The sequence below is a fragment of the Heterocephalus glaber genome, unplaced genomic scaffold (genome assembly GCF_053883595.1).
Source record: "Heterocephalus glaber isolate CG9 unplaced genomic scaffold, H.glaber_assembly_v1.0 deba00001454, whole genome shotgun sequence".
NCBI lineage: Eukaryota > Metazoa > Chordata > Mammalia > Rodentia > Bathyergidae > Heterocephalus > Heterocephalus glaber.
In genome coordinates this window covers 5,213,164-5,357,342 of record NW_028258303.1, presented here as the reverse complement: position 1 = coordinate 5,357,342, position 144,179 = coordinate 5,213,164, and the positions used below count along the sequence as shown (strand labels likewise).

At 38.2% G+C, this 144,179-nt stretch overlaps 1 protein-coding gene and 1 pseudogene across 4 annotated transcripts; both read left to right on the top strand.

Moving 5' to 3' along the window:
• Positions 1 to 62,991: 62,991 nt before the first annotated feature.
• On the top strand, positions 62,992 to 63,230 carry LOC101705522 (cytochrome c oxidase assembly factor 6 homolog pseudogene; annotated as a pseudogene).
• A 14,020-nt stretch (positions 63,231 to 77,250) lies between these two features.
• Smarcad1 (SNF2 related chromatin remodeling ATPase with DExD box 1) lies at positions 77,251 to 142,709 on the top strand. Of its 4 annotated transcripts, none has more exons than XM_004848083.4 (24): positions 77,251 to 77,383; positions 77,873 to 78,131; positions 91,754 to 91,931; positions 97,318 to 97,486; positions 99,062 to 99,128; positions 102,323 to 102,423; positions 108,546 to 108,647; positions 109,749 to 109,830; positions 111,618 to 112,009; positions 120,861 to 121,060; positions 126,654 to 126,744; positions 129,875 to 129,974; positions 130,727 to 130,786; positions 130,882 to 130,957; positions 132,434 to 132,569; positions 133,113 to 133,250; positions 134,584 to 134,679; positions 134,772 to 134,889; positions 135,087 to 135,208; positions 136,159 to 136,347; positions 137,027 to 137,145; positions 137,945 to 138,127; positions 138,787 to 138,896; positions 140,807 to 142,709. In XM_004848083.4, the coding sequence occupies exons 2-24, from the start codon at positions 77,933 to 77,935 to the stop codon at positions 140,866 to 140,868; spliced, it is 3,090 nt and encodes a 1,029-aa protein (XP_004848140.1). In that variant the 5' UTR covers positions 77,251 to 77,383; positions 77,873 to 77,932; the 3' UTR covers positions 140,869 to 142,709. The 4 variants fall into 4 exon arrangements, with proteins under 4 accessions (XP_004848140.1, XP_004848139.1, XP_021116741.1 ...); XM_004848082.4 differs by having other exon boundaries at positions 77,295 to 77,632; XM_021261082.2 differs by lacking the exon at positions 77,251 to 77,383 and adding an exon at positions 77,422 to 77,667.
• Positions 142,710 to 144,179: the final 1,470 nt, after the last annotated feature.

Genomic DNA, 144,179 nt, shown 5'->3' with positions numbered 1-144,179 from the left:
GAAATTTAAAGCACACAGAAAATTTCAAGTTTTTCTCCCAAAGCACATTTTTAAATTTGGTCTTTCACTCTTTTTTACAGTATATTAGCTTAGAAGCTTGTACACCATTCATGCTAAGCAACCTCACTCTAACTCTGGCAATATATATATATATATATATATATATATATATACTGAACTTGAGTACTGGGGACTGAACTCAGGACCTCGGGCTTGCAAAGCAGCCACGGAGCACTGAGCTAAGTCCCAGGCCACTGGCAATATTCTTATCTTGGGGCTCTACAGTAAAATTAGGGCCAGGGATTTAGCTCAGTGGTTTCGCCGCCTGCAGCGCAAGTGCAAGGAACAGAGTTCAATTTCCGATACCAAAAAACCCAAAAAACAAAAAAACAAAAAAACAAAAACTCTATGATGTGTTAAATAAAAATCACAGGTGGCTGTTGTGTTAGACTCAGCTCCTGCACTGGGCCCCAATGAACAAAGCTAAAAGTGAAGAGGGAGTCACCGTGAACTGAACTGTTTCTCTGACCATCCTGAGAAATCAGAATTGGAAACTCAAGTTTCCCAAACAAGCCAGTTTCAATTGGCATAACGATGACGTTCTCATTCTCATTGCCTTAACTCCTACAAAAAAACGCAGTAACCTGCAGTTAAGTGGCCTTAAATATGGTAATTTTTACTGCTGTTCTGTTTTCTTGTCCCATTTTAGAAGGAAAGTGACTTTGAGATAAATACTCCACAGGTGGGTCTGCAATACCAGAACCCTTGGCAGCTGAGGACAGGGGGATTGCAAGTTCAAGCCCAGCCTGGGTAACCTGGCAAAACTGCCTCATAATTTTAAAAAGGGGTTGTGATATAACTCAGTGGGAAGGTGCTAGGTTCAATTCCCTAACACTGGAAAAGAAAGAAAGAGACGAGAGAAGGAGCAATCTGCATTTTATTTCTGCTTTTTATTTCTGCTTTTTCAGCCTTTCCTGTCTATAACACCATCAGCTCATCAAGACACTTTTTCTATCTTACGGAATGAAGAGCTGCCCAATTCCTAAATGGATGATAGAGCCAATTAGGAACCTTAAACTAAATTGTTAAAATTTTGTCTTTTGACATAATAATCTGGCACAGCAAAATGGAACTTGAAAAGTCAGATTTTTTTTTCCTTTAGAGACAAGTGGCTTCTCTAAACTTCCTCGGGCCTGGGCAATAATCAGCCACCCCTCCTCTCCTCAGCCCAGAATAGGCAGAATATGCAGGAGGTCAAAGTCCAGTTTAATTTCCACAGGCAAAGGTGGGAGAGGTCTGTCTGCAGGAAGGGATGAACTAAGCCTGAAAACGCCCATGATGTCATTGTAGCCCCACCTCACTGTTTCTTGCTAGGAAAGACCCTGATACACCTGCATACAGTGAGATGGTGATCAGGTGTGGAGGCCCCTCCAATACCTCAGAGCTATCTTTGAGTAAATAAGTACTTTTTCCTTTTTACCAAAATAAATGACCTCCTTTGATTTGCTCACCTGAGCACATGGGCCTCAGTGGCCAGTAACACCAGAATTACGCAAATCTAATATTGGTGTGCAGCAATATATAAGCCCATTCACATCTGTATGTAGATGGATATTGTGGCAATTTAAAAATCTTAACCACAGGGTGCAGCACACACCTGTGATCCCAGCATTCAGTAGACTGAGATAGGAGGATCACCATGAGTTCAAGGCTAGCCTGGACTACACAGTGAGACGCTATCTCAAAACATCAACAACAACAAAATCTTTTCTAAAAGACATATGCTCTGAGTTAGCACGTACAATGACAGATACTATGATGCCCTATAAAACCAGATTCTTCCATCCACTGAGGCTTTTGAGAATATTTCCCCTGGAGTATAAAAATAAACCAAAATCATCTTCATATTGAATAACTGAGCAAGCCTGTCTGCCATGACAGCCATTTGCCATAAGGACCCTTTTGGCCCCATTTAGGGTCTTGCTATGTTCAGGCTGGCCTTAAACTCACCCCAGGTACCCCAGGTTGGCCTTGAACTCACTGAAATCTCACTGCCTCAGCCTCTCCACCCAGCCTTACCTTTTTTTTTTTTTTTTGATATCAGGACCTTGTGCTTGCAAGGCAGGCAGCGGAACCACTGAGCTAAATCCCCTGCGTGCCTTACTTTTGAAATGACTCCAAATTGCTTGCTCTTTGTAGCCAACCAACAATTGACAATGTACCCATTAATTATCTAAATACCACCCCCATTTCCAAAGTTCCATCTTAATAAATCCTTGCCCATCAGAGACTGTGTTCGTACTTTCTACACTGTAGACACATGCTAGCCCAGGACCACTGAAAATCTGCTGCACTTCTTAGGGTTTTTATGTGTTTTGGTTTTTTCAGGTGTGTGTGTGTGTGTGTGTGTGACTAGGGATTGAACCCAGGGCCTTGATATTAAGCTACATCCCCAGCCCTTTTCTTATTTTTTATTTTGAGACATGGTGTCCCTAAATCCTTAAATTTTCCTGGGCTGGGCTCAAATTTATAATCTTCCTGGCTCAGGCTCAGAGAGACCTGGGATTACAGGCATGTACCACTATGCCTAGTTTATTTAATTTGCGTACCCCATTAAGGCTCTTCACCAAAGGAAAAAAAACTGTGAATGGTAATGGTTATTACCTTACAGGGTTAGTCTGGAAACCAAGTCAGTGCTTTCGAAGCCCAATGGTCTATCAGAATCCACTTTGGAGACTAGGATGATGCATATACCCAGATCTGTGTCCCCACTGGTGATTTGTCCCCATAAATGGGGATCTCGACTGTGTATCTGTAGATAAGCCAGTGATAGATTTGACAACCAAAGAATTTAATGTTATGAACTTTAGAAACAGCACAATGCCTTGCCTAAGGTAGAGACTCAATAAACAGTAGAACTGAAATGACAACGCCTTACAAATGTCATACTCTTTTATAATTCATAAAGGACTGATGTAAGAATTATTCCATTTGATCTTCAGAATAATACAACATCAATATTACTCTACTGTCCCAAATTATTCAGTAGATTATAATAATTTAAATACTGTCTCCTTCAAGCAGAATGGAACAGGGTAATAGAGGCCTCGGAAACACAAGGTCTTTTTCCACCTGAGAAATACACCCCTGCTCTTCCAGTGTCAGGTGCCTGTGATGGTTCCCGTCTTTGGGTAGGTGGATCTCTAGCTTGTTTACAAGGCATTTAGGTCCTTTGGTCCCTGGGAAGATGCAGAGAAGAGCTATGGTGGGACCTGGTTGTGGTGCACACCTGGAATCCCAGCTACCTGGGAGGCCACAGCAGGAGGATAGCAAATTGGAGGCCAACCTGCATAATTTAGATGTACATCAAACTAAAACAAATTAAAAAGGGTGGGGATGTAGCTCAGGGTCAAGTGCATGACCCTGGGTTTAATCCCCAGCACCACAAAAAAAAAAAAAAGAGTTCCAGTTAGAAGATCACAGGTTGTAAGAAGTACTTCAGCTGGGAACGGTAGTGTGCACCCTCACTGAGCTCTGGGAGCCCAAGGCAGGAGGGGCTGGAGTTTGAGTCCAGCTTGGACTACACAGCAAGACCTTGTCTCAAAAAACCCCCAAACAAAACAGCAACAACAACAAAATACAACAAACCGATATAAGCATTTAAATATCACTGTACTTATGAATTCGTAAGTTTAAATTTAGAAATTTAACATTGCAGTCTTTTAAATTTAAAATAGTTATGAACAAATTAATTTCTGAATTAAAATCACAAGTTTAATACTAGTCAAGTTCACACATTTCATATTAAATTCATAAACTCAACAACGTTTAAATCTAACCAGATTTGTTAAACACTTGATATTCTCATACTTAATTTGTTGGATCAGCAGAGAAGTAATGTTTTACACCTACCCTTTTCCCTGTCAGAGATAAGTGGTTAGGACCAGGACTGCACACAACCACAGACTCTGGATGGGTTGGGACTTTGCTTACAGACTTGAAGGGACACCCCTCATGCCCTGTTTAAATCTCACTTTTACTGCAACTTAACTTTCATGCGCATGTAGTCCTCTTCACACCTTTTAACACTTGTGTATTTATTTTTCTTTGCATTACTGGGGACCAAATCCGGGAGAAGTCTCCCACTGATCTGTATGTATTTCCACCCCTGTTTATATTTTATTTTGAGTCAGGGTTGCTAAGCTCCCCAGGTTGACCTCCAATTTGTAGTCTTCCTGCCTTAGTTAGGATTATAGATGTATGTGCCACCGTGCCTGGATTATCACCATGTTTACATTGTTGGAATCCTGTACCCCTATCACAATTATGATGGATTTCTTCTTCTCCTCTCCTCTGCCCTTCCCCTTCCCCCCCTTCCCCTTCCCTTTCCTTCCTCCCCTTCCTCCCTTCCTCCCTCCCTCTCTCTCTCTCTCTCTCTCTCTCTCTCTCTCTGTCTCTGTCTCTCTCGTACTGGGGATTGAACCCAAGGCCTTCTCATTGAGCTACATCCCAAGCCCTTTTCATTTTTTAGCTTGAAACAGGGGCTCCCTAAATCCCTAAATTGTCCCAGACTGGGCTTGAATTTGTAATCTTCCTGCCTCAGCCTCCCAGAGTTCTGGGATTATAGGTAAGGCATGAGCCTGGCTTCAATGGATTTCTTTACTACCTTTGTTGACACAGGCCCTATTATATATTTTATGTTTCTCATAATCATTTGTTCACAGAAGTCACTCACTGCACCAGATGCACATTTCCTGGTTTCTTGCTGCCACTCACAAACTGCTTTCATGGCCTTTTCAGAAACCAGGAGAACTGGAAGAATTTGTTCAGTGCTTTCCGGGGTTGTGCCAGTAAGCAAGCAGGAACTGTACAGTTTGTTACTACTGAACAGGGGGACAAATATAATAATGTTGCTTGGACAAATGGTTTTTAGACAATGCAAGGGACAACAATTCTTACCTTTAATCCATGGAAATTTAAACTACAATTATTTTTAATCTATTAAATGCAAATTTGAAATGTCATCTAGAGGAATTACCACAAACAACAGGCATACACAGAAACAATTGAAATCCAAGTTAATGAAGGAAATCTAGAATTAAAAATTCTCCTATAATCTATAAAGTTTTAAAGGAAATAATTAAGCACAGATAAGAAAACCACCTCAATGTGAATTTTTCTGGCTCCTGAGTACATATCATTTTTGAAACAACTGAGAATACTTGTTCTTTTAAAGGGCTTCACCCATTTTCAAAAACAGAAAAGCACGGTTTAGATTTAAGTCTTCTTTCCCAAGAGCTGGCCAGAAGCAGCCCTCACACACGAGATTCAGAGGGTAATCGCAAAACACTAATTCTGTCCAGGGTGGAAGGAAAATTACTACTAGAGAAGGAACAGGCTAAGTCTGCAGCCCCTCAGAGTCTTGGCGTCTCCCCCTCCTCCTCCCAGTCTGCGCTTCTGTCTCAGTCCCTGGTGTCGCTGCTTTCGTGCTCTGCGCACCACCCAGCACACGGAGGCTGCTCAGCTTTATCCATGGCTTCTGATGTTATGGTTTGGTGTCTCTCATATGGACTACATATTTCCTGCATTCTATTCCAGGACTAGAAATGATTTGGCCATAAACTCAGACAGCAGACCTTGTTCAAAAATGGGTATCTAGAAGATTTTTGCTTACCTTTAGATGTCTCTGAAACATTCTTGCTGTTTACTCAAACCCAAACATCTAGTTGGTCTCCTGTCTTCATCTCTGGGACACACACACACACACACACACACAAACACACACGAGCAATCCGGTCTTCTTGCTGCTTGCCAAGTTATCATGCTTCCCACCTTACTTTACACTTGGAGGACATCTGAGAGCTGAGCTACAGTTCCTTGCCAGAACCAGACCTTAAACAGTTGCCAGGCCCCAGACCACAGGCTCAGCACTGCCTCTGGCTCTGATTCACATCACACAGCTTTTTCTTTTTCGTGGCCACGTGATCAGAAATCCAAATAAAAGCAGGGAGCATGAGTTATTTTACTGATTCAGTGCAACGATGAGGCCAGGACTGTGTGACAACCATCAGCGGTGATCAAATGCACATGGATACCTGGGGATGGTGGCACATAACTGTAACCTCAGCTACTCTGGAGGCTGAAGCAGGAGGATCTTGAGTTTGATGCCATCCTATACAGTTTAGCAAGACCTTGAGACAAAAATGAAAAGAGCTGAAGATACATCTCAGTGGTATTTTACACTGTAAATGATGAATATTTTTCCATCGAAATGCAAACTTTTTCTCCACAGTCACTCACTCTCCTCACCTCTTCCTATGAATTGAACCCAGAGTCTTCAGACTCAGCTACATCCCAGCCCCTTGTTTTTTATTTTGAGACAGGTCTGGCCTTCAACTTGCAATCTTCCTGCCTCAGCCTCTCAGAGTGCTGGTGTTACAGGCATGTGCTACCATGCACAGCTAGCCACTTACCTTTTGATCAAAAATAACTTCAAAGAAATATTACTCTTGGTCACAAAATAAAACTGATCTAATTGAGGTAGGATAGAAGAAATAAAGATAGGTAGAAAGGAGACATACAAATCATAACTAAAAATTGTATTTTTAAAAAAGACTACAAGCTGGGTGTGGTGGCGCACACCTGTAGTCCCAGCACTCAGGAGGCTGAGGCAAGAGGATCCCTACAAGTTTTCAGCCAGCCTGGGCCACCTTCAACTATACACAGTAAGACCTTGTCAAGAAAGAAGGAAGGAAGGGAGGGAGGGAGGGAGGGAGATAGAGAGAGAAAGAAAGATCAGTTTACAATGTCCAAGGTCTAGTCAAAGTTATCCAAGGCCTCATATTGTCATTCCCTTGGCTAATTCAGGCTCCTTTCCTTTCAGACCCACAACAACCTCAGTTCCTTAAGAATACTATAAGCAGACCGGGATTTAGCTCAGTGGTTCTGCTGCCTGCCTCACAAGCTCAAGGTCTTGAGTTTGATCCCCGGTACCAAAAAAAGACAAAACAAAAAATAAATAAAATTAAATTTAAAAAAACGAATACTGTAAGCCCATAAATCAGTTTAGTTTGAAAGAAAGAAAGAAAGAAAGAAAGAAAGAGAGAAAGAGAGAAAGAGAGAAAGAGAGAAAGAGAGAAAGAGAAGGAACCTGATCCTAAGATAAAGGAACAGGCTGAAAGAATTCAAAGAATGCTTAATTCAAAACTGGGCTCATACCCATAAAATGGACCAGTCCCCTTCTGGGGGCCACCTTTTCCTGAGGTCTCCACCCCCTCTAGAGAAGCACAGCTGCCCCCAGAGTGGATGCAGGCATTCGATTTCTACCTCGTGAACCCTTCTGTGCTTCTGACTCATGAGTCCTGGGGTTCCTTCTCCAGGAGGAGAGTCCCCAAAGCTGCAGCTTACTCTGGGTAGGTTGGGTCTGGGTTCCTGATCAGTGGGAACCTCCTCCAACCCCCTCCGTAGGGTGATACAATCAGATCTGTCCTATCCATTTACATAGGTGCAGCACTAAGGGGAGGTCAGCATGCAGGCCTTTCTAAACATGCTCTGCCAGTTGTTATTATAAGGAATTTCACATTAAACTTGTGTGTGCGTGTGTGAGGTACAGGGGGGAGGAGGACAAGGTGAGCCCAGGGACTTTGCACTGAGCTGCATCAGATTAGACTTTTAAAAGCTTCTTGAGGCTAAGAAGCCAAGCCAGGAACCTCCCATTGGGTCCTAGCATAGCTATAAATCTGACAGAACTCCTTTCTAAGGCTCCCAAATTATTCTTAGCTTCCTAAGTTTGCCAGCAGGTACATTTCCTTACTCATCTGTAAGGCTAGGAGCACTGTAGTGAAGTATGAGGCTAGTTTTCCCGAAAAGGGCTTTGTAAGCTTTGACTCCATAAAGTCAACTTTTGCTCCTTAAAACCACCTGCTGATCTTAATTAGACATATATCATTTTCAAAATATGATATTCCAGGCAAGACATTTCTTGCATACTTCTAATTACATCCCTGTAACAGATACAGCTTATTTTTTCTTTTTCTATTCTTTTCTTGGAGTGCTGACAATTAAGCCCAAGGCTTTCACACTGAGCTATGTTCCCAGCCCTTTTTAAAATTTGTATTTCGAGACAGGGTCTCACTAAGTCACTAAAATTCCCCAGACTGGGCTTAAACTTGTGATCCTCCTGCCTCAGTCTCTCAGAGTGCTGGGATTACAGGTGTGCGCCAACACAGGTAGCAAGAAGGACAAATTCTTTTCAAACTTATCCAGATAAATATATTCCCATTAAAATAAGAATAGCCAATTGTCTTAGTCACTTTTGTCATTGCTGGGACAAAATACCTGACACCCACAACTTAAGAAAGGAGAGATTCATTTGGCTCATGTTTCAGTCCAGAGTCAGCTGGCTCCAAGGCAGGATGGCATGGCAGAGGGACTGCTCCAGGCATGGCACACAGGAAGCAGGGACTAGGGAGGAGCTGGGGAGTGAGATATAGTCTTCCGGGTCATGTCCACAGTTACCCACCTCTTCCAAGCAGGCCCCACCCCCCGACAGCAAGTCATCTACAATGCTCACATAGTCCAGTCACCTCCCCAGAGCACTACCTATGAGGACCTGAGGCCTTGGGAGACATCTAGATGTAAACCATAGCACTGATAATAGTGTCTGAATGCTAGAAGGCTCAAATGGGGCAAAAAGACTACTTAGAAATGCTTTATTTCTGCTATAAAAATAAGAGTCTACTAAATTGTTGTGAGTCATAGAGAGCTTAAGAAAGAAGGACTAATATGTCCTTGTATTTACAAGAAGTAGGACATTAAAACACCAACAATACCCCAAACAAAAACCACAATTGGGTTGGGTGTGTGGCTGGGAGGTAGAGTGCTTGCCTAGCAAGTGTGAGTCCCTGGGTTCAATGCCCAGCACTGCAAACAAACACCCCCCACCACACACACACACACACACACAGACACACACACTCACACACACACACACGCAATCTAACCAAACCTACAGGCTTGTCTCATCAGTTCAGTTAGCCCCATGTAGTTAATTATTTATGGCTAACCCTCCCCTATTCTGTTTGTCCCACTTTCTGCTCCCCCTTCTAGGACTAACAATTTTCTAAGCCCATCTTCTTTTTGGCTAGAGTTTGGAAATCCTGACTCCATCTACTGGAAAGGTCTCAAGGTTATATCTGTGATCCCATCAGAAGCCAGTGCCCAGTGACACTTGCCATTGTCCTCCGAACCACAGTGTGACAGGTTTTCGGGGTTGGAGATGCTGACTGCATCAGACTAGAGATGACTGCAACAGCATTCTGGGATGAGCTAGAGAAGAACAAGGAGAAATCTGTAGACATCACAAGACCTAAAGTGAATTGTCAGTTATTGCCAATAATTTGCAAAAGAGATAGATCTGATGAGCATTCTTAACAAAAAGACACTGAAACCAGTGAGGTGGTGCACACATGTCAAGCAAGAGGATCACAAGTTCAAGTCTCGCCTGGGCAACTTAGTGAGACTCTCCCTCAAAATAAAAAATAAAAAAGGGGTGAGGGGAGCACAGTACAGTAGTAGAGAACCCCTGGGTTTAATCCCTAGTAACACACCACACACACACACACACACACACACACAAATACATGGAAAGAATAGGGCAACTAGGAAGTCAATGTGAATATTTCTGTAGTGTCCAAAACAAGCTTATGAAGTCAATCCCCCTAAAAAAAATTGTACACAAAATATCTATGTCATGCTGAGGGATGAGGATCATCATGAGTTCAAGGCCAGCCTGAACTATGTAGCAGGACTTGTCTCAAAAAAAAAAAAAAAAGATCAATTTTATTTTCAAAGAAGAGTAGATTTACATCTAATTTATTTATTTTATTATTTGTTTGTTTGTTTGTTTGTTTTTGCAGTACTGGGGATTGAACTCAGAACCTTGCACTTGCAAGGCAGGTGTGGCACCATTGAGCTACATACCTGGCCCATTTACATCTAATTTATAAAACGGATGCACATGATCTTTACAAAGGAAAAAAAAACTTCAGATACAATATATATAGCAATTCTAAAATCTAACATATTGTGTATATGCTAAGCATGTAGCTAAAATACACCAAGAACATATTTAAAATATCAAATAAAAAGATTCTGTGAGTCTGGAGCAAGTCCTTTTTTTTTTTTTGTACCCAGGATTGAACTCACGACCTTGCACTTGTGAGGCAGGCATCAGCACCACTGAGCTAAAGGAGTAAGTCTTTTTTTCCCCCCATTAAGTTTATTGGTACATTTTAGGTATAAAATATAGTTACATTCATCATTGGGATCTTGTAACTTTACATGATGTATCTTGGTTCTTATTTTTTCCCCTTCCCCTGCCCTCCCTTTACCCCTTCCACCCTTTCCTCTTTGTAAAGACTTTGTTTCCATTTTTTTCTTTTCTCATATTTTTCCTTTTCCCTTCTTTCCTTTTCCCTACCCCTCTCACTTCCTCTACTCCTTTAGACCTTTTCTTCCTATTACACAATATCAAATATACATTTTTAAAATTACAATATCAAGATCCAGGAGACATGATGACAGATTTTACAGAATTTAAAAGGATGCAGAAAGCATATTACAAAAATCTGCTTTGAAAAAATCTGACAACTTCTAAGAAGTACCTTGCAAGACAAATTCATGAAAGTGACTCTGCAGGAAATATAAAATTTGAATAGCACCTATTAAAGAAAGTATATTCCTAGTTTGAAAACCTACCTATATGACAACAACAGGCCCATATACATTTTAATTGATGAATTATATCAAACATTTAAAGCAGAAAAAGAAGCAACACTTCTCCCCTCATTTTAGGAAATCAACATTGTTCTAACACTAAAACTGGATAAAGATAATAGAAGAAAAAAGTATGAACATAGATAGAAATTTGTTTAACAAAACAAACTATTAGAAGTCAGATCTGGCAGTATGTAGGAAGTAGTTTTATTACAGGAATGGCAGTGTTGGTTCAGCATTGGAAGATCCACACCCATAAGTCATCATTTCAACAGAGGAAAGGAAAAAAAGTATGATCCTATCAGTAGTTGCAGAAAAAGTATTGGACTGAATTCTACAGCTGTTCAAGGTAAAAGCTATCAGGAGACTAGAAATAGAACAGAACCTTCTTAATAGATAAGACATGTACTCCATACTTATAGCAAAAATGCCTTATATGAATGAAAAAGATACAATGCTCTCTGCCTAAGGTGAGGAACAAGGGAAGATATGGCTACTCCTCATCTGTCCATTAAACTTTCAAACATAGGCCCAAACCAAAATAGTCTGGCAATAAAAATAAACAATTAGCATAGGATTGGCAAATTAGAAATAAAATCTTTATATGTAGATGAAATTATAATCTACAGAGAAAATACTAAGAAATCTCTAGGAGCCCCTAGAATGTGTATTTGAATTTAGCAGGATTAGAAAACACAAGGTATATATAAAAATTCAGGTCTATATATACTTTCTATAAATGAAGAATTGGATATTGAAATTTAAAAGTTATGTAGGCATACAAAGGACCTAGAAAAGTAAAAAGAAAAAAAAACAGTGTTGGAAAACATTTATTACTTAATTTTAAGACTTCCTCTAAAGCTACAGTAATCAAGGCAATGTAGGCATAAGGAAAGACATATAGATCATTGGAATAAAACAGAGAATCTAGAAATAGAACCACACATATATGGTCCACTGAGTTTTGAAAGATTATTTAACATTAACATTTTATAGAATATAAACTCAACTCAAGGGCAGAGGAAAAAATAGTGTTTTCAGCAAATGGTACTAGAATACCTGTTATCTGTATGTAAAAAGTTAACCTCAACCCTTTATTTCCATACATAAAGATAACTTGAAAGGATCTATGAACCTAAATATGAAAGACTAAAACTTTAAGAAGAAATTATAAGGGAAAATGTTCATGAATTTAGGGTAGGCAGGAATTTTCTAGGATACAAAAAACATGATGTATAAAAAAAATTGATAAATGAGATTCCATCAAAATTTAGAACTTTAAAAGACATTGTTAGGAAAATGAAAAGTAGTCCTTAAACAGACCATATTTATAATACATATAACCTATGACCAGAATATATAAAGACACTTGGAGCTCATTAATAGACAACCCAATTAAAAAGTAGACAGAAGAAGATGATAAATAGCCAGTACAGCACAAGGAAAGGTGTGCAACACTAGAATCAGAAAAATACTAATCAGTACAATAACAAGATCGTATTATACAGTCATTAGGGAGATGAAGTTAAAAGTTTTAAAAGAACAAATGTCAGCTTAGGTGTGTACCAGTTAGAATTTTCTAATACTGCTAATGTGAATGTAAAATGATAAAAACCATTTTGGAAAACAACATAGAAATTTCTTGTATTAAGAACCAACAGTTATGTTCTGAAGTTTTTACTTCAGAGGAATGAAAACACATGATAACAATAGATTTGTATATACAAGTTGACTATCCCTTATCTGAAATTCTTGGGACCAGAAGTGTTTCAGATTTTGGTTTGAAATCGACTTAATCTTCAAAGAGGATAGCTACTCCTGCTTTTTGGGGGGTTCCTATCTCACGGAGTATTGTTTTCCACCCTTTAACTTTCAGTCTATGAGTTTCTTTCTGAATTACATGTGTTTCTTGTATGCAGCATATTGTTGGATCTCACTTCTTGACCCATTCTTCCAGTCTATTTCTTTTGATTGGTGAATTGAGACCATTAACATTGATGGTTATAACTACTATGTATTGACTTATCAATGTCATGACTTTTTCTTTTGGTTGGATTCTCCCCCTTTGCATTTAATTTCTTGCAGCACCCAATGGATTCATTCTGCTGGGCTTTCTGGGGTTGTGATCTTTGTTGCCTTTTCCTAGGATATTGTCTAAAATTTTTTGGAGTGGTAGTTTGGTATTCATGAAGTTCCTAAGGTGCTCTTTGTCATGAAAGTATCTTATTTCTCCATCAATTTTGAAAGATAGTTTTGCAGTGTACATCAATCTGGGTTGCAGGCTATTTTCCTTTAGGGCTTGGAATATGTCACTCCAAGCTCTTCTTGCCTTGAGGGTTTACATTGAGAAGTCTGCTATGATTCTGATGGGCTTTTCTTTGTATGTGATTTGTTTCTTTTCTCTAACTGCTTGTAGAATTTTGTTCTTCTGTTGGGTTTCTGGAATCTTCACTATTATATGCCTATGTGTAGAGGGTTTTTTTGATCAAGGCTATTTGGAGTCCTATATGCCTCCCTTATCTGTATGTCAAGCTCTTTTCCCCTCCTTGGGAAGTTTTCTCTCATCACTTCTGTGAACAGTTTTTTTATCCTCTGAACTCTCTCCTGTGCCTTTGTTGACGCTGATCAGTCTTATGTTATTCTTCTTTGCATCATCCAGCAGCTGCTGGATTGATTTCTCATGGTCCCTATTTTAAAGAAATTTTTCTTTTCCTTGTCACTAATTGCTATCTCATCTTCTATATCTGAAATTCTGTCCTCACATTGGCTCATTCTGCTGGGTAAGCTTTCAATGGAGTTTTTGATCTCCTGGAAATCTGTTTGTATCTGTTTTATGGATTCCATTTGTTTCCTATGTTGGAATTCCGTCATGTTCCTCAGTTCCTCTATTTTTTTATCTGTGTCCTCTCTAGATTTATTAATCATGTCTTGAAGTATGGGCACAATCTCTGCTGTTTTCTGAGAAATTATTTCTGATTTCATTTTTTCCAGATCCTCTTTTGTTGCCAGGTCAGGGAGTCCAGGTGGTTGAGTATCAGAGTGTTTCATTTTGTTTCCCTTTGGGGTTTCTTTAGGTGATCTGAAAGTCTAGTTTTGAGACTTGTTTACGTGTCTTCTCATTTTGAGGGAGCGGGGGTGCTGCTGGCACCTGCACAGCTCACCTCCTCTGCACTGGGGCTGTAGTAAGGTGGCCTGGAAGCCCCCTTAATGGAGTAAGTCTTAATCAGATTTCTTTAGATTCAAATTGTTTTACTGTTTTCTTTACTTATTTTTGGTACCAGGGATCAAACTCAGGACCTTGAGCTTGGAAGGAGGCAGAGGCATCACTGAGCTAAATCCCTGGCCCCACTCTAGATTCAAATTAAAGAAGTAGTCCAGGCATGGTGGCACACACCTGTAATCCAAGCACTGAGGAGGCTGAGGCAGGAGGATTTCCATGAGTTTTAGGCCAGCCTGGCCTATGTATTGAGTACAAGGCCAGCCTGAACTACATAGTGAGACCCTGCCTCAAAAAAAAAAAAAGAAAAGAAGTAAAGTTGTATGCGTTATTTTTAAATATTCAAAATTGTGACTTAACAACAACCTTTCTCCTATTCTCTTGGCCTCTCTCTCTCTCTTTCTCTCTCTCAGAGATGGGGTCATGCTCTGTTATCCAGCTCAACCTCTGAGCTGCAGTGACCCTGCCAGCCCCCGAGGGCTGGTACCACTCTGCTGTTGTTCTCCAGTGTAAGCAAAGGAGCCCCAGAACTTTGATGGACAGAGACATCAGTGTGCAAGAACACTAATTCTCTAGGAATGTCCCATACAGCATATAATTTCTGAGATATTTGCATTACTACCATTTACCATGGCATCTAGAGAAGACTGGGTATCTCTTGTGACTTGACAACTTCCCCAATCCCCTGCCCAAGTTCCACTGAGCAACCATGTGCCAAGGACAAAGGAAAGCTCTGGACTGAAAGATGCAAACACAGATTCCTGTCTCTGAGACTTTGTCTTCCAGACCATCCACTGGGAGTGGATAATCCACCTGGAGTGTTGGGAGCCCAGCCCAGCCACTCTGTACCCAATGGGAAGAGGAGTGGAGAGGGGAGAAGGGATGGGAAGGAAGGGGCTCATTTGTAACTTCTGGAGAAATGATCGCTTGTGGATCTTCAGTGTTCTGAATAGTGAATAGGAAAAGCAAAAGAGGATCTGTGTACAGATAAGAAGGTGATGAAGGTGTGGACAGAAGAAGGAGATAAGGTTCTTGAAGAGACAGAAATCAAAAACCTTGAAATACAGAAGTAGATTTCAGTGGACTAAAAGTGGGAGGCAAATTCTTCCCTTGTCAGTAGAATTTTCTGAGTATGATTCACATGGCAGAGTATCTGAAGATGACTAAACTGTTTGAAATGGTTGCCAAAGAAAATAGGAAAGAGAAGTGTCCAAAGACTGTTCAAGGACTTGCTATTGGCACCGATCCCCACTGTAACGCTGGAGATTATATTTCTGGAGGCTCCAAGTAGCACATTCTGGAACCTTCCCCAGCAAGGCTGAGCAGCACTGCGACTGTGTAAGAACTCAGGGTGAACTCAAGGGATGCAAAACTAGGAAGAACCAAGGGGCTGAGGTATAGAAGTGTGGGTTGGGCTGAAATCCTGGAAAAATAGGACCATCTCGGCCCTACTCCAAATCTACACCATTACAAACAGCTCATTGTACTATGTTACTGTAATGAAATGACATAGTTGGATAAATATATATGAAGTGAATCCCAGATCTCATGAGAAAATATTCTGCCAAGAAATTTTTATTACATAAACTCCTTTGAACCATCCCAGATCAGAGAGTACTTTGATAATCAGTAGATGTGACTTTAATTTTATATTATACATGGGTCTACTCCCGTAGTTAATTTTTTTTTTTTTTTTTGAGACAAGGTTTCACTATGTAGTTTAGGCTGGCCTTGAACTCACTGTGTAGCCCAGGCTGTCTTCGAACTTCAGTGATCCTCTTGCCTCGGCTTCCCAAGTGCTGGGATTACAGGTGTGCACCGCCATGTCCGGTGGTCATGTTTTATTTAAAAGACTATCTTATAATTTATTTCCTTCATGGCAACTGATTTCCAAAAGTTAAATGATTTAAAATCAACTGTATTGAGTTTTGCTCTATAATTCTACTTTAATGTTTCATTATGCTCTGGCCCTCTGACCCATATTTATAAAATTACACAATTATCAATATTTTAATTAGAAATATCACTGAGTCATACCATCAAAGACTAACAAATTTCTTCAGTGTGGGTTGCTAAACATTAAATGCATTTAGACAGGTGGTCTCCTTAGTTCTCAAATTAGCCTTACTTCAGTTCTTCTTAGCAGCTTTTATTTTTTACCCATTCATTCAACAAATTTTTATTGAGGGACTTTTATGTGTTCTAGGAATGTACACACAAACATTTGTCTCTGGGATGCAAAGATGTGTAAGAAAAGGTTTGTAAGTGAATAAAGGACTGCAATAGAAGCATCGTGGTAACATAGGGAAGGAATCCTTAACAGGTACAGGCACCAGGCTAAGGTAGTTCCAGAAAGAAGAGTCAAGAGGGTCAGGTCAGAGGAAAAGGAAAACCTACTGAGAAGCTCAGCAATCAGGGACACCATGGCACTCCAGTGGTGATGCCTCATGGTCCAGAGGGGTTTAAGAATTGAGGGCAGGGAGGGGATTTGGCTGAAGAGAACCAGGCAGGCTTTGAAGCACCGAATAAGCTGCTCTAAGGAATTGGATCTCAGGGCAGTGGAAGTCTTTGAAGAGTAAATTTTAAAATAACAAGATAAAACCTGTGTTTTAGAAGATTATGAGTTGTATTTTGTTTTATTTTTCCCTTTAAGGTACTTCTTGAAACCAAGCAACCTCCCAAATCCTTATAATCATGATCCCTAAAGACCTCGGCTATTATTTCCAAATATTTGGCATTCTTCTCACTTGAAAAAGAGCTAGCCCAGTGAAATAATCTGTCCTGTCTTGTATCAAGCAAGCGATGTGCATGTGGAGTTTTCTCAGTCGGGAACTTCCAGGTGCACCAGGTCTCAGAAAGTAAGAGCAACCATTGTCAGAACTCACTTTATGGAATGTTCCCCTCTGAAGAAATAAGGGTATATTTGTGCCAGGAGATATTATGCAATCATTAAAAATAATGAATTAGAGCTATTGACACAAAGGTCTTCAAGAGGTATTTGTGACCAAAAAATGCAAAGTTGCAATTGCAAAGACACAGGAAATTGTCTCCATAATTCCACTGCTGCAAAACCATGATGCACCACTATGTATGTATGTGATATTAGGATATGTGTGTGCATGTCTATATATGCTCAAACAGGATGACATGGTCCTTTATCACAGGATCTGACCTTAAGTAACCATGTACTAAAACCTCTGAAACTGTGAGCCAAAAGGAATCTTTTCTCCTTTAAGTTATTTTTCTGGGGTATTTTGTCACAAACATCTGACTAATACAGTACCCTTGATTCTTCTCTTTCACATTGTAAGACCAAAGGCCTTACCAAATGCTCCAAGGAGCTGGAGTGGAGCACACCCGGGGATCCCAGCAGTGTCTCCAGAATGTAAGACCAAAGGCCTTACCAAATGCTCCAAGGAGCTGACTGCAGCGAAGAACACCCGAGAAGGAACACACCGGACAAGTTGGAAAGTGAAAAAGACCTTAGTCTGGCCAGACGGCATTCCCAAAGCAAAGTAGCTTAGAGAGGCATAGAGGCTCTTTTTATAGGGGCTTGCAGGGGAGTTAACAGGTGAAATTTACAGAAGAAGGAACAAAGGTTTAGTGGTCTTACATTTGTATGTTAATTAGCCTGACATGTACTGTTAGTCAGCAGATGCTTTGTAGATTGGTCTATAGATAGTGGTATCCGGAACAAAGGGTTGGATAATTATGACTGATAGGGATCTTATCTAGTGTCCCGGAACTAAGAAGCATCTTTATCTATTTACTCACATTCAATCACAGGTGGGGCTAGGGGAGTTTTATGATTACAGAGTTATGCAGTCTTACAACGTCATGTGTGTCATGTGTTTACTCTGTCAGGATATTTTGTAGGCTCTACCTTTATATATCTAGAATTGAACTATCAGTCTCTCTTCTCTCTCCCTCTCTCTGTCTTACTCTTTTCTTCATGCTATATAGTCCGTGCCAGCCTTGAACTCACTACGTAGCCCACACTGACCTTGAACTTGAGATCCTCCTGTCTCAACCTCCGGAGACCTGAGTGCTAGGATTTCAGGTTCATGTCACCATGCCCAGCCCTACTTGAGTCTTGAAATGACTGTCAGCTAAAAACTTGACTTCACCAAAGACCCTGATCCAGACCCAATGGGCTAAGTCACTGCCAGGTTCACAATCCTCAGAACCACTGTGAACTAATAAGCATTGGCTGTTTCAGCCTGCTACACTTTTGGAATAATTTTCTATGCAGCAATAGACAGCTGACACATGCATATTTTAAAGTACTAACATGTCTACCAAAATTTTTCAAACTCCTGAAAGTTGAATTGATAACAGCTAAAATAAATAGAAGAGGATGAGGTGTTATTAAAACATAAGAACATTTAGGTCTATTGTACATTTCACTTTGCTGGACTCCAGGTACCATGCTGGGTGAAAACAGTAAGATTGCTTTGACAACCTACATTATGTACACCTGCTCTGGGCTCCTCCACTAACATAATATGGTTATGCTGATGTAAGCATATGGGAATTTCTCTTTTTTCTTTCATTTAGAAAAATAATATTCATATAGCAACCCATCTGAGACTGACAGTCTGTTTTCTGTTTTACAGTTTACAGCAATGCAGAACATCTATTTTTAATGGTGGTTAACGATCCCTGGGGATAGGTCCTGACAGGTGTGCTACAAAAGTCTCATTCAGAGACAACAATGATAATTATGTCAATTTCAAACAGGAATATTTGGGGATAGGGCTGAGTGCCAATACTGTTGAAAACTTAATACCAGATCAATGACTAAAAATATAGGATATTAAAGGAAGCAGGCCTGATAAATACTATCTTCATATATTACATATTTTCCTGAAATTCACTAAAAGTTTAGATTGAATTTATATCATTTTAAATAAATCAATGTATTTTAAAATTAATTTCATAATCTTTACATTAGTAAAAACAGTTTTACAGAAATCACAAAAACATGAAAACAAATGCCTCCCCCCAGCCCACAGGGTATTACTATGTAGTCCAAGCCTTAATTCCTCACGAACCTTCTGCCTCAGCCCCCTGAATGCTGAGAATACAGATGTGTGCCACCATGCCCAGGAGAAACAGAAATTTTTAAAGCAACAACAAAAAATATAATAGTTTGTGAAACTTCAGGAGGCTGAACCAGGAGGATTGCAAGTTTGAGCCCAGCCTGAGCAGCTTAGCAGCTTAAGAAGACCTTATGAGAAGGCCCTGAGTTCAATCTTCGGTAACACCAAAAGAAAAACAATAGTTTATAAAATTTAAAATAACTTCCAAGAGTTTGAAACACAGTCTACTAACCACAAAACCCTGAAAATGGAACACAAATTTTTTCCAAGCACTAGGAATCATTCAACCTAATGTTTTCATTTATAGATGAAAAAAACAAGGTAATGATAATGGTAATATTTTACTGAAGTCTTACATATGTCAAATACCAACTAAGCACACATTTCCAGTCCTGATTTTCCTAATCATGCTTTATTCTTTTCTTTTCAACAGCAATTATCACTTTCTAATATACCACACAATTTATGTATTACTCATCTAGTCTTAGGCTCAGTGATTTACTTATTCCACATAGCTTGAGAATCCAGATTCTCTTGTACCTATTGTGTGTGTGTGTGTGTGTGTGTGTGTGTGTGTGTGTTGATCGAACCCAGGGCCTTGGGCACAGTAGGCAAGGACTAGACCACTGAGCTACATCCTCATGCCTCCATATACCTGTTTAAGGCAATTGATTCAGTCCACAAATATCTGCATGCCTACCATGCACTATGACACCATCACCCATAAACCCTTATCTTAGAGGACATGCAATATTCTTGTTTTGTTTTGTTTTGTTTTTTGGTACCAGGATCAAACTCGGGACCTTGCGCTTGGGAGGCAGGTGCTGGAACCACTGAGCTAAATCCCCAGCCCTGACATGCAATATTCTTTAAGGGGAAAATACTTTAGTAATTATCCTAAAATGTTTTATTTCCTTGGAGAGAGGTTACTTAGAATATGAATTTATATTAACTGTGAACTATTTCACAATGAAATATTTTATGACTCTTTCCTAGCTACACAGATATGAGGGAAATGAAAAACCCCTTGAAGAGTCAGCTGCTTTATCTGTCAATGCTGTCATGTTCATACTTAACTTTGTGATTAGGGATTGGACTCCAGGCACAGTAAGACCTGTTTGCTTTGTGACTCATGATATATAGACTTTGGGTGGCTTGGTGCCTTTGGCAGTTCAGGCCTGTAATGGCAAATCATTACTGGAGTAATGATTTTCTCCCTCCCTTTTGAAATCTTCCATCAAATAGATAAGTACACTTAAATAGCTTAACTTATGTAGGCTGAACATTGCAAAAATAGATAGGAGGTTATGCTGTCTACATGACTTTCCCAGAATTTTCACTAGAGACTCGCATTTAACCAATTACATTTCCATGGATATTTTCTCCCCTGCAATAATATATCCTGAAACTCAACCCTAAATAAACAATATAATCCTGAAACTCAACCTAAATGTTTGTCTACCAAATCATTAAAAGTACATTTGAACCTTTCCAAATTATTTCTCATTTAATCCAAGAAAGCGTGATACATTGTAGTCGGAGCTCAAGGCATTCCTTCCTTCTTCACAGAGCATCGACTGCAAAGAGCCCTTCAGTCAGCTGTAATACAGCTTGGTCTGCAAGAGAGACAAAGAATAACAGAATAAAACAAGAAACTGTCACCCATCCTGACAATGACATTTCATAAGTAAACATTGCACCCTCTAAGAACCCTGAGAATCTGGAAGGAGTGGATGAAAGATTTCCCTAGATAAACTGGGCCAGGCATCATCAGAATGCAAGGAAACATGTTCCATGGCAAAGGCCAGGAAGGTTGAGAGAGAATGAAGCATGGGCCAAAAACATTCAGTCTGGCTGGAGCTGGGTTACAGAGAGGATGGGAGAGGAATGAAGACAATTTCTCCAACACAAAACTGTCTGCTTATCTGTTTCTTCCTACTTCAAATTAAATTAAACTCCTCACTGGTTTGCTGATTATTCAAATTCCAGCCTTTTCTTTTTTGGGGGGCGGGGTGTTTTGAGACAGTGTCTCCCTAAGTAGTTCAGGTTGGCCTTATACTCACTATGTAGCCCAGGTTGGACCTGAACTCACAGCAATCCTGCTGCCTCAGCCTCCAAACCGGCCATTGTATCTTTGTTATTGAATTTATCTCCTGATAATATTCTGCTTACAAATCTGTCTTCACCACTCAGCAACAGTCTTCTCACCTGCAGGGACTAGATGCTATTGTCTCTGTATCCCTGGCAGCAAATACTGTAACTAAGAAACATACACTATTGGGACAGACACCAAATCAGTGCCTAGCAGGAACTGGGAAGGATAGAACACTAATAATTGGAGGAGTAGGATGAAAACTTGTTTGAGGTCATGAAAATGCTTTACATCTCAGTGTGTTGGTTACACGACTGTATATCTTTCAAAATTTGTCAGATTTTATATAGGGGTAAAATTTGCTGTATGTAAATCACACCTCAGGTAACCATTAATTGTGAAATATCCATTTTAATATATGTGCTGCCGAAGCAAACACTGTGAAATATCAATTTAACTGGATTAAGAAACACCTGGCAGGTCAGTAAGGCCCACTTCTGGGGGTGTCTGTGGGGTACTTCCGGAGATGGCTGGCAGGCGGGCAGCCAACTGAGTAGTGTAGAATGGCCCCAGGTGTGCGTGGCACCATCCAACAGCCTTGCAGCCTGGACAAAATAAAAGGGAAAGGAGAAAGTCAGCGTGCATTCTCAAGAGCCCCCCCTGCATGGGCAGGTGTGCCTTGCTCTGCTGTTTCTTTTGGACTTCCACCTCCAGTTTCTCCAGTCTCTGGTGTCGGTTCATACCAGCAACTCTCCAAGGGCTTCCAAGTCTTTGCTCTGACTGTTTTACATCGTGGACTCCTCTTGTTCACAGCTTCCAGCTTATGGGACTAAGCAGCTACTGGGTTCTCCACCTGTCACATGCAGCAGGACACTGTGAACTCTACCATCTCTGATCCTGCCAGCTGCCTAACAAATCACCTTGTATAATTATATATAATGTTATATTGTATTAAATAGACTCTGTTATATAGATTATATTACATTGTATTGACTCATGTCCTCTAGAGACCCTAAAAGATGCACCTCAGTTAACATGTATTACAAAAAACTAGGCAGGAATAAGATAATGTGTATGAGCTGGGGATTTAGCTCAGTGGTTCCGCTGCCTGCCTCACAACTGCAAGGTCCCAAGTTCAATTCCCAGAACCAAAAAAGAGACTGTGTGTGAGTGAATGGAGACACAATGAAGCATCTACCTGAGATTTAACTTTCCTCCAAAGAGTACTTCTTTTATTTTTATGTTTTCCTCTTTTCTTTTTGGTACCTGTGATTGAACCCAAGGCCTTGTACTTGCTAGCAGGCACTGAACCACTGAAGCTATATCCTCAGCCCAGTGCTTACTTCTTCTAAAGCACCATCTGAAACCAAGACAATGCTTCATGCAAATAAAAGTTTAATAGTGGCCTCATTTATTTAATTAATGTCACAAGATTCATCTATTAGGTAAACTAGTGAGATTTCTGAAGAGAGGCACTTAGGATAGCTTTCCATAACTGTGACAAAATACCTGAGATAAAGAACATAAAAGAAAAAAAGGTTTATGAGCTCATGGTTTGGAAGGGGTCAGTCCATGGCCTCATTGCTTTTGGGCCTATCATGAAGCAGAAGATCATGGGGACACGTGGCTGAGGAAGCGGGGTTGCGGGGGGGGCAGGGTCCAATACCCCCTTCTAGGGAGCACCATGGTCACCACACTTCCTTCAGGCAGACCTCACATCTTAAGGGTTCTACTACCTCCCATCAGCACCACAAACAGGAGGTTGAGCCTTTAACACACAGGCTACTGGTGGAATTCCACATCTAAACTCTAGCAGGAACTTCCAGAAATTCTTCAAATTACTCTTCCTTATTTTCTAAGTAGAAAAGTCACTGAGAAACTTTTCTGAAACATTCAGGATTGAGCTGCAATTGTATCTTCAGTGTAGATCACCTAAGAACAAGGACAGTTTCCTACTCACCTCATTTAATCTTGACACAAAACTCTCTAATCTGTGAGTTGCACTCAACTTTTGTTAATTATCCTATTCCCCTTCCCCCCAGGATACTGAAGATTGAACCCAGGGCTTTGGCACTGAGCTACCCCTCTACTCTAGCCCTTTTTATTTTTATTTTGAAGCAGGGTCTTGCTAAATTCTCGAAGCACAAATCAAACTTGCAATTCTCCTACATCAGCCTCCCAGAGTTCTGGGATTACAGGCATGCATCACTATGCCCTGCTCATATTTTTTTTTGAGACAGTTCATACCAAGTTACTAAATTGCCCAGGTTGGACTCAGACTTGAGATCTTTCTGTCTCAGCTTCCTGAATAGCTGGGATTACAGGTGTGTGCCACCATATCTGGTTTATTGTCCTTCTTTAATATCTTTTAATCTGCAACAATTCTCCAGCTTTCATTTGTTCTCCACAATCTTGGTGTTTTTAAAAAGCACTGTCCTTTGCCAGCAGTCCTTGTATTTTTCTGATGCTTTCTCTTTAGATTTGGGTTACATGAATTTGCAGAACTGTGCTGAATTGCTGCTGTGTCTCAGTGCACCCCCATAGGTGGCAAAGTGTCCTCCATCCCAAATGGAGCCACCGTTCCCCTGGCTTGGTTAGGACAGTTTCTACCAGGCTCACCTGCTCATTACAAAGACTGCAAATCAGGAATAGTCAAATGAAGACCTAAAGCAAGGCATTGGCAGGTGTGCTTGCTCTGCGCCTTCTCCAGGTGCCCTGCTCTCTCTGACCTTCCTGTGTTCAGCAACGCGAATGCTCCAGTACAAATCATTTACAAATCACAAAAATAATGCGACCCTTTCTGATACACTAACTCAAAAGTGCTTTTTCAGCCTCAGAAATATCTAATATTGATATAGAGAAGAAGGCAAGCCAGGCATAGTGGTGCACACTTGTTATTCCAGTACTCAGGGAGGCTGAGACAGGAAAATCACAAGTTCAAGACCAACCTGGGCAACTTAGTGACTTAGTGAGACACTGTCTCAAAATAAAAAATCAGAAGGGGTGGGAATGTAGCTCAGTGTAAAGGCTATGGCTTTAGTCCCCAGTGCTGCAGAGAGAGGGGCCGGGGTGGGGGTAGGGGCAGAGAAGCAGAAGAGGAAGAGAGAGACAGAGACAGAGACCACAGAAAATCCAAATAGAACCACTCTTAATATGCAGTACTTATAAAATATTTTGTGTAAGCAATATTTTATTGCATTAGATTTCTGATCCTTTACATGTGTTTTAAGATTACTTATCTACCAAGTTGTACTTAAATACCTTTGCCATGATGATAAACTGACAAGTTAAATTGCCCTTGAGTCAGACTCGTGATAAGAAACTTCCCTGTTTCTCCCTCTATAATGACATAGGTTTAAATTTGTCTTGGGACATAAATTTAAATGTTCATGATGTCTAATTTAATTCCCAGTGAAGGGTGGTGAGTGTGTGCAAGGGTGTGCAAACAGCACCCACCCCACTACTCACGAAGTTTTTCACTGTTGAAGCACAAGCCTCCAATAAAATGTGAAACTGGAAACTCTCATAGTGTCATTAGCTAGAGCAATGTCTAGCATTACATAAAATTCACAGTTTTCATTCTTCTTGCTCAATTATTTAAAATTTATTTATTTAGGTACTGGGGATTATCTGAGCTACATCCCCAACCTATTTTTAATTTTGAGGCAGGGTCTCGCTAAGTTGCTCCTGCTTGGCTCAAACCTTAGATCCTCCTGCCTCAGCCTCTCCGGGTGCTGGGATTGCAGGCATGCACCACCACACTTGGCTTTTATTGTTATTTATTTTTAGTTTCTTAAGACAGGATCTCATTGCATAGTCCAGGCTGTCTTTAAATTAGCTTTGAATTCTCCTAGGATGTCCTTGAACTCACAATCCTCCTGCCTCAACTTTTGAGTTCTGGGCTCACCAGTATACACTACCATGCTTGGCTTAAACTTATTTTTTACTTATATTATTTTCTATTTTTTATAGTTCTGGCGACTCCAGCCAAGGGTCTCACATATTCCAGGCAAACACTACCACAATGCTATATCCCAATTTTGTTTTGTTTGAGATGGGATCTTGCTAGGTGGCCCAGGCTAACCTCAAAAATCTTTCTGCCACAGCCTCCCAAGTACTGGAATTACAAGTGTGTGCCACCACATCCACCTTTTAGCTCAAGTTTAAAAACCACCATTTTCTACAGCACACACAGGGCAGTTAGAAAGAGACTGCATCTGTCTCGCAGTCTTTGTTCGGTCTCTTACCAACTAAAACGTATGCTAAGTCATGGGCATTGCATATTTTCAAGAGTCAATTCCTCCATTTCCAGTAGGCAGAAATAACGACTTTTTGATTTTGGTCAGAATAAAATGAATATGTCCTTTTATTCTTTAAATAGTACTGAAGATTAAACCCAGATCCTTCACACTGAGCTGCATCCCATCCTTTACTCTTTTGTTCTTGACACAGCGTCTCACTAAGTCACTAAATTGCCCACGCTGGACTCAAACTTGTGATCTTCCTGCCTCAGCCTGTAAGAGTACTAGGACTACTGGCATTTGCCACCATGCCCAGCTGACGGGGTGTTTTGTAAGCTTAATACATTCCAATATTTTTTCCTGGATTCATGTTCTAGGACATGAACATAAAAGTAACTCTATTGTAACCAGTCGTAGCACAAGTTTTTCTATTAGTAGAATGAAGGGTGAACATGGGGAAATTTCAGAGATATTGTAGACAAATCAACATGTATTTATCAAGCACTTATAACATACATAGGCACTGTATTATAGTGAGCACCTGGGAAACCACAATTCCTGATTTCCTGAAGTTTTTGGTATTTTAAAAATTGTGTGTTTAGTTTTATTTTTGCAATGCTGGGAATTGAACATAGGTCCTTATACATGCTAGGCAATCACTCTGCACTAAGCTATACTCCCAATTCTTTTTAAAATTTCATTTTGAAACAAGTTCTTACTAAATTTTGGACCTCAAACATGCAATTCTCCTACCTCAGCCTCCCAAACGGCGGGAATTATAGGTATGTGCCACTGCACCGGGCTCTAAAGTTTACTGTAACAAGCATTTATTTAAACTTTATCTCTGTTTCACAGTGAAAAACAAGGGCTAAGAAAAAAATAACATTCCAAATAATTATTTCATTAGATCCTGTGAGGGTTATATGTGCATGTGTTTATAAGTGCTCATCACAGCTCTTGGTCTTATAATCAATTATAAACTACATCAAAATGTCATCTTGGCTGTTAACTTACTCCTTGTATTTCCTATATTTTCTGTGGACTGGAGTAGAGACTTCAGAGTATTTTAAACATTTTAGTCAAGACTGTAAAGTTAGTACTTCAGTTTTAGTTTGTAGGGCTGTTACAGCAAAGTAATGGATTGGGTGACTTAAACAATATTCATATCCACACAATTCTGGAGACTTGAAGTCTGAGATCAAGGCGCCATCTGGGAAATTAAGATATAGCTCAGTGGGAGAGTGATTGTCTTGCATATTTCTTTACTCTCTCTCTCTCCCTCCCTCCCCCCCCCTTCTCCTAGGCTTCTAGATGGAGGTCTTCTGTGTTCACTCAGTCTTTCCTCTGAATGAGTCTGTGTGTGTTTCCAACTCCTCTTCTTACAAGCACATCAGCCCTATGGATTAGGTCCCATGCATACTGCCTCATTTTACCTCCAGGACTTCTTTGAAAGCCTCACCTGCAGTCCAATTTTAGGGACCAGGGGTTAGGACCTCACCACTGGGTTTGAGGGCAGCACATAGCATTCCACAGACTTCTTGTTGCCTGGTGCCAGGAGGCAGCTAATGTAAGGTTGGCCAGATCTCTCTAGGTGTTAGAAATCATGTTTATCTTTTAATTAGTGCACCATCCACAGATGAAAACGTGAAGTCCTTAAAATTGTCCTGCTCCCCACCCTCTGTTTACCCATTCATTTTACTACCCACTATTGATTCTTGCCTAAATTATTATTTTAAGGGTGCAAAGTGTGTTTTTCCAATTTTATCATTCCTCTACCTTTATCGCCTGTCATTTTTCTATAAGAAGGGCCTTGGTCTTGCGACATTCCACGTCAGTTTCTTAACTGTAACTGCTTAAAAACTACTGCTGCTCTCCTCTGCTCCAAGGGTCAAGTACAGGGTTCTCCACACGACCTCTGAAGGACAGTAGCCTCCCCTCTTAATTGTCTCTATCCTATCTCCTTTGCTACTTGACTTCTACTCATCCTTTAGTACTCAGTGAGCCCCTTCCGAAGCTTCTCCAACCAACAATCCCAAGCACTCTCCTGCTCTCTATACCTTCACAATGTAGTGTATTTTATAGTTTATGGGTAATTGTTTCACTGAAAGACTTTAAACAATCTAAATCTACTTTAGTATTGCTCTTCTTTTTTTTTTTTTTTTTTTTTTTTGAAACAGGGTCTTGTTATATAATGCAGTTTGGCCTGTGTGTGATTACTAAATTAGCCCATTGATTGGTTTGGCACCTACCCTAAACCAGGTAGCTTAGATAAAATGTAAAAGGTGAAGGAAGAAGCTGCTACTGTTGCTTGCTGGTTGCTACTTCACTGATGGCTACCTCTGCCTGCCCTATTTGCCGTGGACTGTTTCTCCTCTGTGATGCCCTTCTGCCATGCCACCCTGCCTTGGAGCCAGGCAACTATATACTGAAACCTCTACAAACTATGAGCTTAAACAAATCTTTCCTCCTTTATTAGGTGTTGGGTCTTTTGTTTCAGCATCAAGAAAAGTAACTAAGACCAGCATATTCTAACAATTGTAATACACACACAAATGGACAAAAGGAAAAATTAGAGGAAAAAATCAAATAAGGAAGATAGAAAATATGGAATTTGTTCTATAATGTGAGGGTACTTAAAAATCAAGTACCAAAAAAAATCAAGTACCATGTGCTTTATTTGGAACTTAAACCTTTTTTTTCCAAAAAGAGTTATGAATGTGTGTTAGTCAGCTTCCCTTTACTATAAGAACATACCCAAAATAACAAATGTATATAAAGGAAAGACTTGAGGGGTTACAATTTTGGCATCTTCAGTCCAGTCAGTTGGCTTCAGTGTTTTGGAGTCTATAGCAAAGCAGCACATCATGTTAGGAATATGTGGAAGCCATTCATCTCATAGTCTGCAAAGTGGATGGAAAGGAGGAAAAGACCAGGGGCCCACAATCTTTTTTGAGGCAAGCTCCCAGCAATCTAATCCTGCCATTTAAGCCAGATATGGGGTACAAGTGTACCCCATGCTGTGTTCAGCATGAAGGAGGCTGAAGCAGGAGGACTGCAAATTCAAGGCCAGCCTGAAATATCATACATAGTGAGGTTCTATCTCACAAAACCAAATACTACTACTACTACTAATAATAATAATAATAACAATAATAAAAATAATAGCAATGATAAAAAGTAAACAGACATTTAGCAAACCTTTGAAGAATTACTAACACCAATATTCCTCAAATTATTCAATGAAATAGAAAGGGAAGAAATATTTCCAAACTCATTCTACTTCAATCAGATAAGGACACACAAAAAAAAGAAAACTATAGACCAGTTTCCTTGATGAACATAGATATAAAAATCCTTAATAGAATACTTTCAAACTGAATTGAACAACACATTAAAAAAGTCATATACCGTGGTCAGATTGGTTTCATTCCAGGGATACAAGAATGGTTCAACACATGCAAATCAATAACCCACAAACAAAGACAAGATTCACATGATCATCTCAACTGACACACAAGGACTTTCAGAGAAATTCAGCATTGCTTCATGATAAAAGCCCTGAAGAAACTAGGTATTGAAGGGTCATTCCTCCATATGTGACAAACTCACAGCCAATCTCTTTCTGAATGGGAAAATACTGAAAGCCTTTCCTCCAAAGTCAGGAACAAGGCAAGAATGTTCACCTCTACCATCCCTATTCAATATAGCTCTTGAAATTTCAGCTAAAGCAATTAGGCAGAAAGAAATAGAAGGGATATAAATAGGAAAGAAAAAATAAAATTAACTTTGTTTGTAGAATCTATACTTGGAAGACCCTAAAGACTCCAAAAACTAACTAAATAAAAAGCTTTTAGAGCTGATAAATGAATTCAGCAAAGTAGCAAAATACAAAATCAACATCAAAGCCTGGTGTCATGGTGAATGCTTGTAATTCCAGCACCCAAGAGGCTGAGGCAGGAAGACTCCTACAAGTTTGAGGGTAGCTTGGGCTATACAGTGAGTTCAAAGTCAACCTGAACTAGACTTTGTATCAAACAAAACAAAACAACCAAAATCAACATTAAAAAATCAATGGCTTTTTTATGCACCAATAATGGACTAGCTGAGAAAGAAATCAGGAGAGTAATTTCATTCATAGCTTAAAAAAAAAAAAACCTACAGATCAATCTAACCAAGGAGGTAAAAGACTGCTACAGTGAAAGAAATGGAAGAAGACAGTAGAAGATGGAAAGGTCCCCTGCCCATGTTCATGGATTGTCAGAATCCATATTGTTAAAATGGTCATATTACCCAAAGTGATCTACAGATTCAATGCAATCTCTATGAAGATACCAATGACATTCTTCATAGAACCAGAAAACCAGCCAGCCATGGCATAGTGATGAATACTTGCAATCCCAGCACTCAGGAGGCTGAAGCAGGAGGATCACCATGAATTTGAGGCCAGCCTGGGCTACACAGTGAGTTCACGGCCAGTTTGAACTACATAGCAAGACCCTGTCTCAAAAAAAAGACTAGAAAAACAATTCTAAAATTCATATGGAAACAAAAGAAAGATCCAAAATACCCAAAGCAATTCTAAGCAGCAAGAGGAAGGCTGGAGGCACCACAATACCTGATTTGCAATTATACTACAAAGCTATAATAACAATAACAGCCAGGCATGGTGATGCATGCCTGTAATCTCAGCACCAAGGAAGGCTGAAGTAGGAGGATTGTTGCAAGTTTGAGGCCAGTATAGGCTACATTGTGAATTCAAGACCAGCCTGAACTACACAGCAAGACCCTGGAAGAAGGAGGAGGAGGAGGAGGGGGAGGGGGAGGGGGAAGGAAGGAGGAGGAGGAGAAGGAGAAGGAGGAGAAGGGGAAGGAGGAGAAGGGGAAGGAGGAAGAAGAAGAAGAAGGAGGAGGAGGAGGAGGAGAAGAGGAGGAGGAGGAGGAGGAGGAAGAAGAAGAGGAAGAGGAAGAAGGAGGAGGAGGAGAGGAAGAAGGCAGCGGTGGCAACAGAGTAGTGAGCAGCACAGAAACAGCCTCTCTGAGATCTAGAGTCCGAACACTGAAATATGGCAATGAGAGGAAGAAAAGGAGGGAAATGGATCCCTGAGACCCAGGAAGGAGCTCAAGGACAGTGAAGAGAGGGATCTCAATGGAGAAGAAGGAGGAACCAAGCAACACTTTCTCCCTAACCCCCAGCTCTCAGTGTGAGAGGGGTGGCTTAAACCTGCAGAGGCACAGTGACTACTGGTGACCCCAGAGGTCTCCATGGAAAAACACACCAGTTGAACAGAGCATTGGATGCTGTGAATTGGAGTGGTAAATGAGTTATCCCAGTTCATATGCCCCCTAGGAAAGGGCAATTGGCCAGTTGCCATTTTTTTATTAATTAAATTTATTGGTACAATTTAGATATACATAATGATCACATTCATCATAGGGAATTTGGACCTATACATGATATATCTTGATTGTTCTTTTTTCCCATTCTCCTCCCCTTCTTTCAACCCTTCTTCCCCTCCTTATTTACAAAAGCTTTGTTTCCATTTTATCTTTCTTTTCCTGTTTTTTTCCCTTTTCCTTCCTTCCCTCCTTCCTTCCTGTGTAGTTCCCCTTGTCATTTTGAACATTTTCTTCCTATTTCACAATGTTTATTATACATTTTGGTCCTTATTTACCCTTTCCATTTCTCACACCAGAAAAACAGTATATTTACTGATATTTACACGTGTGTCTGATTTATTTCACTTAAGAGTATGGGCTCAAAATACATCCATTTAGCTAGAAAGGTCTCAAACTTGTCTCTCTTTATGGCAGAGTAGAACTCCAATATATATCTTTATCCATTCATCAGTTGTTGGCCATTTGGGCTGTTTCCAAGATTGAGCTATTACAAACTGTGCTACTATAAACATGAGTGTGCATATATCACTGAGGTGTGATACTTTTAATTTGGGGGGAAGGTACCAAGAAGGGAAATAGCTGGGTCAAATGGAACCTCTAGTCCTAGTTTTTTTGAGGAATCTCCACACTGATTTCCACAATGGTTGCACCAGTCTACACTGTCACTAACAGTGGAGAAGGATTCCTTTTTCTCTGCAGTCCTACCAGCAGTTGTTATTAGGTCACCATTTTGGAAAGGGACCAACTGAACTCAGAACTCAGAGCAGCTGCAGGTTGGCTCCATCTAGCAGCTCCCAGTGTCAGGGTGAGGTGAAGCCAAATTCAAGCCAGCAGGAAGTCAGGGAGCCAAGTTCAAGGGGAGGGAGGCACCCAGAATGTTGAGGGCTGAATAGCTCTGGTCCCAGACTGACAGCCAGAAACCAGAAGTATCCTGAACTTCAATGAAACTAAAGGTGCAGCCTTGCTGAGATTTTTCACAACCCTACCATAATTCAACTGCTGGCTTGCTGGGATCAATCAATACAGACCTGGGCTTTAAATGCTCCCTCTGTTCACCAGTGGCAGCAGAGACATGCCCTGCTTTCCCCCCACACTTCTTTTCTTTGCTTTGCTTTTTTTCTCTTTTTCTTGATTGTTTGTTCTTCTCCTTCTCCTTCTCCTTCTCCTTCTTCTTTTTCTTTTTACCAGGGATCAAACTCAGTGTTCTTCTTTTTATATGAGTGGGAACATTGTTTCTAGTATTTTGTTGTGGAAGTTTTGTTCTGTTTTTGTTCCTGTTTCTTTCTTCTTTCTTTCTTTCCCTCCTGTCTTTTTCACCAGTTCCCAAATCTTGCATAATTTTCCTTTGTCATCCAGTCTTGCTTCTAATCATCTTCTCTTCTTCTATTTCTCTATTTTTTCCATTATCCCCTTTTAAATATTCTCCACTGAGGGTAAAATCACCATTTTGAGAGAATATATGTACTGCATACAATTTTCTGGTTTGCTTTACCTTTTCTTATATAACTACAAAGCTTGTTCATATGGTCAAATGTGGCAAATTAATAGTTACCAAAAGTTTGTCATTTTCTAGGCTGTGTTTGATACTATTCTTATTATTGATTGTACTACTTTAGCCAAGATGACATAATTGTTTTAATCACTTATTCTTCTTTGTATGCCAAGACTGAGATTGCCTGAGAGTCATAAACAATACAATGGCCAGTGCCAAAGAACCAGGGACTAGACCAAATAGGCAGCAACTTCTCATCCCCAATAAATTGAAAAGGTAAGATCTTGGAACAGACTCAAAATCCAAAAGCCAGCTATACCTAGAAGACACCTCTGAGAAGTAGTCGTATCCTAAGGGTTCTTGATACTAGCAATAAAACTACCCACCATAAGCAATTTACAAGCATCAACATAGGAATTAAACTTAAAAAATAGAAAAGTAGAAGGCACAGAAGCAAGATGTAAACCCAGACTTCCAGCTCACCCAAGACAAACCCAGGGGCCAATAAGGTGGAACAATTTGAAAGCCACCCATCTGTACTCTTTGAAGTGGTAACAGTGGATGTAACAAAGCAAATCAATGAAGGTCTAGAAAAAATCAAATCAGAAATAATTTCTCAGATAACTACAGAGATGGTAACCATAATAAAGGACATGGTTAGTGAATCTAGAGTAGATATAGATTTAAAAATAGAGAAGCTTAGAAAAATTATAGAAACCATGAATGCCCAAAATAGGAAAGAAATGGAATTCATGAAATAGATTCAAACAAATATCCAGCAAATTAAAAAATTCTATTGAAAAATATACACAGCAGAATGAACCAATGTGAGGACAGAATATCATATCTAGATGACAAAAGTATGGTTAGTGGTCATGAAAAGAAAGATTTCTTTAAAATAGCAAGAGACCATGACAAATCAATACAATAGCTACTAGATTATGCAAAGAAGAATAACATGAGATTGACTGGAAACAATGAAGAAGTAGGACATATCACAAACAACATTAAAAACCTGTTCATAAAAGTAATTGCAGAAAACTCCCCAAGCATGGAAAAAGAATTTGACATACAGAAAAGTGAGGCTTATAGCCATGATAAAAACAGAAATCTACACTAAGGCATATAATAGTCAAGCTTCTAGAAATTCAACAAAAGAAGAGAGTATTAAAAGCTGTTAGAGAAAAGAAACAAGCCACCTATAAAGGAAAGCCCATCAGAATTAGATTTCTCAACACAAACCCTTAAGTCAAACAGAGCTTGGAGTGAAGTATTTCAAGTTCTAAAAGCAAACAACCCCCAACCCAGATTGATATATCCCACAAAACTATCTTTCAAAATTGATGGAGAAATAAGATACTTCCATGACAAAGAACACCTAAAGAAATTAATGACCACTCCAAAATTAACCAGCACTCTAAAATGTTCTGAAGGACATTCTAGAAATAGACGATGAAGACTACAACTCCATGAAGCCCAACAGAATGAATCCCCCAGCCAAGGCAAGTAATCATACACAGGGGAAAGAAAGGTAAACAACAAAAGGGGGGAAAAAACCATGTACAAGGATAAGTCAGTACATATCAGTAATAACCATCAATGTAAATGGTCTCAATTCACAAATCAAAAGAAACAGACTGACAGAATGAATCAAGAAACAAGATCCAGAGATGGGCATTTAGCTCAGTGGCACTGCACCTGTCTCACAAGTGCAAGTTTCTGAGTTCAATCCTCAGTACTGGAAAAAAAAAAAGATCCAATAATATGCTGCATACAAGAAACACATTTAACACAAAAAGAAATTCATAGTCTGAAACTCACAGGATGGAAAACCATACTTCATGTGACAGGAACCTGGAAAAAACCTGGTGTAGCTATTCTATTTGCAGACAAAATGGATTTCAAGCCAAGACTGATCAAGAGAGACAAAGAAGGTCAATACATACTTGTTAAGGGAACAATCTGAGAGGAAGAGATAACAATCATAAATATATATGCACCAAATAGAAGAACACCCAACTTATAAAAAATATTAACAGACATGAAAAATCAAATAAGCTCTAATTCAATGTGGGTCCTCAATAAACTACTGTCAAAAATAGACAGATCAACTAGACAAAAAAATCAATGAAGAAATATCAGAACTGAACCAAACTTTTGAACAAATGGACTTAGTAGATATCTATAGAGTGTTCCACCTGACATTAGATACACATTCTTCTCAGTGTACACAGGACCTTCTCCAAAACAGACCAGGTACTACCTCATAGAACATCCTTAAGTAAATGCAAAGGAACTGAAATTATCTCATGCATATTATCAGACCATAGTGCAATGAAATGGAGATCAATGGTAAAAGAAACCATAAAAACTTCATAAACATCTGGAAATTAAATAACACTCCCCTGAACAACCAATGTGTCACAGATGAAATTAGAGAAGAAATTAGACAGTTTCTACAATTAAATGTTAATGCTAATATGACATACCCGAATTTATGGGACACAATGAAAGCAGTCCTACAAAGAAAATTTATAGCAGTGAATCAGTGAATATCAGAAAAACTGAGCCATCTCAAATAAAGAACCTAATGTTGAACCTTAAGTCTTTAGAAAAAGAAGAGCAAGTCAAGCCCAAATCTCATACAAGGGAAAAAATTATAAGGATCTGAGCAAAAAATGATGCAACTGAGACTAAGAAAACAATCAAAATAATCAATGAATTGAAGAGTTGGTTCTTTGAAATATTAAATCAAATTGATAAAGCCTTAAGCACCTTCCCCCCCCCGAAAAAAGAAAAGATTCAAATCCATGTAACTAGGAATAAAAAGGGTACTGGGTAGCTCAGTGGTGCCACCACCTGCCTCACAAACACAAGGTCCTAAGTTTGATCCCCCAGTACAAAAAAAAGGGTGAAATCACAACAGATCCTGCAGAAATCCATAAGATCATCAATACCTACTTCGAGAACTTGTATTCTAAGAAGATAAAACACACAGAAGATTCCTATATATATATATAAATTACCAAAGCTGAATCATGACGATATAAAAATTCTAAATAAGCCAATATTAGTCAATGAAATTAAAGATATAATTTTAAAACTACCAACAAAGAAAGTCCAGGTACTGATGGATTTACTGATAAATTCTACAGGAAATTTAGAGAAGATCTAATGCAACTATTCCTCCAATTCTTTAATGAAACTAAAAGGGAAGCAATACTCCAAAGCTCATCCCTGGAAGCAAGCATTACTCTAATATCAAAACCAGAGAAGGAGCCAACCAAAAAAGAGAACTATAGGCCAATCTCCCTAATGAACATAGGCACAAAAATCTTCAATAAGATACTAGCAAACAGAATGCAACAAATCATTAAGAAGACTAATTATACAGCAGGACCAACTAGGATTCATCCCAAGGATGCAGGGATGGTTCAACATAGACAAATCAATAAATATAACATCTCATAGTAACAAAGCCAAGGACAAAAACCACATGATCATCTCAATAGATGCAGAAAAAGTATTTGACAAAGCCCAACACCCATTCGTGATTTTTTTTTTTTGTACCGGGGATTGCATGCAGGACCTTGTGCTTGCAAGGCAGGCAGCAGCACCACTGAGCTAAATCCCCAGCCCTCATGATTTTTTTAAAAACCTACAGAAAATTGATAAAAGCTGTTTTCTTAGTTACTTTCTCATTGGTGAGACAACATCCCTGACACTCAAAGTTCAAGGAGGAGTGGTTTATTTAGCTCACTGTTTGTAGAAGTTTCAGTCCATCATTGGCTGGCTTCAAAGCAGGGTGGCCTGGCGTACAGGCATCACAGAGGTGAAACAATTCATGGTGGCCAGAAGGTAGCAAAGCAAGCAAAGGAAAAGACAAGCCTCTTGCTGTCTCTTATATTGTATCCATGTTACTGGGATTAGGGTGGTGCCAAACCAATCAGTGGACTGATTTAGTAATCACATACCCTTTATCCCAGCACCCTTAATCCTAGCATTGCATCAGGAATCTATTCCAGCATCACACACTCTAGATCCAGCCACCTCCTACAAAGCCTACCTATGACTGTATGAGGCTTTGGGGGTCTATCTAGACACAAGCTATAACAATATAATTCTATCCCTGGTCCCCCAAAGACTCATGTACATTCCTTTATCCACAAGACATTTAGTCCATCTCTAAGAGTTGCCAAAGTCCTAAAAGCTTCAGCATTGCTGAAAGTCCAAAGTATCCTCTGAAATTTAAGGCAAACTCTTCAGCTGCAAGCCCCTGTACAAATGAAGAGAAAGTTAAACACTTCCAACATTCAATGGCACAAAATAGACATTTCCATTCCAAAAGTTACAAATGGAATAGCAAAGAATGGGAACAAAGCAAGACCAAAATCCAGCAGGGCAAACATTAAATCTCACAGTTCCACTTCTAGCATCCCTAGCAATCTGTGGCAAGTTGTGAACTCCAAACAGCTTGAGTGGCTCCACCCCTACAGTACTTCTGGTGGTTGTAGCTCTGATGGCTTCCCTCTTGGGCTGGCTCTGCTCCCTCCTTGCAATTTTCTGCAGATGATCCACTTTTCTAGCTTCTCCAAACTTCTGAGGTCTCCTCTGTACCTTTGGCTTTACACTCACAGCTTCACACACTGCCGTCTCAGGGGCACACTGCTTGGCCTCCCTGGCCTTCTTCTGAAATCTGGGTGGAAACCTTCCTGACTCTACAACTCTTGAATTCTGCATTGACCTAAAACCAGCACCATGTGATGTGGATGATGCCAAGGTCTACCACCAGCTGAAGCTGTAGTCAGGCTTCCTTCTCTCTTGGCTGTAAGGCTTGGGCATCTATGAACCAAATCCCAAGGAACAATTTTCCTAGGCCCCTGCCATTCTGGAATGTGGTGGTCTTGGGCTTGCTTCTCAAATCAAAGTCCTTCACTTTTGCAACTCTGAAGCTGCAAAGGAGCAAATCCTGTTGTTCCTTGTGATGTCATCAGGGCATCTTTTCTGTTGTCTTCTTCAAAATACTTGGTTTTTTTCTCGCTAGTCTTTTCAGTGACTAATTTCTCCTCTGTTCCATGTTTGCAGGCCGCAACTTTACTGGAGCTTTCTTTCTGGCCAAACTCAAAACGTTTCAAATCATTCTTCTGGGCTCTTTGCACTTGATTCTCAACATAAATCAGTCCCAAAACAGCCATTGCAGGGCCTCAACATTAGACTGCCTTGAAATTTCTTCTTCCAGATTAGTCCGAACTCCTTAAACTTGGTCTCAGGCAAAGTCTCTGAACACAAACAAAATGCAGACAAATGTTCTGCCAAGACATAACACACATCATCTGGAGTCCAACAGCCAATGCAGTCCTTCTTTCCAGCATAAACCTCCTGAGCCTGGTCTTTACCGGCAGAATTTATATCAGCATTCTGGTCTTCTTAGCTCTGATCAGAATCTCCCATCAAGAAAAGCCTAAACTGTTCCAGTTCTATTTTTTAAGCCAGCATCTCCAAATTTTTCCTAACTCCTCCCCTTCCCAAAGCCATCCTCAAAGGCTCCTAAACTACATGGTCAGGTACAGTCACAACAATGACCCCACTTCTCTGGTACCAAATTCTGTCTTAGTTAATTTTCTCATTGCTGAGACAAAAATACCAGACACCCAAAGTTAAAGGAGGAAAGGTTTATTTAGCTCATAGTTTGTAGAGGTTTCAGTCCATAGTCAGCTGGTTCCAAGGCAGATGGGCATTGCAAAGGAGAAATACTTCATGGCAGACAGAAGGTAGCAAAGCAACAAGATAGCTCTTTCTATCCCTTGTATCTTATCCAGGCTATTTAGTAAGGGTAGCACTCACATCCTTAATCCTAGTGCCTTTGAGCCTGGCACTGAACCATGAATCAATTCCAGCATCACACACAATAGATCCAGCCACTTCTGAAAAAGCCTTATCTATGATCACATGAGGGACCGGGGGAATATCTGGACACAAGCAATAACAGCATACAAAAAGTGAAATACTTAGGAATCAATCTAAAAAGGAAGTAAAAAGACCTTTATATTGAAAACTATAGTACTCTGAAAAAGGAGATCAAAGAGGATATCAGGAAATGGAAAGATACCCCTTGTTCTTGGGTAAGAAGAACCAATATAGTAAAAACGGCTGTACTTCTAAAATTGTTATATAGATTTAATGCAATCCCAATCAAAATACCAGTAGCATACCTCACAGGGTTAGACAAAACAATCCTAAAATTTATTTGGAACCAGAAGAGACCTAGACTAGCAAGAGCAATTTTGGGCAACAAAGGCAAGGCAGGGGGCATCATAATTCCTGACTTTAAATTATACTACAAAGCTTCTGTGATTAAAAAAAAAACAGCATGGTACTGACAAAAAAAAAAAAACCCAGACCAAAGGATCAATGGAACAGATTAGAAGATGTAGAAGCAACTCCAAACACACTCAGCCACCTTACCTTTGACAAAGGGGCCAAACACCTTCACTGAAGAAAGAGCCTCTTTAATAAATGATACTGGAAAAACTGCCTTTTCACATGCTAAAGATTAAAACTAGAACCATAGTTATCACAGTGCACTAAACTAAAATTGAAATAGATCAAAGATCTAAATATTAAAATGGAAAGACTATATCTGCTGGAAGATAGAATAGATAGAACTTTTGAAGACATAGGTGTAGGCAAAGACTTTATGAAGAAAATCCCAAGAGCACAGGAAATATCACAAAGAATCCACAACTGGCATCTCATCTTATTAAAAGCTTTTGCACAGCAAAAGAAACCATCAACAAAGTGAAGAGATGACCCACAGAGTGGGAAAATTTTTTGCCAGCTGTTCCTCTGACAAGGGACTAATATTTAGAATATCTAAAGAACAAAAAACAAAAATCAGTCCCCACAAATTTAAAGACCCATTCCAAAAAATGGGCATCCAAAATGAATAGACACTTCTTAGATGAAGTAGAAAAGGCAAATAAAAATATGAAAAAATGGTCAACATCACTGGTCTTTAGAGAGATGCATATTGAAACTACACTGAGATTCTATCTCATTTCAGAAAGAATGGCTATTATCTAGAAATCAACCAATAACAAATGCTGCCAGGTTGTGAGTAAAAAGGAACCCTTCTCCATTGATGGTGGAAGTGTAGACTGGTGCAACCGTTGTGTAAATCAGAGTGGAGATTCCTCAAAAAACTAAAACTACTAAAACTAGAGGTTCTATGTGACCCAGCTATTCCTTCTCGTATCTTCCCAAAAGAATTAAAAGCATCATACAATAGCAATATATGCACGCCCATATATATGGCAGTATAGTGGCACAGTTTATAATAGCTAAATCTTGGAAACAGTCTCAATGTCCATCAATAGATGAATGGATAAAGATGTGGGTTTTTTTATATAGTAGATTACTACTCATCCATAAAGAAGGATAAGTTTGAGAAATTTCTAGGTGAATGCACCTGGAGACCATACTCTTAAATGAAATAAATTGGGCACACATGTGTAAATATTACATTGTTTCTCTAGTGTGAGAAACCAAAAGGGTAAATACAAACCAAAATAATTAGACACTGTGAAATAGGAAGAAAATGTTCAAATGGGAAGGGGAACTAGGGAAAGGAGAGGGGGATAGGAAGGGAAAGGAATAAAAAGAGAACAGAAGGAAAAAATGGAAACAAAGCTTTTGTTAATAAGGAGAAGAAGAAGGGTTGAAGGGAGGAGAGGAGAATGGAAAAAAGAAGAATCAAGATATATCATGAACAGGTACAAATTCACCTATAATGAATGTCATCATTATGTATATCTAAAATGTATCAAAATTCATTTTTAAAATCTAAAAAAACCCCACCAACAGAAACCACAAGGAGCTGGCACAAAAATAGACATGTAGATGATTGGAATGGAATAGAGGACACAGAAATACATCCATGCAACTATAGCCAACCATAGCCATCTGACTGTGAGCAAAGGAGCAAAACATAGTCATTACAGGAAAGACTCTTTAACAAATGGTGCTGGGGAAACTGGATATTTACTTTTAGAAAACTGAAACTGGATACCTGACTCTCATCCTGTACAAAAGATCAATTCAAGATGGATCAAAGACTTAGCTATAAGATCTGAGACTTTGAAATTTGAAAAAAATCTAAAGGAAATACTTGAAGCCACAGGCACAGGTAAAGACTTCTGGAATAGGACTCCAGTATGATAAGAAATAATAGCAAAAATCAACAAATGGGACTATATCAAATTAAAAAATCTTTTGCACAGCCAAGGAAACTATCAACTGTGAAGAGGCTGCCTACAGAATGGAAGAAAATCTTTGCCAGCTACTCTTCCAAAAGAGTATATATTGGGCCAGGGATTTAGCTCAGTGGTTTTGCCACCTGCTGCACAAGAGCAAGGACCCGAGTTCAATCCCCAGTACCAAAAAACAAAAACAAACAAACAAAAAGAGTATATATCTAGAACATATAAAGAATTCACAAAACTTAACACCAAAATAAATCAAATAGCCCAATCAATAAACGGGCAAAAGAATTGAATAGACAATTCTCAAAAGAAGTACAAATGGCCAGTGAGTATATATAAAAAAAACTTTATCCATCAGGGAAATGCAAATCAAAACTACACTGAGATTCCATCTCATTCCAGTCAGAATGGCTTTCATCAAGAATACAGAGAAAAATAAATGCTGGTGAGGATGTGGAGAAAAAGAAACCCTTTTCTACTGCCAGTAGAAATATAAATTAGTACAGTCACTATGAAAATCAGTATGGAAATTGTTCACAAAACTAAAAACTGAGCTACCTTTTGATCCAGCTCTAGCACTTCTTGATATATAGCCGAAGGAATTAAAGTCAGCGCACCACAGTGATACTGTACTTATCACCCATGGTGATTCCAACACCATTCATAGTGACCAAGATATGAAACCAGCCCAGGTGCCCATCAACAGATGAATGGATAAAGAATTTGTGGTACATATGCATAATAAAAACTTGTGGTAATATCCACCATAAAAAGAACAAAATTTTGTCATTTGCAGGGAAATGGGTGAATGTGTAGACCATCATGTTCAACAAAATAAGCCAGATTCAGAAAGTCAAGTATCGTATGTTCTCCCTAATATGTAAAATCTAAAAAAAAAAAAGATAACAAGAAAATAAAAGGGTAACTATTATCAGACAAGAGGATGAAAGGGAGAGGGAAGGGAGTGTAAGGACAGGTAATGGGGGAATGATCAGAATATACACATTGAACCCCCCTAAATGGGAAAGCAGGCAGAAAGGCAGCCAGGGAAGTGATGGGGTGAAAATAATCTGAGTTTGATGAACAAGTCTGCCAAAGCATTAATCTTTACAACCATTACATGCCAAGGAAAAAGATGTAAAACAATGACAAATAAATAACACCCTCTGCCAGGCCCCACCTCTTAATTTCTACCACCTCCCACTAGAAATACACACTGGGAGGCTGGGATTTAGCTCAGTGGCACCACGCCTGCCTCGCAAGTGCAAGGTCCTGTGTTCGATCCCCAGTACCAAAAAAAAAAAAAAAAGAGTAAGAAATACACATTTGGGATCACACTATTTCTCTGGTGTGAGAAACTGAAAGTGGAAATAAGGACTAAAATGCACAACAGGCTTTCAGAAATGGGAACAAGAGAGGAGAGGAGAAGGGACAAGGAAAAAAAGAGAAAATTGAAAGAAAAAAATGGAATCAAAGCTTTTGTACATAAGGGGGAAGGAAATGTAAAAAAGAAGCAAGATATATCATGTACAGGTACAAATTCCCTTTGATGAATGTTATCATTATGTATACCTAAAATGTACCAGTAAGTGTTTTGCTAAAAAAAAAAAAAAAAAAAAAAGAAATACACATTGGGCACCAATCTTTTAATATATGGTTGTTGTGTGAATTTCAGAAAGACATAAAGGAAACATCTGCCTCTGGAAAGAGAGGGGGCCAAAGAACAGTCAGACAAGTGCAGCCCAGAGAGTAACTGAGCTTACTCCTGCTCATGTGTAGACCAGGGGGTGGCTTGCAGGCTACACTGCCACTGACATCACCAAATCCCTGTGCTGGTTGGAACAGGCCTCTAATTGGAACAGCAAAAACAGGATCAAAAGTAGTAAGAGTCCTTGGGAAAAGTTGTGTCCACTCCAATTCCAGCTGTCCTTAGGAGAAAACTCTGCTGGCCCCAGTAGGCACAGCCCAGCCATGGCGCTGGGGGCCATGGCCTCAGTACCTCCCAGACAGCTCAACAGTGTCCACCACAAGAGAGGTTACTCCAGCGAGGCCTCAGAGGACACTGAATTGTCAGCACATGCCACCCCTCCCTCTGGATCTGACACCCCCCAACGGTGTTCCCTGAGCCATAGAGGAGATGTTACTTCCCCTGACTCAGAGCGGAGCCCCTGGCTGTTGTGCCCAGCAGCAGCACAGACCACAGGCCCAGACGCTCACTCTGGGGACAACACAAACATCCATCCAGAGTCTGCGACCCCAGTCACATGTGTATGGGTCAGGATTTATTTACATTTTCCCCATTTTATTCAAAGAAGGCCCCATCTCAGTTCTAGGGTCCAATAAAGTTATTCCAATTTCAGGGGGACAAAGGTAGCACATTCTGGGGCAATCTCCCTCAAGTGGAGAGAAGTCCCCACATACCTGATGGTTGGACTTACTGTGGGTCGCTGGGGTCACTGCCCCACAGCTGTGGCGACTATGGCGAGCAACAGTAGTAATCTCCGTGCACAGACACAATGTTTCAGAGGCAGTTTTACTGGCACAGAACTTCCATTTAACATAACAACAGCACTGGTTTCCCTTCTGGGCCTGTGGCTTCCCTAGCTGCATTCTCTGTCCTGGATTACAGTTTCAAATGTGAGTCCTCTTCTGTCTTAGTTACTTTTTCTTGTTGCTGAGACAAATGCCCAATACTTAGAGTTAAAGGAGGAAATTTTTATTTAGCTCACAGTTTGTATTGTTTTCAGTTCATAGTCAGCTGGCTTCAAGGCAGGGTGGCATGGAAGAGGGGAATCACAGAGGAGAAATAGTTCATGGCAGGCAGAAGGCAGCAAAGCAGTGAAGTAGCAAAAAAGCAGCAGCAAGCAACAACAGCAGCCCTCTTTCTGTTCCTCATATTCTGTCCAGGCTACAAGCCCTTAGGGCAGGTAACATTCACACCCAGGGAGGGCCTTCCCATTATTCATACCCAGAACTATGCCAAACCAAATAGTGGACTAATTTAGTAATCACACACACTTGATTCCACCATCACACACTCTAGATCCAGCCATCTTTGAAAAGCCCCACCTATGTTCTCATGGGATTTTGTGGAGACATCCTGATACAAGCCATAACACCAACAGATAAGACCAACAACCAGAGCTATGGTTTGACACTATGGCAGATATAACCTGAACAGAAAGTTCCAACAGAGCTATGGTTCCACTCATGGAAAGGGGTGGGAGCCAGGTATATGGCCCAGGGAGCAGCAGTTGCTGGCCATGTATATAGTCCTGCCCCAAATAGAATCCATCACTGCATCTGCTTCAGTGACAGTAAAAATGGCATGTCCAATACAGGGATGGATTGAAGGCCTATGGGCCAAGCTCCTTTCTGGGGTGGCACAAAATTAGACTTCGCCAAAAAGGCACGACAGGTCTAGGTGCAACCAACCACTTTCCCGCTCTAAGGAAGATGTAATCATTGTTTCCATTGTCTCATCACCAGAATGCTGCTCCAGTTGTTGGTCTTATCTGGTCCCACACCAGGGGAGTGACTAATGATTAAGAATCAGTGTTACAGTCCCTTTAGCCACATTTGAGGAAGAAGGAGGCTCAGAAGAGCAAGTTAGCCCTGTAATTGCAGTTTAACAACTATCCCAATGCTGTGAAGAAGAAATAGTTTTGATTTGATAATTTTTTATTGTTGTTGTTTGTTTTGTTTTTTGAGACAGGTTTTCATTTTATAGTTTAGGCTCACCTTAAACACATATACTCTAGGCTGGGCTCAAACTTACTGAGATCCTCCTGCCTCAGCCTCCCAAGTGCTGGAATTACAGGCATGCACCCTCACACCCAACTAGAAGAAATGCTCTAAGCATTCTAATTACATAAAATAATCAACTCACATAGGAGTCCAAATGTAAGTTTACCAGTCACTCAGGAAGTGCCCCAGTGGGTTCTTGTTAGCTCCTTGGAGTTCCAGAAAGGTTTGTTCTCCTCCATCAGAACATCCAGAGAGCATCAACCCCATCAGCACCTGGTGCAAGTTGCACACTGTCCAAGAGCCATTTCTCCAAACTGACACCTGGCTTCATGGGTTGATGTGTGCCCCACACCAGCTTGGGTTTGGACTACAGCATTAGTTTAGTCCAGCGGCTCAGACCCTCCACCATCTCCACTTCCGCAGTGGTGCTCAGCCCTCACTGGCCCCTAAGAGGCTCATCCAGTCTTCTTCCTGCACCTGCTTGGCAGAGCTTGCACCTGAGCTCAGCCTCCACTGCCAGAGGGAAGGCCATCCGGCTGCTGCTGTGATCTTACACAGCTCTGTGTGCCCCATAAATCACACTGCTTATTAACAAATGGCAGTATTTCCCCAGGTCCTGGGGTGCTTTGAAGGCATCCTTGTACTCACACTGTGATTCTCAGGCATCCAGAATGGCCACCCTCCTTCCTCAGGGCAGATGGGTGCGCCACATGCTCCATGGCAGCCCACTGGCCCTGAGAGGCAGAACTGCCACATAGGGGCCACTCCACATGGGCCACAGCTCTCCTCAGCTGAGCCCCACCAGGACAATCCTGGGGCCTGCAGGAGGCGGTGCCAAGGCACCAGTTCCTATGTGGTGGCCCGCACTCGGTTAGGAGGCTCACCTACATCAGGTGGAGCAGGATGATCACAGGGGATTTCCACTCAGGAGTCTTCCCTAACTCATCTTTGGATCTGTGGCACAAATATCCCAGAAAGACAGAAACATCTGATTCTGATCTGAAGGGGAAGGGACCAAACACCACCTGGACATCCAGCTGGGCAACCTGCAGCTGCAGCACTCCCTCCTGTGCTGGGGTGGCCGTTTTGGAGGGCACTAATGAAAACAGCAAAAGCAGGCTCGAAAGCAAGGAGGCTCCTCTGGAAAAGTTGTGTGCACTCTGCTCCCAGCCCATCCTTACTAGAAAACCCTCTGGTCTCCATGAGCACCACTCAGCCACAGCAGGGCAGGGCCTTGTACTGGAGCCTGGCCCAGGCCTCAGCACCCAGAGGGTCCACTGGACAGCTCAACGGGGACCACTACAAGATAGGGTTACTTTAGCTAGGTTCAGAGCACAATTCCCACACTGGGCCTCTGAGGGACTATTTCCAAAGTATAGCAGGTACAAGCAAAATATGGCATAGCAACAAGAAGAGTGAAAAGTAAGGCAGGTGTGGTAACGCCTGGCTGTAATCCCAGCTACTCCACAGGCTGAGGCAGGAGTACTGTGAATTCAAGGCCAGCCTGAGCCATTTATCAAGACTCTGTCTCAAAATTAAACAAACCAAATAATAGGAGTCCAGGTGTAGCTTAGTGTAAAGGCTCAGGGTTCAATTCCCAGGACTACCGCCCCCCCCCCAAAAGAGTAAAAAATAGTCAATATTTTTAGTCCAATAAATTGGTGATGCCAGTTGCTAGAGGTTTTAAATCAATTGTGGTGGCACACACCTGTAATCCCAACACTCTGGGAGGCTAAAGCAGGAAGATCACAAATTCAAGCCCAGCCTGGACAACTTAGTGACTTAATGACTCTTCCTCAAAAATAAATGAGTAAACAAACAAACAACAAACAAATAAGGGATTATTGTATCTCATGTCAGTATTGTAGCTCACACACCCATAGGTCCAATCCCAGGGTGGTGGGGGCACATACAGGGAAGGAATCACCATGAATTCCACTAGACTTATAAGCACTAAGGCCCGCTGTCAGAATTTCTTACTGTGATGTTCACAGAGGACTACGGCTTCTGTGAGGCCCCTGAAATTGAGTACAATTCATCATGTGCATATGCAGTTTTGGAAAGAGGTTCCATGGTTTTTAAAAAATCACATTCCTGCAGGGCACAGTAGTGCACACCTGTAATCCCAGCTACTTGGAGGCCTGAGCCAGAAGAATCATAAGCTCAAGAACAGCTTAGGTAACTTAACAAGATCCTGTCTCAATACAAAAAATTAAAAATGGCTAGTGCTATAGCTGAGTGGTAGTGTCTGCCTCACATAACAACACCCAGTGAAACCCCTGCCATCACAAAATAAAAATGATTTCTAAAAGAAGTTCATGACCATGTCCTTACCTTCCAAAATTGAGAACCTAACTTTAGAAGTATTTGCTAACAGATTGGTAATATTTGGCTTAGTTTCTTGTTGCCAAGGAAGAAAGATTTATTTACTTTTATGACTTGATATTACCTTTTCCATTTTATATGTGTGTGTGTGAGGTCTGATTAGTTTCCATTACCACACAGGTGTGGCTTGCTTTTTCTAAAATACCAAGTTAAGGAGAGACGCAGATTTTCAAATCTCACTTTTAATCTCAGTTTCTTATTTTTTGTTTGGTTTCCTAATCAATTCAGTTCAAAATTAGAAGGGCTGCTCCTTCCTTAAATTAATTCATGACTTTATTTTGCCAAATCTTAAGAAAAGAGGAACAATAATAAAATGCCCACAAACTATTTCCTTCCATTTAATGAAGAAATTTGAGGATTCTGTAAACACTTTCACTGAGCTCATTTCAAAACTAACAGGTAATTGTGTTGCATGTCAGGGACAGACACCACACAGGGGCTGTTGTGCAGCCACTCAGCCATGGTTAGCTAAAAATTAGAGACAAAGTTTAACAGAAGGAAGACACTTTACCTATAATGAGAAAAAGGAGGAAGAGAGGAGAAGATAGCTACCCTGATAAGAAAGAGTCAGAGCAGAGGGCTCTGGAAAGATGGAGGACCGGGGCCCTTTGTTCCCTGCTGTTTTTATGGCAGGGGTGGGGAGGCCCTACCCACCACAGCCAGAACTTGCCATAACTGGATTGGCTTCTGGCCATGTCTGCTTAACATCATTTCTTCCAGTGGTCTGAGTGCAGCTTCTGTCTGTTTACTTGCCCTTGACCTACCTTTTAAGGCCTTATCTTTGGGGTGGGTGGCTGGTTGGCAAGGAGGTGCCTTATTCTTGGTTACCTTAGAGTTAGTAAGGGGGCATGTGGATGTCTTCTGTACTCTATAATGATGCTAGAGTGCATAATACAGTGGCTCTAGAGTGAATATAAGTGTATATGTTAGGGCATAGGTGTGAGTACACACTGCCTTACTCAGCCCCCCTCCTTTGCTTCTCCTGGAGGTGGAGTCTTCTAGTCAGGATTGGCTAGAAGCCCTAAGGAGGCCCCTATTTTATTCTCTCATCTACAGACCCTTGTCCCTACAATTAGAGCTGGGCATGGTGGCTCCTGGCTGTAATCATAGCACTTGGGAGGCTGAGGCAGGAGGAGTGCTGTGGAGAGCGAAGGGTTGAAACAGCCCTGAAAGACTCCTAAGCCCCTTGAGATTCTTGAGTCAGATAAGAACATAATGAGCCAGGATATGAAACTGGTACAAAAACAAGGATGTTGACTTTTAAAGAAAACAACGAATATAGAAAGGATTTGAATGTCTGCTAGACAAGAAAGTAACATTCGCGGAATTGTAAAGATATATTTGACCTTTTCTCTGTAAAAATAATTAGTCACAAGATCATGAGGGGAGGAAGGGAGGGAGGCTGTGGGTAATGAAGGAGGATATATAAAAGGCTCAATGAAGTGGGAAAGAGAAGGCCCTCGCCCTCTCCTCTCCTTTTCTTTTCTCCCGAGTTTGTGTTGTCTTTCTTAATCCTCACCGCTCTCCTCAGGTACTGTTCATCTAGTGACGGCTGGCTCCATCAGAGTGCCACACATTTGAGGCCAGTTAGGGCTACCTAGTGAGTTCAAGACCTGCCTGAACTACATAGCAAGGCTCTGTCTCAAAAATAAATACATACATATATACATACATACAAAAACCTAACAGGTAATTAACAGGATTTGGGAAGCCATATACCAATACTTATTTTAATTGAAAAGGTGAATTTCTCTCTTCATAGAGACCCAGGGAGCAATAATTTTTTCCTGGGAATTCAGTGACTACATTTTAGTTGCCTGTAGACAAAATTCTCTTATTGTCTATATATTCTAGGAGCTTTATCTTATCCTTGTTGATATCACATAAAACACTTTTACACAAATTAGAAAAGATGTTTTCTTGTGACTAAGTCTATATTCCTGGAGAAGAGGTACCTTTAATTCTATTTATACTCTGAGAAAGAAGCATTAGGTACTATTGTGGGAAATAATTCTTCTGGTAAAGAAGGTAGAGAGAAAGTGTGAGGACCCAGAAATAAAGTCTATTAAACAGTTTTTTTTTAATTTAATTCAGCTACTCAAGACTTGAAATAAAGAGCATTTCCAGACAATTTCTACACAGTTTCTGAGTATAGAAATTTAAATATGGGGGGCATTTTAACTGTAAGAATCCATACAAGACACAAATATAGGAAAATATCTGGATACATTCCAACTATCTCTTATGGCATAACACACTATACCTCAATGTAGTGCATTTGAAACTATTGTCACTGAATTGTATCTCATCTTTATGCAGATCAGGAATTTGAGCCAGGCTCACCAAGCGATTCAGACTTTATTATTTGTTTTCATTTACTAGTTTGAAATACTTACATAAAGAGAAACTGTCCAGAATAGGCATGTGGCTCAGTGGTAGAGTGCTTACCTAGAACGTGTAAGGCTCTGGGTTCTAACACCAGCAGTGAAACAAAATGAAATGAGAGAGGGCCAGGTGTGATGGTTCATGCCTGTAACCCCAACACTTGGAGGGTGAGGCAGGAGGATCACCTAGAGTTTGAGGCCAGCGTGGGCAACGTAGTGAATTCAAGGCCAGCCTGAATTAAAGAGTGAAACCTTGTCTCAAAAAAGCAAACAAACAAAACACAAAAGCTAGAAAGAGTCAACACTTTCCTTTATCTAGAGAGGGATGACATTTTCCTTCATCTATTCTACTATTGCCCACTAGTAGCCTTCATAGAGGAAAGAGAATAAAAGCTTCTTTTCATCCGTTTACCATTTTTATGATAATAAATTGCTTTCATCTTCCAAAGTCAACCATATTTAAAAAAAAATATCACTAACTCATGTATTTAAACATGTGATAGTTTTCAAATCCTTTCAATCATTAATGTAAACAAAGCTCAAATTTCCCCATCCCTGGCCAGTGACAGCCTCTTAAAAGTAGCTCCTGAGGGCTCCCAGCCTAGAGGAAGCTTCTGGGTAGGCATGCCACGCCTCTGAGCACAGAGAAAACCTCCTGATGGGCATGTCACAGCCTCCAGGTAGGAGGAGGCTTCCAGGTAGGTGTGCTGTGGCTCCCAGTACAGAGGAGGTGAGCCATGTGGGCACCAGGAACACAAACACACCCACCCCACCCCCCACATGTCAGAATGAAAGGACAGGTAAGCAAGCCACAGAACCAGACTTCCATATCACCTACGGCAATCCCAAAGGAAAACAAGAAGGAACACTGATACTCAACCACTTGGACTCCCTGAACTAGCAACGAAAGAGGATCTGGAAAAAATGAAATCAGAAATAATGTCTCACATAACAGCAAAGATTGTGTCCATAGTGCAAAACATGATTAATAAATCTAGAGAGGAAACAGATAAAAAAACAGAGTAGCTGAGGAACATGATGGAATGCCAACATAGGAAACAAATTGAATCCATAAAACAGATGCAAACAGATTTCCAGTAGATTAAAAACTCCATTGAAAGTCTATGCAGCAGAATGTGCCAATGTGAAGACAGAATTTCAGATATAGAAGATAAGATGGCAATTAGTGATGAGGAAAAGAAAAAATTCTTTAAAATTTTAAGGGACCACAAGAAATCAGTACAGCAGCTGCTAGATGATGCAAAGAAAAATAACATAAGACTGATTGGAGTCAATGAAGAAAGAGGAGAGAGTGCAGATGACATTAAAAAAAAAGAACCTGTTTACAGAAGTGATGGCAGAAAACTTCCCAAACAGTGGGAAAAGAATTTGACATACAGATAAGGGAGGCATATAGGACTCCAGCTAGCCTTGATCAAAAAAAATCTACACATAGGCATATAATTGTTAAGATTCCAGAAACCCAACAGAAGAACAAAATTATACAAGTAGTTAGAGAAAAGAAACAAATCACATACAAAGGAAAGCCCATCAGAATCACAGCAGACTTCTCAGTGCAAACACTCAAGGCAAGAAGAGCTTGGAGTGATGTGTTTCAAGCCCTAAAGGAAAACAACCTCCAACCCAGACTGATGTACCCTGCAAAACTATCTTTCAAAATTGATGGTGAAATAACATACTTTCATGACAAAGAGCACATTAGGAACTTCATGACTACCAAACCAGCACTCCAAAAAATTTTAGACAAATTCCTAGGAAAAGACAATGAGGATCACAACCCCAGGAAGCCCAGCAGAATGAATCCACCAGGCACCATAAGAAATTAAAAGCAAAGGGGGAGGATCAAATAAAAAGGAAAAGTCATAACAATGATAACTCAATACGTATCAGTTATAACCATCAATGTTAATGGTCTCAACTCACCAATCAAAAGAAATAGACTAGGGCCAGGGATTTAGCACAGTGGTTTCACCACCTGCTGCACAAGCACAAGGACCCGAGTTTGATCCCCAGTACCAAAAAGAGAAAAAAAAGAAAAAGACTGGCAGAATGGGTCAAGAAGCAAGATCCAACAATATGTTGCATACAAGAAATACACTTAATTCAAAAAGAAACTCATAGACTGAAAATTAAAGGGTGGAAAACAAAACTCCATGCAACAGGAACCTGAAAAAAAGCAGGAGTAGCTATCCTCTTTGAAGACGAAGTGCATTTCAAACCCACCCTGATTAAGAGAGACAAAGAAGGACACTATATCCTTGTAAAGGGAACAATCCAAGAGGAAGAGATGATAATCATAAACATATATACAGCAAACACTAGTGTGCCCAACTATATAAAACAAATACTAATGGAAATGAAAAACTATATAAGCACTAATACAATAAATAGTAGTGGGGGACCTCAATACTTCATTGTCACAGATAGATCAACTAGACAAAAAAACAAGGAATGAAACACTAGAACTCAAACTATTGAAGATATGAACCTAACAGATATTTACAGAGTGTTCCACCCCACAAAAGCAGAATACACCTTCTTTTTGGCTACACATGGGTCATTCTCCAAACTATTTTGGAGAATCCACATACTCACTCATAGAACATATTTAGGTAAGTGAAAAGGAATTGAAGTTATCCCCTGTATATTATCAGACCATAGTGCGATGAAATTGGAGATCCATAGCAAAAGAAACCAAAGAATTTCATAAACACATGGAAACTGAACAACACACTTCTGAATAACCAATGGGTCACAGAGGAAATTAAAGAAATCAGACAGTTCCTTCAAATAAATGACAATGACAATACAACATATAGGAATCTATGGAACACAATGCAAGCAGTCTTACGAGGGAAATTCATAGCAGTGAATAATCATATTAGGAAAACAGAACATGCCGAATTAAATAACCTGATGCTGAACCTTAAGCTTCTAGAACGAGAAGAGCAGGACAAATCCAAAGCTCATACAAGGGAGGAAATTATTATGATCAGGGCAGAAATCAATGCAATGGAGACTAAGAAAACAATACAAAAAATCAATGAAGCCAAGAGTTGGTTCTTCAAAAGAATAAACAAAATTGACAAACCCTTAGCCCACCTTATCAGAAAAAGGAAAGAAAAGGTCCCAATTCATCCAATTAGGGATGAAAAGGGTGAAATTACAACAGACCCAGCAGAAATTCAGAGGATCATCAATACCTACTTCCAGAACCTATACTCCAATAAGATGGAAAACATAGAAGAAATGGATAGATTCCTAGATACATATGAATTACCAAAGTTGAACAAAGAAGACCTAAAAATTCTAAACAACCCAATATCAATCAACGAAATTGAAAATAGAATTAAAACTTACCATCCGAGAAAAGCCCGGGTCCTGATGACTTCACTGTTGAATTCTACAAGACACTTAGAGAGGAACTATTGCCACTATTGTTTAAATTCTTCAACGAAATTGAAAGGAAAACAATACTCCCAAAATCATTCCTGGAAGCAAACATCACCTTGATCCCCAAAGCAGAGAAAGACCCAACTGAAAAAGAGAAATATAGGCCAATCTCACTAATGAACATAGACGCAAAAATCCATAATAAGATACTGGCAAACAGAATGCAGAAGATCATCAAGAAGATCATGCACCCTGATCAAGTGGGATTCATCCCAGGGATGCAAGGATGGTTCAACATATGTGAATCAATCAATGTAATACACCATATCAATAGAGCCAGGAACAAAAACCATATGATCATCTCAATAAATGTACAAAAAGCATTTGACAAAATCCAATATGCATTTATGATAAAAACACTACAAAAATTGGAATAGATGGTCTCTACCTCAATCTGATAAAAGCCATCTATGAAAAACCAACAGCCAGTATCATACTAAATGGTCAAAACCTGAAATCCTACATGCTAAAATCAGGAACAAGACAAGGATGTCCACTATCACCACTCCTGTTCAATATAGTTTTGGAAACATTAGCCACAGCAATTAGACACAAGAAAGAAATAAAAGGAATAAAGATAGGAAATGAAGAAGTCAAATTGTCATTATTTGCAGATGACATGATACTCTATATAGAAGAACCCAAGAACTTTTCCAAAAGTCTTCTAGACTTAATAACCAAATTCAGTCAAGTAGCTGGATACAAGGTCAACACACAAAAATCAATAGCTTTCCTCTACACAAACAACAGAGTCACTGAGAGAGAAAAAGGGCAAACAATTCCTTTCACAATAGCATCCAAAAAACTGAAATACCTAGGAATCAACCTAACAAAAGCAATCAAATATCTCTTCTCTGAAAATTATAGCACTTTAAAAAAAGATATTGAAGGGGATATCAGAAAATGGAAAGACATCCCTTTCTCCTGGGTAGGAAGAATCAACATAGTGAAAATGGCCATACTTCCAAAATTGCTATATAGATTCAGTGCAATCCCAATTGAAATCCCAGCAGCATACTTCATAGACCTTGAGAAAACCATCCAAAAATTCATTGGGAACAATAAGAGACCCAAAATAGCAAAAGCAATTCTAGATAATAGAGACACGGCAGTGGGTATCACAATCCCAAACTTGAAACAATACTACAAAGCTACTGTAATAAAAATAGCATGGTACTGACAAAAAAACAGACCTGAAGACCAGTGGAACAGATTAGAAGATTCAGAAATAGCTCCAGAAACACTCAGCCACCTCATTGTCAACAAAGGAGCCAAACACCCTCACTGGAGGAAAGATAGTTTCTTTAATAAATGTTGCTGGAAAAATTGAGTTTCAACTTGCCAAAGACTAAAACTAGACCTATATCTCTCACCATGCACTAACCTAAAATCAAAATGGATTAAATGTAGGGAACAGGGAAAGGGGACGTTACTAGAACCTCTGCAGTAAGTCCTAGTCTCCTGCGAGGCATGGCAGCACAAGGCGAATTACAGGAAAGGTAGAAAAATGTGACTTTGAGAAGAAGCTGAGCTTTGGGTCTGATCAGTGCTGCTCTGGGCGGCAAAGACAAAAGCCCCCAGCTTACTGCACCTTTTATTCAGTACATCCGGAGAAACAAATGTAACAAATGACCTGTAGAGAGTTCAGGACATCCTGTGTAAATAAGAGGTAACAATCCAAGCACAAGGAGGAACTGAGTAGATGTTTGTTCCTCCCAGGATGTTTTCAGCTCCCAGGATGTTTCTTGTCCTGGAGAGTCACAGCTTCACTGGATCATTGAGGTCTTAGTTGTGACCCGAGGCCAAAATGGAATTATGTCTCGGAATTCCATAGCTGGGCTGTAGGCAGGAGAACTAAGCTAACCAAATGATTTTTCCCTAAAATTATGCAGCATTGCTCCTGACAATTAAAGATCTAAATATAAAAACAGAAATGCTGACCCAGCTGGAACAGAGGTTAGGTAGAACTCTTCAAGACATTGGGGTAGGAAAAGACTTTATGAACAAAACCTCAGTTGCCTGTAAACTAGCATAAACAATCAACAACTGGGATCTCTTTTTACTAAAAAGCTTCTGCACAGCAAGAGAAACCACCAACAGTGTGAAGAGACAACCCACAATGTGGGAAAAAATTTTCACCGGTGGTCCCTCAGACAAAGGTCTACTATCTCAAATCTATAAAGAATTTTAAAAAATCAGACCTCCCAAATTTCAAGACCCAATCCAAAAATGGGCATATGAAATGAACAGACATTTCTCACACAAAGAAGTACACATGGCAAACAAACATATGAAAAAAATGTTTAACATCACTGGTTATTCATGGAATGCAAATGAAAACAATGCTGAGATTCCACCTCACTCCAGAAAGAATGGCTGCTATGATGAAATCAACCAACAACAAATGCTGGCAGGGCTGTGGGGAAAGAGGAAAACTGCTCCACTGCTGGTGAAAGTGTAGACTGGTGTAACCACTGTGGAAATCAGTATGAGATACCTCAAAGAACTAGGACTAGAAGTCCCATTTGACCCAGCTATCCCCCTGCTGGGTATCTTCCCCAAAGATTTAAAAGAATCATACCACACTGATATATGTGCACCCATGTTCATAGCAGCATAGTTTATAATAGCTAAAACTTGGAAACAGCCCAAATGCCCATCAAATGGAGACTGGATCAAGAAAATGTGGTTTTTTTAAAAAATGGAGTACTACTCAGCCATCAAATATGAGAAATTAGGCTCCTAGGGCAGAGAAGCTCAGCTGGTCCCAACACCTGGAAGGAAGCTCCTCGCCTCCATCCCAGGCTCCTAGGGCAGAGAAGGTGAGCCCCGTGGGCACCAGAAGCACCCTCACCCCCCATGGAAATGAGAAAACACATAAACAAGTCTCAAAAACAAAGTTCCAGATCACCTACAGCAACCCCAAAGGGAAACGAAATGGAACAAACTGATACTCAACAACCTGGACTCTCTGAACTGGCAACAAAAGAGGATCTGGGCAAAATGAAATCAGAGATAATTACTCAGATAACAGCAAAGATTGTGCTCATTGTGCAAGACATGATTGATGAATCTAGAGAGGACACAGATAAAAAAAATAGAGGATCTGAGGAACATGATGGAATCCCAACATAGGAAACAAATGGAATCCATAAAACAGGTACAAACAGATTTCTAAGAGATTAAAAACTCTATTGAAAGTATGTGCAGCAGAATGAACCAATGTGAGGATAGAATTTCACATATAGAAGATAAGATTGCAATTAGTGAGGAGGAAAAGAAAAATTGCTTTAAAATTGTAAGGAAACACAAGAAATCAATCCAGAAGCTGCTAGATGATGCAAAGAAGAATAACATAAGACTGACTGGAGTCAATGAAGAAAGAGGAGAGAGTGCAGATGACATAAAAAAAAAACTCTTCACAGAAGTAGTGGCAGAAAACTTCCCAAGCACGGGGAAAGAACTTGACATACAGATAAGTGAGGCATATAGGACTCCAGCTAGCCTTAATCAAAAAAAATCTACACATAGGCATATAATAGTTAGGATTCCAGAAATCCAACAGAAGAACAAAATTCTACAAGCAGTGAGAGAAAAGAAACAAGTCACATACAAAGGAAAGCCCATCAGAATCACAGCAGACTTCTCAATGCAAACCCTCAAGGCAAGAAGAGCTTGGAGTGATGTATTTCAAGCCCTAAAGGAAAACAGCCTCCAACCCAGATTGATGTACAGTGCAAAACTATCTTTCAAAATTGATGGAGAAATAAGATACTTTCATGATAAAGAGCACCTCAGGAACTTCATGACTGCCAAACCAGCACTCCAAAAAATTTTAGACAATACCCTAGGAAAAGACAATGAGGATCACAACCCCAGGAAACCCAGCAGAATGAATCCATTGGGCGTGACAAATTAAACACAAAGGGGGAGAATCCAACAAAAAGAAAAAGTCATGACAAGGCTTTTTAAACTTTGAACTTCATCTCCCTAATGAGTGTATAATTCAATCATATTATTGTACTGATTACTATTTTTCTGATTCTAGAATTGCACACCATTCCTTGTGCAATACTGGCTATTTATCATCTTCTTATGTCTACATTTTAATTGGGTTGTCTATTAATGAGCTGTAAGAGTTCTTTATATATTCTGGTCATAGGTTATATGCATTGTAAATATGGTCTGTTTAAGGACTACTTTTCATTTTAATGATGTCATTTAAACATCTAAATTTTGATAGAATCTCATTTATCAATTTTTTTCTTTTATACATCATGTTTTTTGTATCCTAGGTAGTTCTTGCCTACCCTGAATTCATAAATATTTTTCCTTATAATTTCTTCTTAAAGTTTTATACTTTTAGGCTTTCTTATTTAGGTTCATAGATCCCTTCAAGTTATTTTCATGTAGGGAAGAAAAGGGTTGAGGTTCATTTTTTATATACGGATACCAGGCGTTCTAGTGACATTTGCTGAAAACACTATTTCTTCCTCGGCTCTTGAATTGAGTTTATATTCTATAAAATGCTAATACTAAATAATCTTTCAAAACTCAGTGGACCATATATGTGTGGTTCCATTTCTAAATTCTCTGTTTTATTCAAATGATCTATATGTCTTTCCTTACACCAACACTGCCTTGATTACTGTAGCTTAAGAAGAAGTCTTAAAATTAGGTACTAAACGTCTTCCAACACTGTTTTTGTTTTTGTTTTTGTTTTTAACTTTTCTAGGTCCTTTGTACTCCTACCTAACTTTTAAATTTCAATATCTGATTCTTCATTTATAGCAAGTACACACAGACCTGAATTTTTATATATATCTTGTGTTTTCTAATCCTGCTAAATTCAAGTACAAATTCTAGGGGCTCCTAGAGATTTCTTAGTATTTTCTCTGTAGATGATCATTTCATCTACATATAAAGATTTTGCTTCTGCCATGCCAATCCTATCCTAGTTGTGTCATTTTATTGCCAGACTATTTTGGTGGGACTAGGTTTCAAAGTTTAATGGACAGATGAAGAGTAGGCATATCTGCCCTTGTTCCCCACTGTAGGGAGAAAGCATTGTATCTACTCCATTCATGTAAGTCATTTTTGCTGAAAGTATGGAGTTCATGTCTTTGATGTGTTGAGAAGGTTCTGTTCTACTTCTAGTCTCCTGATAGCTTTTACCATGAACAGCTCTAGAATTTAGTCCAATACTTTTTCTCTAACTACTGACAGGATCATATGGCTTTTTCCTTTCCTCTGTTGAAATGATGACTTTTGGGGGTGGATCTTCCAATGCTGAACCAACACTGCCATCCCTTTAACAAAACCACTTTCTACATCCTGCCAGATCTGACCTCCAATAGTTTGTTTTGTTAAACAAATTTCTATCTATGTTCATACTTTTTTCTTCTATTATCTTTATCCAGTTTTAGGATTAGCACAATGTTGAGTTCCTAAAATGAGGGGAGAAGTGTTCCTTCTTTTTTCTGCTTTAATTGTTTGATATAATTTATCAGTTAAAATGTTTATAAGCCTGCTGTTGTCATATAGGTAGGTTTTCAAGCTAGGAATATACTTTCTTTAATAGGTGCTATTCAAATTTTATATTTCCTCCAGAGTTAGTTTCATTAATTTGTCTTCCAAGTTACTTCTTAGAAGTTGTCAAATGTATTTCAAAAAAGATTTTTGTAATATGCTTTCTATATCCTTTTAAATTCTATAAAATCTGTGATAATGTCTCCTAGATCTTAATATTGTAATTTAAAAAATGTGTAACTGATATTGTGTAACAGGAAGAAAAGGTCTAAAAGAGCAGGGTAATTGGGAGGGGTAGGGGAAGGGAAGAAAGGGAAAGGAAAAAATATGAGAAGAGGAAAAAAATGGAAACAAGGTCTTTGCAAATAGGGAAGGGTGGAGGGGGTGAAGGGGGGGCAAGGGAAGGGGAAAAAAATAAGAACCAAGAGACTTATGTAATGGTACAAGATCCCAATGATGAATGTAACTGTATTTTATACCTAAAATGTACCAACAAAGTTAATGGGGGGAAAAAATGAGAAATTAGAGACATTTATTGCTAAATGGATGCACACTGAGGCAATACTCTTAAGTGAGTAAACAAGACACACATGTGTAAATACTGAATAGTTTCTCTAGTGTGAGAAACTGAAAGTGTAAATAAGGACTAAAAGGTATAATAGATAATGTGAAATAGGAAGAAAAGGGGCAAAGGGGAGGGAGAAGTGAGAGGGGTAGGGGAAAGGAAAGAAGAAAATGGAATTAATATGAGAAAATGAAAATGCAACAAAGTCTTTGTAAATAGGGAGGGATGGAGGAGTTGAAGGGAGGGCAGGGGAAGAGGCAAAAAATAAGAACCAAGAGAGTATGTAAGGTGCACATTTCCAGTGATGAATGCCATTATATTGTACACCTAAAATGTACCAATAAAAGGATATACCAAAAAAAAGCTGTCTGTGGTTCCATTTTCTCATCTGCAGAACTGGAATATTAATAGTTCCCTCACTGGGTTAGTCTGAGAGTCATATCAGTTAATATATGTACTCAGTTTATATAAAGTATAGAAGAATGTGCTATAATTACTACTGCTACAAAAAAATTAGCTCCTGTCTTGTTTAAGTCATTTGATCTCTGATAAAGCTGTCAAACCAACATCTTAACAAATTCATCCACTGTTGAAATAATGGATCTGTGTAAAGATATGGAGAAGATTACAAAATGTAAAAAAAAAAAAAAAGTAGCTCCTGAATCTTGCTGTCATGCTGTCAGTGGTCTTCAATAACTTCCACAGTTTTTGGTACAAGAAGATATCCCAGAGTCCCTTGTACATTTCCTGTCACAGACAAGAAATCTTGGTTTCTATTAGTGGTAATGTTTCACGATTTAATAAACAGGAGAGACCACTGGAAAACAGGAGGATTTTATTTCAAGTTTTAGGTGAACAGTGGCTCAATGGACTAATGTCCAAAGGAAGAGCCTCACACAAAGAAAAGTTTCAGTTTTTATACATTTGGTGGAAGTAGTTGGTCTTTCTAATGACATAACAAGTGAGTTTACAGAAACAGGACAAGGTCAGACAGTTTTGTATTTTAGCCTTGTAAGAAGACAGAGCTTTGTGAATCTTGTGAGGACAAGATGACATAAACTTTGTTTATAGGAACAAATTGCCATTTTTATCTGTACCAGAAGAAGGAGTTACAGGTACAGGGGAGAAGGTGGGGGGCGGTGATCAGAGGAAGAGGGAACTCCCTGAGGCTAAGAAAAACTTGTTTTTCTTTAAGTCCTGCTTCATTCCTCCCTTTGAAGCTTTCTATAACAAAGTTTAATAGAGAGGATTATCTTTATCATTATTATCAATTTTCTGGTCACAAGAGAGTGGCTCCCTACTGAGCAGAGGCTGGTACTTGGTTAGAGCCATTAGTCAGGTGGGGGTGTGTCTGTCTCTCAGAGTCTCTATGGCTGACTGAATGTTTCTCACAAGTAGCATTAAGAGGCAAGGAAGAATTATAACAAAGAGGAGAAAAAACTTGCTTTGTCATTGTGACTCTATGGTGATCCTTAAGCTTCAGCTGAGTGTAGACTGGGCAGCTTCTGGAGTGACCAGAGCAGGGCTGCTGTTTCCTCAGGCTTCTGCCAGGCATAGACTAGTCAGCTTCTGAGGTGACTAAAGCAGGGCTGTTGTTTCTGGTGGCAGCCTGATCTTCTCACAGGATCTGCTGGATTTGGGTGATCTGGATCCTGCTGGCTGGTCCACTTGGCTTGGGCTCTTGGCTTTACTCAACTATGGTAGATATAAGACACAGCTCCTGTAACTTTAATATCAGTGGGGGTGGACAGGATTACAGTATGAGTCCCATTCCATATGGGCCCCAGAGTGGTTGGATTTTATTTTTTGACCCAAGCAAAATCTCCAGGCTTGAATGGATGTACTGGGTATATTAGGCTTATGGGCATTCTCTCTTGTACCCAGCCATGGATGTCTTATATAGCTATTTTTAAAGCTCACATCTGTGGGGGTTTTTTCCTTTTAAGGTTAATTTGTTTAGTTCACAAAGATTTCTCTTAGTTTGCCTTATGATTGGAGGGGCTGCTGAACAAAATCTTGTAAGGGGAATACCCAGTTTGTTTGGTGGGGGTGTACCTACCTGGGAGGAGGACCATGGGTAGGACTTGATCCCATCTCAAGTGTGTTTCTTGGTAATATTTTCTAGAAATTGTTTGAGTGTCCAGTTCATGTGTTCCACTTTTTCTCAGATTTGTGGCTGGTAGGCTGTTGTAGTTTTCACTTTATTTTTCTGGATTATCTTGGCTATGAATGCCAGTCCACTGTTGGTTATGAATGCTGGTCCATTTTCTGACCCCTAGGTCAAAGGCAGTCTGAATCTTGGGATGGTGTCTTTTAATAGTACTTTGTCACCTCTTGTGGCTCTTTTGTTCAGGAAGAGAAAGTTTTAATCCATCCTGAGAAGGTAAAGATGAGCAGCAACATATGTTGATAGGCTCCCACCCAAGCCAGTTCAGTGAAGTCTACAATCAAGTTTTTACACGGAGTAGTATCTGCATCCTGAATTCCTGAAGGCTGGATCGGCCCTTGTCTTGGGTTGTTTTAGGCACAGGTTAGACATTGTTCACTAACAGCTTGAGTGATGGCAGTGAGCCATAACACATAGAAATTGTGGCTTAGCAACATTTCTAATGATGTTTTTTCCATGTGAGACCCTTCCATGGAACTGTTTTACAAACTCAGGGGTCATAAATTCAGGAATGGCCAGTCTCTCATCAGAGAATTTCCATCATTTTCTCTTGATATAATTACCAGATTCTCAGGCAAACCAGGCTTTTTTATTTGAAGAGTAATTTGGGGCCTCTGGGAGAGGAGGCTTCATGATGAGCGGCATGGCTAGGACCTGTCTTTTGAGTTGTGGGGCCATCATAGAAGCCCATTTTGCTTTTTTGTCTGTCCTTTGGTTTTCTCTGGCTTCCCATGTTCCATTACTCTGGTGTCCTTTGTAGTGTATAATGGTCACTTTTCCCAGGGCCTATAGATCATCTAGTAGCTATAAAAAAAAATTTGTACTTTATTTTTTCCCTCCAGTAGTTAAGAGCACTCTCTCTCTCTCTCTCTCTCTCTCTCTCTCTCTCTCTCTCTCTCTCTATATATATATATATATATATATATATATATATATATATCCCATATATATCTATCTCTCTAGATATATATCCCATGTACATATAATGTTGTAAAGGCATATTTGGAATCAGTATAGATGTTAGCTTTCTGGTTTTTTTACTAGCAAAAGAGCCCTTGTCAAGGCTATTGGATTTGCCTTCTGGGCTGAGGATTGTGTAGGCAGAGGGTGGCCCTCTACCATTGAATCTAATGTCACCACTATATATCTTGTCTATTGGACTCCTTCCAGCACAAAACTATTTTCATCTGTGAAATATTCTACATCTGGGTCTCCAAGGAGGCTATCTGTGGGATCTCCACAGTTTGAGCATATTTTGTCCATGATTTCCACATAGTCATGAAGAGGGGCTTCTGGTTTGACTGGGAGAGAGGTAGCTGGATTAAGAGTGTTCATTGTCTCTAGGCTTAGGTGATGATGTTTACATAGGAACTCTGGGTACTGAGTCATCCCCAGATTTGCTAACCAGTGGTGACCTCTCTGGTGCATTAAGGCTTTGGCTGAATGTGATACTCAGATAGTCAGTTATTATCCCAAGGTCAGCTTGTCAGCTTCCTGTGTTAGCAGGGCAGTGGCAGCAAGTGCCCTGAAGCATGAAGGCCATCCCAGGGCCACAGAGTCTGTTTTGACAAGTACGGAATCAGACAATGTCAGGATCCCATGACCTGGGTTAAGACTCCTATGGCCATTTCCTTTTGTTCATGGACATATAGGAAGAAAGGCTTGGTTATATCTGGCAGTCTTAAGGCTGTATCCTGAGTCAAGGCTTTTTTGATTTGTTTAAATGCTCTCTCCTGGTCAGTTTTTTTAGAGGAGTGGCTCCTTTCCCTCCTTAATGGCTTTATATAGGAGCTTAGCTATAAGTGAAAAATTTGGGATCCAGATATGGCAGAATCTCATTGGCATCAGAAACTCTTCTTATTTGGCACCAGATGGTTGGGGTTTGGAGTACACAGACAGCCTCCTTTTGTTCCATGTCTAGTCAGTGCTCTCCTTGAGCCACTATGAAGCCTAGATATTTGACCTCTTGTGAGCAAATCTATGCCTTTTTCTTGAATACTTTATATCCAGCACTCCAAAGTAAATGAAGGAGTTGGCCAGTGACCCCAGCCAGGAAGGGAACTTGCTGCACTGGGACCCAGCCCCAGGCCTTCTCCTCAGACTTTGTGGGCCATAGGACCCTTGGGAAGCCATGAGGGCCTCACAACTGGCTCTGAGCAGAAATGGCAGCCACCTCCATGAAGGAGAGGAAGGTCTGCTGGGGGGCCTGCAACGACTACTGGCAGTGCTTGGACAATAACACAGGGGATGCATCCCGCTGCTAACAGCTGAGGAGGTCCTTCGAGTCCAGCTGTCCCCAGCAATGGATAAAATATTTTGAAAAAGAAGAGACTACTTAAAATTTAAGGAAAAATTTGAAGTGGGACAAGTCCAGTCTTTAGAGTCAACTGCAAATTCCTAGACTGTTCTTGAACTTTTCATAAAGGCTGAAATTTTTTCTGGACATTCAAAATGCTCCGTTAGTTCTGGGACAGTATTTGAATCATGATGCACACTGATACTTGTTCCCTGTATACAACAGTTAATAAGTAAAATGACCAAGTAACACAAGATCTAATCATTTGAACTATGAAGAACTGAAAAATGGTATTAAGTATATTCAGTAATAAGAAGAAATCTGTTTTAAGAAAAAAATTAAAATCCTATTATAAAAACATGGGTTTTTTTGTTTTTGGCACAAGAAGCTGAGTCACAGGCAAATATTATTTACAGTAGATATATGGTAGATAAAAACTGAAATAAGTTGTAATGTGTGTTCCAGGAGTAACATTTTAACACAATCTACAAAATGAGGTTGGAAGAAGGTTGAACTATTCCGGTAAAATAATAGAAAACTATTAAAGACCCACATACTGAAGAGTAAGAAAATTATTGGGTTCCAGCTAGTATACTAATGCAAAAAAGAAATAAGCATATAGATTGGGAAGGAAGAAATAAAACTTGCACTGTTCACAAATGCTATGATTAACTTTAAGAAAACTTTGAAGAATGGACCATACATATATATATATATATGCAAATCACATATTTCATCAAGAACTTCTATTCAGAATAAAGAATTTAAACCTTTTTTTTCATAGTACTAGAGATTGAACCTGAGGCTTTCATACTGAAGTATATATCCCCAGCCCTTTATTTTTTATTTTGATACAAGATTGCACTAAGTCACTTAAATTTCCCAGGTGGGCTCAAACTTGCAATCCATTGGCCTCAGCCTCCCAGAGCATTGGGATTATAGGTGTGCACCACCATGCCCAGCTCTTACAACGTTTTTTTAATAAATATTTTAGGATTTTTTTCTTTTTTAATTAATTTTATTGGTATATGTTAGGTATATAATAGTTACTTTCATCATTAGAAATTTTCACCTTTGCTTAATCTCTCTTGGTTCTTATTTTTTTCCCCATTCCCCTGCCCTTCCTTCAACCACTCCATCCCTCATTTACAAAGACTTTGTTTCCTTTTTTTCATTTTCTCATATTTATCCCATTCCCTTCTTTCCTTTCCCCTACTCCTCCCGCTTCCACTTCCCCTTTGACCCTTTATTTCCTATCTCCATTATCTATTATATTATTAGAACTTATTTACACTTTCAGTTTCTCACACTAGAGAAACTATTCTGTATTTACACATGTGTGTTCTACTTATTTCACTTAAGAGTATCGGCCTCAATGTGCACCCATTTAGCTATAAATGTCTCTAATTTCTCATTTTTTATGACTGAGTAGTACTCCATTTTATTTAAAAAACACATTTTCTATATCCAGTCTCCAGTTGATGGGCAATTGGGCTGGTTCCAAATTTTGACTATTACAAATTATGCTGCTATAAGTATGGGTGCACATATATCACTGTGGTATGATTCTTTTAATTCTTTGGGGAAGATACCCAGCTGGGGAATAGCGGGGTCGAATGGGACTTCCAGTCCTAGTTCTTTGAGGTATCTCTATACTGATTTCCACAGTGACTATACCAATCTACACTCTCATCAGTAGTGGAGCAGTGTAGCTCTTTCCTTACACCCATGCCAGCATTTGTTATTGGTTGATTTCATGATAGCAACCATTCTTTCTGGGGTGAGGTGGAATCTCAGCCTTGTTTTCATTTGCAGCTCTCAAATAACCAGTGATGTTAAACATTTTTCATATGTTTATTTGCTATTTCTAATTCTTTGTCTATGAAATGTCTGTTCATTTCAGATGCCCATTTTCAGATTGGGTCCTTAAAATTGGGAGGTATGAATTTTTAAAATTCTTTAGAGATTCGAGATAGTAGACCTTTGTTTGAGGAAGAGGAGAGGAACAATTGTCACTACTGTTTAAACTCTTCAATAAAATTGAAAGGGAAGCAATATTCCTGAATTCACTCCTGGAAGCATGCATCACCTTGATCCCTTGTAGAATTCAGCAGTGAAGCCATCAGGGCCCGGGCTTTTCTTAGTTGGTAAGGTTTTAATTAGGTTTTCAATTTCATTGATTGATATTGGGTTGTTTAGAATTTTTAGGTCTTCTTCATTCAACTTTGGCAATTCATACATATCTAGGAATCTGTCCATTTCTTCTGTGTTGTCCATCTTATTGGAGTATAGGTTCTCGAAGTAGGAATTGATGATCCTCTGGATTTCTGTTGGATCCATTGTAATTTCACCCTTTTCATTCCTAATTGCATGGATGTGGGCCTTTTCTTTCCTTTCTCTGATAATGTTGGCTAAGGGTTTGTCAATTTTGTTTATTCTTTTGAAGAACCAACTTTTGGCTTCACTGATTTTTTGTATTGTTCTCTTAGTCTCCATTGCACTGATTTCTGCCCTGTTCTTTTTAATTTCCTCCCTTGTATGAGTTTTGGGTTTGTCCTGCTTCTTTTTCTAAAAGCATGATGTTCAGCATCAGGTTGTATAATTGAGCTTGCTCTGTTTTCCTAATATGAGTATTCACTGCTATGAATTTCCCTCGTAAGACTGCTTTCATTGTGTCTCATAGACTCTGATATATTGTATTGTCATTGTCATTTAATTGTACGAACTGTCTGATTTTTTCTTTAATTTCCTCTGTGACCATTTGGTTATTCAGAAGTATGTTGTTCAGTTTCCATGTGTTTATGAAATTCTTTGGTTTCTTTTGCTATTGATCTCCAATTTCATCACACTATGGTCTGATAATATACAGGGGATAACTTCAATTCCTTTGCACTTACTTAAACATGTTCTATGGTAAGTATGTGTTCTATTTTTGAGAATGACCCATGTGCAGCTGAGAAGAATGTGTATTCTGATTTTGTGGTGTGGAACACTCTGTAAACATCTGTTAAGTTCATTTGTTGAAGAGTTTCATTGAGTTCTAGTATTTCATTATTTTTTGTCTAGTTGGTCTATTTGTGACAGTGGGTTATTGAGGTCCCTCACTAGTATTTTATTAGTGCTTATATGATTTTTCATGTCCGTCAGTATTTGTTTTACATAGATGGCTGCATTAGTGTTTGGTACATATATATATTAATGACTGTCATGTCTTCCTTTTGGATTGTTCCCTTTACAAGAACGTAGTGTCCTTGTTTGTCTCTCTTAATCAGTGTTAGTTTGAAATCCACTTGATCTGCAAAGAGGATAGCTACTCCTGCTTTTTTTTGGGTTCCTGTCACATAGAATATTGTTTTCCACCCTTTAACTTTCAGACTATGAGTTTCTTTTTGAATTAACTGTGTTTCTTGTTTCTCATATGCAGCATATTGTTATATCTTGCTTCTTGACCCATTCTCCTAGCCTATTTCTTTTGATTGGTGAATTGAGGCCATTAACATTGATGGTTATAACTGATACATATTGACTTATCATTGTCATGACTTTCTTTTTGTTGGATTCTCCTCCTTTGCATTTAGGTTCTTATCATGCCCAATGGATTTATTCTACTGGGCTTCCTGGGATTGTGATCCTTGTTGTCTTTTCCTAGGATATTGTCTAAAATTTTTTGAGAGTGCTGTTTTTATATTCATGAAGTTCCTTAGATGCTCTTTGTCATGAAAGTATCTTATTTCTCCATCAATTTTGAAAGATAGTTTTGCAAGGTACATCAATCTGGGTTGGAGGCTGTTTTCCTTTAGGACTTGAAGTATGTCACTCCACACTCTTCTTCCCTTGAGGGTTTGCGTTGAGAAGTCTGCTGTGATTCTGATGGGCTTTCCTTTGTATGTGATTTTTTTCTTTTCTCTAACTGCTTGTTGAATTTTGTTCTTCTGTTGGGTTCTGGAATCTTAACTATTATATGCCTATGTATAGATTGTTTTTATCAAGGCTAGTTGGAGTTCTATATGCCTCACTTATCTGGATGTTTTTTCCCCTGATTGGGAAGTTTTCTGCCATCACTTATGTGAACAGTTTTTTAATGTTGACTACACTTTCTCCTGTTTCTTCATTGACTCCAATCAGTCTTATGTTATTCTTCTTTGCATTGTCTAGCAGCAATCTCTTACTATTTTAAAGAAATTTTTCTTTTCCTGATCACTAATTGGAATCTTATATTCTATATCTGAAATTCGGCCCTCACATTGGATTATTCTTCTGCATAAACTTTCGGTGGAGTTTTTGATCTCCTGGAAATCTGTTTGCATCTGTTTTATGGATTCCATTTGTTTCTTATGTTGGCATTCCATCATGTTCCTCAGTTCCTCTGTTTTTTTATCTGTGTCCTTGCTATTATTAATCATGTCTTGCAATATGGACATAATCTCTGCTGTTATTTGAGAAATTATTTCTGATTTCATTTTTTTCAGATCCTCTTTTGTTGCCAGTTCAGGGAGTCTAGGTGGTTGAGTAACAGTTTGTCCTATCTAGTTTACTTTTGGGGTTGCTTTAGATGATCTGGAAGTCTGGTTTAAAAGTTGTTTATGTGTCTTCTCATTTCACCGGGGAGGGGGGTGCTGCTGGTGGCTGCGTGGCTCTTCTCCTCATCATGGGGTGGGAGCTCTGCTCCTCTGCACTGGGGGCAGTGGGACAGTGGTCAGAAGGGCTCAGCTACTCAGCGCTGGGGACTGTGTTAAGCCAGGCTGAAAGGCTCTCTTACAATTCTTTTTTTTTTTTTGGTACCAGGAATCGAACTCAGGACCTTGCGCTTGTGTGGCAGGCGCCAGAACCACTGAGCTAAATCTCCGGTCCCTCTCTTACAATTCTTAACAAAAAATAGCCCTATTTAATTAGTGAGCATATTATACAAATAGGTATTTACCAAAAGAAGATATACAATAGGAAAGAAATATATGTAAAGATCCTCTATTACTAAATTTATGACTAATGGAAATTAATACAACTATATATGTACATAATTACATATTGTGATGACTTCAGTTAAAAAGCTGACAACACCAAGTGCTGACAAGGATACAGAGCAACCATCATTCTTACTGTGCTAAGAATACAATCTAGAAAAGCCCCTAGGAGAACAATGTACTGAGTTAAACATATGCTGACTTATTACCCAGCAGTCCCACTTCTAGATATTTCACGAAATGAACTGAAAACTACATCTGTATATGAATGGTTATCCAAAGCAGCTTTATGCATAATCACCCCTACACCCACAACAGAGAAATGACTAGGAAAACTGATACATCTGTATGATGGAATAAAGTACGAATGAACTTCAAATTCATGAGATAACAGATGAACCTTGAATGTATTTTGCTGTGTGAAACCAGCCATATGCAACAGACTACATAAATACATCAGTGGGCTATTCCCCTGCTGGGTATCTTCCAAAAAGAATTAAAAGAATCATACCACAGTGATATATGCACCCATGTTCACACCAGCACAGTTTGTAATAGCTAAAACTTGGAAACAGCCCAATTGCCCATCAACTGGAAACTGGATAAAGAAAACATGGGGTGTTTTTTTTTTAATAAATGGAGTAATACTCAGCCATAAATAATGAGAAATTAGAGACATTTATAGCTAAATGGATACATATTGAGGCAATACTATTAAATGAAATAAATAAAACACATGTGTATAAATACTGAATAGTCTCCCTAGTGTGAGAAACTGAAAGTGTAAATAAGGACTAAAAGGTATAATAGATAATGTGAAATAGGGAATAAATGAGACAAAGGGGAAGGGGAAATAGGAGAAGTAGGGGAGAGGAAAGAGGGGAATAGAATAAATATGAGAAAAGGAAAAAATGGAAACAAAGATTTTGTAAATAGGGAGGGGTGGATGGGTTGAAGGGAGGGCAGGGGAATGGGGAAAAAAATAAGAATGAAGAGGGGCCAGGGATTTAGCTCAGTGGTTTCCCCACCTGCTGCGCAAGCGCAAGGACCGAGTTCGATCCCTGGTACCCCACCAAAAAAGAATCAAGATATATTATGTAAAGGTACAACTCTCTAATTATGTATTGTATACATAAAATGAAAACCAAAGTAAATGAAGGAGATCTTTATTTCCCTGACAGCAATCCTCTTGGGTTAGAGCTGCTAAAAGAAAGTCAGTTACACACGCAGCAGGGTGCAATTGCTCTTTGGTGTGATGCAAGCTTTGAGGTTGGTGGCCAGCACCTCTCCAAAGATTGTAGGAGAGCTTTTGAATCCTCAGGGAAGCCTAGTCCAGGTTAACTTTGCTTTTATGCCCATGACAGGATCCTCACATTGAAATGGAAAGATGGGTTAACTGATTGGTGCAAGGCAGAGGCAGAAAAAGGCATTTTTCATGTCCAAGTAAGCAAACCTGGCAGCACTTGCTGAAATGAGTTCCATCAATGTGTTAAGATTCAATGTTCTAAAAGCCACTTTAAATGTCCTTGAATGTCTTGTATGGCTTTCCAGGGGAGGGGGTATTGGTAGTCTTGAAATAGAATTGTCCTGCTTTTAATTCTTCAATCACTACTGTTTGATTATCTTCACCCCATACCCAGTACTCTTATGTGTTAGTGCATATGGTTTATTTGTTCCTGGTGGTGGTGGCTTACTAAGTACAGTCTCTGTACTCAGCCTGTGGTATGGTAAGGGTCAGTACCATGGCCTCTGGGTGAGTCAACTTAAAGTCATCTTTTTCTGTGCCCCAAAGGCAATCTGGGCCTTCAACTTCTGGAGTAAGTCTCTTTCCAGCAGGGGAACTGGGCAGTTTGGAAGATACAGGAACTCACATTGGACCTCTTTTTTTTTTTTTCTTATGACATGCCTCTTAGCCCAGAAAAATGGCCTCTTTTCTGAGACCCGAGAGGCTCCAATAATAGTTACATGATTTTTGGATAACGGCTCAATGGGTTGTGTCATTAACAAGTGTTCACCTCTGTTATCTACCAGAAAGTCCATCAATTGGGCCCCTACTTTCATTGTGACCATGGGCTCCTCGACCTAAGGGGATGGATCCCAGTCTACCCTAGTTCTTATAACCTTTAGTTCTTGCCAGCCCACTGAGGTTAGCATCTGATTTTTTCTCAGGGGTGATAGCCTTTTGCAGGCAGCCTCCTAGTTTCGGAATTTTTATTATCATTTTCTGGACACTCATTTTTCCAGTGCCCATTGTTTTTACATCTCACACATTGATCGCAATCTAGCTTTGGTCAACTGGCAGATCCCACCTCGGTTTGGCTCCAGTTTTGTCCATGTCCATGCCCCCACCCCTTAGTGATCTCTGTCTTTTATTTCCATGGCCACTGCTGGTAATAGATCTGTCTTCTTTTTGAGACTCTGATTGGTTTCATTTTGCTGTCTTTCTTTTGTCACTGAACCTCCTGGTAGAGCTGATTCCTCTTTTTCTTTTGTTTTAGGCATGGCTTGGGCTAAGAGCACTTTCTAATAAGCCTCTAAACAGGGCTGTAGGCAAGCAGGTTGAATCTGGACTATATTTAACCATGAATCAATTTAGGGAAATGGATCCAGGTGTCCTAGTCACTCTCTGTCTCTGTCTATCACCCTATGAAAATGCCCAATTAGGGCCAGGGATTTAGCTCAGTGGTTCCGGCACCTGCCTTGCAAGTGCAAGGTCCCGAGTTCAATCCCTGGTACCAAAAAAAAAAAGAAGAAAATGCCCACTTGCCCCCCATTAATCATCCCCTTAGCTGGCCATCCAACATCAAAGGAGGGCCCATCTATTTCACAAAGAGTTCTCAACCTCTGGGGGTGGGGTCAACTTTACTCCACAGTACCCTGTGTAGCCTCTTTGAAAGTTTTCTAACATACATGCTAATAGGGTAGGTTTTGACACTTTTCCTCCCCTATCTACTCTATTGCTTCAAGCACTTTTTCTTCGGGCCAATTAGATTGTTCCCTTCATGGGAATTTTTAGAAGGGACAACCTGCACTTCCACCAAACCAACAAACATACATATTTCCTTTGATAAACTACTTCCATAAGCTTTCCCTTGTTATACATAAGCTTTCTAGTTTTGTTATTATCTCTCTCTTTGTCTTTCTAGCAGGACAAAATTTTTAACATATAAAATCCTCTCATATCAAAAGTATACTTTTACTTATAGACTTCTTAATATTTTCCTCCATCTCACTTATGGACACTCTTTTTTTAAACTGTTCTTTTCTTCCTTTTTTGTCCTTTGTTCTCAGATTGTTACATTTTAAATTTGACTGGCTGCAACAGACCTCTAAGTAACCTTGAATCAGCTTGGGGCTGCTCCAGCTCCCAGATGGCTGCAGGCAGCACCAGGCTGGTGACATTGATCAAGTGTTGGCTTTGGGGTTCCCAAAGCTGAGAGGGCCCCCTTGCCCTATCTCATTCTGCACTTTCTGGTGCTTTCCCAGCTTTTTCATTCCATTTATTTGTGACAGCCAATCTGACTCCATCTTGTGCCTCAATGCCATTTTGTACCTGTGCTTGGACAAAGCACTCCAAACCCCCACATCCTGTTTGGCAGTAAACTTGCTGCAGTTGCGAGATGTTTTGTAGCTCACCTAGTGTGTGAAACTTTCCCGTGCCCCCCCCCACACACACACACCCTAACCAGGCATGGTTCTGCTTCTGTAAGATTCTGCTTGCTCTCCTCTAAGCCCTCCCCAACTGAGAGCATGATTTAAAAGGAGAAATCAAACCCCTTCCAATTGCCGAGAGAACCTTCTGGGCAGTAGCCCCCTCCACCAGCCACCGGCTTTAATAAATGGACTCAGTCTGGCACAGTATGGCACATCTCTATTATTCTAACTCACTCATCCATAACAATTAAATATACTCACGCACCTCTTCATTCCCAGCTTTTTCCAACCTCAGTATAGGTTTCAACTAACTCCTTCTGAGTCTGGCTACTCAGTACACCTGGGTGTGGATTTCATCTGACTCCCTGAGTCTGACTACTCAGCACACCCCTTTGTGAGCCACTCATTGCAAGCCTTTCCCATGAGTTGCTTGAGAGTCATTCTCGCTGTGGGTCACTCCTGTGTTCCACTTGGGGTTGTAGGTTTTATCTGACTCAATCCACATCAGATTATTTGGTATACCCCCAGAAGTGATCATCCTTCACTTCTGTCCTAATGGGATGGGTTTTTCCCTGTGCCCCCAAAACTTGCCGTGGTCCTCTAGGGCGCTGTTGTTCCAGAATCATCCTGAATCCCTTTATGTTTCATTGTCCTGGCAGGGGGGAGGTTGCCTGGCTGTGGGAGGGCCAATTCTCCAAGCTGAAGTTTCATTTAGTGGCATCAGAAGTCTCAGAACTCCCACACTTCGGGGTCCTTCTGGGCCTGCAGGCAAAGGAAACAGCAAATCTGTTGTCTCTGGCCCCTGTGTGGTCACCAAAAATGTTTTAGGATTTAAGACACAGGAGAGACCACTGGAAAACAGGAGGATTTTATTTCAAGTTTTAGGTGAACAGTGGCTCAATGGACTAATGTCCAAAGGAAGAGCCTCGAACAAAGAAAAGTTCCAGTTTTTATACATTTTGTGGAAGGAGTTGGCCTTTCTAATGACATAGCAAGTGAGTTTACAGAAACAGGACAAGGGCAGACAGTTTTGTAATTTAGCCTTGTAAGAAGAGAGAGCCCTGTGAATCTTGTGAGAACAAGATGACATAAACTTTGTTTATAGGACCAAGTTGCCAATTTTATCAATACCAGAATGAAGAGTTACAGCTGCAGGGGAGAAGGTGGGGGATGATCAGAGGAAGGGGGAACTGCCTGAGGCTAAGAAAAACTTGTTTTTCTTTAAGTCTGTTTTCCATAATCACATTTCAAGACAATGATCTCGGTGCTCAGGGTGGACTAATTATTTCCTAGGCTTTTTCAGTGGACATAGATAGGAAACAAACGTCTGTGTACACATATGTAAAACCTCATAGGTTTGTATGCATATTTCCACTTCAAAGGACCACTCTTTTTACATATTAATCTCTCAGTATCACATCTTTATGCCCTTACTTCCACTGTGTGAATCCTGGTTGTCAAAAACAGCAATAGCAACAAAAACCAAGAAATAATAAAACTAGAATATTTTATAATTATTCATTTGCTTTATCCAACAATATGCACAATTAGTCTCTGAATAATACTAAAATATTCCAATACAGTTACTGAAAACTTTAAAAAAAACACTTATTAGCATATGTTCTTACTATTTTCTTCTTTTCACTCAACTCCACCACATTCAACCCCACCCTAGTACTGGGAATTGAACCCAAGGCTTTATACATGTGAAGCAATTACACTACTACTGAGCTATGTCTCCAACCCTCTGCCTTCCATTCTATTCATTGATTTATTTTTGGAATTTCACAACACAGTATTGCTATGTAGCCCAGGCTAGCTTCAAATTCACTATGTGGCCCAAGCTGTCCTCAAACATGAAATCCTCCTGCCTCAGCCTCCCAAGTACTGGGATTTCTCTTTCCATATAAAATGTGTACATTTTCAGATCATAGTTACTACATACTGCAATGTCTTCATTTTACACTTCATATCATCTGTGTTCTGTAAGTAACTATATAATTAATGTTCAATCTCTATGGTTACATCCATGCCTCTATAGACATTTTGGTTTTACAAAGCTCATCCTCAGAGAGACAACTCAGTATTACTTGACAATAGCCACACAGTTCTTATGACATTGCTAATGTTTGTGACTTCATATTTGAAATGCACTTTTGCTTGTTATAAAATTCCTGAATTCTATCTCAAACTCCTGAGTGTATGAATGGTCTTCTGACATAAAGATTTGTTACAGAGAGAGCTGATCATAATGTAACTTCTTATAAGTTGCTTGCTTTTATCTAGATGTCCAGGGAACTTTGTTTTCCTTTAAAGTCTAATTTTACTACAATATGTCCTAGGGTGGCCCATACAGGTTTATTCTCACAGATAATTAGTGTGGTTTTTCCAACATATGGTTTCAAATCTTTATAATTTTCAGAAAACATTTTTTGTATTATAATTTGTAGTTATTTTTTCTCTTCTTTTGCTTTGGTTTCCTTCCTTAGGTATTCCTATTATAATTATGTTGGATCTTCTTTGCTTGTTTTCAGTATTTATTCTTTTTCTTGAAATTTGTTTACTTTTCTATTATTATTTTTAAAGTTTATTTTCCCTTTTCACCACCAATTTCTGATAAGGCACTATCTACTATGTTTCTTTAATCTATGTGTTACATCTAGTTAAATTTCCTTTCATGGAAGTGGTCCAATATAATAAAAAAAATAGAAAAAAAATTTTCCTTTCTAATGTATTTTTTCTTTTACTTTATTGAGTTCGGTCAACTCTTTTTAGAGACTTTTAAACTCTGATTTATGTTGTTCTTTTTGTATGGAAGATAGTCAACTTACTTTACATTTTGTGGTTGTCTGTCTGCCTCTCTACATTTATTTATTTACTTAGCAGTACCAGAAATTAGAACCAGGGCCTTCACACTGAGCTATATTCCTAGCCCTTTTTCTTTTTTTTTTTTGTTTTTACTTTGAGACAGGGTCTTGTTAAATCATTAAGTTGCTCTCTGGGCTCAAATTTGCAATCCTCCTGCCTCTGTCTCCCAGGGTGCTGGGATTACAGGTGTGTGTCACCATACTAGCCTAATCTATTTATTAAAAGTTTTTGTTTACCCAGTGAATATTTATTGAACATCTGCTATGTGCAAGCACTGTAGCCTAAAGTTGAGCCACACTAGCCATTCACTAGAAACACAAAAGAGAAATAAAAGCTTACTTTTTGTCTGTTTTGTTTTGGTACCAGGGATCAAACTCAGGATTTTGCACTTGTGAGGCATGTGCCACTGAGCTAAATTCCTGGCCCCAAAAGCTTACTGCTTTATGTAACTAAAATTTTGGATTTATGAGTCCATCAACAGCTAATACACTGTTTTTATCAATTACTAAATTTTATTTTTAGACTCAACAGAATAGTTTTTGGAGGGTTTTGTTTGTTTCCTTTTTTGGTACCAGGGATCGAAATCAGGACCTTGGGCTTTCGAGGTAGGCATGGTGCCACTGAGTTAAATATCCAGCCCTCAACAGAATACTTTTACACTATGAATTCTCCATTCTTTTTTTTTTTTTTGGTACCAGGGATCGAACTCGGGTCCTTGTGCTTTTGAGGCAGGCGGCGGAACCACTGAGCTAAATCCCCAGGCCCTTCTATTTTATTTTTCATTATTTATTTCTGGGGGTATGTGGATAATTAGTTATACCAATTAAAAGTTGCTTCTCAGGGGCCAGGGATTTAGCTCAGTGGTTTCACCGCCTGCTACACAAGTGCAAGGACCCGAGTTCGATCCCTAGTACCAAAAATAAAGTTGCTTCTCAATCCTCTGACTTCTACATTTATCATTTCTTTAAATCTTACTGATTTCATACTTTTGTTTTTCCTCTCCATTCTGAGGGAAAAGGAGTTTTCAAACTTTTCTTCTGTATTAATTTTTTTTTTTTCAGTACTGGAGACTAAACACAGGCCCTTGAACATGCCAGGCAAAACCTTCACCATGGAGCAGGCCTTTTGAGGCAGAGTCTCACTAATTTGGCCAGGCTGCCCTCATAGTCGGAATCTTCCAGCCGTAGCCTCCAGAGTGGATGGGATTACAGATAAGTATGACCATGCTTGGCAGGGTAAATACATTCTTTAATTACATAATATGCGTGCATAAAGGCAATCATTTCATGGCATAGGGACAGAAGGGACCCTTAGGTAGGGTTTCCTGGGTCCTTCTAGAGATTAGAAAAAATAGGCTCCCAGGAAAACAGTTTTCAAGAAGCTTTGTGGTTTTTCTTCTGAAGCTGATAGGTTTGGGTTTGCCACTGTGCAGGCAACACTGTCTAACCAAGTTTCTTGTGCTGGTTGCCATGTCTACCCAAGTTCCCTTATTAATTAGCTCAGGAAACCCAAACCCCTAGGAACAAGCCCAACATCCAATCACTCAGGTATTGGGGGTGTGTGGGGGGGGGGTGGAGACAGGGCCCCTACTCCACAAAACAGGACTGGGCCCCAGATTCCGTGGTGACCTAGCTCTGTGCTCCCACTTCTCCGAGGGGCTTTGCACTGCTTCCTTCTGCAAATAAAGTTACTTTTGCTTTGCACTGGTCTTCTGACTCCTCTTCCTCCTCCTATATTGGAGAGAGAAACAAACCCAAAAAAGTTTTGAGGGTGGGCTGGTGACCCCAGACCCACTGGACACAACAATGGGATATCAAAGATAGACATAATGGAAATCTCAAATTTTCGGGTTCTGATCTTGGATTTTCTGGGCCCACACACTGGATTATATAGGTGCCTAAGCTTGATAAAAACGTGGGTTTGTCTTTTGTTTGTTTTGAGACAGGGTCTCACATTGTAGTTCAGTTTCCCTCCTGCCTTAGCCTTCTGAGTGCGCTGATCAAAGGTGTGAGACAATATGCTCAGCTGTTTATAATACGCAATAAATACAATCTAAGTTTACAATGGCCGATTTATCTGGTAGAATAATTCTTTATGGCAGTTCCTCTTTCAGGGAAATGCCGACCATAAGATGAAATTAAAACTCAGAAAAATTGTCTGTTTAACGTTGAAACAAACAAAAAAGAGTAAAGATTCCTAACATTATTTCCATCGAGATAGGTAAATTGTCATTACTTCTCTTTAAGACCAGTTCTGGCAACAGTGGGAATGCTTTGTGATTCAACATCATCGCATTTGCCCCTAATTATTTGACATTTGCAGGCCTCAGTTCTCTTATTTTGTAAAAAATGTTGCAAGGATTGAGGTTATACACTTAAAACAGCACATTGTTATGTGATTTATATTATAAATATATAGATGTATTAATGTTGTTACTATGATGCTATTTGTTACATTATATTATTTATCGCTGTACTAATTAACAACTTTGTAGCTAACCCACAGAACCTAAACAAGGGCTTTACGATCTCACCCGTACAACCAAGGAAAGAGGTGGGCACACGTTACTATGACAACAGTGCCCGCGGAGACATATTCCTCTCCAGCGTCGTTTGAATTGAAAAAAAAAAGCCCAGGCTGCGTGTTGCGTCATCAGTGCGCGCTCGTTAGGTGTCTGTACTGCTTCAGAAGGTCCCGGCCCGGCTACCGTCCCCTCACTCCGGGGATTATTCTTTTTCTTCAGCCTTTGTTACATCACATCAAGGCTGCAACACTGTAAGTATTGCGGGAAGAAAGAAGGTGAGGCGCACGGGCGAGCGTTGAGGGAGATGCCCGGACGCCCCACCTCAGCCTCCCGGTGTGTTCTCCGTCCCGCGAGCTTCCTCTCAGCTGGGATCGCGCCGCGTCAACTTCCGGGCTGGCGTCCGCCCGCACGGCCTCCGCTGCTCTCCGCCTCAGGCGCCTTTGTGTCCCCGCAGCGTCGACACGCGGGTCTGGCGGGCTCTCTCGAGGCGAGGCGCCGGGGTAGGCAGCCTGTGCGGGGTGCGCTCGCGGCCGAGGTTGGACTGGGAGCGAGCCCGCGTGCCGATGAGCGTAGGGGCGGCGGGAGGCGGGCGCGTGGACGAGAGCCCCTGCCCACCTCGGGCGGCGAACAATGACGCGCAGCCATCGCAGGCCGTCGCGGGCTCGTCCTCGCCGGGGCAGTGAGGCGCGGGCTCTGGCTTTGTTGTACATTGTCTTCATGGCCTCTTTTCTTCTTCTTAGCTTCCCCTGCAGATAGTTCATTCAGAGCCCCCAGCCCCCAGCGTGGTGTTTTGCACCAATATGAATCTTTTCAACTTGGACCGTTTTCGCTTTGAGAAAAGGAGTAAGGTGGAGGAAGCGTCTGAAGCGACCCCCCAGCACCCCCAGCCCTCCCAGCCTGGCCCTTCCTCCCCTATCTCACTCAGTGCGGAAGAAGAGAATGCTGAAGGGGAAGTGAGCAGGGCAAATACCCCCGATTCAGACATAACTGAAAAAACAGGTGAGTTACAATGGTGTAGATTGATGTAGCACCGGAAGTGTGTTTTGAAGATGAAAGGCAGAAGGATGCTGATTTATATTCTTAATGTCATACGAAAGGATGCATTGTCCTCCAGTTTGCATTTGAAATGCAGATTTTAGCCACCTTGTACAACCTCCAAATGAGCACTTGTCCGTTGTCGTCTGACTTTTTTTTGTGATTTTGGGGAATGTAGCCCAGTGATGGAAGTTAGGGCGGAATTTAGGTCATCCCGAGGTCGGAATGGCTACCTGTAGAGAATTATAGGTGATCACTCCTGTAGTAGGCTTTGGAGCTATTATTTGGCCGCAAGTTTTCATTCATTTCCATTATCCTTCAAACATTTTTGATCACCTCCTGTGAGCTAGATGTTGATCAGGTGCTTGAAGACAACCCCTGTGTACAAGCAGAGACCAGATCACTTTCACATACTGCCTGCAATTCGCTTCATGGATATCTCTAGAATGCAAGCGAATAATCGATATTTTTCTAGGTGAACAAACCCTTTTTACCCCATTAGCAGATTGCTATAGATAAGATAAGAGGATCTGAGAATAAGTCCAGAATTAAAATTTCCGTTCTAACCTGTGTTTATTGGAAAGTTAACAGTTAGAAACATTTTTTGTGTGTGGTTTTGGTTTAATGTTTTTTGAGACAGTATCTTACTGTGTAACCCAGGGTGGCCTCGAACTCAAGATCCTCTTGACTCAACCTCCAGAGTGCTAGGATTACAGGTGCGCACCACCATGACCAGCTAATATTTTTTAGTTCTTACTATTTTTCAGGCTTTGTGCTAAGCACTTTACATTTTAACTGTTTGCACCATGACTCTAGCAGGGAATACTATTGTTCACCTTTTGCAGAAATGATATCCAGAGAGGTTGTTAGGGACTTGGTAGAGCCAGAATGCAAATTCAGGCATTCTTTTTTTTTTTAAGACTGGGTCTTGCTATGTAGTTTAGGCTGACCTTGAATTCATTATGTAGCCCAAGTATGCCTCGAACTCGGGGTGATCATCTTCAGCATCCCAAGTGCTGGGATTACTGGCGTCCACTACCACACCTGGCTATCAGGCATTCAGTTCTTTTTTTTTTTTGGTACTGGGGATCAAACTCCAGACCTTGGACTTTCGAGGCAGGTGGCAGAACCACTGAGCTAAATCCCCAGCCCTGTTCAATTCTTGACTATAATATAATCATTATGGTATATAATTTCTTATGAACAGTGAAAGAAACATTAGAAGTTTTAATGTTTATTTCAGTAATTTGCGGGGAAAGAGTGGTAGTGGCATTGAACCCCAGGGCCCTTGCACTTAGCTACATCGCTAGCCCTCTGTTTACTTCTTATTTTGAGACAGTCTTACTAAATTGCCCAGGCTGGGGTAGAAATTTCCCTGCCTCAGCCTCCCAGTGTACTTGGATTACAGGTACACACCACCACACCTGGCTAGTAATGCGTTATTTTGTTTTGTTTTTTGGATGCAAAACAGTTCAGACGTTCCTGTAACAAAGGTTCAGCCTCCTGAGTGCTGGGATTAAAGGCATGAACTGCCATGCCAGGCTTTCAACTAAAGGGTTTTATTTGTTTGTTTTTTTGAGACAGGGTCTCACTGTGTAGTTCAAGCTGGCCTTGAACTTGCTGTATAGCCTAGGCTGGCCTCCAATTTGTGGCAGTCCTCCTGCTTCAGCCTCCCAAGTGTTGGGATTACAAGCATGTCCCACCATTCCCCTAGGGCATTTAAGCACAGAAGTGACATCTGTGTTCTTTTTTTCCGGAGATATTTGATTTGCATACACATGCTGTAGTTATTGTCTAAACATCCAGGTACCTTAAGGTTTTCCCAGTGGACACTTTTCATCTCTTTTTATGTAGTTTAACAGGACAGTAAAGGCTGGGGTTTGAGTAGGGAATACTGAGTCCTTTGAAGACACTGCTTGATCATTTTGGTTAAATGTGGGACATTGGACAAGGCATTTACAATGTGGGGTCTACAGTTTTTCTTGTTTCTAAATGGAGAAGCACTTACGAACTGGACTTCAGTTAAATATTTTACTTATCAGTATTTATAATGTGAAAATTTTAATTGCTTTTTCTAATCAGAATGTGTTTTACTGTGTTCCTTCATTAAGCATACCCTTAAACTACTCAGTAAACATACTGCTCCAAACAGTAAACTACTCTAAACATTCTCAGTAAACTGGGATTTCTTTTTATGGATAAGTTCTTAGAAACTGTGGTTGCTTTAGGAATCATGTGATCACTCTCAACATTGAGAAATATGAAAAGTTTGTTCTAGGAATGGTGGGAATACATCCTACTAGGAATAGAAAGAATATTTGGCTTAGATATGATTATCATAATGAGACAAGATTTCTTTGTTCATTTGTTTTGGGATTTTTTTTCTGAGACAAGATTATCATCACACCTGTAGTCCCCAGCACTTGGGAGGCTGAGACAGGAGGATCCTGGGCTACATAGTAGGTTCAAGGCCAGGCTGAACTACATAGTAAGACCCTGTCTCAAAACAAACAAAACAAAACAAAAATTACTATGTAGTCCAGGTTGGCCTTGAACTTGCTATGTAGCCCAAGCTAGTGTCAACTCAGTCTTTTTGCCTGAGCCTCCTGAGTGCTGGGAATATAAGTATGTACCTTTGTGCCTGATCCACTACTGTGAATTGTGTGCATGAGGTAGGAAGGTACAAGGGATTGAACCCAGGGCCTTTTCAATGAACTGTATTCCCAGTTTAAATTTATTTATTTATTTTTTTTGGTACTGGGGATTGAACTCAGGACCTTGTGCTTGCAAGGCAGGCAGTGGAACCACTGAGCTAAATCCCCAGCCCCCTCACCTAAATTTTTGAGTCTTGAAAACCAAGACTGACTTTAGAACTTGTCATCTTTCTGCCTCCCAAATGTTGGCATAACAAGTGTGTGCCAATGTGCCCACTTACTCTTGGCTTTTAACAATTTCAGAACAATGGCGAGATAAAGACTATTTTTCAAGAAAGGAAAGAGCAACGGCTTGATAGGAACTCCAGCAAAAAAAAAACTTTTAGGGGATGGACTATAATAGAGAAAAGAAGATAAGAATGAGTTATCTAAAAGGTATCAAGAGGATGAGAACTAAAGCAGTTTGACTGTTTAGTTTTGTGAAGGAATTGAAATACATTTTACTTGGGAGGGAAAATTGAAAGATAAAAATACATGGGTTCATTGGTCATTTTGAGGATCGGTATAGAGGAAAGTTTAGTATGTGCTTGAATTTATTTGTGAAATAGATTCAGTTGTCTAAAGTGGTTGTCTGTTGAAAGTAAGTTACTAGTCAGTGAAAAAATGTATCTATTATCCATAAGCCTTCATGTACAGATAGTGTCATCTTACATCAGTCATCAGCATTGTCAGCTTGACTCCTCTGTCTGCTCTGCTTAAAAATGTATTGTGGTCTCTGCCAGAATGATCCTTTGGGTAATACCTCTTCCTTGAGATAGTTCATTATGTCCTTCAGGCTGCCCTTGAACTAGGTGATCTCCTGCTTCAGCCTCTTGAAGAGATTATGGGCATGCACCACCATAGCATGTATCATTTTAGCTTCACAATTCTGTAACCACTGGACAGTACTCAAGTCCTTTTTAGGTATGTGTGGCTAAAATGTGAAAAATGATCAATATCTACAGGTAGACGTTGTTTCTTTAGTCTGCTTAGTCGAAAAATAATACTTGGTAAAGGGGATAGTGCTAATAGAAAGTACAGTAAATACTCAGTAACAATTTTATTTGTTGTTATTGGGTTTTTGTTTTCTTTTTTGCATTGTTGGGGAGTGAAACCATTGTTGGATTTCATGCGTGCTAGGCAAATGCTCTACCACTGATCTGTACCCCCAAGCCCTTAATGTTTATTGTTTCTATATTTTCCTTTTTTACCTTTTTACTTTGCATTCTTAGCTATTGTTTTCTTCATAAAAAAACATTGTTTTAAAAAAAATGATGTGGCATTATATAATGCATGGTCTTTTGTGATCCTGCTTTGGTTTTGGTATTTATTCTTTCAGATTTTTTTCTCTATATATGGCTCCAGTTTTTATTTTTATTTTAAAAACAAATGGCATTGTATAGGATGGGACGTGGCTCAGTGGTACAGCATTTCCCTAGTATGAATGAGGCTGTGAGTTCAGTTAGTAGTTAGCCTTCCAGAAAGTTATATAAACAAAAATAGGTACTATTACACAGTGTAATACAAGTTGCTGTTAGTTAAAAATGGATTTCTTTCACATTTTCCATGTTAGTCTATATAAACTGTTCTTTACTTCAGTTTTTAAAATTTGTACAGTGTCTTATACAGATGTATTACAATTCATATAGTTTCCTGTTTATTTGTCTTGGCTTTGATTTTTCTTCAGATTTTTTAGTATCAAAAGAACGCTGTAATGGTCATCCTTTTGCGTAGATATTTTTGCATATGTACAATGAGTGGGGAAATTCCCAGAAATGGGATTGGCAGATTAAGGGGAATGTAAGTGGTATTTTCGTTATTGTAAAATCACTCAACCTAAAAGTTTTGCTAGTTTGGTCTCGTGTGGTGGTTGTGTGTGCCTGAAATCCCACCTCTCTGGGAGGCTGAGTCAGGAGGATTACAAGTTCAACCTAGGCATGGACAATTTAGCAACTTAGTGAGACCCTGTTTCAAAACAAAGGGCTGAGGATGTAGCTCAGTGTGAAGGCCTAAGCTTTAGTCCCCAGTACTGGGGTAAAAAAGAAAAAAGAAAAAAAAATGTTTTGCCTCAGATTATTGTTTAATTTTTGTCATGTCTATTTTCATACCTAGCTAAAGTATTTTAAACCTTTCAGTTTTTATCAGGCTGCTGTATTACTGTGTTCAATAATTGCTTGTTGGAGTTCTTTATTTTTAAGGTAAAGTATGTTTTCCTAAATATGTTAGCCATTTGGATTTTTTTGTGTGTTCCTTCGTTTTTCTCCTTCTTTTCTTCTGATAAATGATTGTAAAATTTTAGTTGTATTTTTAAAAATTTCATCATGTCTTAGGGCTGCTGTATCAAACTACCATCACTGGGTAGATTATAAACAACAAACTTAATTCTCACAGTCAGAAGCTGGTGACCCACTATCCAGGCACAAGCAATTGTGTTTGGTGAGGGCCCACTTCCCAGAGGAGTCTTTCCACTGGAATCTCACTGTGGAGGAGGGGGTCTCTGCAGCTTCCTCTGTAAGGTCACTAGTGCTTTGCCTGAGGCCTGTGCCCCTGTGATTTAGTCCCTTCCTGTTGTAGAATTCAAGAGACAAGAGAGACTACTGGGAAAAAGGAGGATTTTATTCCAGGTTTTAGGTGAACACCGGCTCAACAGACTAATGTCCAAAGAAAGAGTCTTCCACAAAGAAAAGTTCCAGTTTTTATACATTTGGTGGAAGGACTTGGTCTTTCTAATGACATAGCAAGCGAGTTTACAAAAACAGGACAAGGGCAGGCAGTTTTGTACTTTAGCCTTAAAAGAAGACAGTCTTGTGAATCTTGTGAGAACAAAATGACATTGTTTACAGAATATAGTTGGCACTTTTATCTGTACCAGAACAAGGAGTTAAAGCTACAGGGGAGGAGGAGGTGATGGGGGGTGGGGGCTGCCCAAGGCTGGGAAAAACTTGTTTTTCTTCAAGAGCTGCTTCACTCCCAGAGGACCCATCTTCAGATACCATCACCTTGGTGTGAAGGTTTAGGGGAGTATGCAGATGTTGAGATCATAATACCTGGTTTGCTACAGAAGAGTGGGTTGGGAGTTTTTTGGTTCTTTTTTTGTTTTTGTTTCTGTTCGCTGTACTAGGAGTTGAACCTAGGGTTTTACACTGAACTACATTCCCAGCCTTTTTTTATTTTTTATTTTGAGGCAAGGTCTATCTGTCATACCTGTGATCCTCCTTCCTCAGCCTGCCAGGTATCTAGAATTACAGATTTGGGCCACCATGACTGGTTACTGTTAGTCTTTTTGATAAGCTTATTTCACGTAGCATATTATCCTCAGGGTTTGTTCATGTTATGGTATACAGTATGTATCAGGATTTCTGTTTAAGGCTCAGTACTACTCCATTGTGTATACATATGTCATGTTTTGTTTATCCATTCATCCATTAATGCACACATGGGTTGGCACCACCTCTTGACTCTTGTGAAATGTACTACTGTGAATATGAGTGCACAGATGTCTCTTCAGTCCCATTTTCAGTTCTTTTGCATATATGTTCAGAACTGGAATTGCTAGATCTTGTGATAATTCAATTTTTACATTTTCCGTAGTTTGCACCCTTACTGTTTCTACCCACTGTGCAGAGTTCCGGTTTCTCCACATTCCTGCCCATAATTGTTGCTTTCTACGTAGTTTTTTGTTTTGTAGGTCCTAGGGATTAAATCTGGGGTTTGTGTAGGCTGAGCACTTCATCTGCTACTGAACTATACCCCCAGCTATTCTCTGTATCTTTTTTTTTTTTTGGTACCGTGAATCGAACTCAGGATCTTGTGTTTGCCAGGCAGGCAAGGTTCTGTAATAATAGTCAACCTGAAGGGTGTGAGTTGGTGTCTGTGCCTTGTGAGTTTTGCTTTGGTTTTTAACTTTAACCTGAAATTCATTGTGTTATAAGGGATAAAGAGAGGATGACATGATTTTTCTCCTTGGTTCATTATTCTCCAGTTAACTAGTCCCAGAATCATTTGTTGAAAAATCCTTCTTCTTAACCTTAAAATGTTTTTCTCAATAGTCTGAATCACCATGGATATTTGTATCCTGTGGACTGTTAATCTGTTTGTCTAATCATATATTAGTTGCTTTTTGCTTTTGTTTTATTTTTTTGAGACAGGGTCTTGATATATGGTTGAGGCTGACCTTAAACTTGGGATCCTCCTGACTCAGCCTCAAGAGTAATTATATGTTAGTTTACCAGATTATTTTAGTTCTTGTACTGTTATGAAATGTATGTACATGCATACAGTATACTTTTGACTTGAAAGTTATTTAGAAATGATATCTGTGGGTTTTGTTTTCCTCTTTAAATTTTCAAGGAGCTAAAACTTTTGTTTGCATGTTTTTATTAACATTTACTTGTAATTTTATTGTTTTTGACCAAATAATGTGGTCTTTAGGGAATTTACTGAGATTTTCTTGGTGACTTAGTATATGGTTAATTTCTGTAAACATTCCAAGGGTGCTTGAAAAGAAGACAATCTAAGTGTGGATTTAATTGTATGCCAAATCATAGATGAGTTGTACTATTTTTTTCTTTCCGTACCAGGGATCAAACTCAGAACTTTGTGCTTGTAAGGTAGGTACAGTGCCACTGAGCTAAATCCCTGGATGATGAGTTGTACTATTTATGTCAGTGTTTTTTCAAAATGTGGACCACAAATATTTGTCATAAAATCAGTTTCTTGAGTTCTGACCAAATATGTGTGTGTGTGTATGTACATATATATAACTTTAAATGCAGTAGAATAGAAAATTATCAGTGTATCAGTTATAGTAGCAGTAGAATGAAACTTTGGTTTCAGTCTATACAACTAGAAATCTGTATATTTGGGATTATAATTCCAAAATATGTCTGTTACAATGGGTTCCAGTCAGAAATATTTATAAAACACTGTTCTACATGTTAATTATTTCATGTTGTTTCCCTTTCTAAAAACAAGTTAAAGGCTCATCCTTGTCTTTACTGATTCTTTATATATCCTACTATAGTGTTTGTGATTTTATTAGTATATACAGAAGATGTCACCTATTTATTGTAGATATAAGTTTTTCTCTACAGTAGAGTGCTTCTGCATTGTTCCATATTAATATCATGACTTTCTTTTTCGTTGTTTTGTTTGTAGTTCAGGCTGGCCTTTAACTCACTCTAACTTAGGCTAACTTTGAATTCACAGCGATTCTCCTGCTTCAGCCTCCTAAGTACTAGGATTACAGGCATGTGTCAGCACGTCCAGCCCATTTTAAAAATTTATCTTTACCAGTGAATGTATGTATGTATGTATATGAATGCATGTATGTATGTATGTGAATGCAGTATTTGAGATTAAATCCAGGACCTCACACTGTAGGTGAGCACTCTCCCACTGAGCTGTATCCCTACCCCTTAACCCTTTCTTTTGGCTTAAATTTGAAATGTTTTCTCCTTTTACCTTTCTTCATAGAATGATGTGTTAGAAATTGCCGTTCAATCTCGTATTTGGTGTATTCATTGCTTTTTCTAGTGCTTTCACCAGCATTAATCTTTAATGAAATACTAAAGGTATTTTCCTTTCTAACTTGTCCTTTAAAGAGGACAAATTTATGATGTATTTTTGTTGGTACTCAAAAGAATTGCCTTATAAATAAGTTGCTGTGTTACAGGATTGAACAGTGTAGAAAGATACATGATTAGAATATCAAAAATGGCAAGATTTTGTAAGTCTGCCTCCCAGGTATACAGGTTCGTGTGTTTTTATTCTACTTTGGGAGATGACCTTTACTTATAGAGCATCAAATTGGTGTAACTGTCTAAATTCATAGCTCCCAGTAGTGATTTGTTCCTGAATGAGTCTCGTGTTGGGCCACTTCAAAAGACACAGTCAGTAGTAGGCTTGAATGCTTATTTTGTTTCAAGGTATACATGGATATACGGTGGCTACAAGCGTGTTGGAATCGCATATTGGGATATAAGATTGTCTTCTCAAGCACATGCCACAAACAGGAAGATGTATGTGCTTACTATAGAGGTTCCTGTTACTTTCCATAATGAGAAAATATTATTTTCTATTTTTAAAACAAGATACCTCGTTTACTTCAATGTGAAAGGACAGGTTATTTTCCCTCATGTTCATTTAGCATTTTTTTTATTCTCTCATGGCACAAGTTACGCCTGCTACTTGTGCACATGGGCTTCTTGGCCTCTGTTACTTGGTTAGGGCAAGTTGGACTGTGACTTGCCTTTTTGTTCTTTAGTGTCTCAGACATCCTGGTACGTGGCCACAGAAGGTGTTCAGCACACATCAGGTGTGAATAGCAGCAGCTGCCTTTTCTTTGTAATTGTTTATGCTTTTGACCTTCTTTCCTCCACTTTTTTTTGTTGTTGTTTTGGTACTGGAGATCAAACCTCGGGTCCTTGTGCTTGCGGAGCAGGTGGCGAAACCACTGAGCTAAATCCCCGGCCCTTTCCTCCGCTTTTATCTCTCTCTCTCTCTCTCTCTCTCTCTGTGTGTTGTGTTTCCAGGCTCTTTTAAGATACTACTTAAAAATACCAGTTTGCCATAGTTTAAAAAGCATCACTACATCAGGAATATCTTTGTAGCCATTGGCACTTAGCTACTTTTACTATTGCTTCTAAAAATAGCCAAATAAATCTTAACTGTTCAGCATTATGTTAATTCTAGATTTTTGACTATACTAGAAAGTTGGTGATTTATAAACAAGCTTTCTCTGTATTCTGACAGTTTTTAAAGTGTGTTCCCTAAGATCCTCTTAGGGTGTCCACAAGGTCAAAACTATTGTCAATGAATTAAGACTTTCCTTGCCTTTTTCACTGATGGTGAAAAGCAGTGATAGGTAGCCAGGTGGTGGTACATGGCCTGTAGTCCCAGCTGCTTCAGATACCAGCTGCTGACACTTGTTTCAGACTAGCTTAAAACTATGCTACTAGCATACTGAGACCACACACATCCCCCAAAATAGCAGTGGTAGGTAAACCTGCTGGTACCGTAGCACAAATCAAAGACAAGACTCCAAAGGGTTCTAGTATTCGTTGTGCACTTAAAATTTTTAAGTGCCTATTTCATATAAAAATTTATCAATGAAGGAATAAAAATTTTATTAAATCTAAACTTGTATCTGGGGGGGTGGTACATGCCTGTAATCCCAGCACTTGGGAGGCAGAGGCAGGAGTATTGATGCGAGTTCAAGGCCAGCCTGAACTATGTTCCAAGACCCCATATCCAAAACACCTCCCAAAAACTAGCAAGTAGATTTCTTATTTAATATTGTGTGAAATACATAATATGTAGTACCCTTTTATTTCATACACTGGTATAGTTGCTATCTCAAGGAAAAGCATTTGAGCAATTACTTTAACATTTTTTTCCAGATCTTTCAGTATATGTGCTGCCGAAGTGAGCACTGCAGATCTTTTATTAGTGCATAGATTACACAGATTTGGGTTTAGAGGTCCCTGAAGACCACTGGGCCCACACAGGGAAGCTTCCTGGGTGTAAACTGGGTTACCTGGTTACTTCTTCCATTGTATTTAAACCTGGATACCCTGCACCTGGGTTAAAATTTAATTCGGAAGGCAGGCTGTAAGGCAGATACTCCTTTCTTTCCTGCCTTTCCTTCACTGACTCCTGCCACGTGGTGTTACAAAGTAATACACAGTTCAGAGTTAATTAAAGTGCAGAATGGGCCAATGGATTTAATGTAACACAATGCTAGATATTTTGTCTTATGGTTTCATACTGCACATTGCAACCAATCTTTAGGAAACTTACATGTCAAGTTTGCATTTAGTATCAAAGAATAGCCACCGTAATTTAAAAAGGCTGTTAAAACACTTGTCTTTCCACCTGAATCATTGTGCAGCATGATTTTTTTTTTCATAAACCTAAATAAACTACTTGGTTAATGTTATGTGCAAATACAGCTCTTAAGCTTCATAATAATTAGTATCATTTTGAAACAGCTAATGGGAGAGACTGGAGTTTTAGGGTATAACACTTTATTTTGTGTTTTTGAGGCATTGTTGCAGTATGCATGTAGTTCATGATGCCTTTGAACTCATAGCGATACTCCTGCCACAGCCTCTGATTACTGGAATTACAAACCTTTGCCACCACTCCCAGTTTAGTGTACAGTATAACACTTTAGACTTTGAGAATTTAGATTTCAAATCAGTTTCTTTGTTCTCTATTACTTGGGGCAAGTTGCTTTTTCATTCTTAACCTTAGTTTTGTCTATAAAATGGTGATGTTTAACCTATTGTCAGGGTTAAATGTTTATTATATTTGAGGAGTTATAATGACCTAGAAAGTAATTAATGACAACTATTTATTGTCTTTGAAATAAAGATTCGTATGGTTGTTTGCTTTTTATAATGAATTCATTAGACCAAATATTTTTATTTCTATGTGAATTCTTTAAGTCTCATCTTTTCCCCTAGAAGATACAAGGATAAATTTTAGTTTTTCTGAGAGAAGAGAGCGTAATTTTGGAACTTTACCCCTTGGAGAGAGGAGTGTAAAACTACCTTCCTACTAGGCCCAGACAGGGGATACCAAGGTTATAGTTTTCCAGGGCTGCCACAATAAAGTTCCATAGTCTGGGTGACTTAAACAGCAGAAATTATCTCCCAGTTCTGGAGACAAGAAGGCCAAGGTCAACTACATGAAAATTTCCTTTCTTTTGTGACCTCTCTCCTTACCTGTAAGGTGGCCCCTTCCTCTGCTTTCCCTGGGGTCAACTGTTCATCTCCTTCCTTACCAGGGATTGAACCTACTGAGTGACATCCTTAGCCTAATTTTTGTTTTGAGACAGGGTCTCCCTAAATAACTAAGTTGCCCAGGCTGCAGTCCTCCTGACTCAGCTTCCTGGAGGGCTAAGATTATAGGTGTGCCGCTTTACAAGGCCACTAGCTAGTCTCTGGGTCCATCCTAAAGGCCATGCCATTCTAACCTCATCACTTTGAAGACCTATCTCTTAGTCACATGGGATACCACCTCCCACCCCCCACCCCCCGCCTCATTTAACTTTAATTACCTCTTTAAAGCCTCTGTGGTCCTCCTGGTAGTTGAGATTTCAAAATACAATTTTAGTATACGTGCTGCTGAAGTGAGCACATGGAATTTCAGAATACAAATAGGAGGCAGAGGAGGTAGAATTCAACCCTTAGCACCATTGTATGCATAGGAACTAAGGTTTATACGATGTGGGCTAGTGGCAGTTCCTAAACCAAGCCTTTTGCTTTTAAGGGATGATCAAAATAATACAGTGAATGTTTAAATTTAAATATATTTATTACAGTAAGACTCATTGCCATTAACAGCCCCCAAAACACTCCCTTGTATTGTTCTTTCCACTTTCTGAAGTAGTTCTGGGAGTCTTCTTTCATGAGTATCTTTAAGGAGGTGTGATGAGAAATGGCAATTCATGCTACAGCCAGGTGCCATTCCACAAAAAGGCAGGCTCGTTTAAAAAAAAAAAAAAATGTCTCATTGCATCCTTGTCAGTCATTCTCTCTAGATCTGGGGCACAGCCGCATTTCTGGCTCTTCCCCAATGTCTCATGGCCATGAAAAGTTGAGGCAGCCTCACAACTAAAGACATTCACAAAAAAACTTCCAGTGCTGCTTTAAAAAGTGGCAAGAAAGATGGCATAAGTGTGTTCCAAGCCCGAGGGAGTCCTTTGAGGGAATTAATGAGCATTGTGTTTTGTACTGCACTACACTTCCTGTTGTTTAAACATTTACTATAATTTTGATCACACAGTCACTGGGTAGCATGCTTTATTAGAAGTGGAAATGGAAACAAAAGCACAAATTTTCAGAAAAACGCTTTAACTGGAAACTAAGGAAGGTAGAGAGGGGCTCCAGTTTAGGTCTCTGGAGGGGACAGTATGACATGGGTTCAGACCATCCACCACATTATCTCAGTCCCCTGTCAGTTCTGCAGTCTGTGGGGCTGGGGGATCCCTCTCTTCTAAGGAAAAGGTTTGCAGTCTCAGTTGTGTGCAAGTCCACCTGTCCTGGAGTCCAGGTGACCACAGTTTTGGGGCAGTGGCTGGAGACTTCTGCATGTAGCCGAGTGTTCCATGACCCTCTTAAGTCCTCAGTCTTGGTTAACGATGAGAACCTGTAAATTTTGGGTTCCTCAACCCTGTCCCACCTAGACAGACACTCCCTAAGTAATGACTGTACTCCTGTGCAGAGCTGAGAAGAGACTGGAGCAGGATTTAGAGTAACAGCATACATACTGTAGGTTAAGCTTTGTTCTGCTTTTAGTTACCAGTATCGGCCATCCCTAAGTTCAGGGGCAGAGTCATGGTGCATAGCAGAAGTGGCTTCTGCGTCCCTGATGCTCAGAAGAAAACATGAGTCACACTTTTAATGAGTAGGTTTTGGTTGTTCCCATCCCTGTGGTGAGTCTGACTGTGTTATGACTACATCAACACCATGTATGTGCACCATTTATTTTATGGGCTTATTGGCTCCAATTATTTGCATCTGTATTTTACAGGTAAGTACACAGAGGTTCAGAAAAATTAAGAAACAAGACAAAGGGACAAGATCAGAGTAGAGTATTTTGAACTTGGATGTCCATAGTGTGTCAAGTGTGGTCTGAGTGCTAGGAAATAAAAGCATAGGAAGAAAAAGATTAAAATGTAAAACACGGACTGTTTGTAATTTCTGCTATGGCCTTGCTTTTGAAACAGAATCATTTAGTACCAGCATTGATGGACTTTTTGTTTTTAAGTAGTAGGGATTTTTTATTGTAGAAGGGAAATAGTATGTGGAATTATACATTAAAAACAAATTTGGTTCTCTCTTTTTTTTAGTTATTTAAAATGCCTTTCTTTCTTTCCTTTTACAGAAGATTCTAGTATTCCAGAAACTCCAGAGAATGAAAGAAAAGCAAGTATATCATATTTCAAGAATCAGAAAGGAATACAGTATATTGATTTGTCTTCTGATAGTGAAGATGTTATTTCCCCAAATTGCTCCAGTACAATTCAAGAGAAAAAATTCAACAAAGACACTGTGATTATAGTGTAAGTTGCACAATATATTCATTATGTTTGCCTTGTAGAAGATTTTTCAAGGAAAAGATACTTAATTTGAAATATTTTGATGACTTCCCTTTTCTTTGGCCTTCGTCAAGTACATCTTGGTTATTTTTTCTCTTGTAGACAAGGAGGTATAAGATGTGTGTGTTTCTTGGAAAACAATAATTTTCAATAAAAGACTTAGAACAGATACTCTCTGTTTCTAACCTCCATACTAAGGAAATTATTTTAACTAGTACCTTTAATCATCTCTAACAGCTTATAGTTTGTTCTTGCATCCTTAAATTTAATAATCCTAACATTTATTTGGTGCATTCTATGAGCTAGATACTCTTTTATGATTAGGGATACAGAAATGAACAAACTCCAAACCCTTGCACTTATATTCTAGTCAGAAAAATAAAATTTATAGCATGTCAAAGAATTAACTTTCATGGACAGAAGGGGCAGGAAGTAGGAAGTCCAGGATGAGGGCATGGTTTCTGAGGAACATGGTTTGAAAGACTTTACTGAGACAGTGGCGCTGGAGCACCCTTGGTGAGGTTGGGGTAAGTGGGTTTGTGACATTTCCAGTTCAGGGTGCATATGCAGATGTAGGAGTCCAGGGAGTGTTGGTTTGATTTTTCAAGCCATATGGTTATAAGAAATCATGAAAAAACATTAGTATAATTGGAGGTCTGAGGCACTCTGGATTTTAGAATCAGGGAAAGGGGAAGAAACTTACAGATTATAAGAAGGAAAAGCCATTGAGGTAAGAGTCAAAAGATTACATGATATTCTAGAAGCTGAGCAAAAAAAAAAGTGTTGTGGGATGGCCTGAGTGAGATTTGTTTATTGCAGACAGTAAGATGAAGACTTCCTCTTAAATTGAATGCTTTACCTAAAGACATGGTAAATGTGCTTCATCCTGAAATTCACTCTGAAATAGTAAATAGTGAAATAGTGTAAATCTTACTTACATGGTTAACCCTGCTGTCACCATATTTTACTTTTTATTGCAAAGAAGTTTTAAATTTACAGAGAAGTTGTAAAAGTAATATTTCCCCACAGTCCTTTCAAGAAGTCATTCATTGTCATAATTTCTCAACATTTGTTTTATTCTCTTCTTCATAAATAATTAGAATATACTGAACAATTTACGATATTTTGCATTTATTTCCAAAGAACAAGGTCATTAATTCACTTTCATATAACAGTAGTATTTCACATTCAGAGCACCAGTTACATTGGTACAATACTAACTCCCTTTTACTAAATTTTCCTAGTAATGTCCTTTATAGCATTGCTACCTAAAGCACAGATTTATAAATTAAGAATATACCCTCGAAATGATGATCAAGATACTAATTAATTCTCCAAGACAGTCATGAGTAGTGGAAAAAATAAAATCAGCTCAGCTAAGTAATGTTCCTAAAAACGTGCTTTGTTTACCTTCCAGTATAAGTTGCTTCCATTGCTGCCATTGACGTGAACATGTGAGCACAAGTAGGTGGAGGACTAGCAGTCAATCCTTACCTTGCTATGAACAGTACTTTGTAGTATTTTTCCATTAGTGCACATTGGCTTTAGTTTATCATACCTCTTCAGTTGCATGAAATTTGGAGCATTTTCTTAGCATTTGTTTTTTTGTGTGTGGGAGAGTTATTTCTCACAATATTTACCTTTGATATTCAGGGCAGATTTTCTTAGGGGGCTGAATTTGGGTTTATCCAATGTTTCTTCATGATTACATTTAGGTAAAATGAATTGAATACCACAGTGAGAAGTGTCTTTCTCACTGTGTCATGTTAGGAGGCAACTGATACTCATTTGTTTTATTATTAGTAAAGTGAGATTTGGCCAATCTCTTTTCAGTGGACCCAGCCAAAGTTTAAGATGGGGTAATAATCTTATTTCCTTTTACTCTAGTCTTAGCATCTATTGATTCTTGCCCTCTGTTTTGACAGTGGTAGTTGTAGAGTGCTGGTATTCTGACTAGTATTGTAGAACTTAGCACTTAGTATTTGGTATTGTACTATAAAGAAATTTTTCCTTTCTCTCAATTTATCCATGTATATTTTTATGTAGAATAATAGATACATGGAATCATGGATGCTTATTCTGTGGCTTGTAATCTGTTACTATCTATCATTCATGTTGATGCAGATTGCTCAGTTTTGGCACAGGTGGGCCCTTTCTAGCAGGCTGTCTGGTGTATCTCTTTGATAAATTCCTCTCATTTTTCTTGAGCCTTGCTCTTCCAGCCCAAGAAGTTCCAGGTTTGCACTCTCTCTACCCAAGGCCCGAAATTAGAATCTGCCGATACTCCAGATAGTTCTGGTTTCTGGGAAATGGCATTTTTAAATCTGGGAAGTAGATCTGTTCTTTCTTGGCAAATGGGTGTTGTCGCCCCACTTTTTAAAAAACTATAATATTTTAAATATTAACAGGATTCAAAAAATCAAAACCCTACAGAGGAGCCAGGTGCGAGCACACATGTACAATACCTGCTACTTGGGAGTCTGAGTAAGGAAGGAGGGCCCCAGGAGCATCACAAGTTTAAGACCAGTCTGGCAAGTAGGCAAGACCTTGTCTCAAACTAAAAAAGAAAAAGTGCTGGTATATAGCCCAGTGCTCCCTGGGTTCAGTCTCTAGTACCCACCCCAAAGAATAAAAGGAAAGGGATCTCTACAAAAGAGATGCTTAGACCAGTGTCTCCTGCTCATTCCCTCTCCTGTCCCTTCTCCTTTCTGCCCCCACCCCATCCCTCCTCAGAACTAACCACTTAATTTAGCTATAGCTGCTGCTTTTTTTTTTTTTTTTTTTTTTTTTTTTTTTTTTTTTTTTAGGCAGGGTCTCACTATACAGTTCAGGCCAGTGTTGAACTCACTATGTGGGCCAGGCTGGCCTGGAATTTAATAGTGATCCTCCTGCCTCAGCCTCCCAAGTGCTGGGATTACAGGTGTGCGCCACCACACCCAGCTAAGTTTAGCCTCTTGTTACACTTTGTTTTTCTTTCAAGTATCTTTTTTCTCCTTGTTTCTTAACAGAAAAGGTACATGGATAGTGATCTACTTTATCCATAGCGGATACATTCCCAGGTCCCAGGAGACGCATGGATTCACTGTGGTGTTTACGTCCTTTCCTGTGACAAAGTCGAATTTATAAGTTAGGGACAATAAGATATTAACAACAAGAACTAATTACTCCTAATTTATACAGTCATACTTTAGTGCTCGACTGCTTTGAAACTCATTGAATTTAGTACTTGATACATTTTAATGTGAAAATTTTGTCCCGGTTCTCACCGTGCAAGCTAGAACTTGTCAGTGCTGTTGGTCTTGTGACCAGCCACCCTTCCAGACAAAACAATTTGTTCAGTACTTGATTTTGGTACTCATCACACCACCAGGAACCGTTAACAAGTACCAGGATACCACTGTATTCAGATTTCATGTACTTCATAGCTGCATCCAAACAGCATCCAAACAGATATTAGGACTGAACTATTTTAAATCTAGAATGGTTTACTCCCCACCCCTCCTCTTCTTATGGCTTTAACTTATTGAAGATTCTTTTCTGACAGAAACTACATTTTTTCTCATAATGTTACCAAATTTATTTCCCTGTTGTGTTTTTTATAAACTGTAGGTTAAATCTAAGGCATAAGACTTATGGGACAATATGAATGTACATAAAGTGTCCTGTTATGAGTGGTCATGAGTCTCATCACAGTTAAAATTATGATAGCCAGAAGAGTAAAGACCTTTGAAAATGTAGCCAGGGCAGAAATTGTATGAATTTCAGCTTGAATACCTTCATTACGAGATAGGCAGGTAGGCAGCAGGGACAGTAGTGAGGTAGAATGAGAATTTGAGGTTGAGTGCATTAAGAATGAGAAGTCTGAAAAAAGAATAAGAAGTCTGGTTCCTCCACCTGCCTCGCAAGCATAAGGTCCCAAGTTCAATCCCCAGTACCAAAACAAAAAACAACAAAAAAAAATGAGAAGTCTTATTATAATAATGGACAGAAGGCACATGTAATTGTCTTCCAACACTTGAAGGACAGAAATAGTGGTAAAGGAAGAGATTTATTTAACTCTTTAGAGCAGTTTCTCAGAATAAAATTCACGATGTCATTGCAGTTTTTAAAAATACATATTCTTGTGCATAGTGGCACATGCCTGGAATCTCAGCACTCAGAAGTTTGAGGCAGAAGGATCACCATGAGCTGGAGGCCAGCCTGAGCTATGTGTTAAGTTCAGGGTTAGTCTGAACTACATAGCAAGACCCTTTCTCAAAAAATAAAAATCCCTAATCCTTGGGAATTTGCATTTCACTATTAGTAGCTGATTCTTTTTTTTTAAGACAGGGTCTCACTATGTAGTACTGTGTAGCCCAGGCTGGCTTTTAGCTGATTCTTATACATCATCGGTGCGCTAAGAGATGACAGCAGAACTAATGTGAATACCTGTAGAGAAGTTACAGAATGACAGTGTTTGGATGTGTGTTTAGAGAGCTGCCCCCCCTACATAGCAAAGCCTCCATTTGCTGGTGTCAGGAATATGCTGGAGTATATCCCCACCTTGCTGTCTTTCTCTAGTGTTACTTTCTACCCATTTGTTACTCTAGTTCTGATGTCTAAAATGCCTACCATATTAGGAAACCGAAATTAAATCTGATTCTAAATTGTTAAACATATAAAATGAAATGGAGCAGAATTAAAATTAGTTGTTGGAGAAGAAACCCTCATATGAAATAAATACTTCCTGTTTGCTGAGGCAGCGTTTTGTTCCTGGCAGAGATACTTAAATGAGACCATTCTGACTTTAACCCTTACCTCCTAATATCAACATAAGCCATCAACACCTCCCCCAGTTTTCTGGTACTGAGGAATGAACCCAGGCCCTTCAACTGAGGAGCTACATTCCCACCTGTTTTTATATTTTTAACTTTGAAACATGGTCTCATAAGGTCGCGAGGTTACGCAGGCTGGGCATTCCTCCTATCTCAGCCTCCCAGAGTTCTGAAGTTATAGGCATGTGCCACTATGCCTGGCTTCAGGTTCCTGCTTTTTCAGGAGTAGAAAGACAACATTATTTAACATGCAAAGCATCGGCTAAAGAAGATAATTCCAGCTAGCTCCTCTTTTTCATCTTTTCCATCCCAGCCCAGGTAATTTGAGATTTTCTTCAAAGTATGCTAACTTTGATAATGGAGATTTTTATATACACAACTATATTGAAATAGAAAGAAGTTCTTTTACTTTGATATAGATTTCACTTACTGTTGAAAAGACTTGCAGTTATTCTGTATTGTGTAAACATACAGACAGTATAATAAAAAATTGCAATGCATTAAAGATGATTTTTCCCCTTCAAAAATATTTTTAGTTCTGAACCATCTGAAGATGAAGAGTCCCAGGGCCTTCCTCCCATGACACGAAGAAATGATGGTATTTCAGAATTGGAAAACCTTTCAGAATTGGAAGATCTTAAAGATGCGAAACTTCAGACCTTGAAAGAACTTTTTCCACAAAGAAGTGACACTGATTTACTTAAGGTTGTACCTTTTATAATTAGTTGTAGCTGTAGTGATAAAAGTCTCTCTTGAATCCTTGCTATAGTTAGTGGTGGATAGCTATTTTTCTAAAGATGTATGTTTGAAGATAATTATTTGATATAGTAAAGATAAATGCTTGAAATTTACTTCGTGATAGTTGTAGCTCATTAATAGGGAAGGTTATTCATCTGAAGTAATAAAATAATGTTGCTCTTCCATGCCCCCCTAGGTTGCAAGGTTTTCTTGTGTTTGAGTGCTTCTATGATAGGAATCCTTCCACTAGAAGCATTTATGTAAGCCCCCTGTAGTTAAGAATTTTTGTCTTATTCATCAGTATCTGAAATTCCGGAAATTTAACGCTCACTCACTTCAAAGGGCAACACTCTCTTGAAGTAATCTATATTTCAAGTGATTCCCCCAGCTCAAGAGAAAGGTGACATTTAGATATCATTATACAAATTTTTAGACAGATGTAAAAGAGCTCAAGAAGTGATGAAATATAAATCTAGCCCTAGGCTTAATAAGAATATGCTTTGACTATTTTTGTGTGTGTGTGTGGTACCAGGGATCGAACCCGGGTCCTTGCGCTTGCGAGGCAGGTGGTGGAACCACTGAGCTGAATTCCCAGCCATGCCTTGACTATTTTGAAAATGTAGAGGGACTTATAAAATGTCAGAGGTTCCAGGATTAGGAAAAGCTAGTATGGAAGAAAGCATTCTCATATTTGACTGTGGCTGTTTGATTTAATATTAAAACAGCTTATTAAAAAGTAAGGGCTACAGATGTAGCTCAGTTGTCAGTTACTTGCCTGTTATGCACGAGTTCCTGTGTTAATCCCCAATCACCACCCCCCCATAGAATGTTTTAAAAAATAAGCTTATTAGAAATACGGGAAACTAATTAAGAAAATAGGGGATATTTAGTTTCTTCTGAAATCTGAGATGTTACTGGACGGTATAAAAACAGTATATTAAAACTGTTGTGTAAGTTTTATATGCATTATGTTTTTGAGAAGCTTCAGGCCATTCAGAAATAAAGTAAAAATCAGTAAAGTAAAAATAAAGTAAAAATTTCTTTCACTGATCTTAGAAGAATTGGATTTTTAAAAAGACCAAAATTGTGCGTTTTTACTCTAAAAATAAAAAAGGAGTATAAATGTCTATTGGTCTGTCGCTCGCTTCTTTCTCCGTTTTCCTTCCATCTCCTTGTCCTCCTTCTCTGTCCTTTACACGCACAATACCTGAAACACACAAATAGAAGTCAAAGCTTCAGTAAAAAGCCTTAAAATAACACAGGCCTGGAAAATGGTATGTGTACTGTTTATATTTTAGTTATTCTTTGTAGTGATGAAGAATAAATCATATACATTTTAGGATACACTTAGAAAAGTCCAGACTTTAAATAATCAGATTTTGTGAAAATTTATCATAGGACTTCCTGAACTTAATCCATAACACACACATATACTCCACCCTGTATAATATTTAATGTATTTGTCTTCAGTATTTCAATAACTTTGTGAAATAATTCTTTTCAGTGGTTTTTGAAAACATTTGTCTTTTCTTTTTCCGTTAGTTGATTGAGTCAACAACCACTATGGATGGAGCCATCGCTGCAGCCTTGCTGATGTTTGGTGATGCAGGTACACTTGGCTGAGTTTGAGTCATTTGGTTTACTAGTTACATAATAATAATATCTTACTACTGCTGCTCTACAGTTCACCTAGCATTTGTGTGAATTCTTACAAGGACCTGTGAGGTATTAATAACGTCAATTTTTTTAGATGAAGAAACTGAAACTTCAGGTTAAATAACTTAACTGAGGTCATACAGCTCCTTGGAAACCAAACTTGTAAGTCAATCCCCCTACCCTCTAAAAAAGGAGAGGGACTAGCTTCTCACTGGTAATTTTGTTTGTTTTCTATGAACCAAATCCCATAACAGTTTTGGAAGGTGTATTTTCTTTTCTAATTACACTGTGGTTTTATTTACAGGTCCACAAATCTGAGGCAGTAAAAACTAATGTCTTGTAGAAAGTCCATGCCAGTAATCAGCATTCCTTCATTGAGTAAATATTTATGCTGTGTTTCAGGCTTCTGATAGAAAAATAAAGGCATTTAAAGGAGCTTGCAATATAGAAAAATCTTCAGATTTTTAGCAAATGCTATTTTGATTTTTTGTTAACTTACATATATCAAAAACGACAAAAAACGAAAAAAATCACCTGCAATCCTCCTACTGAAAAGCATTTAAAGTAGGTAATGAAAATAACCCTATACTCCATTGATGTTTTCCTGTGTTCATGCATACCATACAGTGCGCATGTACACTAGGGTATAAAACATAAGTCACTAATTTATCATGGGTAGCTTATCAGTGCAGTTAGGTATCTGATTATTTTAAATGGCTTCATGACATAATCTGTGACTGCTCATAGGGTTAGTTTATTAATTATTTTCCTCTTACCATTTGTTTCCATTATTAACTGTGTTTTTACAAAAAGTCTTTCTGTGGGCTAAATTTCAAACTAAGTTCCTCGGAGTGTGCACATTTTTACTTCTTATATGTACTTCTGTGCTTTGTTCAAGGTTGTACGAGTGTATGCTTTCATTAACTGTGTGATGCATGACCCTTTCCCTAAGTGAATTTTTCTACTTTTGTAGAGTATGGAGCATTGAGCCCAGGGCCTTTGCACTGAGCTGGATCACCGGCTCTTTTTAAAATTTTTATTATTTTGAGATGGGGTCTTGCTAATTTGCACAGTTGCACAGCCTGGGACTGAACCTAAAATCCTTCTGCCTAGCCTTCCAGAGTGCTGGGTTTACAAGTGTGTACCACTGTATCCAATTTAAATTTGTTTTAGAATTTAAGATATATACAAAAATATGAAATAATAAGTTCCTGTAGGCTGATCATGTTTCTTCAGCAGTTATCTTACCTCATTTTCTCTCTGCTCAACAAATTGGAGTGGATCCCAAACATGATAATATTTCATGCATATGAAATATTTAAAACCTTTCATTTTCTCCACTTTAAACAAGGGGACAGTATTCTGTGTATGCCACTTACACAGAATATCAAGATGCTTTTGTTTTCTGCTTAATAGCTGTGCAACATTGGGCAGTGTTGCCTAATTCTTCTGTGTTCTTTTTCTTAGCACTAAAATAGTATACTGTGCTGTACTCATAAGTTGTTGTGAAGATCAGCTAATAAAAGTCAGTGTAACTTCCCTGTTGTGGTGCCTGGTATGTGCTGAGTTCTTAAGGACCATGTGATGAGAAAATGTACAGGGGAGAGTTGACTTATTTTCCTCATTAGTGTATCTCTAGTACTTACAGTATTTTAGAAGCTCCTGAAAAAATGATAGACTCAGTTAACATTTGTTGAGTTGCTTAATAGCTTGGAAAATGTCACATAATCTTTCCATTGAAAACAGGTGGTAGAATGATTGTTCCATAGCAATGTCTGATCTTTTTTCTCTAGCATTTTCTATCATTTGACTTACTCATCAATTTAGCTAATATTTCTTATCCCCCAACTAGTACATAAAACACGCTGTCCGAGGCCTTGAGCGTATATAAGGAACCCAAAGGAACAAGCCCCCCAACCTCATGGAGTTTATAATCATCAGTTGATGTTTTTTCTTATCCTTGTACTACATATTCATATTATTTTTGTTTTTTTAAAAAAAGTTGACAAAATACAAGAAAACAAGAAAGTGGGATTTGATTTTTAAGTACACTTTCTTGCTGTGTGTTGGACTGGACAGGACAATTGCAAAGTTCTTAGTGTACATTTTTAGGAATGTATAGAGCGGCTCTTTTCTAACTGGAAGATGAGACAATCTTTACTGTGTTGATACAGGGAACTTTGTGTTTTAGGGTATTTGTAGTAAGAGGCCTTTTTAAAATAGCAATCTTCACAAATCATGATATTGAATCTGTGTTTTACCACAAATTAAAATCTTCTATACACAGTATTACCCTACATATTAAGCCATAAGGGAGTTTTTACATAATATCTTTTGAAAGTTTTTGTTTACAAAAACTATATCTAAAATTTGTACCCTACTTGAGAAGGTAAAGTTGTGTTTTCTTTTTAGGGAAGAAACATATCTAAGTGACATGGCATAAATTATCTACTCTGAAGATTCTTTTCCAGACTTAAAATATTACTTAAAGTACTTAACTCTAGCAGATGTACAGGTGATGATATGGTTGTGTTTTCCCATTTCTAAGGTGGATGCTGGAAATTAGTTTGTGTATACACAATGCACATTTGCATTATGGAATGAAGTAGGAGGAAACAAGTATTCATACTAACATGATTACTATGCCTTAAAAGTCTGTGGTATTCAATTTTATTTTGTAATGGCCATCTTAAGTTTACAACTCAGACACTAGTGCATGTGCCTACTTTGAGTATTGTGTAACTGCACAGTTCAGATTCTGATAAAGTTCATGCTAAAATTGTACACCTTTGCGGGTTTTAGCCATGCTTTCACGTTAGCAAAACTGTATTTCCTATTTGCTCTCTGAAGGTGAAAGTGTTTCATAGATAAATGATGTACAGACTATACTTAATTATCTATTTGGAGAGAGAATATTTTTAACATTAATAGTGTGATGGTTTACAAATACTCCATTACACTGAATTGTACTTTGGGAAGACTACAAAGCATGTTCACTTTTCCTTCAGTCTAATCCATATGTGGAAGAAAGAACGTAAGGCCTGAAAGAGAACTCTATGGTCAATATAATACATTTTACCTTTGTTCTGATGTAAATTAATTACTGTTATTTCTGTGTAAAGTTTGAGTATGCTTCTCTTTTAAAAGGTGGTGGGCCCAGGAAAAGAAAATTATCTTCTTCTTCAGAGCCGTATGAGGATGATGAATTTAATGATGATCAGTCTTTCAAGAAGACAAGATTGGATCATGTAAGTTACATTTGGATTGCAGTATCAAAATTAAAATATGTTGTGTCTGTAGGTATCGGACCTGAAAATCCATGTAAATTAATCTTCCCTTTTGAAAATCCGTTCAATGGGATTATAGTGCAGCAATCTTCACTTTGGGCTAACAGTTGTGCAAATCCTTTATAAACCACATTTAGGTAGCTTTCTTTAGCTGCTCACATTTTCCAGTGCTGTAGATGGTGGTTGAAGGAGGGTCAGCAGTGAGGCAGAAACAGTACCTGGAGGGTCTGAGGCAGCTGCACATGTAGGTGATTAGTCTTGCTTTAGTCCATCCGCACATATCCCCCGTGTGTGTGTGTGTGTGTGTGCGGGGGGGTGACTAACTAAATCACCTTTTGTATATGATGGATTGCTGCTACAATGTTCAGTTTTTGGTTTTGTGAATCAGATGCCCAGGTCACGTAACAGTTCACACGTCATAATTACTTGATGTCCTGTTGTCAACCATTCTGTTGCTGTCAGAACCTACTATCAATCTAAAAACTGTTTCATAAAAATACTCCACTTGGTTCTGATTTTAAAATGTGATTTTTTTTTTCCCAGTGCAGTTAATATGTTGGAGAACAATTTGTTGGAAGCCAATATTTGCTCTCATGTGTATGTGCAGTTTTATCTATTAAAAATACTAGGTGAACACAGAAAATTTCTCCCAGCTGAACAAGCCACACAGGAACATAGTGTATAAAACACACACACTTCAAACATTTCCTGACTGCTTCATTTTACTATGTATTATCTTACAAGACCCATGTTTCCCTGTCCACTTTGTGAGATTTTCTGTTTGAGAAAAGCACATTCAATACCCCAAGCCAATCTAAGCATCCTGTGTCAAAAACGCCATGTACTACATGCAAAAGTAAGGTTTTCAGTAATGAGAAGAAGCTCAAAGGAAGAAAATGGAAAGAAATGAGAACATATGGTAGATCCCAAGCAACAGGTATGAAAAATCTCATTGTGGATCATCAGGTAATGTCACAAAAATAAAAGTATATGCCCAGACCAGATTCTAGTGCTGTTAAGTCAGGAAGAACAAAGCATAAAGAAAGAGAAGAAAAGGAGAGATTCTTGAACACTGGGATTCAGAACAATGAGTGAAAAAATTAGGTACAACCTTTCTTACATAAATCTTTATTTTTACACTAAGTCAGAAAAGAGAAATCACTGTATCTTGCAGAAAGTGATTCCTTTTAATGCCACTAGTGGTTGCTTTAGTGATTTCAAGCAGTGCTACAATTTCCTAAGCTTTCAGCTTTCTGACATAGCCATTAGTGCAAGTGAGAATTTCCCACCAGTGTTATAGAAGTAAACTGAGAAGGCAACTGTGCACTGAGTTAAATTCTTCGTTTTGACGGCACAAGTACATGTTACGAATTCATGCCCTGAAGAACTCAGATCTCAAAGACAGAAAACAGGTGCCACAATTTAAGGCTCTAACAGGTAGCATAACTGTGATATTTGGTAGCCGTGCCAAAGGGAGGTTTTAAGCTGAAGCCAGTAATAGTTCATCATTCACCAAACTGTAACCTTTGTGAGTGAACCTTGTAAAAGGAATTTTTAATCAGCCTTGGGTTCACTTCTGTATAGGAGAAATGTGTGGATCACTGCCTATGTTTCATTGATGTTTTTTACTTAGTTCTTTCAACTGAGGTTATTACAACAACAAAAACCTCCAAAACAAAAAACTTAACTTTAAAAATTCTCACAATGCACCAAGCTATCCCTCCACAAAAGCAGGACTCAACCCTAGTATCATGTCTGTCCTTTTCCCTCCAAAACCCACCTTTCTGATACAACACCAAGAAAAGCTGTCATGGCATCATTTTTAACTTACATATAAAGTGAACATTTATGATGTTAATTTCTGCCACTGAAGGTGACAATCTAAAAATAGTTATGGAATTTTGGAAGAGATTTAACATTAGAATGGCCATTGCTATCATTGTATCCTAGAGTAGTAACAATAAAAGTGTTTGTAATCAGGCGTAGTGCTGCATACCTTTAATCTCAGCACTCTGGGAAGCTGAGACAAGAGGATAGCAAGTTGGAGACCAGCTTGAGGAACTTAGTGAGACCCTGTCTCAAAATAAAAGGCTGGATATAACAGTATGAAGGCCCTGGGCTCAATCCTCAATACTGGGGAGGAAAAAAAGTGCTTGTATTACATGGGGTAGAAAGAGCTCATTGACCTGATTCTTGATTATGAAATACTTGATCCTGCACGAAAAATTTTAAAAATTCCAAACAAGCTGTGCTGATCTAAAAAAAAAAAACAACAGATTTGAAGAAGTATAAAAGGAAGATGCCCAAAAGCTTCTAGGGTCCCACCCTAATGATCTTCACCAGTTTGCTGCTGATGGCTTTGTGCATGCAGAAGATACTGACGGCCATGCTGAAAGCTGAGAGGCTACACCATGTCAGCTTAATACATCAACTACCAGATTTTTAAAACCAGTTGGACTGACTTAGTAATGCTAAAGGTAATAGAATAGTCTGGTATGGCATCCAGATGAATTTGGAACTATATAAGCAGCTTTATTGTAAGACCAGGAGGCTGGCAAGCAGCAGAAATAGTATTTGTTTAACTGGGTGTGGTGGCTCATGGCTGTAGCCCCAGCACTTGGGAGGCTGAGGCAGGAGGATCATTGGAGCCCAGGAGTTGAAGATAGCTTGAGGAACGTAGTGAGACCCCATCTTAAAAACAGAAATATCATTTATTCGTTATTTATTAATTGTAAGCCAATATGGCAGAGATAACACAAAGATAAATGTCTCTGCTGTGATTTCTGTTGGACCTTGCCAGAGACTTTAGGGCAGTGGTGGCAAACCTATGCCATGTGCTTCAGTGGAATGTTTGTATCATTGAAAGCTCTAAAAGGTTCACCACCACTGCTTTAGGGTATCTTGGCACCAATTCTTTGAGAAGCCTTGAACCTGTTGGTCATGAGGCTTAAGTGGCAGACACATCCTAGACCTGCTACACAGCTTTCTCAGTCTGGGCTCCATGTATAACTGACAAGAGCCCCTTCATAGCAGATGCAAGCAGCATATAACCTGATTCCTTGCCTCCAGCGTTCAAACAGATCGACCCAGTTGTGTGTCTCTTAGAGGCAGATTAGGTGCAGTCATTTTTAGAAGAGTGGAGTTTGCAACATGTTTCTGACCAGACTCCCATACAGTTAATGCAAGTGATCGCCCCCAGAACTTGAAGTTGGTTGTTTTCCACTCTTTCTCATTCGTATATCCTACCAATGCTCTCTCAAATACTCACTACCTATCAAGTCTGTTGATCATGATGTTTTTGGTGTAGTAGATAAAAGTGATGTACTGTGGGCTGCAAAACAGAATCATTGGAGTGCTGTTAGGAAGAACAGCAGAGTTACCATAATTCTGAAGGCAGTGAGGGTATATCTGAATCTGCCCAGATGAAATCATGCTCATTTGCACTTAGTAACTGCAGTGAGGAGAAAAAACATGCCTGATGAGTAACTACATAGCTAGATTGATTGCTTCAGTAAAAAATCTCACATCTAGTAGAACAGGCACAGTGGGTTCATCACTTAACTGTTCTTGATATTCTGATGTCATTCTCTGAAACTGTTCCCACTTTCCCACGGGTCAGGGAAGTGTGTTCATTGGGACAGTGTGCTGTGTCAGCCTCTCTAGGTCCTTACATAGTCTTGCTGTTACTGAAGGAGCAATTTGATATTTCCTAGAGTAGTGGCTCATACTCCATGGTTCGGGGAGCTAATGTATGCTTTCCAGTCATGCCAAATGTCTGTTCCAGTTGTCTGTTTTGGAGCTGGAAAAGTAACCTCAAGATTGAATGAGTTGTAAGTGCTGGGCCCACTGAGATCGAGTTGGGTCCAGACTCCATGTGTCTTCTGGCTTGTAAGGCCCTAGTGTAACTATTGGACATCTTTTGTATTTTCAGTCATCAAGGATTGAGAGAGTTGGCAGGGGGTGAGATCTGGAAGCAAACAACAAATGATAAGGACACTGTCTACAGAATGCCGGATGTTTCATTTGTGCTGTCATATACAGTATTTACTGTACCACTCACTGTTTACTACTGGTCTCTATTCACTTTTTCTTGGTGATGGTTGTTACTGATGTTTTGATGGCTGGGTATCAAACCCAGGGCCTTGGGCATGCTAAGCACAGACTCTTATCACTGAGCTTCACCCCACCATGTTTTGAGGGGAAGAAATTCACTTAACATAAAATTTAACTATTTTAGAGGAGCTAGTTCTGTGGCCTTTATTACAATCATAATATTGTATGTAATGACTCTTAACCTAGTTCCAAAGTGTTTTCGTTACCTCATAGTGCTATATTCATCAAGTAGCTTCTCCTCATTTCTTTCTTCCCCTGACAGCCACCTGTTGGCCTTCTTTCTCTGCAGACTTAGACCTATTTTGCTTTATTTATAAAATGGAATTATATGTGACCTTTTATCTTTTTTTTTTTCCTGAGACGAGTTTTGTTAAGCTACCCAGCCTGGCCTTGAACTCCTGGGCTCAAGTCATCACCCAGCTTCGGACTCCCAAGTAGCTGGGACTACAGGTGCATGCTACAATACCTGGTTCAGTGTCCTCTTTTATTTAACATAATGTTTTCAAGATCCATTCAAATTGTATCATCTATCAGCACTGCATTCTTTTTAGGGCCAGTAATAATCCATTTAATGTGTATGCAATTGTTTTTCTTTATTTTTCCATTGATTGGCATTTGATGTATTTGTTAAAAACAGGAATGTGCTGTTTGAACAACTAAAGTAGGAAAATCTCTGCAGTGGATATATACTGATCTAGAGTCAGACACCTGTTATTTTTCCACCCTAGCTATTCACCTGTGACCTTTAAGATGCTTAGTCTTGGAATTTTAATGTCCTCATTGTGAAGTGAGGATGGCAATATGAATTTCTGAGCGTTTTGAAACACTTTCCTCAAATGCTGCTCTGTGTAGTCCTGGTCAAAATCCCATTGCTCCTGCTCTTTCTGCATGAAGACTAAATTTTGGTTATGCAGTATTAATTGTGGTTTACTTCTTCAGCCTTGTAGCCTATCCACTGTTACTGTGCTCCAGCCCAGAGAGAACACTTCCTTTATAAAGTACATGTAGTTTTCTTCCTGTTGCAAACTTCCATGGCATTTTTTTCTTCGCTACTAGGGCTCAAGCCCAGGGCCTAGTGCATGCTAGGCAAGCATTCTACTGTTGGACTGCACCTCCAGCATTTTATTTGGCTTTGTCTTATAGAACTTTATCTTGTTCCTGTGTGCTAGAAGGGTATCACTCTCAATTTAATTCTTTCTATCTTAATTATAGAAATAAAGATATTAGTTCAACTGTTGAATAATAAAGTAGGTGAAAGAGAAAATAGTGGACTGCTTTTCTCTATCTTGTTTGTACAGCATGTGATACAGTGCTTAGCATAGTTCTTAGCTTTTTTATTGACAATACAAGATTTTTCCTATATATGAACACAAAAGTTTTTTTTTATTTAAATGTGGGATTTTAACTATATGTTTCAAATGAAGTGAAACTGTATACATGTACACAGTTATTTCTAGATTAACTTTAGTTTTTATATATAACTCTACTTAAGTCCCTTGTGTCATTTCACTTTTGTTATGATTGAACAATTAGTATTTAAGCCATTCTGTGATTCAGGACTGAAATAAAAGCTTTTCTCTCAGTATTCAATACTGATAGATGAGTATAAAATTATGAACATGATGAAATATTTGCATCACTTTTAAAACTTGTCATTATTTTGGAGACTTTATTATGAATTATATTTAATTTTAGGAACGTTATAGTTTTAGCAGATTTGTCTCATTCTGAACACTGAATACAGTTTGTGCTAATGGATACGTACTCAGGGTCTTTCAGCGATCTTAAGTCAGCAGTATTTTTATCCTCTAAGACAAATTTGTCTGTTCACATAAACAAAAGGAAGCATACTATATTCTTCTGATCAAATGTGTAATTTTCACATCGTGTCAAAGTACAGATGTAATAACCTTAATACCTTTGTTATAATGATCACTTAAATTGGGTTTTTTTCTTTCATTCTCCATTAGGGAGAGGAATCAAATGAGTCTGCAGAATCTAGCAGTAATTGGGAAAAGCAGGAAAGTATTGTATTGAAACTGCAAAAGGAATTTCCCAATTTTGATAAACAGGTGAGCAGTAGGATATGGAAATGTGATTTGTGTATATTAAATAAACAATTACAAAATAGAGTTTAACCATGTAAATGCTTGAGGCAAGTTTTACATTTTTCCAATTAAAGTTCTCTATTTATCAATGTTACATAAACTGTTTTATACTGCCTTTGAATTCTTCATATTTTTTACTTTGTTTACTAAAGTATTAACATTATAACCCCAATCATAACAGACATACTTTAAGAAATATTGTGAACTCATTTATGAAATGTAAATCATCTAGAAAGCTGTCTGTTGCCCTTCCCCATCAAGTAACTGCTTAGGGTTTTTTTTTTAATGTTTTCTTAAAAGAATTTTAAAGTGTAATGTTGCATTTCAGTGCCTTAAAATTTCACAAGCTTTGTTGTACTGCTCAGGTAGTAAGATACGTGTAGGGTTTTTACAGAGTACTAGGCATGCCAGTGCTGAAGGGCTTCCCTCCTCTGTCCCAGTGCATGTTTACCATTTGGAACACATTTGCACTTGTATGGATTTTTTTTTTACATCTTGTGCTTAGCAATCTGCTGAGTTTGATGAGCTGCAAGATCTTGTTTCTATCCCAGTTCTTCACATGCAGTGAAACTATGTGTAAAAGCCTAGCAACCTGTTGACGTTTCTTTTTTGTTTTTTGTTTTGTTTTCATTTTTGAGATGGGATCTCACTATGTAGTTGAGCCTCACCTAGAACTCACTATGTAGCCCAGGCTGGCCTTGAACTCACAGCAATCCTCCTGCCTCAGCGTCCCGAGTGCAGGGATTATAGGCCTGCACTACCACGCCTGACTTTGAAGTTTCATTTTTAACTGAGCAAACATTTTTTGATCTTTCAGTATCCAGTGTACCTCACAGGGAGAACTAAAAATACAAAGTCTTGTCAGGCTTGCTTCCCTTTGAAGACTATGGTACAGTACATTTACAGAGATGCACTTACACAGAATGCCTTTGTAGTGCAGCCTAAAACAAATGTGGTACGGTAAGGTACGAGTTCTGTATGTTCCCAGGTGATTAGTGTAGTTTAAGAGTTGTATGAATGTTGCACGTTGCTAATTTGTAACAGCCATCAATGACTTCTTTCCAGGAACTAAGGGAGGTACTCAAAGAACATGAGTGGATATACACAGAAGCCTTGGAGTCTCTGAGAGTGTTTGCGGGAGACCAGGGTAATGACCCTATGCACAGGAAAACGTATTCCCAACATAGTCTGCGTGTCAGCTCCACATTAGAGAATGGGGTTTCAAAGTGTTGGAAGTAATGATGTAAACAATTTTGAATGACCACTTCCTAAATGTCTTGACCTGTTTATGGCAGTGTAAAGTAAAACAATAAATATCTTTTTCTATTTTGCCAGTCTTTCTTGGTAGTTTAGGCTTTTTTAGACTACAGTGTTTGAGTGTAAAAGCAACATTATTAACATTTGAACAGCTCTCAATTAGAGTGGGTCTTGCATTTGTTAGTGTCTTATAATCACTAGTCAGATGGCTGATCCTGCACTTCAATGTTGGCGTGGAATAAAAGTCTGAACCTAGAGGATTCTAGAGAATGGTAAAGGAGAGAGCTGGTTAGCAGAGTTGAGCCACACGTTAGCAACATCCCTAACCAAGAATTAAGTAAACTTAGCACTTTATCATTACAAAGCCAGCCTTAAAAGTCTACTGCTGAAAGGGAAAAAATGGTACAGTGGCTTTAGGTGTTTTTTAGTGAACATTTAGGAAATGCTGTGTCACCAATATTCTTGCCTAGAGAACGATACCGTGTAAAAAAAGAAAGCTACCAATATCCATTTTTAGGCCAAAAAATTATTCACAAGATCCACATTATAAATGTAAATAAGTTTGAGGAATACCTTATCCAATTCCTTTTGCTGTTTTTTTTTATTATTTATTTTATTTATTGAGGTTTCTGGATATGCAACTATGTTATCTCTTTTTGCTGTTTTTTTATGTGCAAAAGAATGTATGGTGATATTTCTAAAGGCTCTTTATTAATAGAGACATAAACATTGTAAATTAGTGCAGTCACCCCTCAATATCTGTGGGTGATTGCTTCAGGATCCCCTGATAGCAAAACTGCTGATGCTCGGGTCCCTTGTGTAAATTGGTGTAGTATTTGCCATAACTCATACATACCTCCCATGCACTTTAAACCAGTTTTAGATTACTTAATAATTTCTAATACAGTGTAAAGGCTATACACATAGTTGTTTGTTTGGCTTTTTTTAATCATTTAGGGACAATGATGAGAAAAGAGTATATATAATCAGTACAGATATAAAGTTTTTTCCTAACATTTTTAATTCATGATTAAACCCATGGATTTGGAACCTGTGGGCACAGAGGGCCAGTTGTACTATAGATTCATTGATGCATATTTTTTACTAGAACGTAAAATAATAGTGTACCTTCTTTCGCAGCCATCATAGAATTAGATGAAATATGAGAGATTAGAGAGCATAGTGGTGCTTTTCAATGATAGTATAACTTTTAAATTATACAAGCATTTTTTCAATACCAGTATAAGTAGTGATGAACTCAGAATAGTGTAAATAGTGGTGGAAGGATGGATTATAGTGTGGACAGTTGAAACAGGCGCTTTGGTAGTAGTAAGCTTCCCTGTACCAGCACATCATTACTCTAACCATCAGTGTTGGCTCAGGGGGTGCAGCTGCTATGGATATGCAGGTGACATTTGGATTCTCAGACCTATATCAAAAAATGAAAATTTATATTTAATTCATTTTTAAAAAAGAAATCATGTTTTTGAAACTATTCTTAGTGCATAACTTCAAATTCTATTTTAGTATTTCTCAAGATGTATCATAATTTAACAGTAAATTGCAGTTGAATTTTTCTGTATAAAGGATATGTAAAACTTAAATACTTTTCTTATTTGAAGTCTTATATCTTTATCTATTTCTAATTTAGTTACTATTTTTGTCTTTTATATACAGATATGCAGTATGCTTCACAAAGTGAGGTTCCCAATGGAAAAGAGGTTTCTTCAAGGACTCAAAATTATCCTAAAAATGCACCTAAAACAAAACTGAAACAGAAATTTTCCATGAAAGCACAAAATGGATTTAATAAGAAACGTAAAAAAAATGTATTTAACCCTAAAAAAGTGGGTGAAGACTCTGAGTATGACTCGGGTTCGGATGCCGGCAGCTCCCTGGATGAGGACTACAGCAGTGGGGAAGAGGTGATGGAGGATGGCTACAAGGGGAAAATCCTCCACTTCCTGCAGGGTGCCTCGATTGGTGAGCTCACTCTCATTCCTCAGTGCTCCCAGAAGAAGGCTCAGAAGATAACAGAACTCCGGCCCTTTAACAGTTGGGAGGCTCTGGTAAGGCTACATTCTTTTCCCCCCTCCGTGTATGTTTAATTTACAGTACCGTTTACAGTCAAGTTATCTTCAGCCCAGGGAAGCATAGATGGGTGGCCTTAGCCTGTGTAGAGTCAAACATTACTTTCATTGTAAGCCAATAGTGTTTCAAATAGTGTCATATGACCTAATTTTGAATGAATTAAGGGGTGATTTTCCTGAAAAAATCCAAGCTGATTGGCTGGAAATACTGTCACTCATTCTTTTGCATAGAAACTTGGTTCATTTCACTGCAGAAGAAGAAATTAGAGCTTCCATTTAGGAAGGAGTTGTTTGCTAGCTTGTTCTGATCTGTTACTGCTGGATGCCATGCACAAAGCAAGAATGTAGCAGAAATGTAACTGCAACTGTTTGAAGAGCAATAGCAACGTCCAGAGGAGCTCCATGACTCAAAATGCCAGCCTGAGTGTTTCAGGCTTCACCACAAAAGAAGCAGTTGTTTATTTTCTTCTTCTTCTAAAAGTGATAGCTCAATCTCTAACATGTTTTTCTTGGTTAAACATCGCCGCCATTTTATGGAGTGTATCAGGCTGCGTTTTTAATTGTAAAGATAAAAAAATTTGTGGAAGCCTAGAATTTTCAAGCATTAGGTGAAGGGAAGGCATAAACACTGGTAAGTACTCTTTGCACGATCATTTTGTGGAATTTGATCTCCTGTAAACAAGATTTATCCAGAATATCTGCATTTGAGTTTTATAAATGTCAACAGTCATCAAATCTTGCTCCTACAGAGCAGTGTAAGAACTCTTAAATTTTGCTTCAACTCTTACGAGACTGGTTTTATAGTGCGAATTGTATATAGGCCCTGTAATAAAAGCAGTGTGGGTGATTTTTTTTTTACAGCTTTTGAAGACAAAGTGGCTCTGGCTGCTTTGTAAAGCTTTTCAGCACATTTTATTTCCTAAGTTACAGAGCAAAGTTGGATTTGTGGTTAATTGTATACCTGTGACAAACCTAAATGCACGAGGGTTCCTTGTTAAGTGATAGGGGAGAGTCCCTGCACGGTGGTTACAAGAAGCAGTGTTTTAAAAATTAAAATATTTGAAAAACAGAAACATTGCTGATACTTCATAGCTTTAAAAAAAAAAAAATAAGACCATTTGTTTTGCCCGAAGCCTTTGCTTTTCCAGAGAACATCTGTCAAAGCAGGCCTTTTCAAAACTTGTTTGGCTTTGCCTGAGTGATTATTTGTTAAAGTATTTGCTGAAGGGCTTTCTTGTTCTTCTTTTCTTCCTTTTCTTCTTTCTTTTAATCTTTAATGGTCTCCAGTGCTATTACAGAATTGGGTTGCTCAGGCTTGTTAGGATTCTAATTTATTTAATAAGGAATGCAATTATCTGCACTAGTTTGTTTAGTCACTGTCACTACTTGCCCAGATATCTTACAGTTAAAGAAAATTGTACAATTTTACCAGCGGTATATGTGCCAGGTTTTAAAAAAAATATTCGGTAACTTAACATGTAGAGAGCATATTTTCCCTACTAATTAATTGGCATAGTTTAAATTAGTATTGACATGACTTTGGAGATCATTCATTGCTGACTTCAGCGTCCTAACTACTTGTGCATTTCTAAACCTTGAACATAAAGACTATATTGTTCATTCTAACCAGTCATCCAAATGTTGAATATTTTATGTAATATTTCAAAAGTATCTTAAAAGTAGACTTTCTTTCTTGAGTTCAGTGACTAGTGTTTACTGTCCTGAGAAAAATAGGTAAATACATTTTCCCAAATTAATAGTTTAATGAATAAATATATATATAAGCTTTCAATTTCAATTTAATTAGAGCTTTTTTTTTTTTGGTATCAGGGATCGAACTTGTGTCCTTACGCTTGCGCAGCAGGCGGCGAAACCACTGAGCTAAATCCCTGGCCCAATTAGAACTTTTACCATCTATCTACTTTTCAATAATTTTAGAGTTTGAATGTGACTGGATTATAGAGCAACTTTTACTAGGTCAATATTATGTGCGTTTTTATAAAAAGCTGTCTCTAATAGTTTATCTCTAAACAACTTTGAAACAATAGCAAAAGTCTTTATGATAGATACTCTATTTAGAAATTTCTGTGAAGTTAATGAGGTTTTGACCATGTGCCTCAGTTAAAAACCTTCATGAAAATGACAGGGCATTGTATATTCATAATGGTTTGCTGATATCTAGTCAGCTCTTAAAATTATTGTTGAAGCGTATTTAAAAGTAAAACTGGAAATTATTAGCAGTACTTTTACGCAACAGAATTTGAAAATTTGCAGATCATTGAGTTTTTCAAGGTCTTACAAGTCTACTGTATGTAATATAGGACACAAACATAATATGCTTGCATAGTACCAGCTATTTAGTAATTAGCACAATCATTCTAAATTGAGATTACACACTTTATATTACTAAAATTTCCTTGCCAGACATTATACTTTTTAAAACTGCTTTCAGGTACTCCAGTTACCTCATTTTACATGAGGAAATTTTATTTGCAAAAGTGCATCACCTGGAGGTTATTTATATTTGCAGGTCATTTTTGCTATTTTTTTCCCTTCGCATAAAAATTAAAATAACTGTTTTAAGGTTTCTTTATAATTTTTCCGTTTTACTTGTAGTTTTTCTACATATAAGCAATAATTTACTTGCTCATTGTAAGAAAACCAAATCATTAAATCAGGTAGACTTTAGAAATGTCGCACGCCAAAAAAAAAAATGTCATTAGTTTAAAAACCAGTATTGTTGATGTGATGAAATTGTTGTTTTCATTGCCAAATTTCACATATTTGATAGCATCAGTTCACCAACCTCTTAACTGAATTTTTGTCTAGCTTTGGGGACATTAAGGTGGGATACTATTATGTCTATGATAAATCCTATCACATTGCATTTTAATAGATAAATCAGAATAGTAATATAGACTCACTAATCCATTATTCGTGAATAGCTCAACCTAAAATTTTCATTATATGCATCTATTTCAACATTTAGATTGTGTAGATGTAGTTTTCCTGGGCTGTTAACCAAGCACCTCAACCATAGTTCATGTTGTATACTCCATGCTTCTTCTGTTACTTAAAATCTATCAGTAACTTGGACCATAGATCCTTTTTTTTTTTACATTGTTTTACTCAATGATTTCTGTAAATTGTCTAAATTTATCATGGCATTATAATGTACATACTCTTCCCATATACAGTGGCTTCATTAAGTGTTGTTTCTAAGATAACTGTACTGGGCTTTATTTTTGTATAAGTTTGATAAGTTTTATTTTTAAAAAATAATAAATGCATCCCAAGTATTTTGTAGGCTGCTGCTCACTGTTTATCCTAATGAATAGGATTAGAAATCTGTCCTCAGGCTGTAACTTGTTAAATAGGGATTAAATAATTTTATTTAAAGAATCTCCCCCTTCCTAAAGGAATGCTAAAATATTTGTACAGTAAGAGTGACACACTGTGGCAAGAGTTGGGCATTTCAGCAGCAGGCTACTTCTGAGAGAATCCTTTGAATGGTAATTAAGGTTTTTTGGTTGTTTTTTTTTTGGTGCTGGGGATCAAACTCAGGTCCTTGCACTTGTGCAGCAGGCGGCAAAACCACTGAGCTAATTCCCCAGCCTGATAATTAAGTTTTTAATCAAAGAGATTATAATCAGGGCCATATTGATACTGTTTTTCTCATATAATTATCCAGCAGGTAGCAGTTACATATTTTTATTTTCTTTCCCATAAAAATACTATTTTTGAAAATGATTTTTGTATAAAATCGAAATAGTACGTGAAGAAGAAAGTAAAGTTTACCCAAAATTCTACCAGATACTCACCACTTAAGATATTTTTGGCTTTATCTATACATTATATTATTTATACATTTGTATATTTCATGCCGTGTAAATAAGATCGTATTTTCTATGTTTATCAGTAACATTGGATTTAATCTTGCATTTTCAGGATACTTTATGTATTTCTTAAATCACTTTTTGGTGAAGCTAAGTAACTTACAGGACTGTTAATTCTTCTTTATTCATAAAATAGGACCATGGAGACAGCAGTGTTCTTACACATTTTTGTTATGTGGGTGTTATAACCTCCCACCCTAAATTAATAAAGACATTGTAGGAATACCTACTGGCTTTTATTCCTTTTGGTCAAATTTAATTGTCATTATTTATGCTTGCACTTAGGATTAAGAAGTAAAATAACCCTGAAAGCTGTTCTGCCTCATGCTCATGGCTGTGTCTTTCCCTATCCTGTTCCTCACATCACTGCTTTTCTGCCTTTGTCTGGCTCCTCTGGTCACCTGCGTGTTTCTGGGTAGCACAGTGCTTCTTATCGATTGTTAGCCTTATCTATCAATGTAATATTGTAGATGAGTGAATTTATCTCTCTTTTCTCTGTCTTCACCTCACATACCCACTTCCAGTTCCCACCTCTCACTGTGATGTGCTAGTTTTGAAGATCATAGATACTGTTTATGTGGTTATAACTGTGTGAATTCCTTTTGTAGATGAGTTGTATAATGTATTATACACGATTACTTTTTCATTCTTGCTCAACATTTTGTTTTTCCAGTTCTTAGTTGCTTTGTTTTTGTTTGGTGATGTATTCTTCCATCACAAGACAGTAATGGGCCTTTTTTGTGTGTGATATTAACACCTATTGATGCTGTATGCCTAGATCCATAATTCAATAAGGGCTTGAAAAGTAGTATTTTAATACTGTCATTACTACTTCCTTAACAACAATCTATAAAAAAGTGCTGCTGTACCTACCCTTCTACATGCTTGCTGTTTGTATGCAAAATGTAGAGTAAGTGCTCTTTCCCTTTATTTCCAAGTTCTCTAAATGATGACTGGGTTACCCCTACATTTTAACCCTTTCTTATGATTTCTAAATGACGTATATCCAGTTTACATTTTTAAAAAATAAATGAAAAAGCCAGTTATGATGGCACATACTTGCAAAATCTCAGCACTATGAGAGGCTGAGCCAGGAGGATCACAACTTCAAGCCCAGCCTGGGAGTCTTAGTCCCTGTCTCAAAATATAAAAAATTAAAAAGGCTGGGATGTGACTTAGTCATAGGCCCTAGGTACAATCCTTACTACTGCAAAATTCAATAAATAGAAAAGACTTTATAAATTATATCAATTTTAAATTTATGAGTTAGGACAGCTTAAGCTGTCCATCAGTTTGGAATTGTGACTGGTAATTTTTCATCTCTTAGGAAGATGTAATAGAAATCTTGCCTTTCCAAAAGCTCTCCAGAGGCAGAACAGTAATCTGATAATTGCCCATCAGATCATGACATGCTGGGTTTTTCCCCGAATGACTTGTTCTATAACATAACGCTTGAAAATATTTCAAGAATGATGTCATATTATTTTTTAAGCAGTGCTTCAGCTTTAATTTGTATATATTTACTTAATATACTCTAATACTGGATCTGTTTATAACAGTAATATGACTTACATATGTGAAGAATCTTTATAATTCATGTTTTATTTCCTTAGCTATCCCTTAGAGAATAAAAGTTTTATGTGGTGGGAGTGATGATTTTTCACCACTGAGCTTACACTGTGGTTTGTTACTAACCTTCAGAGATGCCCTAACATCTCTAGAGAGTAGTAGTTAGTGGACGAATATTTACCTCTCTGTGCTTCTGGCTCATTTTAAAAGCATCACCATTGTGCATAGTTACAGTATATAACTACAGTAAATATGTATTTAATTCCTCAGAACTGTGATGAAAAGTGCTGTAGAAATTAGCATTTACGCCAGGTGTGGTGGTGCACACCTCTAATTCTAGCAGGATCACCATGAGTTTGAGGCCATCCTGGGCTACAAAGTGAGAGACTCTGTCTCCAAAAAAAAGAGAAAAGGAATGAACATTTACCATGTGCTCCCTTGTTAGATAAGTTCATTTTAATCAGTGAAAGAAATCAGGTTGCTTGTGCTTTTGACAGTTGAACTGCAATCTCCTTTTTGCACTTATCTCTTCCCTGGCTTCCCTCTTATCATACCATGCATTTTTTTTCTTGTTCTTTCGTTGTATTTTAAAACTTTAAATGTTGCATTCTTTGGGGTTTAATCTGTCTGCCAATTTTTCAGTTCCATGTGCTTTTCCATAACATAGTCTCGTTGCCATCTCGGACTGATTTGATGGCCACCTGTGCACCATCTTCTTCAGCCCACATCTTTTCCCTGTGTTGTAGGTCTGTGTATTTAACCTGGCCTGTTCCTCTTCCAAATTTGGCACCTACCCCAAATATTTAAATATTTGTTTTGTTTTTGGTGGTACTGAGGATCAAACCCAAGGCCTCACACATGCTAGGCAAGTGCTCTCCCACTGAGGTACACCCCAGCACCTGAATTTAATACCTATCTAGAATCAGATTTCCCTGTTAGTCTCGTAAACTTCAGTGTCTCAGGAGATAGCACCACTAGTCACTTAGTTGCCGAAGCCAGAATTGGGAGTCATGTTTATCCCCTCAGTCACATCCCCACAACGAGTGGATTTTACTTCCTAAATATCAGACCAACTTTTCTGTGTCTACTGTCACATTTTAGAGCGTTCCTCACACATTTTTGCTTTCTGTCAAGACTTACAATATTGTCATAGTGCTCTTTCTGAAGAAGAAATCGTGCTGAAACCCCCGCAACAGTTTTCTGGTACCTCCTTTCTCATTGAGCCTCATCTCTTAGTTCTCTAGGATCTGACATACTGCCCTTTTATTGAAAATAGTTCTTTGTTATTTCTGGCCTTATGAAAAGGACTTCCTGGCGTCTAGATTTTATTAGTTCTTTTGATAGATACCTATGAAATTGTTTTTTCCTTTACAATACCAGTTGTTGCACTAAAGGTTATTACCTGTCTTTCCCAATAGCCATAAGCCACACAAGGACAGAGACTATCTGTCTACCAGGTACCTTCACCAAGTAGAGTAGTATTTGCTAAGAAAAACAAGAGCTTACATAGTAAGTCGTTTTTCATTTATATATTGAGTTACTTAGTAAAAGGCATCAAGTAGTTCTTTGCACATAGAAGCATACAATTTCTGTTCCTTCCTTATCCTTGACTAATCTTGTTGGTTTTCTCTCAAATATACACAGCACTGTAGACACGAAATAAACTTTCGGTCTGTAATTGTTCTGTTCCATTTAAAAATAAAAATATTTTAATGAGGATTTCTAAAGGAACTACTTAAAGCATTGGTATATAGCCTACTATATATGTATAGTTCTCTGGAGAGCACAAAGTAGGGATCACCTTGTCATTTATGAATGTTATCCTTGTAGACATGTAAAGTAGTGTGCAAAAATATTTCACAATGCTGTTTTGTAAAATGCTGGGGTTTTTTTTAAGGATTTTATTTAAACTTCTACCCACCCATTTGTAATATGGCTTTGAAATAGATTGGATAGTTTATATCTTACCAACTTGCTCTCACATAAAAATGAAAAACATTGTTATGAACTCCATTTCTATGAAATTATCAGTATATTCTATAAATGTTGAAGTTATATTGTGTGAGCTTCTCTCTGAATTTCTATATACTGTGATTGCAAGGATGTTTTAGAATTGTTAATGCGATTCATGTTGTAACTTGGATGAACGTGGTAATTAAAATGACATGAATCAAAATTGTATGTGGTTTTGGCCTAACATGGTTTTATTTTAGTTACTTGGCGCAGGGGAGACGTGTCTCACTATGTAGTTCAGGCTGGTCTTAAACTCGGTGAGATCCTCCTGCCTCAGCCTCTGGACTCTTGGGATTACAGGCTCATTCTACTACACTGGCTTATTTTAGTTATCATTATTCATTTCTAGATTATGAAATTTTTCTTTTGGGCCAACAAACTTTTAAACAGCTATTGGTTTTTCTCATCTTTTTCACTAAAAATATTTATAATGTTCTTCAGAATATATTTTTAAGCTATCTATATGAAAGATTCTAATGCTGGTATAGTTTTTACATTTGAAGTATTCAGTGTCTTTTGAAAAATAAATGCAAATAAATTTTGAAAGATAACTTCTTTTAAGCTTTCACACAAAACCATTTATACAAGTGGTACATTGAAATTAGTTTTTAAGTAATAACTGAATTGGTCCTAATTATGTGTGCATGTATGTATTTTTTTTCTGGTAGCGGGGATCGAACTCAGGACCTTGCACTTGCCAGGCAGGCGCCATGGCCCTGTATGTATGTGTTTTTGATGGTGGTGCTAGGCCTCAAATCCAGGCCTTCACGTGTTAGACAGGGACTCTACCACTGAGCTATTCTCCCACACCCATAATTAACTTTTGATTTGTGTAATAATTTTTCCAAGTACTAATTAAAGAGTAAAATATCAAATGACAAACAATTGGAGTTTCAGATCTTAACCAATCTGTGTATAAGAACTGCAGAGTTATACTTTGATAGATGAGGAAAAATGTTTTAGGAAGGTTGATCTTGTAATAATCATAAGTTTTAAAAAATGGAGACAAATCAGATCCACAGTTACTACATTTTAGTACTGTTATCCTAATAGAGAAAGGTGCAGCTGAGGTTTTGAAGAGAAAATTCAATAGATATTAACAGCAACGTGCTAATTGATATTGTGCATTTTTATGGGAAAAGATATATTTTATTTCAACATAATGAGTTTGAAGTGATAGTAAATGTGAAACGCAAGAATTCAGATGTGCACATGAGAAAGCAGGTTCTTTTAGCACTTCATTAAGTTGATTAATGAAAGTTTAAATTAATGAATGCTTCCCTAAAAGAAAGAATTTGCCTTTTTGTGTACTAGATCTGACCTATTACATTATTTTTGTTTTCATGCCACAGTTTACAAAGATGTCTAAAACTAATGGCTTATCAGAAGATTTGATATGGAACTGTAAGACACTGATCCAAGAAAGGGATGTAGTTATAAGACTTATGAACAAATGTGAAGACATTTCAAATAAATTGACAAAACAAGTTACCATGCTTACTGGAAATGGAGGTGGATGGAACATAGAACAACCCTCCATTCTAAACCAAAGGTAATATTTATTGAATACTGTCATTACTTTATCTCAGTTATAAAAATATTTGAGCTTATTTTTGTAGTGTGCCTAGGGAAATTAAATAAGATGTAGCCGCTAGTATCAGGAAAGATCCTCTCATCCCTACAATGGCACATAGTGGTGAATGAATGGTTTCTCACTGATTTTATTTTCCCCTCTCTCCTAAGCTGGGTATTTTATTCTACATCATTGTAAGTTAGTGGAGTGGAATGGTGTGATCTTATACAATCTGTATCTTCCTTATCTGATAACATAATTTTTATATAACCACAGAAGCCAAAAGGTGGTTTTAATTCTTTAAATTTCGTGTTTGTAAAAATGTCAGTTATTTAATTCTAACAGTGTAAAACTTTGTCAACCCATACTTTTAATTATGAAATTATTAAAATATCCTGTATCAGCAGTGAAATATTTTTTGAAAAGCTGAGTTTTAAGTCCTTTTGGAGTAGAAACACATCAGGAAGGAAAAAGGAAAGATATTTATATTAAGTAGATAGATGCATAATTCCCCCAAATTGCTACTTTCAATAAAATACCTTCCCAAAACTCTTGAAAAAAATAAACACTAAAAATTGTTCAACAGTCACTGCTTATTAAAATTTTTTTTTTTTTTGTCATTGAGAACTGCCAAACTTTGCATGCTATTGAGGGATTGAGGTGGGGAACTTGTTTTGAACTTCCTTTAAAAGTTTATTTTTAAGTAGTCTGGAGACTCAGCCCTGTTCAGAATACTTCCTTTTTTAAAAAAATGTGAAATTGTTTGCTGTGATGTTATTTATAGCAGCAAGACCATGGAGACAATCCTAAAATCAGAGAGTAATGGGATAAATTATGGTATATCCATACTATGCAATGTTGTGCAACTTTAAAAACATATGTTCAGAATATTTCTAATAGGTATTTTAGTAAAATGAGCACTAAGGTCTCATTAAAATGATTGCCTTAGGTGTTGATTTTAATTCTTATATTTTTCTGAGTTAATGATCAAAGCATATTTGCTGATCATAGGTTAATAATTAAAAATCAAGGTATAAAAAAGATGTGGTTACTGGCCTTTAATAGTAAGCGACAATCTTTTCTGTGCCCTTCTAGGGTGCTATGGGATGATGTAGGGGAACGTGATGCAGTTCCCACAAAAGAAGCTCTTTTCTCTGTTGCGTAGAAAGAACTATATCAGCAAATTCATCTCCTAAAAGTGTAGTTGGAGCTGCTGCTTCTTGTTCTCCAGCATTGGATATGGGGAGTTCTTCACTCTACAAGACTTACCCAGTTGAGTCTACTTTATCATAATTTGGATTTTAAAAATCAAATGCTTTATTGCATCACTTAAAAATTTTTTCTCTTAAACCCATATTCACAAAGTTGTAAATAGTATGACCTGGTAATACACTATCCTTTTCATTAGACTGAGGGTTTGGTTTTTTGGATTTTTTTTTTAATTAGACATTTAATAGGTAAGGGGGAAAATTTTTTTTAAGTATTCAGTGGATCTAATCCAAAGTGCAACTTCCAAAACCTATAGAGATGATCTCTTCAGAGTTTATTTAAGTGAACTTTTAGGGGTGGAATTTATTGTCTTGGTTTTTATTGTTTAACCACTGTGAGTTGCATAAGCAATTTTTATTTGGTGTACTGACCAGGCAGTGTATTAGCACTCACAAAAGCAATAGGTGATCCTGGTGAATATCTTACTATGCTTGTATCTTCTTTGTGTGTGCTGGGGATCAAATGAGGGCTTTGTACATGCTCCACAAGTGCTCTAACCAGTGAGCTACACCCCAAGCCCTTAGGTCTTTCCCTTTACAGAATAAAGTCTTTGTAGTACAGTGTGCTTTGAAGCAATACTAATGTTAATTGTTTAATTCTCCATTGCAAGTTTATGTGTATTATAACAGGAGAAAATTTGCCTTTTAGAGATTGATATTCCAGAACTCCTGCTAAGGATAGTCTTTGTAGACAGCTGTGTGGTGGCTCACGCCTATAATCCCAGAACTTGGTGGGCTGAGGCAGGAGGATCACTGGGAGTTTGAAGCCAGCCTGGACTACATAGTGAGATCTCAGTCTGAACTACATAGTGAGACCCTATCTCAAAAGAAGATGAAAGTTTGTAGAGAAAAATAAAATTTCTGGCCTATACCTCAAAACCATTATACAGTTTTTATTTTAAAATGCTAAATGTAGTGAAGGTAAGAGAGAGAAAACTCGGAATTTTATTCTTATCACAGATGGAGTTATCTCTAAGGCTTTAGCAATTAATACAGAGTTTACCAACTTTAAAGTGTTTATCGCAAAAGATCATGTGATCCATATACAATATATTAGTCCTACATGTCCTGCCCTTCTGTCCTACTGAAATCTAGCAAGATTCTTATCTTGCTGTCCTGAACTTGGCAGAACGGGTTCCCCATCCTGTTGGTTTGTGTCCTGTTGTTAACTAGAGGCTCTGAGACCACTTGACCTGAGTGAGTGTAAATGAGCACTGCATGATGTCGGTCTAACTGACTGGAAAATGCTAGGTTGTAAATATTTCAGCTGAGTACTCGTATTAGAACCCCTGATGCACTGGTGTTTTCAGCAGTCACATCACTCAAAGTTTGGGGCAAGTAGCACCTGTAACTTGGTGAACCACTCCAGACAAGTCTCTGGTCCCGAATTTCCACACTCTAAGCTCATAATAAGCGTATCCGATTACCCTGCTGTCTCTGTTCTGGGTCTTTCTCACCTTTCAAAATAATTTTGAAACTAGTTTCTGTGAAAAAGGATGTAAATCCAATCTAATTTCCCCTAACAGAAAACTTCAGAGTAACCTGCTGCCTTATCTTAATGATCTCAGAAAGCCTTCTTTTTTTCCTTAGTAGGTAAGAACAGCATCCGTTTAGAGATACTTGTCATACTCTCTTCAGCAAAGTTCTTAGTTAAAAAGACCTGACCAAATCTCTATACTTTTTCCTTTTCTTTCTTTCTTTCTTTTTTTTTTTAAGTACATTTGTAGTACATAAGGATTGTCATCATGAGGCATTGGTACATATATAACATATCGTAATTATTTTTATTTCCATTCTCCCTTTCTCCCCGCTCCCTCCATCTCTAGATTTCCTAGCCATTTGCAAAAGATCTGTCTCCTTGTTTCTTATCTTTTATTTTGCTCATTGTATTATGAATTTGGGTTTCTCATATGAGAGAAGCTATGTGGTATTTAAGCTTGTATGTCTGATTTATTTAACTTCACATTATGGCCTCAAGATGCATCCATTTTCCTACAGATGAGTCAAATTATCCTTCTTTATGGGAAAGTAGTACTCCATTATGTATAAATACATTTTCTTTATCTATTCATCTGTTGCAAATCCCTACATTCTTATAGCTACCTTGTTTTTAAAATTTATCATAATAACTTGTATCCAAAATGTCTTTGTCAGAATTGCATTTTCATTGATCTTTTTACATTCCAAAGAAAATACCTGTAACAGGTAGCCCTTTTGTGATATTAAAATACAAAGGTATTTGTAATTAAAGCATATCTAGGAAGAGGAGCAAATTTACCAATACATTAATACCTACATATTTTTACAACAGATACTCTAATATAGTAAAGCTATTAATATCCTAATCAAATTATGTTAACAGAATTTATGATTGTGAGCAAATCATTTTTATTTTAATGAAAACTTATATGTAGTAGATGCTTTTTTTTCACTGCTTCAAATTTGATGTATAATGAATATTTTCACAATCTTCTCAATGTGTTGGTGACAAGTTGCCATCATTTTTGTTGGTCAAGAATATTTCTGAGGTATGTGTGATGGATTGTACTTTGGACAGCACATTGGACCTCAGTTCATTTACAAGTGGTGTGGTATACCTTGCTTATCAAGTTTGGTCATTGTCATGAAATGTCAGCCTCGTGTAAAAGGTAGCTAAACACTAATGTATTGAGAAGAACCGAGAAAAATAATGGAGAATTCAGTGTTGGCCATAGGGTGGGTGGTCAGAGAGAGAACTTTTTTGTTTTTGCTATGTAGTGCTAAAGAGAGGAGCTTTGGATTCAACTTATCTCACTGTGGACCCAGATTTGGTTAGCTGTATGGCTTCAGGCTGTAAGATATCAGCCCTAGAGATCTTTCCATCTGTAAGATTTTTGTTTTTGCAGTAGCATAAAAATTATATTGGCTAAGAAGGTAAAGGACATTTTTTAATACACCAAAAGAACTATAAAGATCCTAGAAAAACTGGTGATTTTTCTTCTACCTATACTTTTATTTTTTTAAAAAGAAAGTTTACACATTGCCTACCCCACAGAATCTCAGATTCTGATTTAAGGTGGACATCTTTCAACCCCACCTCTTCTTTTTTTCTTTTTTTTTTTGTGGAACCTGGGATTGAACTCAGGACCTTGTGCTTGCCAAGCAGGCACTGGTACCACTGAAGTAAACCTCCGGCCCAACTCCACCTCCTCTTAATAAAGGTGTCTTGATTTAGAAGTTTAGACACCTTACCCATCCCTTATACCTTAGTTGTGTCCTCACCTCTTTTCTAGGTACAGACCAAATGTAAGAGGAAATTAAGGGGACACAATAGAAGCTGGTGGATGGAAGTCCTAGCCATGTCCTGGGTTAATATGGGGTGTGTGCTGTCCTAGGGAGTATGGGAATAAGCTTAGAAATGAGATTGACTCCCCAAATTAGCATCTTAGCCTTCACATCTGTAGCTATAACACCTCAGGCAGATTACTGAGGATTGAGGGGGTTTTTTAAATCTGTTTAAAGTGATGACAGTAGTTACATCATAGGATGCCTAAAGGGTTAATGAGGTAATACTTGAAAAGTGATGGCTGTGTGTATCTAGTAGGTGTTCAGTAAATAACTGCAATGTTTGAAACACTTGAAAAATTTATTTTAACTCTCCCATAAAACAAGTCCTTTCAAGGGACTAGTTCGTGTGTTTCCAAGTTAAATAAGGTATTGACACTTAATATGTTATTTTCTACTCACTGGTGCTCATTGGTGTTTAGCAAGGTCGCATTTGTCCATGGTACACACATTAATAAACCCATAGGCCCAATATACTCTAGAGCTATGCATATTACTGATGTAGGAGTGATAGGTACCCATACAGATAGAATGCATTATATCAGGCTGACAAAACAGCAAATTATGTTTGTGGGCGTTGTCCTATAAGTTCCTTAATGTGCTAAAAGTCAAATCAGTACAACTCAGTTTTCTTGGGTAAATTTAAGTTCAATTATATGCTATAGTAGTTAATATTCTGATCATTTATGGAATTAATTTGGTAGCATTACACTTATCAAATATGAAATTATTTTATATAATTTATATTCCCAGAAGAAGTAATTTGACAAATACAGAATAAAGTTTGGAAAGATTAAAAATGAATATGCTTTGAATTAAATAGATGTACATAGCCTGTAACAGTATGTTAAAAGGTAAGACTAACTATGGGTATTGCGATTTTTGTGTTCATTGTAAACCCAAGTCTCACATGAGAAAGATTGTAGAGAAAACTAATAAAAGTATAAATCTATAACATTTGGTTAACTCTTTCTTACCAGTCTGTCACTCAAGCCCTACCAGAAAGTTGGTTTGAATTGGCTGGCATTGGTACATAAACATGGACTTAATGGCATTTTGGCAGATGAAATGGTAAGTGCATTTCCATTACTCCAGGCTATGTTATTTAGTGTTACTGAAAGACTTTCTTGCTGTCATTTAAAACATGACATTTTCCCTTGCCACTGTAGTTTCAGCTTGTTCTCGCTTCAGTATTTACCTTCTGTCATCTGTGTGTGTGTGTGTGTAACTGAACCACATCCCCGGACTGTTTTTATTTTTTGAGACAGGTTCTCACTAAGTCACTAAATTGCCAAGGATAGGCTCAAACTTGCAATTTTCCTGCCTCTGCCTCCCATTGTGCTTGCACGCACCACTATGCCCAGCTCATCCCTCTGTTTTCTGTTGGCTGTTTTACTTTTAGCCTGTTCATGCTTCCCTAAAATGAAAATAGGTTTATTGCCTTTCTGATTATCAAATTAATAAGTATGTGTTGAAAATTAAATATTACATAAAAATATGAAGAAGAAAATCAAAGTCACCTATAATCTTAAAAATAGTTTGATATCTTTCTAGATCTTTTTGTTCTGCAGCTATGTGTATGTATGTATACATGTATATATTTAAATATATGTAATATTAAGTGACATTACATATATGCTTTTTATATCTGCTTTTTAAATTTTAATATAACAGATCCTGTCCTTATTGTAAATAAATTACATATATGAGCAATTTCATTTCAGCCATTTTATTTTTATTAGTTTTCTTCAGAGTCTAATTTTTGCCAAATCATATTTGCTTAAAGCTAAGCGCAGGACATTTGTTACAGCTGCTAGTCATTTAACACTAATTTCCTCCATCTTTACTTGTAAAAATATTAAGTACATTATGTTCAGTGGATAAATGTCAATTGAATACATGTTTTAAGTTGTAGGTTCCTAAAATAAAAATTAATAAAGATAACCACACTAGTTTTCTTGTTGACGTCTAGGAAAGTAGTTTTTAGCATTATTAAGACATATTCCTACACTTACTTCATACTCAATAAAACCAAAATGCTATTCATATTTATCTAATAGAAAAGTAATACATATGGAATTTTAAAATAGTTAATAGAAATTAGATACAGAATAAAGAGCATTGCAGTTGTATAACTGGACTTGAGAATCAGACCTAGGCTTTGAGTCCTGTGCCATTTAATCTTAATTGTCAACCTGGCTGAATTAAGAAACTCCTGCATAGGTGATTGGATCATGAAGTGCCATACTTATTGCTGGATTAACCCACTCATGTTAATAGCTGAATGCGCTGTTAGGAGGCGGGTCACTGGGGGGCAGCCTTTGAGGGCACACCTTTCATTGGCACTCTTCCCCTGTGGTCTGCTTCCCCACTACCATGAAGTAAGTAGCTTTGTTCCACCAAACCCCTCTGCCATGATGTTTCTCCTTCGTAGCCAGCTTACCTTGGACTGACACCTCTGAAGCCATGAGCCAATTAAACCTTTCCTTCCTTGATTGTGGGTGTCAGGTACTTTGTCCTGGCAATGGGAAAGCTGACCAATACCGGTCCCAGCCTCCTTTCATCATTTGTTGAATTCTTGCCAGATGATCTAATGTCTCAGAACTAGTATTAATAAAATATAGATTATTTTGAGCCGGGGATGTAGCTCAGTGGTGCTGTGCCTGCCTCACAAGTGTAAGGTCCTGAGTTCGATCCTGGGTACTGGGGGAGGGGGATAGATGGATGGATAGATAGATAGATAGATAATTTCTATATCCTCTCTTTCTTTTTCTTTCTTTCTTTGAGATAGTATCTTGCTGTGTCAGTAGGTTGTTCAGACTGAGCTAAGAATTTGTAATCCTCCTGCCTCAGCCTCTAGAGTGCTAGGACTGCAGGCAGGGACCACCATGCCTGTCTTAAAGTACATTATTTTTAAGTTAGCTTAGTCAGCGAGGGTTGTGATTTAAAATATCACAGACTGAGTAAACAGCAGAGATTTATTTTTTCACAGTTGTGGATGCTGAAATTCCAAGGTCAAGGTGCTAGGTGTTTTGGTTTATTCTCATGAGGCCCTTCTCTTGCCTTGTAGATGCCCTGTTGCTTCATGTCCTCAAGTGTCATTTTCTGTGTGCGCCCATCCCTGGTATTTCTGTTCTTGTCAGGATAGTGGTCAGATTGAGTTAGGATACCACCCCGTTACCTTATCTAATTTCCTCCTCAAGAGTCCCTTTTTTAAAGTACAGTCGCACTGCACACTGGGGCTTCCGTATATGTATTGAGAGACTAGGGGACACACTTTTCAGTCCATAGCAGGTAGGTAACATTTAGTCCCCCAGGGATGCTCACCCTCAGCAGACTTTGCTTTTTTTTTAACTACTGTTTTACTGATGTTGAATTTACTCATTGGAAAATCCATAAATATACAGGTTAGTGAATTTTTTGCATGTGACTACCACCCGGAACAGCATTTCCATCATTCCAGAAGATTGTTTATGTTCCTTTCCAACCATTACCCCACCACTATTCTGACACCTGTTACCAGGGGTTAATTTTTTATAGGTATACAGTATAGTATATGCAGGATTTAGTATTTGGTTTTGGTTCATTTGGTGCTGTATAATGTTAGAGACTCAGCGTGCTTCTTACATGTATTGGTAGTTTTTCTTTTTTCATTACTATGTAGTATGGTAGTTCACACCATAGTTTATTCTTAATGAAATTGCATGGGCTGGGGATTTAGCTCAGTGGCACAGTGCCTGCCTCAAAAGCTCAAGGTCCTGAGTTTGATCCCTGGTACAAAAAAAAAAAAACAATGGTATTGCAGCATGATAGAGTACCCATATATTTAACTCTGAGTAGTTATGAGTCATAATGCTCAATTCCCCCCACGTGCATTAAATATTTGTCATATGTAAGCAATAAGCAAAAATATGTTCTTTGCATGCAATACAAAAATTCCTCTGTATTAATGTGTGTGCTGTGTATATACCAGCAGGTCAGATCCATCTAGTGTGCTCATTAAAGTAAGTTACAGCATCATTTGGAGATTGTAATCATTCCATCTGTCATTTGAGAACTAAGAGTATAGTAATTCTGAGTTGAATTATGGAAAATCAAAAATGAATATAGAACAGAAATCTTTTTTCTTTAAGGCTTTCAAAAAATTATTTATTGTTTACTTTTAAGTTTTATATATTATCTTGTGAACTTTTAATTTTAGGGCCTAGGCAAAACTATTCAAGCCATTGCATTCCTGGCGTACCTCTACCAGGAGGGCAATAAAGGTCCTCATCTGATCGTGGTCCCAGCTTCAACTATAGGTTTGTAATACTGGAGACAACTGCTTTGACTTTATAGTGTTTTATGTGGGTAGAAGTGTATGTGTGTGTGTTTGTGAAGATGAATATTAATTTTTGTTATCCCCTTATTTTTTTCTCTTTGTATGTATGTACAATTTGTGCTTGATTGGCAGTCTTTTTCAAGAAAATATAGTTCAGTTATTCAGCTAATTATAGATCTGAACCTATAAGATCATTTATTTTGATTGCATAGTACTTTAAAATTATTTTCAAGAGTAAGAGAAAACAAGTAATTTTAACTTCATAAATACTTGGTTTATCAAAAAGTATGTAGATAGGGCCAGGGATTTAGCTCAGTGGTGCTGCTGCCTGCCTTGCAAGCACAAGGTCCCAAGTTCGATTCCCGGTACCTGCCCCCCCCCCAAAGTATGTAGATAAACCCTACTCAAATTACTTTTCTACTATTCCATTCTTTCTCAATTATTCTGATGTAGAGTTAGGCTAAGAAAAATACCTGTGCATATGAATGTAGAAGGAAAAATCTCTGAAATAGAAAGTTAATAATCATAATAATTGGTCCTCTGCCCCTTGTCCATCATTTTGATGCCTCTTCAGAACCTGAAGTTCACTTTAATCATAAGGAATAATTGAAGTGTCTGTTATAAAAGCAAAATCAGTGTGTAATTTATATTTATAAAATGTTAAAATGCAGTATTTGACTTCATGAATATACCCTGTTGTAACAGACTCAAGTAATCTCTTTTGTTTTATAGATAACTGGCTAAGGGAAGTTAATTTATGGTGCCCAACTTTAAACGTGCTCTGTTACTATGGTAAGGCTGCATCATTTTGCTTTTAACTTTGAGAATGTCTTTAAAATTAAAATACACAATAAATACAATCTGTGTGTATTGTTTTTAACTTCTAGGTTCTCAAGAAGAACGTAAACAAATTAGATTTAACATTCATAATAAATATGAAGATTATAATGTAATTGTAACTACGTAAGTATTGGGAATCAGGTAGTTGCAGCTCCTAAACTCAACAAAGATACATACTGTATACAGATAAATATATTTTTTATATATACCATATTAATATTTAAGGAGGTTTATGTTATGAATTGTGTAATAAAAGTAATGGAATGATCTGTGTTGAGGATGAAGGCATTGTTTCATTGGTATGTAATGCCAGTATAGGGCCGGGGATTTAGCTCAATGGTTTTACCACCTACTGCGCAAGCGCAAGGACCCGAGTTTGATCCCCGGTATCAAAAAAAATAAACATGCCAGTATAGAGCAGTTGCCAGTGTTTCAGCTCATTGTGCTTTTGCTCACTTTAACTGAAAGCATGTTGTCATAACAGGACTCATTCAGTTAAGCAGAAAGTATTTTGCGATATCCCAGAAAAATGATTTGTATTTCAAACTTATAAATGCATAATAATAAGTATTAATGAAATCTGTCTCCAAGTGAAATATTTGAGTTAGGACATAATAAGGGTCGAAAATACTAGAGAGAATATTAGCCTGTTTTTGGTAGTTAACTGTGGTATACATATCTGGTACAGAACTTAAGGCTCTTACTCTTATGCAGGGTGATCAAAAATAATGTGAATGTTTAAATTAAAAAATGTATTTCACTCAGACACATTGCCATTAATTCCCCTCAAACCACTCCCTCTCACTTCACATGCACATATCTTGTTGTTCTTGGCAGTATGTCTCTTGCTGTTTAAAAAGGGTTTTTATAATTTTAAATATTTACTGTAATTTTTGATCATCTCTGTGTTGCATTTACCATATGGGTTATTTAAAGCTCTGTTCAATTGTTGGTTATTACTTTTCCTTTTTGCTTCTCTAAGAGTCCATCCTTGAAAGAATTCATCTAAAATTTCATCTTAATACAACACTCCATATATAGTCTTGAACTACTAACTGTTAACTTTGCAGGTTTACTCTATTAGTTCATGTTTTAAAACCAAACATGTTTTAGCTTTGTACTCTATTTTTCTGCTTTTTAAAATGGAGTAAAGATACTGAATAATATAACAGTACTAGATTTTTTTGTAAGTTACACCCAAAACGATCTCTTTCCACGTATGTAGAAGTTGTCTGATTATAACATTTTTCTTTTCATTATGTATCATTTTTATAACTTGGTTACATGTACATCAATAATTGTTAGATACAAATACATTAGTACAGTGTTTGAATACTAACCATGCCTAAGGTTGTCCTTTAGGGACTAGCTACTAGAAATGTATAAATAAAAATGATTTTTTTGTTTGTTTGTTTGGGGTTTTTTTTTTTTTGGTATCAGGGAATCGAACTCGGGTCCTTGCGCTTGCGCAGCAGGCGGCGAAACCACTGAGCTAAATCCCCGGCCCTGAAAATAATGTTTTAAAAAGTTTACATGTCAGTAGGCTCCAGACTCCTAACAGGTACAATCTTTAAGAGATGTTTCTCCTCTTAATAACAGGTACAATTGCGCAATCAGCAGTTCTGATGACCGCAGTCTGTTTCGACGCCTGAAACTCAATTATGCAATTTTTGATGAGGGCCATATGCTAAAGAATATGGGCTCCATCCGCTACCAGCACCTTATGACAATTAATGTAAGAGGATGTTTTGTAAATTGTTCCAATCTGTGATAAAGTTTTGGATTATGTAATTTTGATGAATATGGTATTTTATGTCTGAGTCAGCAAGCTTTTTCTGGATAAAACAAATAGGAAATATTTTAAGCTCTATGAGCCCTGTCACCTCTGTCACATATTCTTTGTTTTGTTTTACCAGTGCTTTAAAAAGATTATTACCTCTTAATTCATCACCCATGTGCCTCAGTTTATCAACCCTTGTTTTATGTGGTAAATTAACAATATCATAGTTTATCTTTCATCATCTTGTAAAAGTGATACAAGGGCCCATATTACCTACTTATAAAATAAGATGAATAGTTTTACCATTCTTCCATAAATATAGTAAATGATGATAGCAGATACCAAGTGTCTAAATTCCTAGCCTATCATCACAGATTATTAATAATGATTTTGATTTTCCTCCCCTTTCTTCCTTTACTCCTCCCTGGGTAAGATAGGCAAAAAGGGAGTGTCTCTTTAAAAAAAAAATACTAATGTAAATTTTATCTTCATTCACAGGCAAATAACCGATTACTGCTCACAGGCACACCTGTGCAGAATAATCTATTAGAACTCATGTCACTGTTGAATTTTGTTATGCCTCATATGTTTAGTAGTAGTACCAGTGAAATACGAAGAATGTTTTCTTCAAAGACAGTAAGCATACATGCATGTTTTCTCCCAAACATGTTACTTTGTGTTTTACTTGGGCAGTTTTTCTGTCTTTGTTGCTCTCATGGTGTACATGCTCTATGAAATAAGTTAAATAGTTGATGTTCCTATATTTGGATCAGTTCAGAAATCAGCCAATATATAATGCATAAAAAATTAGATGACTTCCTTAATCAATGTTTAAAAATTTTAGACTTTTTAATATCCTCATTTTCTGAAGTATGACAATTTTAAATTGATGGAGAGTCAGATCTATGACATGTAGAGAAAGCTTGATCGTTGCATCTTTATGGTCAGGTAAATAAGTGATATTTTGTTACTGTAGGGTAGAACTGGACAAAAGTAGTATATCCAGAAAATATCTATGTTTTGAAGTAAAAGTTTATAAACATTTTTTTCCAAATAGAAGCACCTTTTCCCAGAGCACCTTTTAAAAGAATTTTCCATAGTATTCTTTTACTACAAACTAACAACAACCACCACCACCACCACCACCTCCCCCCGCAAAAAAAAAAAACGGATCAAACCCAGGAACAGTGTACCATTGAGCTATATCCCCACTTCTTTTTTTATTATTTTGAGACAGGGTCTCACTAAATTGCCCAGCATGACCTCGAACTCCTGATCCTTCTGCCACAGCCTTTAGCATGGTTGGGATAACAGGCAGGGACCACTGTGCCCATCTAATTGCTTTTTTTTTTTCTTTTGGTACTGGAGATTGAACTCAGGACCCCGCACTTTGCCTTTTTAACATTTCATGAATTCTCTCCACTTAATGTCCAGTTTTTGAACTAGATGGGCAGATTTTATGAATAGACCTATAGTACTTTCCTAGTTCCAGTTCCTAAAATATGAAAGACCCCCCTCACATCTTTGAATAAAATTTCACTTTTTAATTCTCCCAAATCAACAGTTTCTGTTTTTGCAAATTAACAGTTTTGTCTAGGTACCATCCCCTGTCTTAGTCTACATGATTTATATCAGACAGCCCTGAGTTTCTTTTGGGACATTTTCCACAAACTTCCCTTCCTCTTCCACATGCACACAAACATTTTTATTTCATGAGGTTATCTGGGTTACCAGCTGTTGACTCAGTCAGTTAATTGGTTAGTTCTGAACACCAGCCTTGTGCAGTTCTGATTCATTATCTCAGTATAGCATATTCTTCTATATCTTGACACCTCAAAGTGGCCTGCAGCCCAGAATTCAAGCATGAATGTCTATCTGGATTCTAATGTGCAAGATTTTCATGTTGTATAGTACTGAATTGTTATAATTTAAATGAATAATTTCTAAAAAGATGTTTTATTTTGCTTAGAAACCAGCAGATGAGCAGAGTATATATGAAAAGGAGAGAATAGCACATGCAAAACAAATTATAAAGCCATTTATTCTTAGGAGAGTGAAAGAAGAGGTAACTATCCACATACTTTTGATCATGATAATTTTAAAAAATTCTGTTCTTTTTATTGAAAAATACTATTTTAAACTGTTTTTCTTTCTCAGGTTCTCAAGCAGTTGCCCCCCAAGAAAGATCAAATTGAGTTGTGTGCAATGTCAGAGAAGCAGGAGCAACTCTACTTAGGTCTTTTCAACAGATTAAAAAAATCTATCAATAACTTAGGTAAAAGCTGCCTTTCAGAATTTTATGTAAAAAATAATCTTGTACTGGGGCTGCATTTTGTTTACTCAGATTTGCTCATTTTAACAAATTAATTGGGATTTGAAGAAACAATTTTAGAACTTTAAAAAATAGATACATTTCAAACCATTGCTATCAGCTTCATGATTCTTTTTAAATATATCCTCTTTCGATCACAGAAAAGAATACAGAAATGTGCAATGTCATGATGCAGTTGAGAAAAATGGCCAATCACCCTTTATTACATCGGCAATATTACACAGCTGAGAAACTCAAGGAAATGTCTCAGCTGATGCTAAAGGTAAGGTTGACACTGTTCACTGGGGAGGAGGTTGTGAAGCTGAGAGTCCACTGCTGGACCTGCTGGGTATATTCATCCTTCAGTTACTTATTTAAGAACAACTTTTGCAGTGCTGGGCATCAAACCTTGGGTCACACCCATACTAGGCAAGCACCACACCACTGGGCTATTCAAGGTGATTTGAGGAACAGAAGGGCCAAACAGACGGATAATCTAGATCAGAGGTCACCAATCTATGTCTTTGAAGCAGTGACTGTTGATAAAATTAAGTTGCGCTGTAACACAGTCACTCCCCCTGGGGCAGAGTGATCAGAACACACATCTTGCCAACGAAGCCTAAGATGTTTGCACTTTGGCTCATCACAGGAAAGGTCTCTTAGTAAGACTACACTTCCATAATTTCATGTCCTTATTAGTGATACACAGTTATGTCCCTTTATTTCTTTTTAATACTTCGCCTTCTTAGTTTACTCTTATTTTTTGCCTCATTGTCCTTTAGCTCTTTATCCTTATTTTGTACTATAGATCTTTGCATTCAGTGCATTGTTCATCATTTTAACTTTTTTTTTTGGTTATTTTAAACTTCTTGTGGAGAACTTCAAACATATAAAAGTAAAGAGAATTGCATAATGAAACCATCTGCTTATGTAACCTTTATCCATGTTCGCATTTGGTAATGATATTGTTTCATCTCTACCCCCAGGGCCCTTCCCCAGGATTATTTTGAACCAAATTCTAGACATTATTTCATCTGTAACTATTCAGTATGCTAGCTCTATAACAATAAGAATTCCTTCCCTTTATTACATGTCAAATATTAATTTCCTTTGCTAAATGTGTTACACTAAAATCTGCCATGAACTAGATGTTTTTTCAGATGTGATTCAGTTGTTCTGACTGTATTATAAATTATTGTCATTTTGGTATGTATTGTGTTTTGTATTAAAAAGGAACCTACACACTGTGAGGCTAACCCTGACCTCATCTTTGAAGACATGGAAGTTATGACAGACTTTGAACTGCATGTACTTTGTAAACAGTACCGACACATTAATAACTTCCAGTTAGACATGGACTTGATTTTGGATTCTGGGAAATTCCGAGCTTTAGGATGCCTCTTATCTGAATTAAAACAGAAGGTATTAAAAAAGAATGTGTTTTCTTTAAACTCCTTATCGCAATTCTGGCATGATTTGACACTCTTCAAGCTTTCATCTGTGTATGTCTGTTCTGCCTTCTTCTAGAACCTACTGTTCTCAACATTTTCTCGGCATATTTGGGGGTATGGTTTCCTAATTACTTCTTTTCCTCTCTGGGGAACTTCAGAGAAAAGAATAAATGTAAACTGCATCTCTTGATGTTTTTTAAAAATAATTTCAGGTATCATTTCATAGGTAGTCATCTGTATGATAATTTCAAAATTAGTATTTTGAAGATGCCGCCATTTGCTGTTTAGCAAGGCTGCAGTTTTTGTGTGAAACAGCTTAGATTTGTAAGATCGGCAGCTAAATAATATTTATGTGGCTATTCACAGTGGTGGCATTTTCTTTTATGAAAAGGAAATAATTGTCCTAAAATCAAAACTGAGCTCTTAAACATTTAGAAATTAAGGTAACATATTTATGCTAAAACTAGAAATTAAGTATCTTTTTTATATTTATTAAACATGAACAGTTGATCATTAGGTAACTTTTATCACAGGGAATTTTCTGCAGTCATCTCCTTGATGTGATATTCCTGCTCATTCAGGTGTGTCAAGACCTGGAGTGGTATAATGGTTTTGTTCTCCATCTCTGATCCATATGTGTGTTTTCACAGGGTGACAGAGTTGTATTATTCAGCCAGTTTACCATGATGCTGGATATTTTAGAGGTTCTCTTAAAACATCATCAGCATCGATACCTCAGATTAGACGGGAAGACTCAGATATCCGAAAGGTATGCTTCTGGTTAGGTTCAGAACATCACTTGTGTACAGCGCTTACTAGAATTTTAAATGTCTCTAGAGCATTGGATAGACTTTTTGCTTTCACTCTTATATTTAGACATTGAAAACTCATGCCTTTAAATGAGATCCATTTTCTTTTTAATTTTTCTCCTGAATTGCATACAGGTATTTTTGGAATAGGTATGAGAATTGTATGGAGTTTTCCTCTTTAAAAAATCGTTTAGGGTTTAGATCATCTTCTCATTTTTAGGATTAATTTTGTTTTTAATTTTTAAAGAATTTTTTTTTTTAAAGAATGCTTTTTCTAGTGATAATGATATCTGATTTACTTTTATCAGCCAGAGAGATGTTCTTCTGCATTAGAGCCAGGGCAACGTCATGCCAAAGAGAACTCACTGATATGATTGGATCTTGTGGTCCTAGCTGCTTCAGATACATTGTCCGCCAGTAGCAGCTGACAGACTTCCAAGATTAAAGATTGCACATGTAGTATTCAGATAAATTAAATGATCATAGGACAAAATTAAACAGATCTGAGTGATTTGATTAAAATAGTAATTGGGAAAGTGATAGTTGAATTAAAGTAATAGTTAATTTGCAGAGAAATAAGAAAGAGTTGATAGGTTGGGAAGATTCATCAATAATAGAGCTGCAGGCAAAGTTAACTCTTAATTCCAAGAGCACCTATTTACATCTTAATGTCTCTTTCCCGTGTGATGTGATTGCTTTTTATTTTAATTACAGTACGTACCTTTTAGTGACAGTTAACCTAAAATACTTATCTTATAGGATTCACCTAATTGATGAATTTAATACCGACATGGATATTTTTGTATTTCTGTTGTCAACAAAAGCTGGTGGATTAGGAATAAATCTGACTTCGGCAAATGTTGTTATACTTCACGATATCGATTGCAATCCTTACAATGACAAACAAGCAGAAGATAGATGCCATAGAGTAGGCCAGACTAAGTAAGTATTTTCCATTGAAATTTACTTTGATTAGTTTGGTTTTTTGAAACAGGGTCTCACTATATATTTGAGGCTGGCTTTGAATTTACTGTGTAGCTTAGGCTGGCCTCAAACTCAGGATAATCCTCCTGCCTTAAACTCCCAAGTATAAGCATATATGCCACTACAACTGGCTTAGTTGAAATTTATTTTTAATCAAACACTACATAGTTTAATTGGTATAGGAGTCGGCCCTGGTGACACACTGGGGAGGCTAGCATTTTTTTAATGTAATTTCTCTCTACACATAGAATTATTGTATCATCTGTAAATTTTATATATTTATTTTTGGCTTTTTGAGGTAGAGCCATTCTGTGTATTCCAGGCCATCCTTGAACTTGGGTGATCCTCCTGCCTCAGCCTCTCTCGAGTGCTGGGACTGCAGGTGTGCACCTCTCATGCCCACCCTATCTGTAATTTTCAAAGTACAGTTATGTTTCTCCTCTCAGATCAGTAGGAAGGGATCATAAAAATTTAACTGCTCAGAAAAATGTGAAAGAATTTAAATTTAAGGAAAGGTTTAGCATACTGTTCAAATTACTCTTTTTAAACTCTTTAATATACTTCACATGCATCAAATAACTTTAGTAACCAATGGACATTTCTTGTATTTGTTATAGAGAAGTACTAGTTATAAAATTAATAAGCCAAGGGACAATTGAAGAATCCATGCTAAAAATTAATCAACAGAAATTGAAACTAGAACAAGATATGACCACAGCAGATGAAGGTAAGCTGTCTGTAAGCAGAAACATCAGGATTTATTAAAATGTGAATTATTCGTTGCCAGGGGAGAACAAGATGGCCCGAGTTCTACACTAGTGTAGGTGGTTCAGAGGATGGTGGAACAGAAACATGCTCAGCTGAGAAGTGCTACAGTCACTAAGATCAGCTTTGCCTGGCTTGATGTGAACTCTATGATTTGGGAAAATTTTGTCTCATACATCCTTTCCCTTATTTCTATCATGAAAATATCACAGAAATAAAATATGTTTGCATAATACAGTTTTATCCACAGTGTTATAATTTGCTATCTGTGAACCCAAAGGTTTGAAGTATATGAAATTATCTTTTTAATGGCATAGTTAGCTTTATATAGAACCCCAACATTTACATTAATTTCATTTGACTGGTAAACATTGAAAGAGAGCAGTAATGCATGTGTTTTGGAAAACTTAATAATTTCAACTCTGCAGATTGAAGCACTTGAGCTCCAGAAAAAACCCTCAAATAAATGACTCCCCTCCACTCCACCCTGTTGATAGTTTTAGGTTTTATAAAGTTTAACTTACTATTTTTTTGAAAAAAATAATAACATTCATATAGTAAAAAGAGCCACTTCTTGCAGCATCGTAGTCTGTGTTTAACAAGCCTTCCAAGTGATGCTGCTTTGAAAGACAGATTGTGGTTTTTTTGAAAGGAGTAATTTAATTATTAAATGTTCTGTCTTTTATCACTTTTATGGAAATTTTTACACAAGAAATATTGAAAGTGTATGGTGAATGAAAGTATGATGCTTTAACATCTACCTTTTCTGTCTTCTGAACCATTAGTATCAGTTGTAAACACTGCAGTGCATTTTCAGAATTTCCTGTCCTCAAGAAAATTAAAGTGATTTCCAGATACTATATTTTGTCCATATCCAAATTTCTCCCTATTATTCTTTTAATGTCTTTCATAGTATTTCTGAAACCACAACAAAAGTTCACACTTTGCATATCATTTTATTATGTCTTTAGTATCTTTAAGTTTAGTAAAATCTCTTTACTCTTTCCCTGCATAAAAGTACTCCTATAATTTAGATTGTAACTGGGGTGTGCACTTGTGAGAGAAGTGATTAGTTGTGCTACATTTTTAGCCCCATCTAATTTATAAAATTAGTCATAGCTTACAGGTGTAAAACAGATCAGCAAGTATTTATGAATTGGCAATTGTGGCATTTTCTATAATCAGCAAGTTAATAAATCTGTTCAAAAGGAATATCCTGAGTACTTGATTGAATTAATCAGGGATGGGTGGATTCTAAGTGATTTGTTCCTATAAGTGTCTAAATACTAGGGTCGAATTTAATTAAAATACAGGGCAACCATTGGGTAAACAAAAGGTAATTTACATTAGTTAATAACCTTCAACCGATACATTGTGCTCAGAATTTTGTGTGTGTAATGGTGTGAATCAGATAGTGTCATGTACTATTCATATTTACACTTTTCCTCATTGTCTTAATTCTTTTACAGCTTTATTTTAACCATACTTTTTATGTAAAAAAAAAAAAAGTATGAATTAAAGTTATGGTTCGGTTGGAATTTAAGGGTTTTGTTGTCTTTATCTTCCCCACTGACTGTAACATAAATATTTTGCTTTTATTTAGCGAATAGGAAAAGTACCACTCGCTATGTAAATTAGATACGATGCAAACTGTCTTTATGTCTCTGTCAAATCAGAACCCTAGCCCTACATGATGATGTTGGCAGTATGTACAGAGAAAATAGTCCTGGTTACATTTGCAGGGGTCATAGAAGGTTTCTAATGGGATGCTGAAGTAAACTGGACCTTGAAAAATGAACAGGAATTCATACAAAAAAGAGAACAGTCAGGAGAATGTATTTACAAAACTCGTAATGCCACTCTGATCTGCAGGTGATGAGGGGACCATGCCAGCAGATATAGCCACATTACTGAAGACGTCAATGGGCCTGTGACAGAGCGTGATGGATTCCTGACTGACAAGGAGATCTCAACTTGGTGCACTCAAGGACATTTACATCATGACGACCATGGGGTTTATGAACATTTGTAACTTTTTATAATTTCCATATCGCATTTCTCATAGTATGGACAACTTTTGCCACTAACTGAACTCTCCAGATGCTCACATGAAATTTCCTAAGAAGCCACAAATAGGTAGTCCTGAAGATGTTGAATAATCATTTTATGCAGTTTTCTGAATGGGGATTAGTTGGTGATTGTTTGTAACAAATATGCTAATGCTTTAGAAATGTCAGTATTTTTGTAATTATTTCTACCTCCAAATATATATATTGTCTTTCACTGGATAATGTGTGTAGATTTTTACATGTGCCTTATTTGACAATGCTTATGTCTTGTTTTTGCTTGTCGGATTTGAAGTTCTTTTTTCCTGTGTTTAAAAAGTGCAGTTGGATAGGTTTGTAGCTTTCATTTTGTTGCTATTTGAAGCAGATGTTCACCAATGTCAGCAAGAACTCAACCTGAATCTAAAGGTGGCATTCCATAAGCTAACATCCCCCAGGTCCTCTGTGTACTTTTGTTAAAACAAATTTGTTTGGCACTAAGTTGTTTTCCAATGAATAGTAACTAAAGAAACCCTTCCCTTGCTCCATGGACTCCTTCTGTTTGTTTCCCTACTGCACTGTTGTGCTTGTTAATTCTGCCTACTCTTGTGCATGTTTTCATTGCTTTCCTCCTGGCTTTTGCTTCTCTAGAAACTGTTGCCAGGTCACTCCTGCTCCAGCTCTCTTCCTGAGTAGTTTCTTCTTGCCACATCCCCATCCATCAGCAAAACATTGGCAACACTTTTCTAGTTTGTCAGAACAAGTTACTTAAAGCTGTCTGACTTGAGAGCAGACTGGATGTGACTTCACATTGAGGCAGCATTAAGTACTGCATGGAAATAGGTCATTAACTTTAAACTCTTTATCAAAAAATATAATTTACCAGTTTCCAGAATTTCCAGTTCAGGACCGCCTGAAGAGAGAGCCATTGTTCAATTCCAATTCAGTGTGGGTGACAGTAAAATTTAGAAGTAAAGTTGTCTATTTGCTATTTAACTCTTGATTATATCTTCCTTTAAATTTTTGCCTGTCAGTCTATATTGCTGTTTTTATTATACATCAGTTTCTTTGTATAACTTGTGAGTTTCATGTGTTTTGTTTTTATTATGTAAATATCATTATAAATAAACTTATTTATAAATCAAAGATTTGTTAATTATTGGAGATCGTACTTTTCAAGACGTTGAACCTGCTACGATGCTACATAAGTAAACCCTCTGGCTTTAGAAGGCACATGAAGCTCTTAGATTCTTTAGATATTATAGGCTCAGAAAACTTACAGTTCAGTAGGCTTACTGAAAGTATATCAAATATACTGAATATATTTTAGCATTATAGGGCTAAAAAGAATCTTCAAATGTTAATACTACCTCCTTCAATATCACAGTACCCAAATCACTTAGTCAGATTGTTGGGAATATTACCTTTTAAAGTCTTACAATGGATTTTTCATAGCTTTTCTGTATTAATGTTTGTCTTCGGTGATAGGCTGTTTTTTATTGTTGTTATTATATTTTTATCTCTAATATAGTTAGGTTCTTCCTGTAATGCTTTATTATGTGCTGGGTTTAATAAAAATATTTGTGATCATAAGTTGTATTTTCACACCCTGTTTAATAGTTTCTAACCCTCCTTCTTACCTTCAAATATATATTATGTTCCGCCCAAGTGAGATCATCTCATGTTCTCAGTGTTGTCTGTTTTTCAATAAATTGTGATTTATTACTTAGGATGTATTCTCATTTGTCCCTTCATTGGGCTGATGTCAGTAAACAATGATTATCCAGAAAAAAAAGACACAGTTGTTAGAGTAATAACCAACTAAAGTGACATTTTTTTTTTTAGAAATGCAGTCACCCTTGGATTGGAAGTATATCTAATATGTCTTCATACTCATTCAGGGCTCCATAGAATTGTAACTTTATCCCAGTAGATACTTATATTAAAATGTCGACTACTGTTGGTGTTGCTAGGATCATCAACTAATAATTGGTATTACTGTCATATATAATGGAGAGATGGGATATCCTGTGATTTGGTTGCCATTTGTGCAACTCTTTTTTTTTTTTTTAATTCTTTTATTGGTACATTGTAAGTATACAGCACAATTACATTTCTCATTAGGAATTGTACCTTTACATAATGCATCTTGGTTCTTATTTTTTCCCCATTCCTAGCCCTCCCTTCACCCCCTCCGCCCTTCCCTATTTACAAAGACTTTATTTCCATTTTTTCCATTTCTCATCATTTTTCTTTTCCCTTCTTTCCTTTCCCCTGCCCCTCCTACTACCCCTACCCCTTTGGACCTTTTCTTCCTATTTTGCATTATCCATTATTCATTCTAGACATTGGTACATTTTAGGTATACAATATAATGACATTCATCCTTGGAAATTTGCACCTTTACATAGTCTCCCTTGGTTCTTATTTTTCACCCTTGCCCAACCCTCCCTTCAACCCCTCCATTCCTCCCTATTTACAAAGATTTTGTTCCTATTTTTCCATTTTCTCATATTAATCCCATTCCCTTCTATCCTTTCCCCTAGCCCTCCCACTTCCTTCCCCTTTGCCCCTTTTCTGCCTATTTCATATTACCTATTATACATTTTAGTCCTTATTTACACTTTCAGTTTCTCACACCAGAGAAACTATTCAGAATTTATTCAAGTGTGTCCTATGTATTTCACTTAAGAGATCTCCTCAATGTGCATCCACTTAGCTATAAATGTCTCTAATTTCTCATTTTTTATGGCTGAGTACTACTACATTTTATAAAAAAGCCACATTTTATCCAGTCTTCAGTTGATGGGCATTTGGGCTGTTTCCAAGTTTTAGCTATTACAAACTGTGCTGCTATGAACATGGGTGCACATATATCACTGTGGTATGATTATTTTAATTCTTTGGGGAAGACCCCCAGCAGCGCAATAGCGGGGTCAAATGGGACTTCCAGTCCTAGTTCTTTGAGGTATCTCCATACTGATTTCCACAGTGGTTGCACCAGTCTACACTCCCACCAGCAGTGGAGCAGGGTTCCTCTTTCTCCACAGCCCTGCCAGCATGTATTATTGGTTGATTTCATGATAGCAGCCATTCTTTCTGGAGTGAGGTGGAATCTCAGCATTGTTTTCATTTGCATCTCTCGAATGACCAGTGATGTTGAACATTTTTTCATGTATTTATTTGCTGTTTCTACTTCT

What these genes read in the sequence shown, in the direction of transcription:
- Smarcad1 (XM_021261082.2), top strand. Translation starts at nt 77,437, where the DNA reads ATGCCCGGACGCCCCACCTCAGCCTCCCGGTGTGTTCTCCGTCCCGCG. An exon ending in GTGACACTGATTTACTTAAG is followed by an intron (nt 97,487 to 99,061) that starts GTTGTACCTTTT and finishes TTTTTCCGTTAG; the next exon opens with TTGATTGAGTCAACAACCAC. An exon ending in AGTGTTTGCGGGAGACCAGG is followed by an intron (nt 109,831 to 111,617) that starts GTAATGACCCTA and finishes TTTTATATACAG; the next exon opens with ATATGCAGTATGCTTCACAA.